At 44.8% G+C, this 136,254-nt stretch overlaps 2 protein-coding genes and 1 pseudogene across 3 annotated transcripts; 1 reads left to right on the top strand and 2 right to left on the bottom strand.

The window, feature by feature from the left end:
• Nucleotides 1-3,104: 3,104 nt before the first annotated feature.
• On the bottom strand, nt 3,105-33,068 carry LDLRAP1 (low density lipoprotein receptor adaptor protein 1). 2 transcript variants are annotated; one of them, XR_008376924.1, is made up of 10 exons: nt 32,842-33,068; nt 23,080-23,222; nt 22,181-22,293; nt 20,189-20,303; nt 13,656-13,728; nt 13,241-13,324; nt 12,610-12,740; nt 11,183-11,217; nt 7,306-9,715; nt 3,477-6,105 (listed from the first exon to the last, which is right to left on the bottom strand). XR_008376924.1 is itself a non-coding variant. In XM_053576433.1 (9 exons), the coding sequence occupies exons 1-9, from the start codon at nt 32,927-32,929 to the stop codon at nt 9,571-9,573; spliced, it is 927 nt and encodes a 308-aa protein (XP_053432408.1). In that variant the 5' UTR covers nt 32,930-33,068; the 3' UTR covers nt 3,105-9,570. The 2 variants fall into 2 exon arrangements, 1 of the variants encoding a protein (XP_053432408.1); XM_053576433.1 differs by having other exon boundaries at nt 3,105-9,715.
• Nucleotides 33,069-64,659: 31,591 nt separating this feature from the next.
• On the top strand, nt 64,660-64,754 carry LOC128575655 (uncharacterized; annotated as a pseudogene).
• Nucleotides 64,755-69,778: 5,024 nt separating this feature from the next.
• Nucleotides 69,779-135,620, bottom strand: MACO1 (macoilin 1). The gene is made up of 11 exons (XM_053576581.1): nt 135,288-135,620; nt 119,956-120,097; nt 118,093-118,219; nt 112,631-112,754; nt 110,722-110,900; nt 108,145-108,646; nt 85,017-85,175; nt 83,541-83,723; nt 80,556-80,676; nt 76,997-77,171; nt 69,779-70,242 (listed from the first exon to the last, which is right to left on the bottom strand). The coding sequence occupies exons 1-11, from the start codon at nt 135,365-135,367 to the stop codon at nt 70,040-70,042; spliced, it is 1,995 nt and encodes a 664-aa protein (XP_053432556.1). The 5' UTR covers nt 135,368-135,620; the 3' UTR covers nt 69,779-70,039.
• Between the last annotated feature and the right edge of the window lie 634 nt (nt 135,621-136,254).

The following is a 136,254-nucleotide window of genomic DNA, read 5'->3' as shown; positions in this document are numbered from 1 at the left end:
AACCACCAGCCACACATCCACAGCCCAGCTGAGGCCTCCCCTAGCGGAGCCACCCACAGCCCCCTGCTCTCAGCAGAGGCCCTCCACCCTTAGAGACAGCAAGCAATGGCCTGGACCCCGACTGTGGGCCTCACGCCTCTGCCTCCACAATGGGAGGGCCCCGCTGAGACTCCAGACTGACAATGGGGACTGCCCTTTGTTCCTGCTCTTTGAAGAAGAGGAAAGCCCTGGGTCAACAGTCTGTCCTCCACCCTTCTGAGGGTCCCCTCTTCAGATTCCCCCAAATGCCAGGTGGATAGTGAGGGAGAAAGAGAAAGAACAGTGGTGGGTTCACTTAGGTTGTTTTCTTTGTTGTTTGTTGTTGTCATTGCTGTTTGGCAGGCCAGGGCCGGGTTGGAACCTGCCACCACTGGTGCATGTGGCCAGCGCCCTAGCTGCTGAGCTACAGGTGCCACCTGGTTAGGTAGTTTCCAACCTTGACCCTGTCCCTCCTGTGTGACTTGGGGCACATCGCTTCCTCTTTCTGAGCCTCAGTAGGAACAACCACCAATGACTATAAGTCAGGTGCTATCTCCTGCTGCTGCTTTTGGAAGCCAACTGCCTGATTCAAATCCAGGCTCTGCCCATTCCCAGCTGAGTGGCCCTGGTGAATAATTCCACCCTTATGGGCCCCAGGTTCCTATTTAATAAATTGGGGATAGTACCCGCTTCAGACAGTTGGGCCCTTGGGTTAGGGTCCAGGGTCAGTTGATGGTAAGGGTCAGGTGGCCCTTGGAGATGAAGAGGGTTCTATGCTGTGGCCCTTTAATATAGTTCCTGTGGGTCTCGACCCACAGGTTGAGAACCACTGCTCTACGATGAGGGCTATAATTAGGGCCCAGCTTCGGGTTATAATTAGAATCAGGTGGCACTTGGGGACGAAGAGGGTTTGGGGCCCTTGGGTAAGGACTAGAGTTAGGGCCCAGCTTCAGGTGATGGTTGGGGTCAGGTGGGCCTGGGAGGTGAAGAGAGTTCAGAGCTCTAGGGCAAAGGCTGGGTTCATGGCCCAGGTCAGATGACAATTAGGATCAGATGGACTTGTGGGTTGAAGAGGATCTGGGGCCCTAGGGTGAGGGCTACAGTTAGGGTCCAGCTTGGGGTGATGGTTTAGGTCAGGAGACCCAGGAGATTGAAGAGGGTTCAGGACCTTTGCGTGCTGGTTAAGATCAAGCAGACCTTGGAGATGATGAGAGTTTGGGGCCCTTTGGTTAAGGATAAGGTTAGGGCCCAGGTTCGGATTATGGTTGGGGTCAGGCATCCCCTAGGTCCAGGAATCTGACTCTGATACTCAGGGCTGGCAGGGCCCAACAGTCTTCCTACAGGGTAGGGACAGTCCTGGTCCACCTGCTGACCTTGGAGAAAGGGGCTCTGGGTTTAAAACACTGCATGTGCCGACCATGTGTTGCAAGTCCTCTCTACTTTACTTGTCAGAGACCATGGTGTGGGGCCGACCTTCTATCCAAGCCCCCAGGAAGGAAGCAGTAACCCTGCTGGGTCCCAGGAGCCGTATACTTTGATTCTCTGTAAAGACTAAAGCTGATTTCTGTAGGTAGAGTAGGGGGCCCAGAGAGTGACAGGATCAAAGTCAAAAGCACCCTCTCTGCTGCCCCCTATGGACAAGCAGGTACCCACTGACATGTACAAAGAACACACAAGCTGCCCATCCAGCTCCTGAGCACACGCTCACATTCAGGGGTACATGCCTGGAGCACACACAGACCCACAGAGCTGATGCATGCTCACTTACACACATCCAGAGAAATGAAATGACACAATGTGCCCAGAGGCACTCACTGCATCACAGCTTCACTCAAGGCTGGCAGGAGCTGAGACACCAGCCCACCACTTCACTCAACAATGCACAAACCCCGGTCTCAGACTGCTGGCATACTTAGACCCGCAGATACCCACAGAGCTATCAACACAGATTTGGGATCATCATCAAATCCAGGTCTCTAGCCATGCACATGTTGTTTTCCTAGACTAACCTAGTTGCCCCATTGGACAGCAAAAGGGGAGAAAATGCCATTGCCTTTTCTAGCTTCCACCTGCCCCTTTTCAAGCCCAGAAGCGGCTTTCTCTTGGGCCAACCAGGGACGCCTGCCACAGCCTCCTGGCAGTCTCTGCATTGACCCTGCCATGTGTGCAGCATTTGGCCTTCAAGTCCTCATGACCCCATACCAAGCCCCACGACAACTCAACTTGCCTCACTCTGGGTGGGTCTGCAGCCTTGCACGGCCTTGCGGCCTGCCTGCTCTTTCCCCAACCTCCTCCCACTTCTGCCTGGCAACCACTTCCAGACTTAGGGTTTTGCACTGGCTTGTCTCTCTCATGGCTCCTCTGGCCCCCTCCTTCATCTAGGTAACAAACATCCCTGACCCCTATGTGAAGCAGCACTGCCCACCAAGCCCCTCCCTAGTCCTGCCCTGCCTTTCTTCCTTCCTGACACCATCTGTGCTATTTACAGACCTGGGAGAGAGCCAGGGATATCCTCAGTAGAATGTCAGCTCTGTGAGGACAAGGGTTTGTTTGCCACTGTGTTCCAAGCACCCGGAATGCAGCCCGGCAAGTGGTGGGTGTCTAGTCAGTGGTGGTGATGAGTGACCACTGAAGCCCAGCATGGCTCAGAGAGCACAGGGACAGCCCCAGCCACAGGCCAAAAGCACTGGGGTGAGGTCCTGGTTTCATCCAGTCTTTATCAGCTCACCTCTCCCAGGTCTCACATGGCTAAGGATTCCTAAGGATGAAATGATACCCTGTTTCCCCGAAAATAAGACATCCTCCGAAAATAAGACCTACTTACAGGAAAGATAAGACATCCCCTGAAAATAAGAGCTAGTGCATCTTTGGGAGCACACCTTAAAATAAGACACTGTCTTATTTTCGGGGAAACAGAGTAGGTAACGTGTGAGCTGTTAGCAGAGCACACAGTGGGGGTGGCAGCGAGGTTCTTCCACCCTTCCCCAACGCCCCCGGCCCCCACCACCAGTATGTCAGGGTAGGGGGCCACCAGCTGGTCTCAGTTCATTCCCATTCCCTTCCACAGGTCCTCTAAGGCTGGATGCCTGCAAACCACTCCTCCTGATGGCCTTGCCACCATACGCCCTAAGGAGCAGCCAGGGCACCCAGTGCCTCCCTCAGCTCTGGCCTTCTCAGACCTTGGGGCCCTTGCAGGTAGCTCCTTTGCACCCTGGCCCTTCCTGGGGTTTTGTGAGCTGGTTCTCTTTATTAAATACTTTCCTCCTTGAAACAGTGGGAGTGGAATGTTTCCTGCCTTGACAATGAATTTTGCAGAGTTTCCTGAGGGCACAACTTGGTGGTGGAAAGGAGTCAGGGCACGCGCCCAGGTGGCATCAGGATGAAGCTGGTAGGACATGACCCTCTCCTCCTTGGCTCTGCCAACTTGGGTGGGTGGGCCTTACCCCTTGAGAGAAACTGATCTTCCCCGCCCACCTCCGTCCTCCCCCGACTCCCAGACAGCCCCCAACAGCAATAATAACCACAATAGTGACAGCGACAGCGTAGGAACTTCTCAGTACCTCACAGACATGCACTCATGTCAGCTCATTTACCCCTCACAACATGCTGTTTGGACAGTGCTGTTAGCCTGTTTTGCAGATGAGAAAACTGAGACATAGGATATGGTATCGTTTACACGTCTAAGTGGCCAATCCAGGACTCAAACCCATCCCAGTTTGCTGTGGCTCCAGGGGCTACGCCTCCAATTACGGCTCTGTGCTCTCTCTTTCAAGCATCTGTGCCAGCAACTTGAGCTGCAGATGAGACTTCGGGGCCATTGAGGGGTAGAATGAAGAGACGGATGATGAGTTGATGCTCATTACGTGCTTGAGAATTCACAAAGGTCCTTTCTTCAGCCTCTCCTTATCATAATCATTTCCACTTCTGTGTAAGCCCTGCAGACCTTCAGCATGTGGCCCCCTTCTGGTAACAGTGGGAGAGATTTCTCTGCACTGGGAGGATAGATGACCAGGTATGGAGTCCGCAGAGAATATGGGACAAATCCCAGCTCCCTCCACTGCCTGAGCATCCTGGAGATGTCCTGTGCCCTCTGCAGGCCTCAGCTCCCAAATGTGAACAGTGTGGGGCTGGAGACCCTTAAGAGGCTCTTCCACACTGACATTCAAGCATTTTGCTTTGAAGACAGTTTGAAAACCAAGATCTTTGGTTGGGGCAGAGGGGTGGACCACACACCATGTTCCACCAAATCAAGCTGAGCTAGGCGTGCCAGCCACCAGTTATGTGGCACAGAGACCCAGAACGCCTAAGCCCAGTGTGCATAGGGGAGCTGGTCCTGCAATAGCTTTGAAAAGCCAGAGTAGACCATGGGCCTGCTGAGGCTTCATTACACCTGCTGGTGCAGGGCTGCCCCTTCTCTCAGCAGGTACTCATGGGAAGCCAGGCTGGTTTCCCTTTTGATGAGCTGACTCATTGATGGCCACCCCATGCCAGGCGCTATGCTGGGCATTGAGGCTATGGGATGAACCAGTCAGGCCTGGCCTCAAAGGGCTCCCAGGCTGACAAAGGCAGTCTCCACCCATCTTGCCCTTCCTTTGAGGCCCAGATGGAATATTTCCTTCCTTAGGAGGCTGCCCTGGTTTCCTCAGCCCAGCTCTGACCTTCTGTGTCCCACTGGCATGCTGCAAACCCAGCCCAAACCCTGGCGCTTTCCAGGGCACCATGAACTACAACCCCTGGGCCATGAGGGGTCAAGGGTAGCTATGACTCAGCTTTGTCCACACAGGCCGGAACTGTTGACTAGCAACAAGGACTTATGAACTAGCCCACATCTATCCTAGCTGGAAGTAAGGCATCAATCTGGTCCCACACTTCTGTGCTGGACACTTAGCTAAGGGTACCCTTGTTGGGTTCAGAAGGTCCTAGGTAAGCAAGGTCATTGTATTCTGCAAATGTTCCAGGTGACCTACAGAGAAGCAGGTCCACTAGGGACGGTGGGGACATACGGCTGTTGAGTCCCACACCTGTCCCTTACCAGCTGTGGGAGGCTGGCAGACCGTGCAACCTCCGAGGGCTTTAGCATCGTTGACTCTAAAATGGGCTTATAACAGAGGTGCAGTCACAGTGCAGCAGCCCAAACTAGCTAACGCCCATACTCGATGCTGCTGGTGTTCCAGAGATGTATGGCCTCCCTCCTGCCCTCTCCAAGGCTGGCATTCACTGTTGTTCCCAGGGAAGACTCCTCACCAAAGCTTAGTCTTACAGGCTGGGCAATGCCACTGGGGGCAAGATAGGTAACATATTAAGACACAGCCCTGCTGGGTCCTAAACTGGACAGTTACAGAAGAGGGGGTTCTGGCCAGTCCAAGACATCAGCCCTGCCTGCCACTCAGCCTGTGGAAGCACCTGCTGGCCAGCAGTTCCTGGTATATTTGGTGGTAGCTGGGCTGCTGGTAAGGGAGGGCACAGCGTGAGCAGCTCAGCTGGGGTTTGCCCTTCAGTTCAGTGAAGTAGAAATACACACTGGAGTCAGGCGGGGTTCAAATCCCAGGTTCACATCTTAAGAGATGTGAGACTTTGGTCAACTTCCTCATCTTCCCAGACCCTCACCCAGTTGCCTTAACTGGAGAATGGGACTAGGACCCCCTTGCAGATGGCTGTAAGGACCAATACGTGTCACTAATGTCAGGTGTAAAGAACCTAATGGGGACAAGGGGTTCTTCTTAAGAAACAAACAAGCCACCTGCTCTAATCCTTATGTGGGACATGGTGGAGGGTGGAAGGCTGGATGAAGCCTAGGCCCCAAGCCAGCACCCCAGACATAGAATGTACCCAGATTCCCTATCCAGGCTTGTCCAGAAGTCCTTGGAGAGGTTTAATTTGGATGGTTATCTCCTGGGAAAGAAGACCCCTACATCCACTCTGTGAAGCTGAAGGTCACATCAAATCTGAAAGACGACTTTGTTCTTCCTGGCTTTATCCTTTATGCATGAAAGAACAGACAGCGGGTGTTCAGGATTCATAATTTGAGACATCCGGAGACCAAAGACATTGGCCAAATTTAAACCGAAAGATGAACTTGTTGGGTGTCTTTTCAGATTATGGGAGAAAGAAAAAAGGAGAGAATTTCTTAGTCATCTATGAATTCACAGGGAGTGTGCCCAGTGGCTGACATCAGAGGGCTCGTCCTCTGAGTTGTGGACACTTAAAACACCACTGTTCAGAAGGGATAAAGAGATAAATGCCCAAGGAACCCCCACAAGCTGCAGCTGAAGGGCTGGCTGGAGGAAGCTAAAGAGAGCAGCCTTTCTGTGAAGGTCACTACACAGATCAAGAGGCGGCCTTGGGCTGCTCAACCAGATGGGGCTAGGAGGCCAGGACACAGGTGAGGGTCTGTGTCTAAGCTGTGCCTTGCCAAATACTACAGCGCACCCGCCTTCCTTGCTGTGCCCTGGTGCCCTCAGCAGTACTAGGAGCTAAAACTACCTGGGTGCAACACGGCCATTATAAGGAGATAGTTAAGAGCACAGCACAGCACAGGCCTCACCATGTAAGAGCTCAGTTAATATAAGCTAGTATTATCAATTTTGACTTTCTTAAATGTATTTGGTCCAAACTGCCTTTTGCCCTAAGAAAACCTCTAAGCCTCCTGAGTATACTACCAACAATGTGATAATGGTCACCTCTGAGTCACACAAACCCAGGGAAGTAGGCCAGGCACATGGCTCACGCCCGTAGTCCTAGCACTCTGGGAGGCCAAGGTGGATATATCCCCTGAGCTCAGGAGTTCGAGAACAACCTGAGCAAGAATGAGACCTCGTCTCTAAAAATACCCAGGTGCTGTGGTGGGTGCCTATAGTCCCAGCTACTTGGGAGGCTGAGGCAAGAAAATCACTTGAGCCCAACAGTTTGAGGTTGCTGTGAGATATGACACCATGGTACTCTACCAAGGCCAGCAAAGTGAGACGGTCTCAAAAAAAAAAAAAAAAAAAACAGGGAAGTAGAAAATGGGGAGACTGTTGTACCCTTTTCATAGATAGGAAAGCCAAGGCTCGAGGGAAGAGGTAACTGACTGATCAAGTGCAACAGAGCCAGAGCTAGACCTTAGGTCTCCAGTTCACCAAAACACTTCTCACCACCACCCCCATCACACTGAAGCCACATATCCTGAGTTCACCTGGGCCCCCCAGAACATTATCCCAGGCCAAGCTCATGTTTGGCACTGAGTAAGTCTGTTAAGTGAATAAATTCTGCGGCTCTATTTGAGAATGTGATGGAAAAGAGACATACCTCCTGTTCCTCCTGGGAAAAAGCCCATGTGAGCACACAACAATCTTGTACACACTTGAGGGGGTTCACAGCCCTCTTCAGTTCCGACACATGGGATCCCTGGTGTGGCCTTGATAAGTCATCCAGAGGTAACCTCATCACACGTATACCCATCTGCTGGTAAAAAGGGGGGCCATTGGGCCTTCAACCTAGGGTCCCTGAGACCATCACCCCCCACTCACCGCGCTGCATCAAGGCACACAGTCTGACTGGGCACTGCTGCTTCCACCACGGAAGGGCAGGAGCCACCAGATGCTGTACTCTTGGCCACCAGGTCACTACATTTAAGTGCTGCTTATATTTCAAAAAGATTATTTATTAGTTTATTCCTCCTTAGAACTTTCTTCATGGCATCACAAGGTAAAGCACAATAGGACTTATCTGCAGATATGCAGGAAACACACAGCTTCCCAACGAGACCAACGCTGCAAGAGACCAACGTTCACACAAACCCAGCCATCTTTCTCAGTATCCCAGCCCCCTTGTGCCTTACGACATGCCCTATGTCATGGGCATATGTCATGCTCTGCACTAGTACCTTACGACAAATACAGCAGCTGAAACCAAGGTCTGGGGTGACAGTGGGGCTGCAGAGCTGGGGTCGGGAAAGAGAGTTACCCTCATACTCTTGATGAAGACCACCAACCCCTCACCCTTGCTCTTTCATCTAATGTGCTCCAATTGAAAAGCTTAGATAAGCTGAGTAAAAGAAATGCTGTGTGTTTATCCTGGGGCCCATGAAACTCTCTTTAACAAGCCAGGTCACTGGGAGGTGCCACTGGGAGGCACCTCAGGATGAAGGAGATGCTGGCATCTTTGCTGAGCTTCAGGATGCCAAGAGCCCCACTTGGTTAGGAAAGGAGGAAAGAGAGAGATTCTAAAGACAGAGTTCTGCTGGTTATGTCCTGACTGGTCACAGTGTCAGGAAAAAGAACAGCGTGATGCTTGCAGAGTTTGATTTTGTTTCACCCTCTGAATTAGCAGACTTCAAACACTTGCATTTTTATGGAAATCAACAGCAAGACAGCTAGCAGGACGCAGAGGCTTATGCCAGTTCTGTGTGGAAAGGCACCAGATGGTTTGTTATGAAACACATTTTGGTCAGAAAATAGCTGAGGTTTTTTGGTTCCTGGGAGGACAACAAAGCTAGAAAAAAAAGGAGGTGTGAGTTGTGAGCGGTGGAGGCAGAGAAAGCAGCTTTGGCATCAGGTCTGGGTTCTACACTTGACTCGGCCCCTTCCACACTTGTGGCCTATTTCCTCGTCTATAGAATGGCCATAAAATACCTCCAAATGAACCTAGGTGAAAGTTTCACACAGCATCCCAAAGTATGAGGGGTGGGGCTCAGAGAACTCACGCACAGACACACGGACAAAACAGAAAAGCAGGCAGGATCTGCAGGAGGGGGAGAAGGAAGGGATGGGGACATGAATGGAGGCCAGTCGCAGAGAGTGTCCCCATGGTCGCAGTCAGACTCTGGGAGTTGGGGGCAGTTTCACTGGTTCCAAGCACTGATGGGGACCATCCACAGGGACTGTGGGCCCTTCCAGCAAGGGCAGAGAGAAAGCTCTAGTCAATGCAGCGCCTGCAAGGAGCCCTCCAGGGGCCACGCCTGCTGTGTGTGCTCTAAAGTGCCAAACAGTGTGCTGCCTTTGGTCAGGAGCTGCCCCTCTGTCTCTGAGGGCCTCAGGGTCCAGGGGCTCAAGCCCAGGCCTGCTGGGCCTTGAGAAAGGTGAGCTTGAGGACACAATCCTCTCCTGAGGCTGTGGGTGTCCTCTGCTCAAAAGATGACAGAAATCTGACTGCTTTCAGCCAGGAGCAGGGATGCCTCTGTGGAAATCAGGTCCTTAGAAAAGGGACAAGAAATGCTTTGGTCACCATCCTGACACCCACAGTCAGAGCAAGCTTGCTTGAGAAGAGTGAAGAGGAGCCGGTTACAGCACTGCACACGTCACACAGCAGGAGTCATGCCTGACGTAACTGGCTTCTGAGCACAAACCAGAAGTCACTGAATAAATATTCAAGGCATCTTTCAGTTCTTAGAAAAATAGCAGGGATTAAAAAAAAATCTCTTTCCCATGCTTGACTGGCTGCAGCTTTGATCTGTAGGCTGATGGTGCCTCAGCCCAGAGAAGTGGCTGGCAGGTCCTGGGGCTGGCTCCCTGGCTGCAGATGGTTTGGTCCATCACGTGTCAAGGTTGGCTGTGTCCTGCTGGGCCCATGCCCTCAGAAGCTGAAGAGGTCATCCTGCTCTGTCAGGCTGCTGTCAGGTTTGTCCCAGTCAACAGGCGAGAGACACTGGGCATAATGAATGTCCTGCGCTGTCAGTCCAGTGTCTAGGACCTGAGGGTTCGTCCGCGACTGGGCGAGCCTAGAAGGCAGAGCTATGTGAGCCCAGACTGGGCAAGGGCTGGCAGGGCCTGTGAAGCCAGTCCAGCCTGGCCAGCTCCAGGGTCAGATTGGGAGGGCATGACAGGAAGAGGGCAGGACACAGGACCTGAGAACAAAGTCCCAGGTGCTGAGGAAGCCTCAGACCAAAGCACTTGCCCTGGAGGCACTCGGAAGTGTGAGGCAGGCATGCTCTCATCTCACAGAGGCCAGAGCATCCACACCTGGGCTCTGTCAGGAAGTGCCCAGGAAAGAGAAAGCACAGTGATGGCGCAGGGCATGGCGGGTAGAGCCATGGTGGAGAGGGGAGGACTGCATAGCTGAGAGGCAACCCTAGTTGTGACTGGGTTGACACCAGGCTGTCCAAACAATAGATTTGAAAAGGGAGACAACCTGAATGTCCAAAACAATAAGGGATAGTTAAGTAAATGAAAGCCCTGTCTTTAAGAGATTGTTATGCAGTTGATGAAAGAGGTGTTTACAGGAAGCTTTTAACAGCCTAGAAGGATGCTTCTGACACATGGATGTTAAATGAAAAATCAGGATCCCAAAATGCAAATATGATGTGCTGATCAATGCCAAATAATGTATAGATTAGCATGAATTAAGACCAAAAGTCTGGGCTGTGGGATTATGGAATGGTGCTGTTTTCTGTCTAATGCTTTGCTGATTTTCAAAATTGTTCATTAACAGTACATGAAACTTGAATAATCTGACAATAGTAAATGGAAGATTTTCCTCAAATGGGGTTATAGTCAGCCAGAGAAGCTGGGAAGGTAGTAAAAAGAATGTCTCTGCCTCCCTGGTGGGGCCACGTGTGATGCCCCCATCCCAGGTTATATCACGGAGTCTCCACCAGGCTCTGGAGGGTAGTGTCTGTGGAGAGGGGGCAAGAGGCGGAGGCCCCAAGAAAAGCCTCTGAAGTGAGAGGATTGCAGGGGGTTGTGAATGGTTCTGAAAGAAAGCTTAGAATCCTGAACTGCCTAGGCCTCTCCTCAGCCAGAAACTTCCCAGTGGCATGTCCCCATGGCTATAGGGGTGGCACGGGGGTGCGGGGAATATGGGGGAAATGGCACCACCCCCACATTTCCCTCTGGGTAACACTCCGTGGGCTTAATTAAGCATTGCCTGCCCCTTTTTTAAAAAAAATACGAAACTCTGGAAGGAACGAAGCCAGCAAAAAAGCCCATTTGTGAAGGCTGTACTGGGTGTAGGAAGAGGGAATCAGCCTGAGCTGCAGTGTGCTTAGTTCAGCCCAGACTGTGGCTGAGCAGCCACCAGGAACAGTTCTGATTCACCAGCCAGCGCTTAACAGGCCTGTCCAACCCAAGAGAGGGAGCTCCCTGCCCCTGGAGGCACTTGAGTAGAGGGATGGGAACTCTTCTCTGGGGGAGGGAGGGGAAGGCAGAGCCAGCCCACATCCTAGCACGAGGAACCCAGCTACCTTTACCTGGAAAATGCTTCATCAAGGCCGTCATCCAGCTCCTGGGGGAAAACAAAGAGATGTGAACTCTGAACAGGGGAGCCATGCTTACAACGGGGGTGTTTGTCCCAGCCCTGGGTAAGCTACAGGATTCAGGATACAAGTACAGGGTGGGGGGCTAGAGGAACAGGTTTGGGCAGCCTTCCCGCCTGGCTGCTGCCACCAGCATCCCAGCCCATGGATGCACAGCTGGGCATGTGAGGCATGAGAAAGGGCATATCCCAGAGTGTCTGAAGACATGGGTGGGTTCAATTCTACTCTGCCACTACCGGCCCATGACACCTTGAGCAACTCACTGCTCCTGGTTGAAAATCAGTTTTTCCTTCCATAAAATCAAGGGATTGGATTAGATGATTTCTTTTGTTTTCAAATTGCAAAATGAAGAGAGTCAGGAAGGAGGTTTTCTTGCCTTCATCCACTTCCAAAAGCCAAGCCAAAATTCCAAGCTCATGAGGGATAACTAACTGATGGTAGGAATCCCACAGCTTCAGTGGGAAAAGGATGGGCAGGTGGCAAGGGCAGTTCTCAGACTATAGAGAACAGGCTTGAGGGACATATGGGGAGCCCACAAAAGCTAGAGAGACAAGTTTTCCAAGTCCTTCCATGTCCCAGATTTTTAATAATTAAAGAAATTATTATTAAAGGGCAAGTTAACATACAACTTTATGGTGGACTCTAGGCCAGAAAAAGTACATTGGATAAGGATAAGTGGAGAAATGCAAATAAACTCTATAGATTACACAACAGTGTGGTATCCCTGTTAATTCCTGATTTAATCACTGTAACATGGTTATGCAAGATGTTAACATTTGGGGAATCTGGATGAAGGGCAAAAATGAATTCTTTGTACTATTTTTGTAAATTGTTTGAAATTATTTCCAAATGAAAAATTAAATTAAAAAATTTCAAGGTCTTCTGAGACAGTCTGTGGGCAGTGGTCACTGTCCTCACTGAGGGCATGAAAAAGCTGAGATGGACAGGTCAGGGGGTTTGTCCTGAGTCAGAGAGTGAGTCAGGGGCCAAGTTGGTGACTGCCCAAGTCTCTGGCTCCTCATTCAGATGGCTAAGGGGGAGGTGTCAGCAGCAAGCCCTGCCATGCTCAGAACAAGGGTGCCTTTGGTTGGTGTGGTGGTAGGCAGAGCCATGCATGCTCAGGCCAAGAGGCCAGGCATTGTGAGCAGACAGCTGTGCTGGGAGCCAGGTCTATTTAGGATGCAGCCCTGGGTTCAAAGGGGACATTGTTCATCCCCTATCCTGGGCCTGGGCACTACCCAGCTGGGTCTGGTCCTCCCAGAGTCAGGGTTTCCAGGGCCTGGCCTCTGAAGCAGCCTCAGACTCATTCAGAGAGCAGGCACTGATCTCTGTGCAGGTCTCCAGGCCACATGCCCACTCACCCAGACAACACTGCTGCTGCTCAACGCTTGAGGCCGAGGTGCCTCATCCATGTTAGTGGTGTTAGCGCTGACTGTGGACAGTGGGGCCTTGGCTGTCTCTTCCAAGTCCAGCAGGTTTCCAGTGGCGACCACTATGAGGGGATTGAATAGGTGTGTCAATGGATGAGCCACTCCCTCTTTCCTGGCCCTATGCTGGAGCCTCCTGCCCAGGACTCCCACCATGGACGTGGCCTCACCCTGGCCTCTCCCTCCTGGCAGCTACACAGCTGCACACAGGTGAAAGCCTGTCCCTTACTAATGGTTTAGAGTGCAACTTTTACATCCACAATAGCTGCTAAATTTTTAAAGAGAATATACACAATAGGACTTAAAGTGTACGGGGATATACACATATATTTATATATTTGCATAGAGACGTATCTGAAACAATATGCACCAAAACAAATATTTTTTTCCCTTTATCTCCATTTTCTAATGTATCTATAACGAACAAGTATTATTTATTTAACAGAACAAACAAAAAAAAGCCAAGAGTCTTCCCCAGCCCAGGCAGGAGCAGGGGCCCTCTGGATAAAACGCAGACCCAATGCCATGCAGCTGAATCTAGCCACATCCTTTGCCCAAGACTCACGGCTCTTCAATGAGGGGGTGCTGTCACGGCAGGCCCCCAGGACGTCCCCGCCCTCTTGGCTGGCTTTCTCCCTCTTCTCCTTCTCTGTGGGAACAAAGCACAGCATGTGGGACCTTAGACCCAGCACTCTGTGCCCAGCAATCACTTGGCAGGCTGTGGCCAATCTCAGGTGGTAGTCTTAGGTCTCCAGCAAGGAGGAAAGAAACCTTGCAGATGTCATTTAATCCTCACGAGCACCCTGAGGGAGGTAGATGGCTATTCCCATTTATCAGATGAGAAAACTGAGACTCAGAGAGGTAAAGCAATCCATTCAAAGTCATAAGCCAGGTAGGTAATTAAAGCTGGGAATTGGTCTAGGCCTTTATCTGCCTCTCTACTTCCTGCTCCACCCACAATGTCAATGAAAAAGACTCACCTTCCTTGGACACCTGCCAAAACTCAAAGGCGACTTTGAAGGCCTGGGCTACGGTAAGGGTGACAGCCTGTGCCTGAAAACAGGAAGTGGGGGTGGGGAGGAGTGTAGTGTCAGCCAGGGCAGAGCAAATCTGAACTGGAGGGCTGGGGATTCCAGGCCAGGCCCCCAGCTCCCTCCCTGCAGCTTCTTGAGGCTCTGTCCCAGGCTCTGGAATGCGTACTGGCCAAAGGTGGGGTCCTGGCCCCTCCAAGGTCCCCAAAGGGAGGGGTATAGTAAGAGTCCTATCTTCACTACCTCCTATAGCCCTGCCAAAGTTCCCACTCTCATTCTAGTGTCTCACCTTTACAATGGATGTTCACCCCTGTTTTTTTCCTTTCCCTTTGGGCTTCCCTAAATTCAATGAATTGTGAGGTTTACTTTCCAAGAAGCCTGCCATAATTACCTGAGGACTTCATATACTAACTTAGTCCTTGGAACTGGATAACAGAAAAGCCAGAGTTGGAAGGACCTAGCCACTTGCCCTGCAGGAGCCAGAGAGAGATGAAGGGCAGGCTCTGGTTAGAACTATGCTGGTTAGAGGGGTTTATAATCAGATCCCAAAAGGGAGCAGGAAGCTTATTCCTGGCAGGAGCAAGATGTCAATGAATGCCAGGGGACCAAAGCCATTGAGTGCCATAACCCACCTGTAAGGAAGGGCCACACCTTAGCCTTTCGCAACTGGGGACTTCCCATCCACTCCTTCAATCCCAATTCAGTTATCACTTCTCTCCTGTCACCATCCCTGGGTTCCTCTAGCCCTATCCACCTTCCTCTGGCATCACACATATGAAAGTATCACTAACTCACATGTCTTTGCCCTCCCAAAATACAAGAATCAGTCTGAACACCCCTGCCTCCTGACCCCATAGGTGGCAACAAAGCTAGTGAACTGCATTTGTCCAAGAGGCAGTCCTCTGAGGCCTCATTCCAGTCAGGACCCATGCCCAGTCAATATCCTCTCTCAGTGATCTCAGTGTAGGGTTAACAGCTCAGCTTCTGGGGATGGACATCCCCAAAGCTCGAAGCTGTCACCGGAAACATCTAGCTTCCTTCTGAAAGCCCTGGCCCAGAGAAGAAAGCACCAGCCTCTTTCTTTCAAGTACACAACAAGTTCAGGCTAACCACCCTCAGCCCCACTCCTTTCCCTCTACCAGACAACTCAATTTAATTGAGAAATGAATCCATGGCCATTGCCTTTAAAACTCTTTAAAAAATATTTAAAATTCCTAAACAAGCTGACAGATCTGTGCAAATTAAACTTCACAAAGTATAAAATCTCATTTGAATGTCTCCATCATTTACATTTTTGATGGAAGTACAAGCACTTTATGGCAAAACTTAAATATGGTAATTAAGTATGAAACTCTTCACAGCTGTTTACAATTTAAGCTGTCACGTCTGAATCAAGTTTAATAGACCCAGTTACCATTGAGAATTGACCATGAACTAAAAATATGGGCTAATTATCAACCCAAGTCAGATCACTATACACTAAAGAAAAGGCTGGTCACCCAGTATGGCAGGGACATGGAAACACCATTATTTTTGGCTGCAGGAAATCGGGGGACACAGCTGAAATGGTGGGTGAGCTGAAATTTAGACTGTTTTTGTACAAATGTGCTTATTCATTTGCATACATCCCCACCTTTTTGCCCTGAAGTCCCAAGTTGTTAAGTTAAACCAAACAGAATTCAAGATGCCCATGTGTGCAGACAGCTGCAAGCCCAGGCTGAGCAGAGACTAGCAGGGGGTGGGGCCCTGCATCCTGGGGCAGCTGCAGGGATCCGGCACCAGCATGACATGGAAGGACTGCTCAGGCTTGCCTGCCGAGAAGCTCCTTCCTCCACTCCTGGGGCTGGGTGCCCACCTCTCCTGAGTGCCTGTGGCCTGTGGGTTTATCTTGCTACCCTATCTTGTTCCTGGCTGTTAACCCCTCAAAGGGGGTCAGGAACTCAGACTAAGCCAGGCCACATGCCTCCTAGTAGCCCTGCTGCCCCAGAAGTATAAATCCTTGCACAAGATTACTCCAGGAATGCCAACAGCCATGTGGGAAAACAGCCTGGCCTGCTCAGCCCTGGGAAGAAATGGGGTGTCACTTTGCTTCCTATGAGTTCAGGCCCAGCACCCACACTGGAACCATGAGCTCTTACCTTTCACTTCAGAGTCCAGAGGCCTCCTGGGTGGGGAGACAGAAACCTTTCTTTGCAGAAAATCTTTTCTTTCTTTCTTTCTTTTTTTTGAGACAGAGTCTTATTATGTAGCCCTCAGTAGAGTGTCATGGCATCACAGCTCACAGTAACCTCAAACTCTTGGACTGATGTGATTCTCTTGCCTCAGCCTCCCAAGTAGCTGGGACTACAGTTGGCTGCAACAATGCCTGGCTATTTTTTTGTTGTAGTTGCCATTGTTGTTTGGCAGTCCCGGGCTGGGTTCAAACCTGCCAGCTCTGGTGTATGTGGCTGGTGCCCTAGTTGCTGAGCCACAGGTGCTGAGCCTCTTTGTAGAAAATCTTGGGCGGCATCTGTGGCTCAAGGAGTATAGGGTGCCGGTCCCATATGTCGGAGGTGGCGGGTTCAAACCCAGCCCTGGCCAAAAAAAGAAAAAAAAAAAAGAAAATCTTATCCTGGCTGGGCCCACAGGACCAGGAAAGGGAAGCCTGGGTGGCAGTGCTGCGTCGGGGCTGAGCTGAATTGGGGGTGACCCAGAAAGGAGTCCCTGCTCCCCCAACCCTAGGAGGGTCATAAGCTTTTTGCTCACTCTGGTGGCCCAGCAAGAAAGATTGGGGATGTGGAGGCTCTGGGGGCCTTGTCAATCAACATCCCATTTCAAGGCCCCTGCTGGCTGACTCTGTCTTGCCACTCACCCCAGGTACCAGTGATGAGTCCCCAACCCCAATGTGGCATTTCTTATTGTCCTTCTGTGCCTATGCTGGCATGCACTCACCTCTCACCATCCTAACCCTGCTTTCTCTTGGCGTGACAAACCCCTACTCACAACTCAGCCTTCCAGGCCCCTTTCAAGACATCTCTCTGGGAAGTCTTGGTGACCTCCAGTGAGATTTAGTAGCCCCCACTTTAGAACCAAGCCCCTGTATTCCAGCTACTGAAGCAGGGCTCTTCTGTATGTATACTGCACATATCTTCATGTCTCCCCAGAGCTCGATCCAGGGCTTTAGCCCCAGGATGGGCAGCATTAAACATCTGTGGAGGTAGCTGCCAGCAGGAACAGAGCCTATGCACCCATTTCATCTTCTACCTCCCCTGAGAACACTTCTACTAAGTCCCGAGAATCTAGGATTTCCAAACACAGCCAGGCCACAAGGCCTTCAACATGCTGCCAGCTTGAGCTAAGGCCTTGGGAAACATGATGCATTCATACCATATGGGGCTAGGCTGTCTCTTGGACAGGGCTCCCCAGGGGCCCCTGCAGAGGGAGGCCAGGTGACACAGGGAGGAAGAGAAGGAGAAAGAAGTGTTTGGGTAACTAGCAGGAGCCCTTCCTGCTGCACAATCAGGGTTCTGCTATCCGTGGCCAAGCAGTGGGACAGTTGTTTTCTCTGGTAACTAACTTCTTGGCCTAGGCGTATGCTGATTTCATTCAAGCCTGTCTAATGTTCTCTGGCCCCAGGTGAGGCCTCCCTTGGAAACCCTTGGCCAGTACCCTCTTTCTCTTACTCTCAGGCTCCTACACCACAGGAGGCCTCTGTCTCTTGGAACACTCCTCCCAGCCAGGGCCCACACAGCACCAACGACTATGGGCCAGCTGTCTCTGCCCAGTACTGGTACTGATCAGTGGGGAGGAAGACATGAACAATGGGGACACAATGAGTTTGTATTTTTAAGTCTATGTGGCCTCATAAAAGACAAAGCCTAGCATAGCAGTCTGTAGGAACAAGGCTGTCACGGGAGATGCCACAGCAGCTCAGGGCTCCGGGCACCATGAGTGAGTGGCCTGGAGACACTGACTCTATAGAAAAGAAACAAGGTATACGAAAGATACTGGGGCCTTTCAGAATAATCCTGGAAGTCACGAAGGTGACTTCCTCATTCTGCTGATAGACAAGAAGCCCAGAGGAGGCCAGGCTCTTATCCTGGGTCACACAGCTCATCAGTCTGTCTCCTCCTGCACTGCCTCTCTGTGATACCTGTGTTGGGTTGAATCACACACCCCCAGGAGGTCCACATTCTAATCCCCAGGACTGGGGAATGCTACCTTACATAGCAAAAGGGCTTTGCAGATGTGATTAAGTCAAGAATCTGGAGATGGGGATTATCCCGGATTAACCAGTGGGTCCAAATGTCTATCACAAGGGGCTTTGACAGGGAGCAGGAGAGTTAGAGATAGTAATGTGAGGACAGAAGTGAGAGGGAGACTGGAAGACATGAACCAAGGAATGCAAGTGGGCTCTTGAAGGTAGAAATGGATTCTTCCCAAAGCCTCCAGAACAAAATACAATCCTGCTGGCCCCCTTTAGACTCTCAACCTCCAGTACCATAAACTGTAAGACTGTTTTAAAACCACAAAGTCTGTAGTCATTTGTTATAACAGTAATAGGAAATGTATACAGTATCTAAAGTGTGCCCTAATGGGGAGCAGGGAGCCTGGGGGGCCACAAAGTCTGCGATGTCCTTGATGTGCCCTTTGATGATGGGGAGGGGAGAAGATGGTGTCTTTTTGGCTCTAAGGGCCTTAGGACATGGGGACGGGGCTCTGCCTCCCACACCAGGCAGGCCCCTAAAAGTAGGGGCTCTATTCATCCAATAGTCAATGAATGGATGTCAGGAACCACTTTACAGGGAGGACACTCCAATCCTAGCAGCTTCAGAAACGAAAGCTATAATGACAAAGTTGACCCACTCTAGCTCTTTGCTCCAAAATCAAAACAAATGCCTAGAGACCAGTAAGGTTCCCACTCATTCCAGCTAGATGTGGTAAAGGTGTAGCCTGGAAATGGGACAGGAGCTCTTGGCTCCTCAGTCACACCTGGAGGGAAAGAAATGTGGGCTTAAACCTTCACTCTGCCTCTGGCTGCTGTGTCATCTCCAGCAAGGGGCTATGCTCCCTCCATAGGGAGTTTATGTCCTCATTTTTGGAAGAATCCTCAAAGAACTCAAATTAGACCTTTCATCTGATCCTGCAATCCCATTACTAGGCATCTATCCTGAAGAAAAAAAAATCCTTTTATCATAAGGACATTTGCACTAGACTGTTTATCTTAGTTCAATTTACAATCACCAAAACATGAAAATAGCCTAAATGCCCACAACCCAGGAATGGATTAACAAGCTGTGGTATATGGAATACTATTCAGCCACCAAAAAAAGATGGAGACTTTACATCTTTTGTATTAACCTGGATGGAGGTGCAACACATTCTTCTTAGTAAAGCATCATAAGAATGGAAAAGCAAGAAGCTAATGTACTCTATTCTAGTATGAAGGCAGTAGATGAGCTAATACAAGAGGTGGGGGGTAGGGGAATGAGCAAGTGGGGAGAGGGGGAAAAGGAGAGAGATGGGGAGTCACGGAGTGTGGCACACCTCTTAGGGTCAGGACACAATTATAAGAGGGACTTTATCTAACAAATGTGATCAGTATAACCTAATCCTTTGTACCCTCAATGAATCCCAAACAGTAAAAAATAATAAAAAAAAAAAAGAAAAAAAAATACCCATGGAGATAGTAATAGTTTCCTCCTCACAGAGTTGTTATGAGGATTAAATAAGAAATTACCTTAAAACCTAGCACTGAGGGCCAGGCGCAGTGGCTCACATCTTATAATCCCAGCACTTGGGAGGCCAAGGCAGGTGGATTGCCTGAGCTCATAAATTTGAGACCAGCCTGAGCAAAAGCAAGACCCCATCTCTAAAAAATGGCCAGGCTTTGGGAGGTTGAGGCAAGAGGATTGCCTGAACCCAAGAGTTTGAGATTGCTGCGAGCTAAAATGCCACAGCATTCTACCAAGAGTGACCAAGTGAGACTATGTCACAAAACAAAAACAAAACAAAAAAACCTAGTACTGGAATGGGCATGTAGGAAGTACCAAAGAATGACCCCTTCCTCCTCCCCACTCTGGCCACAGCAAGCTTAAATTTCTGAGAGCTCTCACCTTTGCCTATAACCTCCACACACCTCAGTGTCCTCTCCGAGGACTAATCCCTACAAGGCCCTGTAATCTACAGACCACATTAATGACAGAAGATCCAAAATAATCTCAAACCCAACAAATCATGTCATAGAGAGGAAGTGGCCCAGGCCCTCACTAGGGACATGAGCTAGTCACTGCCCACAGCCAGGCTGACCCATGCGTCACCTGCCTGACTATAGCAATATTAGGTAGCCTCAGCTCTCACCTACTAGGGATTCCCATGGATTTCACCTTTTTAAAAAAGTGATTGTCACTTGTGGGTTCTGCCTCCCACACCAGGCAGGCCCCTAAAAGCAGGGCTGCCAAAGCAAGGCTAGAGCCTGCCCCAGCCCAGCCCTCCCCGCTAACCATTTTGCGCTTGGTGCAGAGGAAGGCATGGCACTCGAGGTTCTCGTTGTGCTGGCTTTGGGCGATGTATGCAAATACCTTGTCGTGCATCTTGTCTGCTGTGCAGTAGGAGATCCTGAAAGGCAAGTGGCAAGTGTCACCAGACCTGGCTTGGGAGCCTGACCACTGGGCTGCCCTTTAGGGCATCTCCCTTGAGTTCCAGAGAGCCCGCTAACCCTCACTCCACCAGGGTGAGACTTGGAGATCTTTCCTTGGTCACCAGGCCTGGTACCCTGGGCCAACTATTAAAGAGGAACTCCGGCAGGCAGGAAGGACTGGGGGTAAAGATGAGAGGAAGGGCACTTCCCTGAACTGCACCCCAGAACACTAATAGCTGAACCCTTACTGCATGCCAGATGATGTGCCAAGGGCTTTCTAGATATTGCCTCACTGAATTCTCAGAGCTACCCCTGAGGTGGGTTCCGTTATTATCTCCATTTTTTAGATGAGAAAACTGAGGCTAATGGCGTAAGACCACACAGCTAGTAGCAGAGGTAGGACCTAAACTCACCTGTGGGACTCCAGAGGTCATGCGTGCCATGCCACCTCTTAACAGTTTGTGCAGACAGGTGGGAGGGGAAGAGGACACTGCCCCACCTTCCTATGTGCTTCACCTGGCCTCCTTGTTCTGCCACTCCTCCCATCCATGCTCCTGCCCAGGGGTCAGTCTTTCTCAGGGTGACTGGGACCATCAGCAGGTCTCCTAGAGCCATGACCAGGGGTGGAAGAGCTGGGAGTAGGGGTAAAGTGTGTGTGGGGACCTGACAAGGAGCCCGGTGGGTCTGGAGGGGAGACACAGCAGCTCTCTGTATGGAATACCTTAACTGCTCCAAAATGTCACCCATAACCTCTGTGCCCTGAGCTCTCAGCCCTCTCTCACTGTCCAATCCCTCCACATTGCTTCCCATCATCCTCAGAATCCCAGTCAGGAGGAGCTGGTGGACCAGAGCTGCAGTGGGAGCCCAGAAGCCTCACCTTCACCTGTACAGCCCCAGCTTCAATCAGAGGCATCAACACCACTTAAAGCACCTCTTCTCCATCCCAGAAGCCCCAGCCTCCTACTCTTAGTATCCATCTATTAGTTCCTGCTGTTCTTCAAGCCCTAGCATTTCCTCCCTCCATTCCCTGCTAGACTGGAAGTGGCTTGGGCTGTATTAGATTCCTCATCTGGCACAGACCTTGGCAAATGTTGATTAAAGGCAAGCAGATAGATTCAGAAAGGTAAAAGGACAATGTCAGCCCCAAACTCCAAGACCACCCTCTACAATATACATGTACCCACTCCTACCCCTGCCTTGTGCTCTAGTTGCCCTGTGCTACAACTACCTGGAGACAAAGCAAGAGGTGGAAGGATGCCTGGAAGATGCGGGCCTGCTGGGTAGAGCTCTGGGCTGGGAGTCCTGGTCCCAGTTCAGCCAATACCTCTTCATGAAGTCTTAGGCAATTCCCTCTCTGAGCTTCAGCTTCTCATCTATAAAAAGGAGTGGGCTGTCTCTTCCAGTTCTGAAATCCTACAACTGGCTGAGAGACAGAAGCTCTAGAAGTTGGACCCACTAGAGAGACCATGTATGCTGTGGCTTTAGACCCTGGCTGAGGCCTCCCTGGGATGCCTGGCCGGATGTCCAGAACTGAGCTGCTCCATTCATGGAGGAAGGAAAGGGCAGCTGCAACTCTCTGCTCCAAGCCTGATACAGCAGCATGCTGAGTGCTCAGCTGTCTGCTACAACTGGGGATATCAGCAGCTGCCACTTAGCTGAGTGCTCACTGTCTGCCCCAGTGCTCCATATAGCACTGGGAGGTTGGATCTGTTCCCACCTCCATTTTACAGATGAGGAAACTGAAGCTGGAAGGTCACCCAGGTAGGAAGTGGCAGAAGCCTGGATTCAGACAGGACACTCTATCCACAGCCCCAGAGCCAGAGTGGATGTGGGCCACCTCCCACACCAAGCATACCTGTAAATGGACACATTCTCGATGAGCTGGTTGGTGAGGCTGTCAGTCAGGATAATTCCCCGAGGTGATACCTTGAGAGTCACTTTCTGCAGCTTCTTCCCACTGGCCTTAGCCTTGGACATAGACATGGGTCAGAGAAGCCTGCCTGCCTGCCTGCCTGAACTGGGGCATCCTGCCCCCCTTGGGTAACCCTAGGCATCAGACATTGGGCCCATCTCACTCTCTTGTAATAGACAGGACCGACAACTGCTATTCACTGAGCACCTGCTGTCTGGATTGCAAGTGATGCTCATAGGCAGGAGGACAAACTCTCATCCGCCTTCTCCCCAGAAGGAGATGAACTCAAAGAGGCTAAGAGACTTGCCCAAGAACACACAACCAAGAGGGACCTGAGACTCTGAAGACTGAGTAGCCTACCACAGCTCAACCAGATGACTCCTAGAGACTCTATTCTAACCACTGCACCTGGCAGGGCCCGAGCCAAAGGGTCCAAGGCCACCAAGGCAAGTGGAATTAAAAGCCCACACACCCTTGGAGCTTGGGAGGGGCAATCTGGTCTCTAGTGGGCTGTGCTATTTCTCAGGCCACTGGGCAGTGGTCAAATGACAGAAACTTCCCCACACTCCCTGGTGCTAATAAGTCACCTTCACTTAGACCAGGACCTGAACTGGGGCAGGGGAAACTAAAAGAGGCCATGGTCTTAGTGGCTAGAGGGAAGCCACACCAAAACCTTGCCAGTCCAATGGCTCCCCTCTACCCAGCCCCTGAGCTGAATGCAAGGAGACTCAGGCCAGGCAAGGCACATCTAGTCAGAATAGCAGGCTGGGATGAGGGGCACCATGGAAGAAGCTGGCCCTTGGTTTCAAGGGGCCCATGACCCCTCCAACTGGGATGCTCACTGTGGCCACGATCCTCTTGACAGCAGCAGCTGACAGCTCCTCGCCTTTGGGCTGCTCTACCAGTGTCATGCCCAGGTACTTGAGTGTGAAGAGCATCCCCTCAAGCAGAGTCTCCCGAGTGTCTGTCCAGTTCTCAGGCAGCTCTGGGACAGGACAGAAGAGGCCTTCAGAGCCTGTGGGACAGTGCTCACCACCAGCCACAGCTTTCACCCATTTCCTAGGAAAACCCACCAAGGGGCACAGAGATCCCCTACCCTGTTATTTTTACTTTTTTAAAAAAGCTAACATTTTCCACTATATACCAAGCACTGTGGCAAGAAGATCTGCATAAAATGTTCATATTCATCCTCTTGACAACCCATGAGGTAGACACTTTTATCACACCCACTGACAAAGACACTGAGGTCCAGGGAGGCTAAGTCACACACCCAAGTCCACAGAGCTAGTACTTGCAGGAGCCAAGACTTGAGCCACATCTTCAAGGTCAGAGCCCAAACTCTTACCTTCAAAGCTAACATGTGCTGAAGGCAAATCATACCATTTCTTACTGAATCATCAGTGCAATCTTGTGAGGTGGTTATCATCTCCATTTTACAGATTAGGAAACTAAGGTTCAGAGAGTCGAATTCATGAGACAAAACCACATGCAATGAATAAAGGTTGGAATTCAAAACTGGGTGGTTCCCATGGCCCCAGCCTGCACCACTTTCTTACATGTGCACCTCAATCAAGACCAATGGGTTGGGGAGGAGGACCAGCCAAGAGATGAAGGGTAGAGTGAGGGTCAGTGGGGAAAAGAGGAGGTGACTTCTTAAATGATGTCACATCAATCTGGCAAACCTGGGTTCAAATCCCAGCTCTGCTTCCCACACCCTGCATGGTCTCAGGGAAGTTGCCTCTTCTCTGAGACTAACCATACCTGTCTCTCTGGGTTGCAGTAATGACACAGAGCAGGGGACATGGGAAGGCTCCTAAACACTGACTACTAATATCAGGAAGGTTGGGAAGTAAAGAGACGAACCCAGGTCACTAGGTGGTGAAACAGACCAGAGAGAGAGTTGGAAAGAGGTCCTCCCCTCACCTACAACATAAGAGAAAGCCCTCAAGAGGCAGAGGATTATTAGGGCAAGTGCTATCTTCATCAGTGGTTTTGAACATCCCCTGGGTTCCTCCTCAGGAGCTGAGGCCCAGAGGCCCCAGATCATTCAGCCAGGAAGCAATGCAGCCAGGACAGGAAGGGAGGTCTCTGGGGAATTCTCCAAGTCCCCATGGTTAGGAGGAATAAGCACCCCATGCTCCTGCATGTTAGAGCTTCTGCTTGCCCCTTAGCATCCCCACAGATGTTACACTTGTAGGAGGTTTTTATCATATGACTGTACTCATTTTACAGAAGAGAAACTGTTCTTCAGCCTCATACATAATCTTTGTGAAGAACAGAACAGGATCCAGAGAGGACTCAGCTTCCCTAGACCATTCCCTAAGACGGGGCTAGAAGAAGTCTTGAATCTCCTCACTGGATTTGATCAGAAATCCACATGAAAAAGTTTACTACTGGGTATTGCTGGTTCTAGGACTGCTGAGGCCATGGCAGGGCTGTGGGTTCCCCCTACAAGGCTCAATCTGCCTTTAGGGTTTCTACACTGTCAGGGGAAGAAAGCTGGGCCCAACTGGCACCACCAGGTCTCTTATCCCAGCTGGGTCCCTGCAGCCCCTCCTGGCTCCTGTCCTATAGCCTGAGGCCTCCAGGGGCTCTGTGTCCCCCATCCACAGCCAGGAGCCTTATATGCCCACATTCCTCTGGATTTGCCTTGAGCAAGCCACTGTTCATCTCTGAGACCTTTTCTTTGTCTAAAGAGTGTGTGCTGTGGGTGGGAGAGGTTCACAGGAACTCGCAGGTATACCCACTTCTCACCAACCAAGGTCCAGGTGAATGCGAACTTCTGATTGGTCATCTAGAATCTGGCATGCAGCCAGCGCTCAGTATCTGCTGAGTGGAGGAATGACATGGACAACCTCACTCCCAGCTCTGATCTCTGGTCCACTGACTACCAGCCCTCACCCCAGGGCCTCCACCCAACACAAGGCCAGGCCTCCACTGAGATGACAAGAAAAAGTTTAGAACCATCAACTATAAGCCCATTCCATTTGATCCCCTGAAAAGAGTAAATAAGTCGTTAAGGTATCCCTGGTCCTGGGTTGGGTGATGGGGACCCTGGCACAACTCTGATATAGGCCCTGCTCTCAAAGAAACCAAGAATAACAGGCTAAGTGCAGTAGTTCACACCCACAATCCCAGCACTTTAGGAGGCTGAGGTGGGAGGATCACTGGAGGCCAGTAGTTCAAGACCAATCTGAGCAACACAGCAAGATCCCACTTCTACAAAAACTAAGAAAAATCAGCTGTGTATTGTGACGTATGCTGGTAGTTCTAGCTATTCAGGAGGCTGAGGCAGAAGGATTCTTTGAGCCCAGGAATTTGAGATTGCAGTGAGCTATGATGACACCACTGCACTGTAGCCCAGGCAGCAACAGAGCAAGACCCTGTCTGAGTAATACTCACAGATACCTTGCAAGCAGGTATTCTTTCATTCTCATTTTACAGATGAGGACGCTGAGGTTCAAAAAACTGACTCCTGACGCTAAAGCCCACACTCCTGGCCATTAGACCATACTACATCATCTGGAGGCAAATTGCTGTAAACCTAGCAAAAGGTCAGGGAGAGGTTCTTGGAGCTGGTGTTTTCGCCCACCTGGGATTATGTATTCCTAATATTGGCAGCTTCCCCTCTGTAGGCCAACATACTCAGACCACTACTGACACCTATCTAAGCAAGGATGCCCAAGATGGTGTTGTGTCTACTCTCTGTGTCCTTTGTAGACATTGCTAATTGACTGCAGCTCTATTTCCCTCTCATCATTCCTCAGCACAAGGCTCTAGGCAAGCAACGCCAATCAATCAAGGGCAGCCTTGTTCATCTCATCATCTATTCCTGCCCTCCAGCATTCTTCTTCCCATTTTCATGTCCCTACTCTTCCATTTCCGCCTGCTCAGCCTTTTCCTGGCCTCCTTCCAAAGCCACTTCCGTCCCTTCCATTCCAAAAAGCCAAAGTCTGCCAAGGTCACTAGGGATCTCTTTGCTATGAAAACATTCCCTGGTCCTCTTTGACCTCCGAAATGTTTGACATTTTTATGCATTCCTCCTTCCTTAGACTAACCCTTCCTCTATCCTACCACCTCCTCATAGACTGGTTGCCACTCATCAGCCTCATAGACCATCTACCCAAACCTCTCACTTGACAGATGATGCAACTGAGGCCCAGATAGGGATGGGCCCTGTGCAGGGCCACACAGCAAATCTGAGGGCCCCTCACTCCTAGCTCCCAGTCCATGACAATCTCTACCATGACTGTTGGGGGAATTTCAAGTTCCTCCAGTCTCCTTTCCCATAGTATCTCTAAACACACACCCCTCAGAAGCTCCAAACATGTAGAGCTTCTTCCCGATAATGTAACATTCACTTTCCAACTTCTGTGCCTTTGCTAACATAGCTCCTTCTATCCAAAAGGCCCTTGCTCACTTCACTTGATCACAATGCCACATATCTAGCCTTTTCCAGGAAGTCTTTATTGAGGCAATGCAGCCTAGTGGCTAAGGGCAAGGCCCTTAACCTAGACTACCAGTTCTGGTGTTTCAAGTCTGAGTGATCTTGAGAGACTTAATTACCTACCTACCCTGAGTCTTAGTTTCCTGGGAAACAGTCCCTGCCTCATAGAGCTGTTGTTACGCTTGGATAAGATAATGAAATGAGATAACAAAATGCACTTAGCAGAAGGCCAGGCCCATGGCAGGTGCTCGGTACACCTTCCAAAGGGGCCTCATCACTCCTGTTAGTGGGTTGCTTGTGCCTTTCTTGAGCATAAATCTCCTCCTCCTCCCCCAGACACTTCACCCTCTCCCAAGCAGCTGCCTATGTGCATGGCTCCCTCTCAAAGGACTTGCCATTCATATTTGCCTCCCAGCACCTGGTTCGGAGAAAGTGAACTCCTACCCAATGTCCAGTCTTATTCTATTTCTCTCTCATCCCCTCATCCTTCTCACTCCATCTTCCCAGGCCCAGCCCTGATGCTTCTTTTCCACTAGGACAGTGTTTTGCAACCTTTTTTTAAAATCTTCTAGTACACTTGAACTTATAGTTAAACTTCCACAGCACATTTAAATTTTGTTGATAGAAAAAAAAAAAGAGTAAAAAAATACACTTACTGTGCTTTGAACTACTTTTGAAAATAATTTAATTAATGGTCTCTAAAAATGTTCGCAGGACACCAGTTGAAAATCACTGCTCTAGGGAATGCTGCCTCCTCTCCTGTACTTCTATGCATGACTTCTCTCCCTACCGAAGTGTAAAGTCTCTTGTGCCTACACCTTCCCCACGGAAACCGGCACTTGGGAGCTCTTAATACAGACAGACATGTAGGGTTCACCACCATACCTGCCTGGCTCATCACCCAGCCACCTCAACAGAGGGCTGTGCACCAGCCCAAGGCTGGAGGCCACATGCTCCATCCTGGGAGGAGCCCAAGCCTTTAGGAAGAGCTCCCAGAGGCCCCGGGGCAAATATAAGCCTGAGTCCATGGCCCTGTTCTAGTCCTGGTTATTTTTGGCCTGGTGGTGGGTAATGACTGTGCTATTTTAACATTGCAATTTTACAGATGACCTGGTGCCAGAGCTAGCTGGGGACAGACCATATGCCCAGCTAACTTACAGCTGCGAACATGTGCTCGTTCCTCATTAAGACCCCCTACCCAGGAGTCAGAGCTGGGCAGGGTGCCCCTGTGCTGCTTCTGTTGCCCCAGGAGACCCAGCCTGGCCAGCATCTGGGACATCAGAGCCAGAGCCAAAGCCAAACCCCCAGGCGGTAGGAGCCTCTGACCAGAACTCTGGCCTCTGGCCTCCTCCAGCCTGGTGGGAAGATGGCCTTAGAAGCTACCAAGTGACAATGTCTCAGAATGGGCCCCTGACCTGGAGTGTGGCTGCTTCTCTGGGTTGTAGTCTCTTTACCTGACAAATAAGTTCAGCCCCTTAGGAGCACCATTAGAAAAAGCTTTCAGATGTGAAATGTACTAGGCAAATTTCAGGAGTTAAAACTGTTGAGACTGCTATCAAAAGAAAATAATTTTTAAAATGATAATTATAACAGCTACTACTTCCTACATACCCATTTTTACTGTAAGAGAAAAATAAGCTATGGTCTCTGGAGCCAGGAAGTGGGGTTCATAGACCTTCCCAAACCTCAGTTTTCTCACTTTAAAACAGGGAAAATAATAATATCCACCCCATGGGGTTGTCATTAGGCTGAAATGAGTTCACACCTGAGGTGGGCTTAGAACTTTGTCTGATAAATATATCAGGTACCACCTCGGTATGAGCTACTGTTACCAAAGGTGAAGTGCAAAAAGCTGTAATGTATCCACAGCCATTTACACATTTTATGAAAAGAGCTATGGATGTATCAGTGTTCCTATTTTGTAGATGAAAAACTGTTCAAAGGGCGGCGCCTGTGGCTCAGCGGGTAGGGCGCCGGTCCCATATGCCGGAGGTGGCGGGTTCAAACCCAGCCCCGGCCAAATTAAAAAAAAAAAAAAAAAAAAAAAAAGAAAAACTGTTCAAAGTCTGACCATGACCCTAATTGACAGCCCTGGGACTCCAACCCTATACCCCCTTTCCGTAGCCCAACTTGCCTCTACTGATGCAAGGCAGGGGTCAGGTGAAGTAGAGTAGGGCTGCTCAAAAGAAGCATCTGACCCTCAGTGGAAGTGAGTGACCTTTGGCTCCTTTAGGCCACATACCCTCATGCAGCCATCAGACTCCATGAGAGGCAGAGTCCCAGGATCTAGGTAAACGTTCACTACACTTGCTATTCTCCATGGCCAGAACTCTCTCTCCAGATTTCTCCCTCCTAGGATCCACCTTAGTGTTCCAAGTCACCTTCTCAGAAAAGCCTTCTCAGACACCGCCAGTGTCCTACCCTCGTCTCCTCTGTGTGTACCACTTCCCTGCACAGCACCTGCCACTCTGCCTGCTCTGGCCTTGCAGCTGGGGATGCCCTAAGATCTCCCATTCCAGCAGTCCTCCCCACAAGGCTGCAGGGCAGGACATCTCTGAAGAGCACATTCCATGCTGCCTCCCAGAGTCCCCAGCACAGGATTCAGCTGCAGCAGCCTACAGTGTAATGTGCTCTGTAATGTCCACTTCTGGGACTCCTTTCCCTCCTCACATCTTAATATTTCTTGTGATCTCATCCCAAATAAATGACTTGCATTCAGACCCTTCTCCCTAGAAGCACCCAAAGACACAACCCTATCTATAAAAGCTATCCCCATCACTTCCTCACCCCACTTTATTTTTATTCATTGCATTACCTCTATCCACAGCCATAGTGCTTATCTGTGTCCTTGTCACTTGTCTACCTCCTCGGCAGACAGAAGTATTATCTGAGTAGAGACTCAAGCCACTGCAGACTCCCCAGTGTGTCTAATAAATATATTATTGTTTGTGGGGGGGGAGTTTATTTATAACAACTTTCATTATAAATATTACAAATAAATAGGAATAGATCTTCCCTCACCTACCACCACAAACCAGCTTTACTGGAACCTTCACCTCAAATTTCTTCATCCCTTCTCTTTGGGTTGATAGGTTTGCACAATTTACAAAGGAGGCTATGGGTCAGAGTGATCCCAGAACCTTTGGAAAGACAGGTACTAAAAGGCTAAGATGAGCCACCTTTCCAGGCAGCTGGAATTTAAAAAAATTCCTGGGCCAGGGACTGAGATAAAATATTTGACAGTCCAGGCCAGACACAGTGTCTCAGGCCTGTAATTCTAGCACTCTCAGAGGCCCAGGCGGGTGGATTGCTTGAGCTCACAGGTTCAAGACCAGCCTGAGCAAAAGCAAGACCCTGTCTCCAACAACTAGCTTGGGCTTTGTGGCAGACGTCTATAGTCCCAGCTACTTGGGAGGCTGAGGCAAGAGGATCACTTGAGCCCAAAAGTTTGAGGTTGCTGTGAGCTATGACACCATGGCACTCCACCCAGGTGGCAAAGTGAGACTCGGCCCTCCCCCACCCAAAATTTGAGGTTCCTGAAGGGATGGGAAAAAGTCATGTGTGGGAGAAGGGGATAGCACTCTTTCAGGGTCAAGACAACTGGGAGAAAGGAGGCCTGAAGTTCAGTGTAAAAATCCTGGGGTACTGGCTTTGCTGAGTGACCTCAGGCAAGCTGCTGCCCTTCTTTAGGCTTCAGTTTCTCCACAAATAACACAATATTCATGCTAATCCCAGCCAAGAACCTTGGAGAGTGAGGAACAGGCCACAGCTTACAAAGGCCAAATATAACCGTAACTCTACTGGCTTGGGTTTGGCCCCAAAACTCAACCACAGGAGCTAGGCCCAAGGCCTGGCTAGGTCATAACCCCAACTAAGGCTTCCTTAGTTAGTACCTGCCACCCTGACATACCCCACTTTTCTAACCTGTGGCCACTGCTGTCTCAGGGGCTGCAGCCCAACCTGGGATAGGGCCTGCCCCCAGTTTCTCCCTTGGCCAGAGTGCCTAAGGCATGTGGATAAGTCCCTACTCTGGACTGGGAATTTGGAGTTCTACCTCTTGGAAGTCACGGGGGCCGGTGACTCCACTTCCTGAGCCTCAGTTCCTCTAGCTCTAAAATGGGCCTAATGATAAGAATCCTTTGCTGTTACCTCACAGGAGCAAACTATCATGGAAGCTAAAACACTCTGTAAAACAATGACAAAAGCAGTAGTTACCATTTATTGGACTCTTCTACTATGCCAGGCAAAACACAATTTCATTTAATCCCCACAAAAAGCCTGATGCAGGTACTACCTGTTATTTGTAATTTATAGATGAGGAAAGTGAGACTTAACAAGAGACAGGTGGGGCTGTGACCCAGCTCACCAATGGCACTGAGGGCTCCAGGACAGATCTCTGGGCTTACTGGGGGTTCAGGGGGAGGGGGAGAGGTCCTTTCCGCAGAAAGTGCAGACAGACTCTGAGTCCCCTAAACGTATTTCACCACCATAATAATCATGTCAAAGAACCACAGGATAGGCAGGACGAAGGAGAATGGGGAAGAAGGAAACCACCAATTAGGAGACAGCATTACTATCAATAATCTTAACACCCCGTGAGGTAAAGGTTTTTATCACCACATCCCAGAAGAGGAAACTGAGGATCACAGAAAGGACAAGTGACCTGCCCAGGACTGAAGAAAGCAAGAGAAATTCTTTTCCACCATCCAAAGCAGCTACCTCCTCCCCTTCCCCAGATTCAGATATGCTTCTAGGTTCCCTTCCCTTGCCCAGCCTGCCTTCCTTCACAACCACTCCTGTGGGGCTGCTCACTACGCTCTTTCCCCACATCTTTGGGGGGCTTTTCCACTGGAACAGGTCATTCTAAGTCCTTGTGGAATCTCACAAAAGTGTGATATATGGTACATCCCCAGCCTAGCCAGCCCCAATGGGTCTATGACCCCACCCCCACCAGCAGGCACCAGCCCATGTGCCCAATGCCAGCCTCTGCTAGGAGGCGACCAAGGCACAGCTGGAACAGCAGTGTAGGGTGAGAGGAGGGGCAGGGCAGGCTCTCTAGGCCCAGACACGCTGGCACTCGTGGGATCTGGGAACTCAGGCTCCCCTGGTACAGTCCTGTAAGGCAAAGAGGGAATGAGGGTTGGGGGCCGACTCTGTTGTCAGTTGTTTTCTAGTGGGGACAGGAGTCCTGGTTTTAGCTCCAAATCAGCCAAGGAAGGGCCTGTATCGTGACCCAGGCAAGCCACTCTATTACCCCTCCCAAAAGAGGAGGGACCTGCACTAGGTTTCTCAGGCCTCAAGGGAAGGTGCCAGGTAACCGAACCCGGGGAGAGAAAGGTGAGGGGCGGCTGAGAACCCGGGGAGAGAAAGGTGAGGGCGGCTGAGGCCCCTCCAGGCCTCCCAGACGCCCCCAGGAGAGGTGGTGGCAAATCTGCTATTCCTCTGGGTGCCCAGGAACTTTGAAAGCCCGAGGGGCAAGATGAAAGAGTAAACAGGTTTTAAATATAGCTAGGACGCCAGTCTGGCCACTTGGACCCAGCTAGAGAAAGGGACCTAGAGGTCTAGATCGCCAGGTGTTGGAACCTCCTGAGAAACCCTAGGCCAGGCCTCACTTCCAACTTTAAGTAAGTACCTGCGACCCCGGGCTTACACCTGAGAGGGTTTCTGAGCATCCAGGGGAAACAAGTTGACCCCATGTCCGGGGGTGGGGGGCGGGGGAGCGCCCGCCAATGCTCACGGTACAGGCTAAGGGGTGCGGGATGGGGCATCATCCCAAGTCCCTGCGCCCACTCCTCCTCCCCCGACACTGACGCCGAGCGCCCGCCCCCTCCTAGTAGCCCCGGGCAGCGGGGTGAGGTGGTGCCTGGGGTCGTGCTGGTCTCTTCTCCCAACCCAGTGCCGCCTGCACCTGGACTCCACACCTCGGGCTCCTCCTGAGCTCTACCCCTCCTCCCAGCTGAGCGGGGCGGGGAGTGGGAGCACAACTTGACCCCGGACGACCCCTACCCCAGCAGGCCGGGGAAAGGCCACCCGGGGTCAACAGCGCGGGTCAGGCCCCGCCTCTCCCTCAACTTGGCCAAACTCTAGGCGTCTGTGGGAGGCCCCGCGCGCCTCGGCTCGACCCCGGCCGGGGCCCGGCGGACGCGCACACACTCACTGCGGTGCCGGCCGCCGCCCCCCCAGCTCTGCTTGGCCAGGCTGGGGCTCCGGATCAGCGCCCGCCCCGCGGACTTGAGGGCATCCATGGCCCGCTCTGGCCGTCGCCGCCGCTGCAGTCGCCGCGGCCAAAACTCCGTCAGGAAAAACTTTCCGCCCGGTCAGGCGGCGCGCGGGAGGCGCACTCCTCCCCTCCCCGGCGCGAGCTCCGTGGTTACGTCCGAGGGGGCGGGGAGGGGGGGGCGGGTCTCGTTAGACCCCGCCCCTGCCCCGCCCCTGCCCTGAGGCTCAAGAGAGTGGCTGCCCAGAGCAAGGCACTGGAAAGTAGTGAGCTGAAAACTCTGGACACCCTTTCTTTCTCCTCCCCCAGTCCCTACCCAGTACAGCCTACGGAAGCCACAGACCTAGGATTTCTAGATAGCACGGAGGAAAGATACCTGGAGACCATTTTACACACGGGGAACCTGAAGGCCTGAGCCAGGAAGGTTCTTGTCTCCCACAAGAGTAGGGAGATGCCAGGGCAGTGGGAGGCTTACAAGGAACTTCGTTAGGAAAGTGTAAGTGTAAGAATTTTCCCTTAGCAAGACTGGCTGGGCACTTTACTCATCCAGTGGCAAGATAGGCTGCTCTCCAGCACCACCTGGGCACACTGGGCTGCCCCCCTGCCCTCCTGTCTCCCAGTTAGCCTCCCAGATGGTATGACCTGGGGCGTTATGTTCTCAGGTGTAGGGGAAAGAGGTCTTAGCCTCTGACACTGACTTGCTGTATGACTGCAGGCAAGTCCTTCCTGTCTGTGTGTCTTCTGTTAGAGACAGGGTCTCACTCTGTTAAGGTAGAGTGCAGTGGCACAGTCGTAGCTCACTGTAACCTTGAACTCCTGGGCTCATTCGATCCTCCCAAAGCACTGTGAACTGCAGTGCCTGGCCTTAGGTTTTATTCTTTTTTATTTTTATTTTTTCAGTTTTTGGCCAGGGCTGGGTTTGAACCCGCCACCCCCGGTATATGGGGCAGGGGCCCTACTCCTTTGAGCCACAGGCACTGCCCTAGGTTTTATTCTTTTTTTTTTTTGGAGAGACAGTCTCACCTTATCGCCCTCGGTAGAGTGCCGTGGCGTCACACAGCTCACAGCAACCTCCAAATCCTTGGGCTTAGGCGATTCTCTTGACTCAGCCTCCCAAGTAGCTGGGACTACAGGCGCCCGCCGCAACGCCCGGCTATTTTTTTGTTGCAGTTTGGCCGGGGCTGGATTCGAACCCGCCACCCTCGGCATATGGGGCCGGCGCCCTACCCGCTGAGCCACAGGCGCCGCCCCTAGGTTTTATTCTTTATCTGTAAGATGAGATGCAATCCTGGCTTGGCGCCTGTGGCTCAAGCGACTAAGGCGCCAGCCACATACACCTGAGCTGGCGGCTTCAAATCCAGCCCCGGCCCGCCAAACAACAATGACGGCTGCAACCAAAAAAAAAAAAAAAAGCCAGCGTTGTAGTCCCAGCTACTTGGGAGGCAGAGGCAGGAGACTCGCTTGAGCCCAAGAGTTGGAGGTTGCTGTGAGCTGTGATGCCATAGCACTTACCCAGGGCGACAGCTTGAGGCTCTGTCTCACAAAATAAATAAATAAAATAAAATAAAATGAGATTCAATCCTATTTCTAGCAATCCTTCCAACTTGCCTGGGCAGCTGTAGGACTTTGACACAGACTCCACCCTACTTCCTAGGAAACACTTAAAGGGCAGACTGTATACTCTGGAATTCCTCAACCACAGATGTCCTAACTCCAGGATTTGAGAGTACCTTTATCCAGGCCATAGCACAGCTCTTCTAGATAGGGGTGCCCCAGGCAAGGCAAGCTTCAGCATCTGTAAAGACACCAGGCTCATACTCTGTGCCTGGAGAAAGACAGCGCTGTGCTATTGCCAGCTGGATAAAGGGGCCTTGCTGACATTCTACTCTCTGTTTATAAACTAAGTGCTTTTTTAGCCCTTCTGTCCTTTGCTCCTCCTAGCAACACCGTTAGGTGGATAATTCATCCAGCAAAAGACCCACTTTACAGATAAGAGCACTGGGCTGGGGAGGGAAGCACTTTGGGGTGGGGGCTCTAAGAGTCAGAGATGGATTCAGACTCAAGCCCCTAGGCCATAGGCTAAAGTGTCAGCAGTTAGGGACCCAACTGTCCCCCTTTCAGTAGGCACCATTTGGGTCTCATTTGTAAAAGGGACAACAATACCTATTCCACAGGGCTATCTGTGAGGATTAAACAAAAGGAGTTAGAAAGGCTGAACTTGTGGCCAGGTACAGGGGCTAACACCTGTAATCCTAGCACCCTGAGAACCTGAGGTGGGTGGATTGCTTGAGTTCAGGAGTTCAAGACCAGCCTGCACAAGAATGTCACCTTGTCTCTACCAAAAATAGAAAAACTAGCTGGGCGTTGTGGTGGGTGCCTGTTGTCCCAGCTACTCAGGTAGCTGAGGCAAGAGGATCTCTTGAGCCCAGAAGACTAAGGTTGCTGTGAGCTATTATGATGGCACTACACTCTGCCCAGGGCAACAGAGTGAGACTCTGTCTCAAAATGAAAATAAAAGGCTGAACCTGTCCTTGAGAACCCACCTTTAAAATTGCCTCCTCCAGGAAGCCTTCCTGGACTACCACACATGGATTAGGTTTCTCCCTGTGGGCTCTCATAGTCCTGATCCTTCAGCAAGTATTGCTGCTGCCTGTTTCTACTCTTCTTACCTCTGCTAGACTTTGTGCCTTCCAAAGGCAGCAAGTTTTTCTGATTCATTTCGAAGCCCAAATGCCTAGCAAGTGGTCTAAACCGAGTTGGAATACACTCAGTATTGCTTTCCTTCCTTCCCGCTCGCCTTTTCTCCAGCTTTTTAACACACAAGGCTGCCTTCTCCCACAAAGGGCTGTGGCGATGGGTAGATGGGTCCACAGGGCTGAGCCCCCAGCTCTCTTACCCCAAGCCAGCTGGGTCCTGGTATAGGAGGGCGAGCATTCTGGAATGGGGAGGAGAAGTGGTCACCTAGGGCTGCTTGGCCAAGGGCAGCTGGTGGTGTCCGGCTGGCAGGGGGCACCATATGGGCCTGGTAAGCAGGCAGGCCTAGGAAAGCTGTGTGTGCAATGAAAACTGTTTACAGGCCTTCACATCCTCCCGGAGATGACTTGCTGGGAGCTGTCAACCACGCATCCCCTGCAGAGGGGCAGCCTGCCAGTGCCCCTTCTGCCGGCCACAGAAACAGAAGCAGAAACAGAAGGTCTGAACTGTGAGGGGCCTCCTCGGAGGTCACCGTGTCCAAACCCTCATCTCACAGATAAGGAGCCTGAGCTCCAGAGAGGGGCAGGGACTTGCCCAAGGTTACACAGCAACCCAGGACCAGAACCCATGTCTGTTGGCCTCCCTCCTTGGATCCTTATAACAACTGGGGAGGAGCAAAGAAATCTTGAAAATAACCCAGTACACAAGAGGAGGTTTTTAAGTGATTTTTCTTTTCTGTTTCTTTTTTTTTTGAGGGGGGGACATTATCTACTTTAACTTTGCAATTTCTACAATGATCATGTATCCTTTAGTAATCAGAAAAAAAAAACTAAAGGGGGAGGGGAAGCTTTCTATGGGAGTAACTGACTTTTTGTCTTTAGTAAAATGGTGTCAGAACTATATTCTTACTGATTTCTCCCCTAGTGGGCCCATGGGACCCCAATGAGATAGTGGGTACTAGGGAGTTGGCAGGAGTCTTAGCCTTTTCCCAGCTGTCCCTTGGACTAGCAGTGGGACCAAAACCGAGCCTAGGCTAGGATCAGAAGCCCTAGTTTCCTCAGGGAGCCTGTACTGTACCCCCTACACCCCAAGCCAATTCCTTCACCTGTTTTTTCCACCTGTAAAATGGGAGTTATCAGAGAAAGACAGCAGAGCACAGCAGTTAGACACGTGGATGCTAGAGCCTGGAGTCCAGGGTCCTCTGCTTCTTTACTTCGTGGCTTTAGTCAAATCATTTGATTTCCATAGGCCTCAGTTTCCTCAAAAATGTAAAACTGGCCCTATATTTATGTTCCCTCAACTTCATATGTTGAAATACTTATCCTCAAGGTGACTGAATTAGGAGATGGGCCCTTTGGGAGGTGAAGGGGATTAGTATAAAAGACAGCCTGGAGGCCCCTGGTCCCTTCTGCCATGTGAGGTTACAGTGAGAATACAGATGTCTATGGACCAAAGTGGGCTCTTACAGACACAGAATCTGCCTGCGCCTTGATCTTGGGACTTCTCAGCCTCCAGAATGATAAGAAATCAATTTCTGTTGTTTATAAGCCATCCAAAAGCCCAAATGGACTAAAACAATGAGGATTATGGGGCTGTTCTCAGGACTGAAAGAGTTAATGCTTGTGATGTATTAAAATTATGCCTGGTATATAGTCAGTGCTATATATGTTGCATATTTTAATAAAATTGAAATCATTTTCTTAACTGGATGAACAATGATGATGGTTATTATTATCATAATTCTTGGCTAGTCCCCAGGGAAAGGAGCTCTTTCTTGGGATTGGAACTAGCCTGGCCCAGTCTAAGCTGTGGGTAGTACAGCCTTACCGCAGAGCCCCCACCACACCCACAACTGGCAGGGCAGAGCTGCCCCCGCCCTCCCTCGGGGCCAAGTTTGTGACAGGCCTCTTCCAGGGAGTAAGAGGAACCCTGGTCACTGGTGAGTCAGGAGCCCCAGGGCTTCTGCTTAGACTTGTCTCTGACGTTTTACCCAAACTGCAGGGTCTTCCTGCCTGCTGTGCCCTCTGACCCAATAGCCCCAACCAGTTGCCTCTGAACTCCTTTCTCCTCAGACCCTTCCCATGCTGCTTTCTCCAGAAACATCCAGCCAGATTGTCTCCTCAACTCTCTCCCTCTTTCGCCCAGAACATCTAGTTGGCCTCCTCCCAAATACTCATAGTCATGGCCACCCAGACACTAGTGTTCTTTCCTCAGCACACATTCCTCAACAGCAACTATTTGACCTTGGAGTTCCTGGGCCTCAGTTTCCTCATTTGTACAATGGCCATAATACTTACCTTAGAGAGCTTTGTAAGGCTTCTGTGGGATAATTTGTGGAGAACGCTCACCCTGTGCCTGACACGAAACAGTAACACTGGTTACCATTCGATTTATGGTTATTAGTGAAGCTGTGTGCGTCTCCTGACAGCTGAGTCTGCCTCAAGCACAGGGGCTGGAAATCATGATTCACCTCAGGGTCCCCTGGAGCAGCTGACCCCCAGCACCGTCAGAGGAGTTGTCCAACATACGTACCTGAAGATTTGACTTCAGTTCTTTCTGCTGGTTCTCAGAATGTGTCTGGCAAGTGGGTGACCCTCTAGTTGGAGGAACCCAGCAGCACATAAAGAGGCTATGGGCGGTGCTCCTGGGAGGGCCCCTCAGTCCCTCCCCCTCCAGCCTTCCTTCTTGGTGGGACCTGTAGCTGTCTCCTCCCCCTGCCCGTGCAACCACAGAGAGATCTCTGGGCTGTGGAGCCTTAAGCTAATTAGGAATGACAACACACCGTGTAATTACCAGCAATTGATGAGTCCCCTGCCTCTTCCTGCCGCTCCTTCTCTTGCCCTCCTTGGCACTGTCTGGCCTGGAGGTCACCGCACAGACATGAGGCAGGCACAGGCTGGTGCCAGGAGACCTGGGGGCTGGCCACCTCTGCCACCTTCTTGCAGTGGGACCCTTGGCAAGGAAGGTCCCTTCTTAAATTGGCTTCATGTTCCCTTCCCCATCAGCACAAGATATAGACTTTGTGCTGTGAGTGGGTCAGAGAAGGGACAAGTGAAGGGGCTGGGCCAAAGGGGCTCTGTTGAGTGAGTACAAGAGACAGTCCCTGGTTTGCATCCCAGCCCTCGCTCAGCAGCCATGTGATCTTGGGCAGGCCATCTACCTGTTTTTTCTTCCCCTGGAAAATGGGATTCCCTTGGGAACAATTAGCTCTTACTAAGAGAACCTGCATTTGTCTCTGTGCCAGAGATCCCTGGATAAGCCAATCCCTAGCAAAGTAAATACAGACCCTAGCAGTAGAAAAATTGTAGAGCAATATGGGTTTTTTTCTTTCTACAGTTAGTATTAGTGTATGTAGAGCAATTTGATAGAATAATTTTATGCCTATTGAATCTTAAAAATTAGACTTGTAGTTGGCCTTCTTTTTCATTTTATTTTTCTAGTAATTCATTTCCCTTGTATTTTATAAAAGCATTGATCTGTGATAGATCAGAAATCATTAAAAAACAGTCCTGTTCCACAGATGCTTTGACAAGGGCTACTTCAGGGGACTTCTCAAACAGACATGGTAGCAATTTTGCCATAAAGTTTATATAGTTCTAGGGTTTGATTTCCAGGAATATTCAACTAATGCAAAGCCTGCAGGATAAGCACCAGATTACTTGGCCTGGCTTTCAAGGCCCTTTTCACTAAAATTCCAGGAGACCTTCTTGTCTCATCCCCTCCCCAGCTAGCCACCTTTGTGATACCACACTGCTCTCTCTTCCCCCAAACCTATATGCCCTCTTACTCTTCTATGCCTTTGCCTATGCTGTTCCTTCTATCTGGAATGCCTTTTCCCACTTTGCCTTCCAACTAGCAAACTCCTATTCATCCTTCAAGACCCAGACTAAATGTCATGGTAGCCTTTCCGAATGCCACCCTTGCACTTGCACCTGCCCTGGGCTGTTAGTTGCTCCTTCCTCCATACTCCACCTGGGCATGATTTGTGGAGGCAGGACATTGCACTGGCTTGAGGCTAAAGGTGCAGGGGTCAGAACAATGTGGGCTTCCGATCTGACTTTGCCACCTTTGTAATCTTGGGAAGGTGACTTTATACTGCTGAACCTTATTTTTCCCATCTGTACTGTGGAATCTAGAGGGGATGTGTGAAAAGTTTCGAGCACTAGGGACTTCAGATATGACAGCTACTGTTAATAATATTCGTTTGGTTTAGAACTTTGTACGTTGTTTTTCAGTCTCCCTACTAGGCTAGTTGCTCCTTGAGAGCAGGAACACTTGAAAGTGTCTGATTTATCTAGATGTTTTTGTGCCCCGCCCAGGGTTTGCACAACGTGTTGGATGCAGGTGTCTGGCTGCTCCCTGCCCCACGGTGCTGGTGCCTGTAGCTACTTTGTCTATAAAGTGTTGATTGATTTGTTTTCTGGAAAAAAGGACAACCATTACCCTGATTTGTAATATTTGCCAATTTCCATGGCATAAATGCACCCATCATGGCCTATTTCAAGTTACCAAAAGTTTAACAACCATTTTTCAAAACTCCTGAATATTCAACAACCTGCTCTTGTGAGCCACCCAGCTCCTGCACCCTGCTGTGAACAGAAGAACAGCCAGAACAGACTTGGAACCCCACTGAGGGACCGGCTGCCTCCCAAGTCCTCTGCCCAGCCAGCACATTGAGGGCCACCCAAGGAAGGGCCAGAGGGTCAGCCAAGCCCCACACAGGGGTCCTCACTCATCTCCCTTCCCCAGGCCTCTGGGCCTTTTGTTCTCTGGGATGAAAGCCTGTGAAATTGTTCATCTGTCTCTGCCCTCAGAAGGAAGAACAGAGGCCTGGCAGATCCATCCATCAATGACTCTTGGGGGCCAGGGTATGAGGAGGCTACCCGGCAGGGCCAATTTGCAATAGCCCTGTCCCCACAGCTGTTGCAAGCTAATCAAGCTAAACCTGGTCACAGTGTCCCTTGGTCACAGTGAGGATCAAAGAAAGCTCGTGCACAACTCCCTTCCGCCTTCTTCCCCATTCCCCTTTCCTCCCACATGCTCAGAAGGGCCCCTATGCTCAGCATTTTATATTCTGCCATCCCCACCCCATAGAGCTTCATGATTTCATCTTTGAATCTGTGTTTCTTGGGTGAATTCTGTTGGGACAATAGGGCCTGCAGCAGGCACTTAGAGCTTCAGCTCAAGACTTTCCCTGCTCAGCAGTTATTCCCTTCCTGTTAGCACCTCGGGCTCCACTCAACCTCCCTGCCCATCCTCACTCTGTAGCTGTGATTTCTCCTGTGCCTGGCAGGACCCTGGGCCCAGATGTGGGTGGGGGGTGTGGTCTGGGACCTGGTGCTCACACTGCATCCTACAAAATCTTGGGCAGGGCATGGCAGCAGCTGTCCCCACCCTGGGCTGGCAGCACCAGAGGCCACATCTCGGTGGGAGAAAGACTGCCATCCAGGTACTGAGAACGTCCTGGGGAAGAGGTTTACAGACCCTTGGGGGTGATCCATCTGCCAAGAGCTGGGGCAGTGGACCTGAGGAAAGAAGATGGTTGGCTAGACTTCCTCAGACTCCACCCAAATCTGGGGAGGTAGGTATCAGTCCAGTGTCTGGCCAGAGGGGGAACTTGACAGGTGTCAAGCTCCAGAGAGTGAGTGTGTACTCTATTGTGGGGCTGAGCTGCTGGGTACCTAGGAGAGTCTTTGCTCTGAGGATATGTGTGTCCCCAGGAATGCTCCCTCACCTGTGCTGGGGGCATGATCTCTTCCTCCTCCCAGTCTTCGTGGGTCTGACCTTCGTTTGGCTTTTCTGACCAGCTTCAGACATCCTTGAAATACGAGCCGTGAAATAACAATTGTGTAATTTCTGTGATTTCACATACAAGTTAAATGTTCTGATATTTGCATTTGAAACTGGCATAACACAGTATAAAGATAAATGGTGCTAATAATTTAAATTTTTAATTTTTCTTTCCTTAGAATGACATAAATAGCAAATAAAAAAGACAAGTGACAAGTCAAGAGAGAAACTGCAGGAAGAATGAAAAAATTGCACATGTACCTTTAATGGCTCCTTTTCCCTGCTTTTTGAACAAGGAGCCCCATGTTTTTGTTTTTGCACTGGGTTCTGCAAATTATGTAGCCAGCCTTATCTCCATCAATCCCAGTCCCCCTTTTCCTGTGGTTGTTTCATTTTAAATAGCATCGATTGTATCCTGACTCTCTATAGTTGACTGATTTCTTATGGTGGACTCCTGGAGGACGGGGTATTAGGAGCCCAGCACATAGTAGGTGCTCAGAACACACTGGGAGTGTGGAAGGCATGGGGGTTATCTGGGCCTACTTAGGCACACAGTCCCTCCAATGCCTAGCAGACTGGAATTCAGTCCTTTCTCTTATCCATTTTGTCCATTTTGGTTCAGGCATTTCATGTTGGAATGTGATGGTCCCAGCATCCCTTTTCAGGCCTCAGTGATTCAGCCCTCCTGTTTCCTGGACCAGGACTGTGGGTGTGCTGGAGTGGCTGCTGCCCTGCAGGCGATCACCAGGCGCCTGGACTCACAGGCTTCCCTCCTGCCTGGGATTCCTTAGGTCATTTCCATCCATTGTCTTTGCCTGCAGTCTCTTCAATTAATCTTTCCACCTCGGAAAGCTTCTCTTGCTTGTTTCCCCATCTGTTTCCAGCTTCAAATCCTTTTTGGCTTTAAATCCTCTCTTGGGGTTTCCTTGGCCCCTTCCGCCTGTAACTGCCAGGGAGACTTTGGGCAAGCCAGCCACTCTGCTCTGGGAGGCCCTTGTGAAATGGGGGTGGGGGATGCCTTTGCCCTGCCTTCCTTCCAGGGAAGGGGCCTGAGTCCTTTAGAGGAACAATGCTGGATTAAACAAAGGTGCTCCTAATGTATTTGAGGTGCTGTCAGCATTGTGCCCCTGATGCCACATGGCCCCTCTCTCCCACCCCCCCAACACCTTCCCTTTAGCACAAGAAACAGCTTCATGGCACCTGTAGTCAGCACGTGACCGCTCATTCATTCTGCACACACGTGATGGGACAAAGCTTGAAACATGGGAGTAGCTCCAGACTCTGCTTCCCACTTTCTCCTAAAGAGAATTCTGGTTTTAACTACTTCAAAAGCTTCTCTCTTTCCCTATTCAATTATTAATACTGGGGGTAAGTATAAACTGCCGAGACAAAGAGACCATAAAATGTAGCAGCTTAAAGAATATGGAAGTTTATTTCTCTTTCACAGAAGAGTCTTGCAGGAGTGATCCAGGTCTGGAGGGCTCCTTTGTTCCACACAGTCACTCAAAGACCCAAGCTCCTTCCACATATGACTCTTCTATCTTGGAAAGGTTTATTGTCATCTTGTTGGCAAGACTAGGTTAAGCCAACAGAGAAGAGCAGAGGACACCAATGACTCAAAGCCTAGGCCTGAAATGACTTCCCACTTCCTTTCACATTCTGATGGAGAGGACTTAGTCTTGTGGCCATGCTTGTAAGGGAGGCTGGGAAATGGGGTCTGGCAGAGCAGCTACATGCCAATGAGGAAGGTGCGGGTGGCTTTGGGAAGGCGACCAGCTGATCTGCAACACCTGTCTTCTCTTTCTTTCAAAGGTGACTTTGGATTTGAGGCCAGGTTTTGTGTCACAGGAGGAAGAAAATTGATAAAGAGGATCTTCAGTGGCACAGTGAGAAGAAAAGAGATGGAGACACCAGGGAGGAGAATTTTAAGAATTATAAAGCGACACAAATAACAGATGGAATTATTTTAGAATCACTTTTGGTTAATGGTCTGTGTCTTATTAAATGCCCTGACACCTGGTGCTGAGACTGGACTCCAAAGGGCCCCAAGATATGTGGGTTATGCATATAAAATCCACTTAAGTTACCAGACACATCCTGACCCTATACAGATAGGGTCTCTGCCCCCAAAGAATGTCTAGTCCAGTTGAGGAGGCAGACACAGAATTAGAGGCCAGTCTGAGCTGCTAAGAAGACGTTGAGGAGGGCATGACCTCTGCCTCAGCAGCAGGGGGTGGACATTAAAGAAGGAGCCTTGGCTGGGGAGGTGGCTTATGCCTGTAATCCTAGCACTTTGGGAGGCCAAGGTGGAAGGATCCCTTGAGGCCAGAAGTTCAAGAGCAGCCTGAGCAAGAGTGAGGACATCCACCTCTACAAAACATAGAAAAATTAGCCAGTCATGGTAGCACACACCTGTAATCCCAGCTACTCAGGAGGATTGCTTGAGCCTAAGAGTTTGAGGTTGCAGCAAGCTCTGATGACACAACTGCACTCTAGCCTGGGTGACAGAGAAATACCCTGTCTGTAAAAAACAAAAAAAGGTGTGTAAAAGAGACATCATATTCTAGATTTATCTTGGCCTATGAATAATGCCCAGTTCCCTAACATATTTTACCAGTGTGATAAGAAGTAGAAGAATCATAGGTACAAAATAATATATTAAAGAATAAAATAAAAAGATTCAAGAAGCTTGGGTCCTTGCCCTGATTCATGTGTCCTAGGGCAAGTCCCAGGTATTTTCTAATTTCTTCACTGTGTTCACAGGGCCACAATTAGTACATTTGATACCCTTGTTGGAAGTACTGAAAACTTCCCTCACCTGTGGACAAAATATGAAAAGTGAAAAGGTGTTCCCTCCTCCACGTTCAGACAGACACCCTTCCCCCTTAGCTTCATGCCCTTGTGCAGTGCACAACCCACACAACCATTTAGGCTGCACTCTTATTTTCCCAAAGCAGCAACTGCTGTGAGAACAGCTGAGAACCCTGATGACCTCTAGAACATCTTTCTAACCAGCAGGACTTTTTTTTTTTGAGACAGAGTCTCAGTCTGTTGCTCAGGCTAAAAAGTGCCATGATATCGGCTCATAGCAACTACCGGGTTCAAGCCCTCCTCCTGCCTCAGCCTCCTGAGCAGCTAGAATTATAGGTGTACGCCACAATGCCCCCACTAAATTTTTTATATTTAGTCGAGACAGGGTTCTTGCTCTCTTGCTCAGGCTGGTCTCAAACTTCTGAACTCAAGCAATCCTCCTACCTCAGCTTTCCAGAGTGCTAGAATTACAGGTGTGAGCCACAGCACTCAGCCTAACCATCAGGGACTGGTTCTGTGACAGGACTGTGAGGCCTGAGGCACAAAAGTTCCTTTGCAGGGGGTCATGGAGAAGGAGGATGCTTTCTTGAATTTTGCACATTAGGCAGCTCACTTGTCTCACCTTAATCCAACAGATATAGCAAGCAGTGGTGGTGGTGATGGTAATTTTTTTTTTTTTTTTTTGAGATAGAGCCTCAAGCTGTCAACCTGGGTAGAGTGCCGTGGCATCACAGCTCACAGCAACCTCCAACTCCTGGGCTTAAGCGATTCTCTTGCCTCAGCCTCTCAAGTAGCTGGGACTACATGCGCCCGCCACAATGCCTGGCTATTTCTTGGTTGTAATCGTCATTGTTGTTTGACAGGCCCAGGCCTGGATTCGAACCCTCCAGCTCTGGTGTATGTGGCTGGCACCTTAGCTGCTTGAGCTACAGGCGCTGAGCCAATGGTAATGTTTTAAAGCAGTGGTTCTCAATCTGTGGGTTGCAACCCACAGAACTGTATTAAAGGGCCGCTGCATTAGGAAGGTTGAGAACCACTGTAAATTTAAAGGAAAGTGTCAGAAAACCACTTCAGACGACTGAGGGATTCTCTCAGCAGCTGGGAGCGATGAAGGGACCTGAATCCGGAAGGGAGATCCAGGGCAGAAGACAGAGCCTCTGCGCCAAGGAACCTCAGCCTTACCTGCAATAGTAGGGCCTCTGTAGCCCACAGGAGGGGATGGAGGGGAAGAGCCAGGTAATCAGACCCCTGCTTGTGATCTGAGGGGTTTTTAGGAAAAGCTATGGGGAGGAGGTTGGGAATAGAGGAGGCCATGGCAGACCCAGGCCCTGCTATCTGCGCTCACACTCTGAGGGGACGCAGCATCTGGGGAACAGCCGAGTACCAGCTTCCACCTCAGAGTCAGCCGTTTTGGATACCAGCTCCCTTCCCCACTGTTGCTTTGGAGATTGAGCACCTGATGCTTGGATACAAGACAAGGACTCAGGCCACCTGTGAGTCAGTTCTGCCTTGTCAATGCCAAGAGAAAACCAGGACTAGACCACATCACCTCCTGGGTCCCAGAAACCTTGGGCTGTGTGTTTCCCAAACCTCTGACATTCAAAACCACTTCCACTTTTGCCTGTACTGACAGCTATTTGGTGTTTTTTGAAAAATCAACTCATCATTTACAGAGTTTCCTTTAAACAATTCATTTTCGAAGGAAACTCTGTCAATGAAAAACAGCATGATCTGGGCGGCGCCTGTGGCTCAAGGAGTAGGGCGCCGGTCCCATATGCCAGAGATGGCGGGTTCAAAGCCAGCCCCGGCCAAAAATCACAAAAAAAAAAAAAAAAAAGAAATGAAAGAAAAACAGCATGATCGTCATGAATAGATGCTACACTATCACCCCAGCAGTGTTGTTCACTTGTAGCTGAATTTGGGAGAGCTTCTGTTTTCACAGGGGAGGTGAGAAAAGGCCAGAAGACAGAGTCCCCCTTGAGACTCTCCTTCCTCATTGGAAATAGAATAATTTTCTCTCTCTATGTGGAAAGCATCTGCCCACCAAAGCATCTCATGTCACTGCTTATGGAAAACATCCCCAAGGGGGCCTATCCCCAGGGTGAGGCCCTGAGCTGCACCCCAGCCTCAGACTGATTATGCCTGTATCAGGGGAGTCTTGGCCTGGCCCTCTCTGATAACCTAAAGTTTTCTGAGGCATTTTGATATGAAATCATCCGAATTCAGCAATCACAAGAGTCGCCCTGGACATCTACCATATTATCCCCTGCTGGGCACTACAGAAATAGCAACTCAAAGGAGGCCAAGGGCCCTGCCCTGGGGGGTGGGGGGTGGGGGGAGGGGGGGCCAGCGGGGGTCCTGGGATGGAGAAGCCCCCTGGAGGTGGCATATAATGAATGAAGGGGCATGAGGGTGGGAGGGCCTGGGGGCCAGGCTGAGTGTGCTGGGTTGGGGCAGGGAGGGAGGGAAGCTGGGATGTGCAGGTGTGTGGAGGGTAGAGGAGGGCTGAGACCAGAAGGGAAGGGACAGAGTAGATCCAAGCAGACCCCCGAGGCCTCCCACACCAATGAGTGAGATCAGGACTGACTCCTTGAGGGCCACTGAAGGATTTTGAGAGGGAAAACTAACAAAAGGGTGTTTCCTTCCGTGTTTCCAGAATGCCGAGAGGGCTGTCCCTGTGCCGAGTGTCACACGCAGACACAGCTCCCTTCCAGCTCCTCTCCCAGGCACGTGCCGTCAAATGAAAAAACCAACATCGAATGTCCTGTGGTGGCAGGGGTGTGGGCAGTGTTCCCCATCCCACGGCAGACGAACAGGGGCCCCTTCCTCATTTCGCGCAGGGCGGGAAGGCCAGGCCACCGTGGCGCCTCACTAGCTGCTCAGCAAATCCACTTCTGTGGGGGAGGGACAGGAGAGGAGCTGGGAACAGGGGCCCCTTCCTCATTCCGTGCAGGGCGGGAAGGCCAGGCCACCTTGGTGCTCACTAGCTGCTCAGCAAATCCACTTCTCCTGTGGGGGAGGGGCAGGAGTGGGACACTGTCCCACTGGACTGTGTGACACACACATGCACCCACGGCACATTCCACACAACTCAGAGCACACAACACGTGTATACACACCACACATACGTGCAACAATACAATGCAACACAACACACAGATACACACAAAACACACATACAATACTCAACACCCCCTGGGCTCTTGGTCTGGCTGTGTCCCCAAGTCACTCCCAGAAGGGACACTCCAGACAAGCTAGGGGCTTCTGCCCTCCACCCTCAGGGCTCAGAGGGTCCTCAGACAAACTTCTCTGAGCCCCCAGGCCAGGTCAGGGCTCCCTCACTCAATGGCTCTCTGCATGTCTGCAAATGACCCAGTCATGGTGGATGTAATGAGAACCTTAATTGGTGGGCTTGTTGGCTCTCTACAGACAGAGACCTCCCTCAGGGCAGGGCCTGTGCTGGTTTTGCTGTCTTCTTTAACCTGGGCACGCAGCAGGTGCTCTGCAAAGGCGCATATAATTCACGTAACATAAATGTCACTATTTTAAAGTGTTAAGTCCAGTGGCTTTTAGTCTATTGTGGTGCAACCATCCTCACTGTCTGATGCCAAAACATTTGCATCACCCCAAAAGGCGACCCCATACTCTTTTTCTTTCTTCCTTCCTTTTCTTTCTTTCTTTCTTTTTTTTTTTTGAGACAGAGTCTCACTCTGTCATCCAGGTTAGAGGGCAGTGGCATCCCCTTAGCTCACAGCAACCTCAATCAAACTCTGGGCTCAAGTGATCCTCTTGCCTCAGCCCCTCAAGTAGCTAGGCTTAAAAGCACCTACACAACACCTGGCTAAGTTTTTTCTATTTTTAGTAGAGATGGGGTCTCACTCTTGCTCAGGCTGGTCTCAAACTCCTGACCTCAAGCAATCTGCCCACCTCAGCCTCCCAGAGTGCTAGGATTACAGGAGTGAGCCTCTGCGCCCAGTCCCCATACTCCTTATTATTTATTTTATTTTAGTTCTTTCTTTTCTCTTCTTTTTCTTTTTCTCTTTTTCCCCCTCTACAATAAGAAATATTGTACCTTTCATCAGTTATTCTCCATTCCCCAGTCCTTGGCAACTACTAATCCGGTCTCCATGGATTTACCTGTTTTGGACATTTCAGATGAATGGAATTATATGTAGAATTATATAAGAGGTGGCCTCTTGTGACTTGCTTTGTTACGTGGCATATTTTCAAAGTCCACCCATGTCAGAGCTGGTACCAGTGCCTCATTGCTTTCGTGGCTGGATGCTCTTCCATCGTATGGATCTGCCACATTTGTTTATTCATTCATCAAATGATGGACATTTGGGTTATTTTCACTTTTTGGTGACTGTGACTCATCATTTAGTAAGTTCTTTCTGCCTTCCAGGCACTGTTCTTTCTAACAGTTCTGTGGCATGATATCCGTGAGCCCTCACACCAATCCTGGGAGGTAGCTGCTCAAATCCCTTTCATGCAGACAGAGAGAGAGACAGGCCCAAAGCTTTGCCTCTTGTGAGGTGGTGTCTGCCTTAGAACTCAAGCGACAATGGGACTTTCTTCCAGAAAAGAGCATTCTTCCAGATCCAGAGTGAGATGGTCCAGAGCCCCATTTCCCTGGGTCACAGAGGACAATGACACTGAGTTGGTGACTGCTCCTTCAGCCTGTGTGCCTGAGTGCACACCATGAGCAGAACCGGCAGGGGAGCCACCACCATGACAGAGAGTGACTGAGAAAGGGACCTTTGTTCTGGGCCACTGGGAGGTGGGGGTGGTTTGTGGTGGCGGCAGAGCCTCATTCCCCCAACGGACACGGCCCTCCTGTGAGCTGGGCCCCACACAGCCTCTGCTCACAGGAGCGAGTCCAGGCTTGCATATGCACAGACACAGCTTGGGTGTATTTTTAAAACAATTAGTTAGGTGCCAAATTAGAGAAAAACCGAGATCAAGCTGTGCGGCTTGAGTTTCCAAGGGATCGGCATGTACATTTTGGGAGCTGATTTTCATGAGAAAAGTCTGTCTGTGTCGCAGCTGAAACTTTACCCGGGCGTGGCTCTCTTTTGGATTAGCCTCTTCCTTGAGAACAATCATTCCACTTGGCAGATAATCAGAGCCAACAGTAAGCATTTATTAAGAATTTAGCACACGCTGTGCTGAGTGCTTTTCACATATTTTATCCTCCTAACCACCTAAGAGTTAGGTACTATTATCCTCATTTTCCAGATGAGGAAACTGAGGCTCAGGTGGAAGAGGTAGAGTTTGAACCAGGTCTGTCTCCTCCCCGGAGCTCATGCTCAACTCTCCACCTTTTGGCCTCTAAGGTCATCTTGATAACTGGCCACTGATTCGGCATCTACCTTTGTCTTGTGCTGGAGTTCACAGTCATATCTTTTAGTGAGACTGACCATGGCGTAGTAAGCAGAGCCCAGGATTGACAGTTGGGAGCCCTTAGTTCAAGGTTTAGATCCAGCTTTAATTTACTCCATGGTGGAAGACAAATTCCTTCCAGTTCTCTGGACCTCTGTATCCAATCTGTGGAATGGGACATTTGGACTGGATTAGTGGTTTCCATTGTTGGCTGTGCATCTGAACTACCTAACAATCGGGTTAAAAATTATGATTCCTGGGCCTTTCCCCAGATCTGTTAATAGGCCTGGGAATCCTGAGTCCAAAGGCAGAGTCATACCCAAAACAAGCACTGAGAACTCGTTTCTAGGGGCCCTTTGATAGCAGAGCCTCTGTGAGTTTATGGAGGCAGAAAAGATCAACTCACTAACCAACCAGGCAGCTGAGTCAAACACCGATGAAAATAGTCTAGAGGTAGTATGTTTCGGAAGAATCTAGAAGAGAAAGAAGTTGGGTTGGACAGTGGAAGTTCAGAAGAAAAAGCAGAAACTGGCTTTGGTTCATTTTCATGGTTTCATTTTTTTCCTTGGAAGGAAAACCACATATCCAGGGACATATAGTAAAACCGTACTTCTCAGTCCCTTGCAGTTAGGAGGGCCCAGTGACTGGATTCTGACCAGAGAAACAGGTAAACATGATGAGCAACAGTTCTAGATACAACCGTAAAATTCCTGTGTAATCCTCCACGCTCTCTTCCCCATTTGTGGTGGACTTAATAGAGAAGTGTTGATGATAGTAGCATTTACAGATGGAAGAAGTAGGAGCTCCTGTGGCTTCATGAACCAGTGGATTGTGGGATGAGTGAATAGACTGTCTTAAGTCATGGAGACTATGGGGTTGTTTGTTATAGCAACCAGTAGTATTTATCCTTACTCATACAGTCTGGAGGAAGTGGGACCAGAGAAGGCTCTTAAAAGGTAAGATTGGGACACACAGTAAGAAGGAAAATGGCATTCCAGAAGGGAGAAATAGCAGGGACCAAGGGGTGGGAGCTGGAGCAGGTGTGGTGTGCTTGCACCCAGAGAGAAATTTAATCCAATTGAGCTGAGGGGTATGCTGGGTAGGATTTAAAACCAAATATTTTCCAACCAGGAGTGTACTAGTGCCAGCTCATTCTGGCCCATGAAAAACAATTGTTAGTATCTTTCTCCAGATCTGTATTCAGTGACATGCTTTGATAGCTGAAATTGGCTGTGGTGGGATAATTTACACCATGGCAATTGGCAAACACTACAAGTCAAGGCTTTTTTCATCCTATTGTTAAACATTTATTGGCACACTACTGGCTGCAACCCCTATGAGGCTAGGTCCTGCCTACCTGGGCACCAGTGAAAAGACCAAAGATCCTGCAGCCATTTCTAATCCTTGCCCCACTCCTTCTGAGCTGTGTGGCCTTGGGAAGCGAACATCACGTCTTTGAACCTCAGATTCCTCCTCTGCAAAGTGGGGCTGACAATGAACCTGTCTCATAACATGACGTGAAGACAGATGAGATCAGGTACGTGTAGCCCTGCCTGTGTCCCCTTAGTTGCCACTCTTGTGCACATGACAGCCTCCTACTGGAAGAACTAGTGACTCCTTCAGGGTTTTCTCTGGCCATGGGGCAGGTGCCTCCCATCGAGTGGATCAGAAGAGCAGGGTTGATGTCTCTGAGAGCAGTTCTCTGCCAGAGTTGGGTGGGAATTGGTAGATAAATACCTCAGCTTTCTCACCCCTTAATCAGGACAAATATGAATCACATTCTACAAGTTTCTCAGAAGTCTCCAGCACGATTGGGCCTCAGTTGTCCCTAGCTGTAAGCTGCCCATTAGCATACTCTGAATTGGTTACTTCCTTCCCTGCCTCACTTCCCCACCTTGCTTCTTGGGGTCCCTGCCCCAGGGAACTCCATGCTCTCTTGTCATTGCCTCAGGAGCTGCTTCTGGGGAACCCATCCCAGGGAGCAGCCAAGATGACCAATGAGCAGAATTACCTCTCGTGTGTATAGAGATCTGCAGTGAGTGAACTTGTGGTTGCCACTAGCTCAGTCCCCACAGAAGTCCTAGGAGGCAGACAATGGAGATTATCTGCTCCATTTCACAGATAGAGAAACTGAGGCTCAGAGAACAGTGGTAATCTGCTGAGGTCATACCACCATCCAATAGGAGGTGCATTCAGCTCTGACTGTTCTCCCCTGACTGGCCAGGCTGACCCGGCCCTACACGTGGGCCTGGGATGGTGAAGGGCAAATGGACTGGTGGTAGGAATGGCTGGTTATTAAATCTACCTATGACGCAGCAGGCCTGACCCCACTCTGTCCCAGGAATGACAGCCCTGTCTGGGGCTGGCTGGGGGATTGGTGGGTAAGAGACTGACCCAGGAGGTGCTATGTGAGGCCAGGGTAGGATGAGGTTGGGAATGACCCTTTCATGTCTGTGTCCCCAGGGCCATGGATAGTAAGAGGGGGAGGCAAGGGCAGTGTGATATACCCTTGGGCAGTGACCTGAAGAGGGGCCTCCTGCTTGGGGAAGGGGGTATCTCCACCTCTAATCCCCCCCAGAAGTGATAAACCCACCAGATTCAGGTCCCCAGCCCCAGAAGACAGGAGTCAGGGCAATACAGTGGCTGTGACACAAACCCTGGATGTGCCAATGGGTGCTGCCTGTGTCTCAATTTGTCCCCAGACTGTGTAGTGATGGTAGGGCCAGATCCTGGGCTCTGGCAGACCTGGGTTGGAATCCAGACCCTACCTTTATCTTGCCAGCTTTAGTTCCCACATCTGTAAAATGGGGTTGATCCTGAGGCAATAATAGAATTCCCGAAGAGGCTATCATTTCTTTATTTTGGTTTGTTTGTTTGTTTTTCGAGACAGAGCCTCAAGCCATCGCCCTGGGTAGAGTTCTGTGGCATCACAGCTCACAGCAACCTTTAACTCCTGGGCTCAAGCAATTCTCCTGCCTCTACATCCTAAGTACCTGGGACCACAGGCACCTGCCACAATGCCCAGCTATTTTTTGGTTGCAGCCGTCATTGTCGTTTGGCGGGCCTGGGCTGGATTCAAACCTGCCAGTTCAGGTATATATGGCTGGCGCCTTAGCCGCTTGAACCACAGGCGCCGAGCCAGCTGTCACTTCTTGTGCATGATTTTCATATGGTCTTGGAAGTCTTCCCCCTTCTATTTCCTATTAACATCATTTCTTTTTCTTTTGAGACAGAATCTCACCATGCTGCCCTCGGTAGAGTGCTGTGGCGTCACAGCTCACAGCAACCTCAAACTCTTTGGCTCAGGTGATTCTCTTGCCTCAGCCTCCCAGGCTGGGACTACAGGTGCCCACCACAATGCCCGGCTATTTTTTTATTGCAGTTGTTATTGTTGTTTGGCAGGCCCAGGCCGGGCTTGAACCCGCCACCTTCAGTATATGTGGCTGACACCGTAACCACTGTGCTACAGGTGCTGAGCCTCCTATTAACATCATTAATAACAATGTCTAAACGCTTAATTTTTTAACTGATGGTGTAATTTAAATCTCTCTTAAAGCCATAGCTTTAAGTCAAGGCTCTGCCACTTTCTGAGTATACTTGTATGACTTTAAAAAAGTTATTTAACCTGGCTGAACCTCAGTTTCCTCCTTTGTAAAATCGAGTTGGTGATACCTTAACTAGGTTCTTGACCTGTGTGTCAAGTACAGTGTGCAGCTTATGAACTGCACAAAGGCACTTAGGAGGGGAGGAGAGAAGGGAGGGGCTGGCATCCCACTTGGGCGCAGATCACTGGGCAGCACCTACCATCGTACAAGTATCTATTTCTTGTGTGTGCCAGGCCCCCTGTGGGTTACCTCAGGCCTGGTGGTTGCAAGGATTTAAAAGAGATCACAGGCTTGGAGCCTGTAGCTCAAGCAGCTAAGGTGCCAGCCACATACACCAGAGCTGGCGAGTTTGAATCCGGCCCAGGCCCGCCAAACAACAATGACAACTACAACCAAAAAATGGCCGGGCACTGTGGCGGGCGCCTGTAGTCCCAGCTATTTGGGAGGCTGAGGCAAGAGAATCGCTTGAGCCCAGGAGTTGGAGGTTGCTGTGAGCTGTGATGCCATGGCGCTCTACCCAGGGGCGACAGCTTGAGGCTCTGTCTCAGGAAAAAAATAAAAATAAAAAATAAAAGAGATCACCCATGTAAAGCATTTAGTAAATAGCTGCTGTTGCATTCTATTGTCAGTAATGGAAAGCCTAAGCTGCAGATAGAAGTCAGGACCCAGGCCCTGCTGTGGTGAAGATGGTCACACAGCAAGGGCAGAACTGAAAGTTCACTTCTCCTATAAGGACACAGGGGCAAAGGACATCTGGTTATTCCTGAAACTTAGCATACAAAAAATATTTGCTGAATGACTGAGTGACTAGAAGAATCATTTTCCTTTTTTTTCTAATGAAGTAACACTGTGGCTCAGTCGGTAGGGCGCCGGCCCCATATACCGAGGGTGGCGGGTTCAAACCCGGCCCCAGCCAAACTGCAACCAAAAAATAGCCGGGCGTTGTGGTGGGTGCCTGTAGTCCCAGCTACTCGGGAGGCTGAGGCAAGAGAATCGCTGAAGCCCAGGAGTTGGAGGTTGCTGTGAGCTGTGTGAGGCCACGGCACTCTACCGAGGGCCATAAAGCGAGACTCTGTCTCTACAAAAAAAAAAAAAAAAAGCATCTTTGAAAATTAAAAAAAAATGGGGTTGATGATAGCACCCATCTCATGGGAGGGATATAGCCAGGATTCAGTGATAGACTGTGTCTAACATGTTCAGCTCAGAGCCTGGCACATGGGACATTTATTAATTGGCATCAGTGATGATGACACAAGTGCCTGCTGTGTGCAGGGCTCCGTGCCGAGTGCTCTCCATCGACTGTCTCAGTTACACACTACCACCCTGTGGCGGTGGTATTCTCAGACCCCTTCTCCCAGAGAAGGAAGCTAAGTCTCAGAGGGGTGAAGTCATTGGCCCAAGGTTATATAGCTGCTGGACAGAAGTAGGATTTGAATCCAGGCCTCCGTGCATCAGGGGCCTGATTAGCAAAAACCTGCACTCCTTCCTCTTACTTCCCCCTCCACCCTCATTATGAGGTTAACAATCAACTATATAGCTCATGTGTCTGATCCTTTAAGAAATAGTGCTGGGTGAGGCTTTACTGGAGGTCCAGAGAAGATAAGGGACCAGCCTGAGGCTGCACAGCAAAACGGTGCCAGAGGTGATACTAAAACCCAGCACCTCTGGCTCTCTGGCCAGGCCTTGGGCCCACCTGTGAGAGAACATTCAGGACTCTGGATATCATTTCCAGCTCTGCTCTGGTCTCTCAAGGCCCTAGCTCTGATCTCCCCTCCCTACCCCACTCCCCTGTTTCTTTGCAGAAATGTTCCAGGCTCCATGGGAGCTCCTGGGCTTTTCTTCTTGAGGCCACCGAGGTGTGGGATTGAAGTCTTTTCTCATCCACTGAGAGGTAATTTGCTTGGAACATGTTGAGCACTTTAAAAAATTTGGTCACATTGCAATGCCTGAGTTACCATGGTGACCTCACTTTGAATTTGCTTCCCAAGGGAAGTTGGTAATAATTAATATAGCACTTAGTGCTGGCTGCCCACAGTGAAATGGGGGAGGACTACGGAGCCCCTCAGATCGACTACCCCAGGGGAGGTAGTGCCTCCTCTTCTGACTGGGCAGGGTCCTGGGGTTCTCCAAAGAGGAAAGGAAGAGAGAAGACCTGTCAACCCTGCCCACGCTGTCAGCTGCCCCAGCAGCCATGCTGTCAGAGCTGGACTAGTCTATATTGGAGAGTTCCCTTTCCCAGAAGGGGAAATAGAGGTTCAAGGAAGGGTAAGTGACTTATCCAAGGCCACACAAGACCTAGACAGTATCAGCATTGGGCTGGAAGGCTGATTTCCTAAGATCCAGGATAGGGCTTGTGGTTGGGAGAAGCCAAGTTCTGAAACTTCTGCCTTCCCTGGTGCCCAGAACACAGCGCAGATGCCCAAGAAGGTGGCAAAAGACCTTTGTTCATCATCGCCCATTCCGTGCTAAGTAAGTTACAAGATCATCAGTGGTGCAGGGGACCATGCTCTGAGAGAGTTTGAAAGAGGGAACTGATGAGATCAGGATGGGCGAAGGAGCCTGGGAGGGAGATATGTGAGCACTCAGGCAGGGATCAGCCTTAGACATTTCTGGTGGGGGATCACAAAGAGGGGGAAGAGCTATGAAGGGGCTCTCCATCCCTCTCCTCCCCATCATTTCCTGGTCTCTACCCATTCCGGCTTTGGTAGAAAGAATAGTAGAAAGAACAAGAAATCCAAATTTGACTCCAGACTGCATTCTATTTTTTTTCATATGGGGAGAGTGAGGCTCAGAGAGGCCTTGCCCAGGTCCAGAGACTCATAGCCAGTAAGGGGTCAGCTGAGATTCAAGCCCGTGTCAGTCGGAGTAAAGCTGCTTCTCTCTTACCCATTGCCCTTGGGCAGTTTCTCTATCCTCACATTTCTCCTGGCTGGGCTGAGGTTTTGGGAATGGTGGGTGGTTAGGGGTATTAGCTCCCATGTAGAGCCTGAGGCTCTCTAGGGTTGGTGAAGGGCCAGAACAAGGGAGGACAACCAGGATGGCTTGTCTGCTGGAAACTGGAAACTGAGGTGTGGCTCAGACAAAAAGGCTGAGAACTTGGGAGCTCTAATTATGGAAGTTGGTTTTAGGAGAAGAGTAGCGAGAAAAGGAAAAGGGGACATGGCTTTGATATCTCTGCTCATGTCTAAAAATTGAGCTTGCAGGGCTCTGTTCATCTCCAAGTAAAGCAAACCTGTGACTTTGGTATGCTGCCACCAGGTGGCGGTGTAATATGGATACTCATATCATTAGAGTAGAAACTTCATTTTTCAAAAAGATAAAAGTCTTTAAAGAATTAGGCTTATGCATTATTTCACCAGATTTTTAAAAAATTAAGATAATATTTTAGAAGTAAAGTACCTGAGATAGAGTTTGGTTCATACATCCATAACCCTTGACTATTACCAATAGCAACTAAAGCCCAACCCAAATGTTTTCATGCCAACTTGACCCACTGGAAAGAGCAGAGGACACAGAATTAGCTCATACCTCTCACCTTGATTAGTCCAACTCTGGAGGTAGCTGCCCACCACCCCCAGCTTGCTTAACTTCTGTAGGGTAACCTTCACATACAGCTTGGCTCTCCCCACACTGGGTTTTAAGTCTTGACTGTCTGCCACAGAAGATTAGTCCTTCCAACAGAGACCATGGCTCATTGATCTCTGTAACCATCCTACGTCTGAACCACAATGCCTGGCACATGGATGCCAGTCAACGGTTTGTTGAATGAACAAGTAAATTGCTATTTCAGAACTGAGGAAACTAAGGCTCCTGGAGGTAAGTAATACTAATGATAATGACTGGCATTTGTTATGGACCTACTAGCTCCCCCAAACCAGTGAGAGAAGGCAGGATGGGCCCGTTTGTCTACTTGCTTTTTTTGCACAAAGCCAAGGTCTTGCAGATAAATCCCCATCTTCCCCAAGCGAAAGCTCTGAATTGAGAAGACCAGCTTGGCCCCCCTGCTCTTCCTCTTGCAGGTGGTGAGAGCTCGCAGGGCTCAGCCTCCTCAGTCTAGTAGAGCTGGACAAGACACAGGCAGGCACCTGGCCCCCGCAGCCTCTCTGCCAACCTGCAGGGTGTTCTGACCAGGCTGCATCTCTCTCGCTGCCAACCTGTGCACAGAGAGCCTCTCTCCAGGCCTTACTTTTCCCAACGGTGAAATGGCAAGAGGAGTCCCGGGTTTGTCAAAGATGTGGGAGAGTGGCAGACTGACGGAAGCTAGTGTGAGCCTGGAGGACACTCCCCTGGAATAATGAAGGGGGAGGTACTGGCATCCCCAAGGTGTGGACAGCATCTGCGGCTTTTCCTGCCCAGCACCTGCCTACCTTTCTGATAACTGTGCCCCAGTTTTCTCTTGGGCATAAGGTGGGCTCTACTCCCAGCCACAAGCCAATCAGTGTCATGTTCCTCAGTGATGGGTTGGGGGTGGGCACAAGGCCAGGCAGAGCCAATCAGAGGGGCTCCCAGGACTTTGGCTTTTTTCCCATGGGAGGGGACCCTGGCTGGATGTAGGACCTGGAGCCCCCACCACCATCTTGCCATCACACAGAGAGTAACCATGAAGCCAACACTCAAAGGAGAAGCAGATCTGAGACAAGAAATCCAGAGAAAATAGGTCTGATGGTGGCATTTGAGCCCCTGTCTCTGTTATTCTTCCTAAAGCCAACTGTATCCCCTGGAGTTTTCAGTGACCTGAGCCAATTACTTTCCTTTAAGCCTGTTTGGTTTGGTTTTCTGTCACTTGCAAGCAACTAAAAGTGCCATGAGGGTCGACGCCTGTGGCTCAAAGGAATAGGGTGCCAGCCCCACATACAGAGGTGGTGGGTTCAAATCCGGCCTTGGCCAAAAACTGCAAAAAAAAAAAAGTGCCATGAGCTTGTGGTACAGAAGAGAAGGTGGGGAGGTAAGGGAAGGCTGGGATACAGGGTCTCATCCTGAGAGCTTCTAGGCCTGGGACAGAGCTGGACACAGGCCCCTTCCTTATAGCCAGGCTGAGAGTATCAGCCACTTAAGTCCTTGATGCAAGGCCCTGGGGGATGAGGCTGCCCTCACAGTGGGCTGTGGGTAGTGGTTGTGGCAGCTGCAAATGGCCACTCTGGCTCAGATGTCTTCCCCAGCAGTGGCGTAAGGCAGGTGTGAGCAGCTGTAAATAAACAGGGCAGCTGTTTGATCAACATCAGTAGCAAAAACTGATGGGGGAAAGAGGCTCCTCAGTGGAAACACGAGGACCCCAGAGTGACTTCCTTCTCACGGCCCTTTCAGTTCCCACCTCCTCAGAGCCTCAGTATTTCTTGTCCCCAGATAATACTCCATTGAGAGGTGGTGACATCCAGGGACCCCTCCCCCAGACACCCTGATCGAGGGACCCAGTCGCAGGGTCTTATAGGACAATCTTGTGATTAAAGCATGCAGGCCTTGGAGCAGACCAAGAAGCTGGGTTAAATCCCAGCTTCTCCACTTCCTGCCTGTGAGACCCTAAGTAAGGTTCCCTGCCCCACTGGGCCTCAGTTTCCCCACCCAAGGACACAGCACTAAGCAAAACAGACAAAACTCCCTGCCCTCACGGGGCTGACATTTCTATCGGGGAAATAAACTACAAAATAATAAGTAAAAATGAAAAATATGTCAGTGATATAGTAAATAAACAAAAAACTATGAGAAATGGTGCTAAATACTGAGAAGAATAAAGCAGAGAGGCAGGATAGAGACTATTAGTTTAGCTGGTCATTGGGAAGGTAACTTGGGAGGGACTATCATAGGAGGTGAGAGATTGAGTCAGGTATCCTAAAAAGAGAAACAGCACTCTCACAGCCACAGGAACCCTAGGAGACATGGCAACTAAATGCAATATGGTATCCTACATGGGATTCTAGAACGGAAGAAGGATATTAGGTAATAACTAAGGAAATCTGAATTAAATATGGACTTTAGTCTATAATAATATATCAATATTGGTTCATTAATTCTACCAAATGTATCATATTAGTATAAGATGTTAGTATAGGGGGAAACTGGATGTGGAGTTTCCAAGAACTCTTTGTACCATCATCTCAACTTTTCTGTACATTTAAAACTACTATAAAATAAAATGTGTATACAAAGGGGAGGTGGGACAGCAAGTGCAAAGGCCCTGGGGCAGGTGTGCCTGATGGGATCGGCAAGAGGCACTGCTGGGGCAGGGAAGGAGGGAGGAGTTCAGAGAGGCAAGAGGAGGATGAACCGTGTACAGGCTGGTGAGACAATCTCAGGATTCTGTCCTTTGCTCTGAGGAGAATGTGGAACCCTAGGAGGGCTTTCAGCACTAGAGTGACAGCATCTCTCTGGCTGCTTTATTGAAACTGGATTAGGTGGGGCAAGGCTGAAGCAGTGAGGAGGCTCCTGCAAGAGTCCTGGCAAGAGAGGATGGTTGATCACACCAGGACAGCAGCAGTGGAGGAGGTGAGAACTGGCCAAGCTCTGGAAATATTTCGTAGGTGGAGCTAACTGTTTGCTGACAGATTAGGTGTGGGCTGTGAGAGAAAGAGAAGAGTCACAGAGGACCTAGGGACAGCCTGAGCAACCGAAGGAAGGATGCAGATGCCATGAAGTAAGATGGGGAAGACAGGGAGGGGTTGCGGGGTAGGAGGAACTTGGTTTAAACATACTGCACCTAAGGAGCCCATGAGACATCTGAGTGCAGAGGCCTAGCTGGAGCTTCTGGATGTGAGAGTCATCAGCGAAGAAGGCGTGGTAGCACCCATAGCTCAGTAGTTAGGGTGCCGGCCACATACACTGAGGCAGGTGGGTTCGAACATTGCCCTGACCTGCTAAACAACAATGACAACTGAAACAGAAAAAAAAAAAAATAGCCAGGCGTTGTGGTGGGTGCCTGTAGTCCCAGCTATAGGAGGCTGAGGCAAGAGAATCACTTAAGCCCAAGAGTTGGAGGTTGCTGTGAGCTGTGACGCCATAGTGCTATACTGAGGGCAACATAGTGAGACTCTGTCTCAAATAAAAAAATAAATAAATAAAAGAAGGTGTGTGTGTGATCACCTGGGGTGTGAATGCAGACAAATACATGCACACAGGCCATTTCATTATTTTTTTTGAGACAGGGTGTTCTTGGGTTCAAGCTATCCTCTTGCCTGAGCCTCCTGAATAGCTGGGACTATAGGCGCCCACCACAACACCTGACTAATTTTTCTACTAACTTTTAGTAGAGACAGGGTCTCAGTCTTGCTCAGACTAGTCTCAAACTCCCGAGTTCAAGCAATCCACCTGCCTTGGCCTCCCAGGGGGCTAGGATGACAGGCGTGAGCCACCGTGCCAGCCCACACAGGTCATTTAAATGAGCTTTAGATGCTTAGATGCATTTAGCCCATTCCATCATTAGGACAAGTTCCCCAGCCCACCCCTTGTCTATTCCTTTAAAGCAGCTATGAGGATCAGTGGGGTAGGTGAAGTAAGCACTATCTAGCTCAGTGCCCGGCAGGTACTAATAATCCATTGAATTCTCACAGCAAACCTGTGAACTCTGGGAAGTCACCATCCCCATCTGACAGATGAAGAAAGGGAGGCAAGAGAGCTTAGGAGACTTGGCCTGAGCTCTGTCCAACTGAGAAAGCACCTTACGAGCAAGGTTCACATCGCACCTCCTCGGCTCTCACAGGAATTCAGTTTGTTCAAAGTCAGGGCTAGTCTGCTGAGTAGCCATCCCCACGGGACCTGCTATTCCAGCCTCTACACTCAAAATTCTCCTGCTGGGCCAATCCCTTTGGCTCTTGAGAACATTTCTGCTCCCAGTGCAGGCTGCTGGAATAACACATTCTCAGGAAAGGGGGCATATTAAGTTGTCAGTTCCCACCTGGGGGCCCAGATATACAGAAGCCTGGGAAGGTGGTAGTGTACATTTCCAAAGCTATTTTTTGGTATTTCAAAAAGCCAGGATGAAGTTGCACAGGTGGCTGGAAAGGTGGACTCTTGTTTTTCAGTTCCACTGGCCACATCAGCTAAGCAGAAGTTTGTGAGCAATTACTCCTTGGACAAACATTGGTAGGAATGGACTAATGCATGTAGTTAGCGTTGTTAGCAAAGTCCTTAAGATGTGGAGCTCTTGAGAGAGGAAGATAATGAAAGGGGTCTTGGTGGCAGAAAGGCTAGGACTCATTTCTATGGACTTTGGCTACTAGAACTACTGGTGTGGAGGGCTTCCTGGCCCCTCCGGCCTAAAAGTACCTTAGGTTTTTGTTTTTATAGTAAAAACTCCCAGTTTCTGGCAGGGCGAAGTGGCTCACGCCTGTAATCCTTGCACTCTGGGAGGCTGAGGAGGGTGGATTGCCTGATCTCAGGAGTTCAAGACCATCCAGAGAAAGAGTGAGACTCTGTCTCTCAAAAAAAAAAAAGCTGGCGTTGTGGCAGGCACCTGTAGTCCCAGCTACTCAGGAGGCTGAGGCAAGAAGATCACTTGAGCCCAAGAATTTGAGGCTGCTGTGAGCCATGATGCCACATCAGTCTACCAAGGGTGACAAAGTTAGACTGTCTCAGAAAAACAAAACAAAACTCTCCTGATTTTCATGTGCAGCCTTGGAGGGGCCACAAGCTCTGTCTTCTACCAAGTCGAGGGGGGCTGTCTTAGTCCATTCCATAAACTGGGTGGCTTATAAATAACAGAAATTTGTTTTTTAAGCCTCTTTGGAGGTCAAGGCATGAGCAGATTTGATGTCTGCTGATGGTGCTTTCTGGGCCTCACACAGTGGAAGGGGCCAGTGGCTTCTTTTATAAGGGTGCTAATCCCATTCAGGGGGGTTCTTCCCTCACAGCCTAATCACTTCCCATAGGCCACCACCTCCTAATACTATCATCTTATGGGTGAGGATTTCAACATGTGAATTCTGAGGGTGTGCAAACATTCAGAACATTAGCAGCTTCCTGAATCTCCTTCCCTGCATTCTTGGTCTCCTGCTCAGGGTTCAGGTAAGTGGAAGGCAGATATTTAGACTCTTTCTCTTGTTAGTTTTTGCTGTGGTAACAAATAGCCCCAAATCTCAGTGGCTTACGCTAATAACATGTACTTTTGCCCCCAGGCCTAAGTGTAGGCTTTGCCTTGACTGACTTCTCACCCAGGTGTGGCCCCTCTCTGGGAAATACTGTTCTCCTGCAGAAAGAAGCTAGAAGAGGCCAAGCTGAGCCACACAGGTGCATTTAAAGCTTCTGCTAAGATCTGGCACATGTGATGTCCACTCACATTCACTGTCCAATGCAAGTCACACAGCCCATTGTAACACTGAGGAGAGTGGGACGTGTCCTCCTCACGGGGGGATGGCGCAGACAATTGGGAGCAATAGTACACACCTGCCACAGTCTCCCAACACTGATCCAGGAAAGCTAGGACATGGACTCACCATCTCACGGGCAGGGACAGGGCCCAGGCCCTTCTGGGCAGCTCTTGCCTCCAAAATTGCCCCTGGTAGGACCTCCTGGCCTTCCTCGCTGGCTTCTCAGCCTTCTAGACAGCCTCACGTGTGCTCAACCCAGAGCTTTTCACTCAGCTCCCCCTTGGGCTTAGAGTTTAAAAACAAACCCTCAGATAAGAAGAGAACACATAATAACTACAAATTGAGGTATGCTAACAGAATTCCTTTTTAGAAACCGGAGGGCTACAATTTATATGTGCAAACATCAGTGTGATGAATGTGGTTAACAAGGGGAATCTAGACTAAGTCCCTGTGGGAAGGCCAGAAGCCAGAAGGAAGAAGAGCCCAAAAGGGTCTCCGCAGGGAGGGAAGGAAGACAGCAGAGGCTGACTTAGCTCAAGTCCCCATTTGGCCAGCTCAAAACACTTTAAGGCCTGGCTCCGCTCCAGCCGCAGGCCTACAGACACCACATACATACTCTGAGGTCCAGGCCTCAGCCAGGATAGAAGCTTCTTCTTATTATCTCCTAGTTCCCAGTTTCTTAACCCTGGCTGTGCATTAGAAACGCATGAGGAATTAAAATAAACAAACAATGCCCAGGTTCCTCCCTAGCCCAGTGAAACCCAGGTGAGCCCTGGTCACGGGTATTTCTAAGTGTTGCAGAGGTGATTCTAATGAGCACCCGGGGTTGAGACCCGCTGCTTTTCTTTTTTTTTTTTTTTGTAGAGACAGAGTCTCACTTTATGGCCCTCGGTAGAGTGCCGTGGCATCACACAGCTCACAGCAACCTCCAACTCCTGGGCTTAAGCGATTCTCTTGCCTCAGCCTCCCGAGTAGCTGGGACTACAGGTGCCCGCCACAACGCCCGGCTATTTTTTGGTTGCAGTTTGGCTGGGGCGGGGTTTGAACCCGCCACCCTCGGTATATGGGGCCGGCACCTTACCGACTGAGCCATAGGCGCCGCCCAAGACCCGCTGCTTTTCTTCTCCCAAGTCCTGCAGTTGGAGAGGGATGCTGGCCCTGAGCTGCCAGGGCTTCAGATTTTCCAACAGACAACAAAAGAATCTAGATAATGTGAAATATCCCAGTTTTTAAATGGTAGTTCAAATGCATTACATTCTATGCAGATTTAAAAAAATATGCCTGCAAGGCAGTAATTAGGAACCTAAGACTGAGAAGTCTGTAAGTTTTCATATTCGGAGCTTGTTCTCTCGCCCTTGACCTCTGGGAGGCCCTGGGCTCTTGAGGACAGCAGCACTGAATGTGACTGGAATGTTGTGCGGGGTTGAGCCACAAACTGCAGCAACAGGTGAAGGATGAGAGGCTGAGTCCTCACTGGTGACCATCTAGTCCTTGGTCCCACATTGCTTTCTGGAGTGCTTGGGCAACGGATACTGCTAGCAGAGCCAACTGGCAAGGGCTAGCTGGGGCTTCAAGAAGCTCACCCCAAGTTCTCCCTTGAGTTTTTTTGGGGGAGTTATTGTTTTGGCTTTTAATTATATTTAAAATATTTTAAAAATAAGCATTATTATAAATTAATAGTAATTTTATTGTAGAAAATCTTAAACATACAGTAAAATATATAGAAGAAAATGAAAATCACCTATCATCTTAATTGCCTTTGGGTTCTGAATACAGAAAGATTCTAGAGTATTCTGAATGGACATCTCCACCTTAGTGTGAGGGAAGCCCTGGAAACTTGATCCAGTGGGAACTATTAGTTTCATTTGTTGAGAGCCAGGACATCCAACACCTTCAAAAGGCTGCTCCATCTGAACTTAGAGACAGACTGAGAACACCTATAGTACTTTTTACGTGTCTTCTTCCTAATATGAACCTCTGTAAGTTGACCACCTCAGGGACTATAACAAGCTGGTCAACAAATGGAGCGAGGCCTGCTGTACTGATATGTACATGTGGTGCATGTCTGGTCTATGAACATTAGGTCAATTTAAGGAGGTGGTCAGTGCAGGGAGGTGGTCAACTATGGAAGTTCTACTGTATAAAACAACAAAAATTACAAGTAGAAAGTAACCTTTAGAGTGCTTGCACATATACTAAAATTGGGACGATACAGAGATTAGCATGGCCCTTGCGCAAGGATGGTGTGTAATTTCATGAAGTGTTCCAAATTTTTTTGTTTCTACCCTCACATTAACCTGAAATTAAAAAAAAAAAAATGTAACCGCTAGGAAAGAACCTCTGCTGTCTAGCAGGGCTAGCGGTTGGTAGCTGGAGGCGAAATGAGACCTCTGGCTAAGGTCACGTGTGCCCTCTGGTGGCAGCTGGGGGGATGGCTTTGGGCAGGGTTGAGCCCCAGGGTCAGTGGCTCTTAAAGTTGGGGTCCAGTACCCAGCCTCACTTGGGTACTTGTTAGAAATGCAGTTTTCCAGGCTCCCCAGCCCCACCCAGCTCTCGTGAATCAGAAACTCTGGAGGTGGGGCCCAGTAGTTTGTGTTTAAACAGGCTACTTTAGGCTGTTCTGATGAACCCGTATGTTTGAGAATGTTTATGTAAGTACGGGCAGGCCTAATACCAGATAAGCGTATGCCAAAATGGCATAGGCCTCCGAGAGCAAGCCCTCGTCCCGATGAAGAGCCACTGCGAGCAGTCGGGGGTGGGAGGCATGGTGGGGGAACAGCGGAGAACTGAGGATGAGGGAGGTGCTGGGGCCTGCCCACACTCAGCCCCACCTCCCACTCAACCCTAAGGTTGCAGAGCTGGGAAAGGGAGCGAACGCTCCTAGAGTTGACTGGTTCAGGCTTCCTGGACAGGGGTTACAAGGTCCAACTGCGATGTGCAAAGCTAAGCCTGGGGTTCTCAGGGGAGAAATGATAGGTTTCAAGGCAGTGTGATTCTAGAACCCTGGAAAGCACATCCTGTGTGGATGTGGGACTTGAACCTCAGGCAGGAACTAAAAGCAGACACCGAGACAGAACAAGACAGAAACACTTGAAATAAGCCCTAGGAAAGAGGGAGGAAAGAAAAGTGGGGTCCCCTTGGGCAGATGGAAAGGGATCCTTATCCTCCGGGACGTTCACTCACTCAGATACCTTGCTGGAGGAAATGCTTTGTAATTCCATTACTGTCCAAATGAAAGATTCCCCACACTGACTCACGAAGCAGTGGAACTGGCTCTTGGGGAAGCCAGGTCTATGGCTCCACAGGATGAGTAGATAGGCCCTCAGCAGACCCCTGCAGCAAGGTTTCCCAGACAGACAAGTGATTGTTCTCAGCATCCAGCTGTTAATTTTTTTGCACCTGGCTAAATCAAGCTGGAGTTTGTAGTGAGAATCTGACAAGTAAAACAAGGTTTCAGGAGAAACCAGAGACAAGCAGATGGCAGATGTCATAGTTAATATGCTATTTCAAATTTTTCCCTCTCCTAAAAATGATTCTGTTTACACTTGTTATTCCAATAATACTATTACAGAGATGCTCTGATTGACAATAGCACAGATTACCTGTCTAATATATTAGCCTTCTTCATTCAACCAATATTTATTGGGCACCTATTAGGTGGCAGGCATTGTTCTTGTTTCTGGGGTTATAGAAATAAACAAACAGACAAAAATCTTTTCCCTTACAGAGTTTACCTCCCCATGGTGGGGAAACCATGTAAATAAAAGAGGTAAAAGAAAAGGCAAAAGGTTCAGAGTTCTTCATCTCCTGCATGGCCCTCTCATCAATTAAGCTCTTAATTCTAAAATTTCAAAGCTTGTGTATCGGCCTTTTCCCAACTAAGACAGGGTGATAGTGATGAGTCTTCAAGTTAGGAAAGTCACCTCAGGGTGAGGCTTCTAAAACAATGAATAAGCAACTGAGTTGCCTGGACATCTAGTTAAAATGGAGGTTCAGGCAGGGGTCTGGGAGTCCACAGTTGCACTTTGAGTGGCATAGGTCAGGAGTCAGGCTGTCAAGGACAGAGCTAGCAGGGTTCTTAGCTGGGACCCTGCCCTTACCGTGACTCCTTGCTGCTGGTCTCAACTCCCATTGGGAGAGCCTGGATAGTTCTCAAGTTCTTTTTTGCCTCATGTCACCTAGTTTTCATAGCCACTCCTTCAATCAAGCAGGGCAGCAAGGGACAATATCCTCCTTAACGGTGAGGAAACAGCACCTCAGAGAGGTTAAGGGCAAAGAGAGTCAGCAGTGGCAAAGCTGGGGGGTAGACTCCCCTCCCTGTCTGAAGGGCTTGGCTGTGGCACAGGTGCGGCATAAACTAGAGAGCAGACTCGGGCTCTTAAAGGGACCACTTTTGGGAAGTAGCACTAGGCCTGTGAATAGGCCAGCTCAGCACTAAATTTCTTTGAGAAGCACATATAACCAGGCATTTATAGGTCTCAGAGGCCCTTTAAACTAAATAGGCCTAGCTACTATGGCCCACCTGAAGACAGTTTACTAGTTTGACTTTGCCAAACTCAGTGGCTTTGGGACAGGTTTCTGGTTTACCTCTTTAGCTCCCTCTGGTGTGGTGTGAATTTCAAAAGCAGCGATCTGATGGCAGCTGTTAGAAAGGTTTGGCCTTCCCAGGTGGCTCTTCACAGCTGGATTAACATAGGCAGCACGGGAAGGGTGCTAGGACAAAGGGCTGTCCCCTTCCTTTAAGCTGGAAGTCATGAGGAATTGTTCATTCTCATTTTACAGGCTTTCCTGGAAAGATTATCACAGGGAGAATGAACACATGACAGCTATTTCCTTATGTAAAGTTGGGAGATGTCAATAAAGAGATGTTATTCAGCTACTCAAAACACACTTAGCCTGCTCTTCTTGTAAATATTTAGCCATCTCGAATGGCAAACACTGCTTTATGGCATGTAATAACTTGTGAGGTACTAAGACAGGGAGCCACTTGAGACGGACCTAAAATAACACGGACAACAGCTGGAGAGTTCCTTGGTGGAAAAGAACATGCCAATGAGAACTCTGGAAGCAGATACATTCCTTCAGGGAAGGCAAAGGCAAAAGCCAAGTCAAGCCAAGCCAACACATTCCCCCTGGGGAATTCCACTCATGGCATTAACTACCGTGTCTGCAAGACATTTGATGGCCAAGACTCAGAAAGGCTATCTAGCAATAAAGACAGAGCGTGAGGTGCCAAGAGCAGAATTTTCCAGAACTGGAGCCAATATCAATTGTAACAATGGCCAAGAGAGGAAACATGGGCCAAGAGGGGCAGCTGGCTTCTCATAAGATGAAAACATGCAAAACAAGGGAAGATAACAGAAGTGGTTGCCTTGGTGGTCGGGATCTATAGCAGATAGGAAGCCCAATAGGGTCTTGGTCACTAAGAGGCCCAACAAGATTCTAGAAAATAGGAGAGGGCAAGGCATTGGTGAAGGAAATCTGCTCTCAAGATTTTCTCATTGACTGCTCCCCAATCCCACCTCCTTTAAAAAAAAAAAAAGAGGGTTGTACCAGAACATAAGTCTTGGCTCTTATCAGATGCCAGAGAAGGGAAAGAAAGAGGGAGAGAACAAATGAGAATTGATACACTGTAAGAACAGAAATCAAACCTACTCAAGATCTCGATGGGCTCCCCCAAATCCTCTGTTTGCTCCTTGCCCAGTGGATCTGCTGCGTGAGGCACCCCCAGCTGACCTGGCCTGAGACGAGGAGAGAACAAGATAGCAACCCCCTAAGCCCCACTCAGAACAATCTATTTTGCTGTGCCCTCCTGAAAAGTTAAAAAGGCAGAAAACTAGTTTTATCTGGAAGAAAATGTTTATTCTTTTGAACCCCACAGGAAAAAAAAAAAATAGAATGCAGCCAAGACCAAGTATTTAACGAAAATTGTGTCCCAAAGGCAGCAAAATGGGGGAAACCTCAACACAAAGTCAGTGACAATTTTCCATGTTTTTGCACAAAGATGAAAAAAATCTGTGACAATTCTGAGTAACAGTTTCATGGTGACAAGTTACACAAGATGATTCAAACATGCCAAATGGCAGCAACATGCACACCTGGCTGAAGCTAGGTTTTTTAAAATCCCAAAATAAGATCTATGATTAAAAGGATGATTCTTGTTAATACTTCTATTTTACTGACTTGCTTGCCCTACTTAATTTGCTTTAAATGAGATGTACATGCCAATTAACAGGAAATTTTAGAAGAACTATGTCCTTCCAGAATCCATGGCAAGGAAGCAAAACCAATCTACGTGGTTTCTTAATTTTTCCTAGTTTCCAAACACAATTTTGGTTTGCCACCCCCCCATCCCTCCCCCCATCCCCACCCTGAATCTTAAACACTTTCAAAAGTTGCCTGTGCAAACACTTTTCTATCAATGTATAATACACATTTGAAACTGAAATCTTTGTGCAGTTTTGAGTTTAAGAGTCTTAAAAAAAAAAACCCTCCTTGGCACAAGAGCTGAGGAACAGTCAAGCTTCCTTTAAATCATCAAACACAAGTTGATGAAAAGTGGAGAAAGCACAGTTAAGTGAAATGAGGAAAAAAAAAAACCCTGGAACTGCAGCTTTTATTTGTTACAGTCTCTCGGACACAAACACTGCCCAGCTCCCTTCCCAAGGTGCTTTGCTGGAGGCAAGTGCAAAACACTGTGGTGCTGTCTATTAAAAGAAACAAAGATGCAGCTGTGGTGGCACCAAACAGCCCAGCTACCCACCAGCTTTATAGCAGGATCCGCAGTGAGCTTGACACAGATAGAAGATAGATGATGGTAAAGGGGGAAAAGAGTTTAAAATGATCAAGTTTCCTCTTGAAATGTCTTTTCCCAAGGCACTGTGAAGAAGACTGCTGCTAGCAATTTTCTAGGACTAAACATACTGATGGGAATATAAATACTTCAAACACAACCCCTGTGACGTCCTTACAGCTAGTCTCATCACTTAGGTCTCTCCTCAGCTTATAGGATGCTCCTTGAATGTGTTTGGTCCTTGGAGGGGCAATTGATTTTTGTTTTCTGTAATATCAGTAATCATCTTCTTTAATGCAGCTATAAAATCAAAGCTGTGTTAGGTTATTTAACCCTTCATTCTTAAACTAAAAGTTTTCATCGTCATCCCATGTGAATCCAATGTGCAGATTTTGCTTGCTTACTTAAGAATAAAACAGAACAAAAAGGGTTGAAAAGCAAAAACTCTGCTTTTTTTTTCTCTTCAAGAGGAAGCTATGTAAGAATACATAAAAGGCAAAGTTGGCTACTTGAAATCCAAGAATGGTTTTAATGTGTTGGCCGAGAAAAATAAACTGTAAAGTTCTGTGAGGTCTTCTAAAAATTTACAAGAAAAACTGATGGGCAGTTCTAATCAGACTTGGATGTTATCTCCCCCCCCTTTTTAAAAATGACAACATATACAGTCCCACAAAATACAATATAAACTTTTTATCTTGACTGCCAAAGACGCTCCTTTATGATGACTTCCAGTAACCAAATAGTTGGGCAAAACACACAGCTGGCCTTCATTTCTTCAGGGGCTGGTAAACAGAGGCATTGGGATCAAGTCCAGAGGGGCTGGTCTCCACAAATTTGGAAGAGTAGTGGGGGGAAACGGGGCTCAGGGGGCTGGTGGCGGCACTGTACGTTATGCTGGGCATGACGGCCATGACTTCGGCTATCTTCTGTTTTAGGTCCTTGATTTCCTGGTCTTTCTGAAGGATTTGTCCTGGAAGATTAAAGACCCACAATTAGTGAGGAAAGAGGGCACGCTCGACCCAGTGCCCCCTTTTGGCCTATCCCTGAGTAGTTCAGTTCAGCAGGAACAACTCCAGATTTGACAGTTTATTAGGTGAGGCAAACTTTTCCTATCAAGGCCAAATAGTAAATGTTTTAGGTATTGTGGACCATACACAGTATATTTTCTTTGTTGTCTTTTTTTTTTCCAACCATGGAAAAAATGTAAAAACCATTGTAGTTCATGGGCAGTGTAAGAACAGGTGGCAGGCCACATGGGGCCTGTGGGCCACAGTTTCCTGACTCGGCTTAAGGGTAAGAAGGGATTCTGTTCATGCAGTAGGACTGGCATAAAGAAGTCAGTTTCCAGGGCGGCGCCTGTGGCTCAAAGGAGTAGGGTGCCGGCCCCATATGCCGGAGGTGGTGGGTTCAAATCCAGCCCCGGCCAAGAACTGCAAAAAAAAAGTCAGTTTCCAGAGATCATATTTTAAAAGCAGCAGTCACCTATGACAGCCTAAGAGGTTGCTGATTTTGAACTCTGGCTCCGTCTGTTGAGCTGAAATGTTTTTCTGGGAGGATGGACTATCTTTGAGTGTCACACCAAGAAATACAGAACAATTGAAGCCTGAGAATCAGTCACAGTAGTACACGTATGCCAGCAGGTCCTCTGACAGAAAACAGATGAAGCACGGCGACTGCTGAATTGCTCACGGGGCCCAGATCATTCACCCCTGCCTTTTGGCACAAGGCCCCTCAGACTGGCTGCCTGGTTTGCACTTGGCTGGACGCACTTGTGACATTATCCTACTCAGCCTCCAGCATACCCTCCACTTCAGTTTCTTGATCTAATCAGCTGCTCCTGCCTGGGCCGCTTCCCTTCCATGTGTCTCCTGCTCTCTTTGCCTGCTAACACATGAGGCTTCTGTCTCTACTTCCTCAGCAAACCTTTCTCTGATCCTCCTTCTAAATCAGTTCCCCTCAACTCCTATATTCTTAACACACCCTAAACTTTCCTTTCTGTCACTTGTTCTTTGTAATAATGATAATAATAACAATAAATAACACAGAGTTTCATATATTCCAGGCACAGTTCTAAGTGTTTACATATACTAATGCATTTCTTTCTCATGACGACCCTATGAGGTGGGAATTATCACTCATTATCATTATCTATTTTGTAGATGAGGAAACCACAGCATAGAGAAGTTGACTGACTTACTCAAGGTATATAGCTAGTGACAGAGCCAGGTTACAACTCCATGCAGTTTGGCTGGAGTCTACACTCCTATGGTATTCTTCTGTCTCTTAGAATTATTCATTGGTAATGGTCTGTGTCCATCATTTCTCTCTCCTGGACCATGGGGGCAGAAACTGTGTCTAATTTTTTTTTTTTTTTGCTATCTCCCTAGTGCCCAGCACAGTAGAAAGCTGAGGTTCTGCAAGTTATGTATCTTGCTCAAAATCATTTAGTTATTAAGAGGCAGAGCAGATTTAAACCCAGGACCACTTTGTTCCAAAGCCCATGCAACTTCCATCATGTTATGTGGCTCCTTGGTCTCTAGGGAAAAGAACATTTAGGAAGAGTAGCCTTTTACAAATATAAATGCTTAAAAAAGAAAAAGGTTGACTGGCTGGGCAGGGTGGCTCACCCCTGTAATCCTAGCACTCTGGAAGGCCAAGGCCAGATGGTCTCTTCAGCTCAGGAGTTCAAGATCAGCCTGAGCAAAGCAAGACCCATCTCTACTAAAAATAGAAAAATTAACTGAGTGTTGTGATGGACACCTATAGTCCCAGCTACTAGGGAGGCTGAGGCAAGAGGAGATTGCACCCAAAAGTATGAGGTTGCTGTGACAGAGAAAGACTCTGTCTCAAAAAAAAAAAAGGTCTCATTTGAGTTGCACCTATTTTGAGACTGCTCATAGGTCCTATTTAAGACAATATCCTTGGAATGTAAGAGAGCTTGGTTTATTTTTTAAAAGGATGTAGTAGAGATGAAAGTCATTTTGGAACCAGAATGAATCAAATGATATACAAAGTATGAAGGAGAAAAGCAATGAGGGGTTTGATTTGAATTACAAAGTTGGGTTCTTATTAGAATATTCTGAGACCACAGAGGAGGGCAGGAGTGGAGAAGGCAGTAGCCAACAGCAGTAGAAAGGAACTGCTCCCTCTCACTTCCTTCATGTCTCTGAAGCTTCAAGTAAGCATCAAATATCTTCTTTCTCTTTGAACAAAGTAACCCTCAGATGAATAAAATACCTAATGGCATCTGATATATGAGCCACTATATCCTTTTCCATGCAGATTTAAGTTTTATTTCTTTAATCAGTAACAGGCAAACATCCCCAGAGCTTTGGAAAAGACAGTTCTCTTTGCCTGTTGCTTTGTGAGGATTTCTGGGCTGACAGCTTAGAGCACTCTGTGCTGGGAAGCCCAGCTCCCCCTGGCTACTCTGAGACCAGGAGCTGCTTCACGCCAGGGGGGATCTTTTCCAAGTTTGCAAACCCAAGTAAACAGGGATGAGGCAGAGAGGGTGACCATCTCCCAGGGAGTTGAGCCAGGCAGGCAAAAAGGTTAGTAGTTAGGCTTCAAAGCAAGATTTCCAGGAGTCTTCTTTTTTTTTTATTGAGACAGAGTTTCACTTGGTTGCCCTTGGTAGAGTTACATGGTGTCATAGCTCATAGTAACCTCAAACTCTTGGGATAAAGCGATTCTCTTGCCTCAGCCTCCCTAGTAGCTGGGACTACAGGTGCCCGCCACAATGCCTGGCTATTTTTTTTTTTTTTTCTGTTTAGCAGGCCCAGGCCGGGTTCAAACCCACCAGCCCCGGAGCATGTGACAGGCGCCCTAAGCACTGAGATACAGGCACGGAGCCCCCAGGAGTCTTCCTAAATGCCTTTCCCTGAATCCACAGACTAAAGCAGCCTGACTCCTGGCCCCCTCTCTTGCTTAACCACCTGGGCCATCTCAAGCCATTCCTGTGGCTTCATCAACTTCACAACTTCTACATCCAACCATCCTACGTCCAGGGGTTTTGGCCTCTCTCTTTGGTTTAGGCCTAAAGTTCCCATCTACTGATGAATATTTCCTACTGGGTGGAGGGCGCACCTCTAAATCAAAACATCCCAAACCAAACTAGTTCTCCCTTTTCACTCCTTAAATCTGTTCTGTTCTTCTTCCCTAGTCCCAACAACTTTATCCCTCTCAGATCTCTTAGGCATGTCCACTCTGCCTTACTCACCTGTCTGGGTCATCTCCCTTCCCCATACCCATCACCTCTCAGATAGAAGATAGTAACAGCTTCCTAGCTGGCCTCTCTACCTCCACTCAATCTTACCTCTCATATCCATCCCTCACATTGTTAATGGAAGGAGTTTCCAAAATAATAGCCAGAACATATCACCCACTTTCTCTGGAAAATCTAGGGAATATGTTCTTTAGTATGACTTTGTTTACAATCCTTCTAATCGCCCATTCTTTTATTCCCTGTCCCCCAGCTAAAGGCTACTGTACTGTTCATCTGGCCACGCCAGCACTTGGTTTCCTTTGCGTACACTATTTAACTCAGGTAATGATGTTCACCCCTGCCATTCTCTCCTCTGCTCTCAGAATTCATCTTCAAATCCCACTCAGTGATCCCTACTCCATGAAGCCTCTTGAATCTCTCCTCCAGCTTTGTTTTTTTGCAGTTTTTGGTCGGGGCTGGGTATGAACCTGCCACCTCCGGCATATGGGGCTGGCGCTCTACCCCTTTGAGCCACAGGTACCGCCCTCCAGCTTTTTTTTTTTTTTTTTGAGACAGAGTGTCACTATGTCACCCACATTGGTGTATGTGGCTGGCGCCCGACTCACTGAGCTACGGGCACCAAGCCTCCTTGCCCTCTGCCTTTATGACAGCAGCCTTTCCACTTGGCTCAGCTTTATGGCAGCAATTCTCAAAGTCATCAGGGTCCACAGGGACAAAACTACCTTTGTAATAATACTAAGAACTCATTTGCCTTCTTCACACCCATTCTGACACAGGTGGAAACCAGAAGCTACTTTGACTGTAAAATCACAACAGAATGTAAAAAGAGAGATAAAAATCAAACAATCTCAGATAAGCCAGACATTAAAGAGATCTGCTAAATGTAAAATAATGCTACTTTTCTAATTGTTTTTGTTTTGGAAAACATAGTTCTTTTTAATAAAAATGTTATTTATGTTAACATGTAATATGTTTACATGTTATTTTAAAACAAATGTTTTAAGTTTTAATTTCTAGTAGGTAAATATTGAAAAATATAATGCACTTGAAATAAACTTTTTTTTTTTTTTGAGACAGAATCTCAAGCTGTTGCCCTAGGTAGAGTGCCATGGCGTCACAGCTTACAGCAACCTTTAGGTCTTGGGCTTAGGCAATTCTCTTGCCTCAGCCTCCCAAGTAGCTGGGAGCACCTACTACAATGCCCGGCTATTTTTTGGTTGGAGCTGTCATTGTTGTTTGGCGGGCCCAGGCTGGATTCAAACCTGCCAGCTCTGGTGTATGTGGCTGGCACCTCAGCCACTTGAGCTTCAGGTACCAAGCCTGAAATAAACTTTTAAGGTAGTAATTTTCAGAGTATAAAAGGAAGGCCAAGCTTGGTGGTTCACACCTATAATCCTAGCACTCTGGGAGGCCTAGGCAGGTGGACTGCCCGAGCTCACAGATTTGAGCTCACAGCCTGAACCAGAGACCTCATCTCTAAAAATATCTGGGTGCTGTGGCCGGCACCTGTAGTCCCAGGTACTTGGGAGGCTGAGGCAAGAGAATCGCTTGAGTCTAAGAGTTGGAGGTTGCTGTGAGCTGTGATGCCCCAGCACTCTACCAAGGGGACAAAATAAGACTCTGTCTCCAAAAAAAAACAAGAGTGTAAAGGGGTCTCTAAAACCAAAATTCATACACTGTATTATATTCATCTTTGTCTCCCTTAGAGCTTCTAGAACAATGTTTTGCATCTCCTCTATATGTCCCTGCTGAATTTCTTTCTACCTGTTTAAAAAGAGACAGGGTCTCATTATCTTGCCCAGGCTAGTCTCAAACTCCTGGGCTCAAGTGATCTCCCACATCAGCCTCCCAAATAGCTGGGACTATATATGCATGCCACCATACCCTGCTTGATATATTTTTTTCATTTCACTAAATCAACTATTTGAAAGTTCTTTTCAGTATTCTATTTAGTAATCTATAGAATACTCTATTTTTTCCATATTATACTCAATTTAGTACTCTAATTGATTTGAGTACTAATTAGAGTACAATTTCTTTTCTTTTTGTTTTTTATTTTGCAGTTTTTGGCCGGGGCCGGGCTTGAGCCCCCCGCTCCCCCTCGACCTCCAGTATATGGGGCCGGCACCCTACTCTTTGAGCCACAGGCACCACCCTACAGCAAAACTCAAATTTATTGTATCTCTGTTCAAAAATCTTCCAGAGCTCCCCAAATCACTCAGAATCCTAAGATCTTTCCCTGGGCCACAAGTCCATTGCAACCTGCTTCCAACAAAGACTCTCCCCATCGTGTAGGCTGCACCTGCACCCAACCTCCCTTTAGTGCTTTGCCCTTGCCGCTCCCTCGCCGAAGTGCTTTCCTTCAGCTGTTCAAGAGGCTCACTCTCTTCCTTTCTGTCTCTTCTCAAATACTACCTATTCAAGGAGTCTTTGGGGGTCACCTTGTCAAAAGAAGAGCCCTGCACATACACACACACATCCGTTGTCTCCCCACTGCTTTATTATTATTATTTTTTTGAGACAGAGCCTTAAGCTGTCACCCTGGGTAGAGTGCCATAGTGTCACAGCTTACAGCAACCTCCAACTCCTGGGCTCAAGTAATTCTCTTGCCTCCGCTTCCCAAGTAGCTGGGACTACAGGTATCTGCCACAACGCCTGGCTATTTTTTGGTTGCAGCCATCATTGTTTGGCGGGCTGGGGCTGGATTTGAACCCTCCAGCTCCGGTGTATGTGGCTGGTGCCTTAGCCACTTGAGCCACAGGCGCTGAGCCAGCCCACTGCTTTATTTTAATCATTGTAACTACTGTCATCTGACATATTCCTTTACTGGCTTGTTCATCACCTGTCATTTCAAGGGCTATATCCTCAGGGACTCTCAAAGTTCCCAGCACATAGTAGGTCTCAGTAAATATTTGTCAAGTAGATGCTTGCTTTCCACACTCTCCTCCACTATTGCCTTATTTGCAACCTTCGCTCCAGCCAAGCAGGACCAGCTGTAGCTCAGAACCCATCAGGCCCCTTCTAGCCTCTCGGCCCTTGTTCAAGTTGTTTCTTCTGTCCAGATGCCTCTCTACACCTCCCCTCCCTACTGCCACCACACTACCTCCTCAAGCCCTAGCTTGGACATCAGCTCCCCTGGGAAATAGCCCTCTTCAATTCCCCAAACGGGTTTAGTCCCTGCCTCTTCCTATGTTCCTGCAGGCCCCACATTTACTTCTTTGCCAGTACCTTTTAATGACTCTGCATTTCTCTACTTCTCCAATGACACTGTGCACTCCTTGAACATGGAAATCACACTTTCCTTTGTATGTATGCCCTGCACTTGACATATTCTCATCTCAAAATATGTCCACAGAATGACTTAATGTGATGGTTCCTATATTTCAATGTTGGGCACTTAGAAAACACGAGCAGAGAAAACTGAAATGTCTCTTGGTTCAGAGCTCTACGGGAAGATCTTCCCTCCACATCCCCTCACCAGGGGCCCGTGCACTCCTACCTTGGGCAATCTCAAGCTGCCGCTTGGCGTCACCCAGTGCAGAGAACAGGTCCAGCTTGATTCTTGTCTCTGCGCTGAGGCTGTTCTCCAGGTGCTGCGTTTTGTCTTGCATGGCTGAGAGGGCTGACATTAACACCTCGGTGTCTTTCTCATTTTCTTTATACTTCCGAAGCTCCTATCAATATCATCAAAACAGCAATGCTACAAGGTACTTTTGGCATCTATAAGTTAGCCTGAAATCACAAATTAAATACCACTATTCTTGGCCTGGCTACTAACTTTAGAGCAAGTGCCAAATGTATTTATGGGGCAGAATACACATAAAAAGCATTTAGCAGATAATCATTTGACCATGTTGGGCATATGTATAGCTAGCAATGGGCTCTGCCACCAAATAAAATACTTTCTTATAATCCTAATTCAGAACCACAGAGCACTTTTTCCTCACTGTCAACCTGCAAATGTTACTGTAACGCCATAGTGAAATTTGCCAAAACTCTTCTCTCAACTTGGACCAAAAACTGCAAAAATGTTAATTATTTTGATAGGACATATTGCAGAATAAACCCACTTAAAACAGCTGGTAATGTAGCCAAATAATTTATACAGATACATAAATTTTTCTTTTTTAAGAGAGAAATCTAAACTTATTAGGGAAAATTTAAAAATATGTAAAAGTTCAAAGAAAATGAAAATTACCCATAATACCAACAATGAAAATTTTGATATATTTTCTTTTAGTCTTTTTAAAGCATGTATGTATATATATATGTGTGTATGTATATATATATTTACGTATATATTATCAAAAATATATATGTATCTTTTAGCATTACTGAAACAATACCATATATATAGTTTTGTCTATAAATTGACTTTTACTTTGTGGAAATAAAATCTTTATGGCCTATATGATATTCCTAAACATTTATATATCAAATTTAAACAAATCTCTCAGTATTAAAATTTTTTCCAAATTTTTTGCTTTTATATACTACCATTATGAGCAACATCAATCACTGGTGAGATTTTAAAATATTTACCTTAGGTAGGATTACTAAAAAGAAACACTTAAAAAAGTACACTGATTTCTAGTCATACTTCCCCCAGCAACGTATGAGGCTGATTTTGTCACATCCTCACAAAGACTGTTATCATTTAAAGTGTCTTTGCTAATTTCAAGTGATATCTAATTTTAATCTGCATATTGTTTATGACTGATGAGGATATATTTTTATGGTCTTTTTTTCCAGTGTGATACTATTTTATCTACTGTGCACATTATTAAGGCTCAAAGGAGCAGTTAACAAGGAACATATGTCATTTGTTTGTATTTTAATCGATAGATGCAAATTTGCCAACAAAACAGAACATAACAGCAGTAACAACAGGAACAGCGCTCACTAATGTCCACAGGCTCCAATCTACTTGATGTTGAATAGCACTGTGAGATTTCCATGCCTAACTCAAGCACATGAAATGCATCTCATTGAGTGCTGCTGTCAGGGATAACATCACACGCACATAAAATGCATGTCATTGAGTGCTGTTATCAGTGATAAGGTTCAAACGGTCTCTTATTTATGGCCTTATGCTCCCTGAAAAATTAAGCAAATTAACTTTGAGTGGTGGACATTATTTAAAAAGTTCTGGCATTAGGCTTAGTGCCTGTAGCTCAGCAGTTAGGGCACCAGCCACATACACCGGGGTTGGCAGGTTTGAACCCAGCCCGGGAACTGCCAAACAACGACAACTACAACAACAACAACAAAAAATAGCTGGGCGTTGTGGCGGGCACCTGTAGTCCCAGCTACTTGGGAGGCTAAGGCAAGAGACTCGCTTAAGGCCAAGAGTTTGAGGTTGCTGTGAGCTGTGACACCATAGTACTCTACCAAGGGCAACGTAGTGAGACTCTTGTCTCCAAAAAAAAAGTTATTTCTAAGGTATTAAGAGACTAGCTATATTATTTTAAAAACAGGCAGGATTTAAGGGTGCAGGATTAATTTGAAGCATGTTTTAGAAACCCTTATGAAAATATAATTAGATTTATATTTTTATGTTTTTAGCAGTCATTTATATTTCTTCTGTATATTATTTGTTCATATCCTTAGCCTATTTTTCTCTATATTTGAGCTTTTCTCAGCAAATTTTAAGGTATGTATTTATTACAAAATTTGTTGCAATATCTACACCTTCTCCTATTCATTTTTCTTTTATTATTTTTTTGTTTTGTGATTTCTGTTGCCCTGGGTAGAGTGATGTGCTGTACCTCACAGCAACTCTTAGGCTCAAGTGATCCTCTTGCCTCAGCTTCCAGAGCAGCTGAGATTATAGGCATGTGCCACAACTCTCAGCTAATTTTTCTGTTTCTAGAACAGATGAGGTCTCACTCTTGTTCAGGTTGGTCTTGAACTACTGAGGTCAAGTGGTCCGTTGACCTTGGCCTTGCAGAGTGCTAGGATTACAGGCGTGAACACTGTGCCTAGCCTCTTTTGTGATTTCTTCCATTGCTTTTATGTTTAGAAAGTCTCCTGTTTCAAGATCAAATAAATTCTACTATATTTTCAACTAGTTTTTAAAAAATTTTTTCTTCTTTTCTGCATTCAGTTCTTCATCTGGAATTTCTTTTTATGTGGTATGACGGTGTTTTTCAACCACTTTTACCTCACGGAACACTTGAACCTGTATCAAACTTCCACAATTCACTTAAATTATGTTATTAAAAAAAAAGAGTAAAAAAAATACTTTGCTTTGAACTTTTTTTGAAAATAATTTAATTAGTGATCTTTAAAAAATTTCAAGCCACAGCTAAGATCCTCTCATGCACACTGGTTGCAAATCACTGTGGTATGGGATGAGCCTCTAATTTTTTTTTCTAGTTATCTAGCCATTCCAAAGCCTTTCACTGACTAATCCTCACCTTTTCCATCTATCTCCAATGCCATCTTTATTACAAGCCTTAGGCTTTGTCCCCAGGTCATTATTCTATTCCACTGACTTGCCAGTATTTCTTACCAGTCCCACATAATTCAGTTTATCATCACTTCACAATATATGACATTAGTTTTAAATGTCAAATACTTGGCTATGCCATGCACAGCCCCCAAACCTGGCTATATGTGCAGCACTAGCTCCTTTCTTCATCATGCTCTGCTAAAAACCACAATGTGGAAGGCCCAGGATTATCCAGGAGGGTCAATTCCCTGTTAATGGACAGAGGGTGAAGGCTAAGAAGAGATGTGTAAATTCCGAAGGACACTAATCTGGCCTATAACCTGAAAAAGTTTAATGAATCTATGGGATGTCAAATCCTGTTTTGTGATTTGTCGAGGGGCTGTCAACATTTCTGGCTTGTATTAGAATCTGGCTACATTAAACATGACTTGAAATAAGTTGGTCAAGAGTACAGCTTCAGATATTTTCTGTCATACAGAGCTTTTCAGATCCAATGGGATTTTGTCTGTATCAAAAGCCATCATCTCCCCATTACAACACAAAGCAAAAGTCTAGCATGAAAGTAGAATTCACGTATGAGGGAAGTCTTTTTTCCCTCTATTACCTGGACTTTTAGTTCTAGTTCTCTGATCTGGTCTTCTTTCACCTTCATGTCCATCGTGAGCTTCTTGCCCTCTGCTTCTAGCTCTCTGATCCTATTCCGTAAGGTTTCGGTGCATTCTCCTCTTTAAAAAAAAAGAGAAGGAAATAAATGATTTGAAAAACTATAGGTTTACTTACATTGCAGGATTGCTATTTTTTTTACATCCAGGGTCTGTCAGGTTTTAGTTTTTGGCTCAGTCTATTTGTTCTAGTCTTTGATAATTTCAACAATGATCTAAAATAATTATCATTAGTGTTGAGTGTCTACGTGAGCCAGGAACTAAGCTAGGTATCTTACCCATACTATACCTTCTTCAATTCTAATAACAATCTGGCATATATTATACCATTTTCCAGATAAAAAAACTGAGGCTAGCTACATTGATAAAATACTAATCTAAGGTCACCTTGGTCTTAGGTCATAAGACTGCGATAAGAACTGAGGTTTTCTAGATTCTCAATCCGGTAAGCATCCCCCCAGGCCTTAGTGACTTGAGATGATGCATACAAAGCTATGCAAGATAGAACTGAACATGGGGTGGCTCCAGCAGTGGACAGTGAACAAAAATAATTTCTTACCCACTTTTGAGGGGCTAGTCATTGGGGATTTCACACTTCTTTAGTCACAAAAAAATAAACGGAGTATCAAGGGAGTGACATCAGGCGGATTCTCAGGGCTATAATAAGGGCGAGGTAAATGAGATGATGGCAATGGCCAGTCAAAGCTGCTAAACTGTTTGGGTTCTGAAATAGCCCCAAAAGGGAGGTCCAATGAGAGATTTATGCCCTGAGATTTACTTAAGAATAAAAATAGCAGCTTGGCGCCTGTGGCTCAAGAGGCTAAGGTGCCAGCCACATACACATGAGCTGGCGGGTTTGAATCCAGCCCGGGCCCGCCAAACAAGAATGATGGCTGCAACCAAAAAAATAGTGGGGCGTTGTGGTGGGTGCCTGTGGTCCCAACTACTTGGGAGGCGGAGGCAGGAGACACGCTTAAGCCCAGGAGTTGGAGGTTGCTGTGAGCTGTGATGCCACGGCACTCTACCCAAGGCGACAGCTTGAGGCTCTGTCTCAAAAAAAAAAAAAAAAAAAAAAAAAAAAGAATAAAAACAGCTCCCTGTATGGCAAATAAGAACCATCCAGGGATCCAACCAAAACAAAGCAGCTTACCTGGAAGCAAAAGGGATTTGCGGTGGACACCGAAACTAACCTCCTGATTCTTGGGCATTGAGGCAATGAATGGTATGGTTAAGGAACTGCTATACTTTCCTTGGTGGGATTAAAAAGAGGGTGGGGGTAGGTGCTGGATGAATTAAGAAGAGCAGCGGTCATACTAGATGACTGTTTAGGAAAATTTCCTGGGAGTGTAAATGTTTTGAAAATGCTTACACGTCTTTAAACAAACAACTCACATCCTAGGCAGGCTACTTAAGGGGCTTATAGGTCTACATGGATGCTGATGGGCCAAGTGAGCTCAGCCATCTGCTGTCTAGAGTCTTCTGGGGAAGGCAGGATCACCCAGAAGACGTTCTCAATTGCTGTTATAAAAAGGTGAGATGATTCACCAATTATTCTGTAAATGCCAGAACTCCCAAAGAAGAGTATTAATATGCCAAAGGTTGGCAAGTAAATTACTTGTTTAATACAACAGAGCAAAACTTAAGGGAGAATTACAGTTGAATTGTACCTACCATGTAGATATAAATTAGGATAGAAATGAAAAATGAAATAAATAATAATTTACACTCACTGTGTGTCTGCAAACCCATAACTGACCCCCATCATGCAGATGGACTTCTTTAATAATGAAAAAAAGTCAGAGAAAAAAAGTGATAAAAGTAGAAGCAAACAAAACAAAACTCTCAAAAAACAAAAACCAGGATGGGTGTGGTGGCCTGTAATCCTAGTACTCTGGGAGGCGGAGGTAGGAGGATCTCTTCAGCTCAGGAGTTCAAGACCAGCTGGAGCAAGAGCAAGATCCTATCTCCACTAAAAATAGCAAAATTAACCAAGCACTGCGGTAAGTACCTATAGTCTCAGCTACTCTAGAGGCTGAGGCAAGAGGATCACTTGAACCCAGGAGTTTGAGGTTGCTATGAGCTAGGCTAAGGCCATGGTACTCTAGCCTAGGTGACAGAGTGAGACTCTATCTCCAAACAAACAAAAGAACACACACACAAAAAAACAACAAAATGAAACCACCCTTCCCAAAAGGCTCTTAACCATCTTCTTTCCTTGCTGGAATTGAGGTGGCAGGTATTTATTAGTTTTGGAGATACCTGCATGTTGGAATACTTTTCAATGGCATAGGAGGTAGTCCTCAATTTTCATTTCCCCACCAACTTAATGCTATCTAATAGAGACTTATGTTTCACTTTTTTTCCCACTTCAATCTGGCAGTTTGCTGATATCCAAAAAAAGACACGAGCAGTCAGTAAACAGTGCTTAGGCTGCCAAAATTTTATGTTTCTTACATTTTGAGAAAATAAGAAATTTCTAAAAACTCCAGAAACACACACACCTAAGAGTAGAAAACAATGACAGCTCTCTAGAGCAGTGGTTCTCAACCTTCCTAATGCACGGCCCTTTAATACAGTTCCTGTGGGTCGCAACCCACAGGTTGAGAACTGCTGCTCTAGAGGGACCTAAATTCCAGATGAAATGACTCAAAGTATTTAGTAATCATCTTAACAGAAAGTGACTGGAAACCCTTTTACTTTGGTGATTCTCTCACCCCATTTTACAGGTGAGGTTGCTGAAGGATGAAGCTGTAAGACAGCATAAGCTTGCAGAAATGGAGTTTAAACCAGCTAATAAAACAGCACTTAAAAGCAATCCATCCATGCATGATTGTTACATGTCCAATCCTGCCCAAGGCATCAAATTCCCACATCTGTCTTGGTACAAGGAATGCCAACCTTTGAACACTCAGGTGACACGGACACACCTTGAAGCAGCAGCAAAGGCAACAGCTCGAGCAGCAGTGGCTTCTTCTAACTTCTTCCTTTTCTTCTCCTCCATTAATTGCTTTTCTACAAAACTTCGGGCTTCCTGCTCAGCTTTTAGCTTTTTCTCCAACTGGCTGATATTCTGTTTGTCTTTTTGCTTCATCTGCACGGCATTATGTAACCTATATGGAAATGATTGTCATATGGAGTCTTATAATTAGAAATGCCCACTGTCAATCTTGAGAAACATGACTACTCTTTCTCACTTTAAGGCCAAGTAAACAGGAGGCTAAACAGAAACCCTAAGTTATCAACTCCCAGAATGTCCAAGTAAAACATTGCTATTATTCTTAAATAATTCCTAAGCACCAATAAACAAGCTGACCTATAAGGCCGAGAATCATACCTAGCCTCTCTGCTCTATTGTTAAGTGATCTACAAAAGGTATTCCAGAAAACAAATTTCTTACAGAGAGGAAAATAATTGTAGAACTACTTCTAATGCCCCTTCAGGAACTTCATTTCAACTAAAGAACCACTGATGGAACAGCCCTGCCAAGCTGAGATGAGGGGTGGGAGGGCCATAGCTTTTCTTTTCCTGAATACAATTATGCTGCAGCCTATGCAGCCTTTCCTTTTCAGCTGCAGGATGTTGACCTCTTGGTTAGAGTCACAGGATGCTGAATTTCACCTAGAAAATTCAGCTATATTCCCTGTCTACCACCATCCGCCCTCCCCCCGCAAACCAGCTTTTCCTGTCAACATGAAATGAACTTATTATTAGGCTCTTCTGTGTATCAATGTTACGATCGCCACAAATGTTGGTCAGAAGCAATGGGAGGTTGTTTGCCCGTAATGCTTTAGCTTTTGGCTACATTCCCGAAAACTGTGAACTCCTAAGTCAATGGGGAAAGCCCAGAGCCTATGATAGTAATCACTACCACACACATTGCTTGGATGTTTTTAAAAAAGGACAGACTCACATTGAATCAAGAAGTCATTCCAGAATGAATTAATAGAAAGCTTAAAGAATTTACACAGAACAGCTGGGTTTTTGCCTACTCTTCAAATAAAATTATTCAGAAGTTTAATGCCATTTTTCAGTTTTGGAAATCAAAGTAAATTTAGCCTAATCCTCTGGAAGCTTTCATTCAAAGAAACAAGGTTTTCAAATTGTAGCAGAAATGCTTGTCAATTTTATTTTTATTATCATAAATGCTTAATAGCCGTTTAAAATTACGAAGTTATTTAATGAGAGAAGACAAAATAGTAAATTGTTTTGTTACAATTAAATACGTTTTTGTAGATTTCACAAACATGTTGACTATCTGGTACTAAGTCAAACATTTCAAACATTTTATTTAAAAACCTCTCAGTTAGATCTCTGTCACCACGAATCTTGGGCTCCAATCCTCGGAAACGTGAGAGACAGTGAAGCTGCCAGGCTCACACCAAAGGCCGGAAAGGTGCACGTACTTGTTCTGCAGCAGCTCGTTCTCCTGCCGGAGCTGGCCCATTTCTGAGCGGATCCCTCGCTCAGTGCTTGAGAGGGAGCTGATCTGACTGCGGAGCTCTTGTTCCACTTGCCTGCTGGCCTGTAGGTCAGCCTTTAACTTTTTAATGTCTTGTTCCAGCCTAGGAGAAGGAGAAACACAGCATTTTCACCTAGGAGAGGGCACCCGCATGGCTGTGAGAGACACGGCTGAAGGCCCGGGCTGCTGGGCGGATGGCAGAGGGCCCTGCTGGCAGCTCTTGCCATCATGAGGACTCCTGTCTGCAATCGGCTTAATTTTATTGAGTGATTCCACTGGATCCCCACTCTTCCTACTAGGGTGTAATTTTCAGTTTCCCCCAAATGTGTGTGAACACTAACAGGTGTTCCTGAGGCTCTGAGCTGCTGATAAAGGAGGAGGAGGAGGAGGCAGAGAGTGGCTGAAGACAAAGGTTCCCTTTACCCTGGGGACTTTTTCACACCCTCAGCAAGGGAAATATATTCAAACAACTCGCTCATGACCCATGACTTGCTTTGAGATATTCTCATAGATCAGAATTTACTGTCTGAGATTCCCTCCAACCATGGACCAAGAAGAGCGAAGTATCTAGGACAACCTGAAATTGCTACTAAATGATGTTCATACTTCTCTTAATTGTTGTAGAAGAGCTCATTAGATTCATCAACAATGAAAAAGGAAGCTCTGAGAATCATAAAAAAAGTCAAGAGCTGGAGGTTGCTGTGAGTCCTGTGACATCATGGCACTCTACCAAGGGTGGTAAAGTGAGACTCTGTCTCTACAAAAATAAAATAAAAAAAAAACTCCCACCAGTGAACTAAAGCCAATCTTTTTGCCTCAGTTCCTTACTCCTGTTTCATATAGTCTGTTTACTACAATAATAGTTACATTTTAAGTGATTATGTATCAGGGGACCTACACATACCACTTAAAATGAAAGGATTACTACTACATATATGTATGTGCAATACTGACGAGGGTAAACAAAGAGTGTAAAATCAAGTCTCTTTCTTTGTGGGAGGACTTTACAGTTTCCCTAGAGGCCAGGAAATAATTAAAATGACGAAACAATAATGTAAGAAAGACCATGATTAAATACATGCCAGAAAGAATAATAATAACAGCTACTATTAAATGAGAATTTATATGCCAAACACAATTCTACAGAGTTTAACAATATGAGCGTATTTAATCCACAACTCTTATATCATTCAAACTCTGGGCCAAGTACAATTATTATTCCCATTTTTATAGATGAAGAGCTCTGAGCTAGGAAAGGTTGCAGCCCAACCCGGAACCTATCACAGTGATCAACATTTACTCCATATACATTGGTGGACTTCCCTTAGGAAACCAAATAGCAGCTTTATCTACCCATTTACCTTTAGGCAACTTAAAAAAAAATCTCAAAAATCCCAAATTACAAAACACCGATGGTCACCTTGCTGGTGCACTGGCCAGCCCTCTGGCCAGTGCCTGAGAGATGCCCTAGAAACCTTGTGTTCTAGAATGCCGCTGGCTTCTCCTGACACGGTTTGCTCTCCAGGGAAGGGTCACAAGTCGGCATCACACTATCCTTTCCCTGTTGCTAGGGTTATTCCAGTTGAATGTACTCTGGGAGCCACTCTGAACAATTACAGCTGGCATTTATACCATTGCCACTCTGTCTCTCAATTGCCCGAAGTCACCCAATGAATATATTCCAAAAAAGGTCGATGCTGTCAGGTTATCCCATTAAGAAGCTAGGGTGAAAAACGTGTTAGGTAATTCATCTTTCCTGAGAAGCTGATTTCACAGTCTGAAGACTGCATTTTTAGTAGCACAGGTGAGTTTTTGGATGAGTATAGTGACTAAGCATGGTTTATTATTAGAAAGGAGGGCGGAAAGAGTGTAAGGTTGTGGTCTAGACTCAGCTCTGGTGCTAACTCTATGACCCTGGCCGGGCAAGGCTTGTGATTTTTCAGGCCTCAGTTTCCTCCTCCAGGCTGATGCTCTCGAAAGGCCCTCCAAGTCTGGTCTCAGATTTCCAAGCATGACACATTTTCAGATGGCTCCTGATGTGCTTCTTTAGATTAGCAAACTAAGCCTCATCATATGCAGATGCACAGGAGTCAGGTTGCACACATCCACTGGGTGCCAGCTGCGGCAAAACCCAAAACCCATACCACAATTGGGAATGAAAGAAAAATTAAATCTGCAGAGGCTTGATGTCACTAATTTTGCTATTTATTGCCTTCTTTCATTTCTTAATTTTTGAAAGCCAATTTTCCTATCGTAAGCTAAGAATAACAATGTTGGGGCTGGGCACCTGGGCTCACTCTGGGATGCCAAGGCAGGTAAACTGTTTGAGCTCAGAGTTGAAGACCAGCCTGAGCAAGAGTGAAACCCCATCTCTACTAAAAACAGAAAAATAAGCTGGTGTCATGGCAGGGACCTGTAGTCTAAGCTACTGGTGAGTCTGAGGCAAGAAGGATTACTTGAGCCCAAGAGTTTGTGATTACAGTGAGTTATGATGCCACAACACCCTACCCAGAGTGAGACTCTGTCTAAAAACAAAAAAGAGTGTTTATTCTGAGTGAAATTTCAGTGTTTCTTGAAAACTGTAAAAATAAGGGGAATGTAGCTATGAGACCAAAAAGTGAAAAATCTAGAGTATAACTTTTGGAGACTGCAGAATGCAGTCTGCATGAAATATTTATGTTGTAAATAACAAATATGTTATGTGCAACTTTTAATAAAAATTTTGTCAAGGACAAATACCAACACAATACAACAAAAAATAAAAAGAGTATGTTCACTCTGTGCAAACTCAAAAATTATACATTTAAGAACTGTGCACTGGCTCGGCACCTGTGGCTCAAGTGGCTAAGGCACCAGCCACATACACCAGAGCTGGGGGGTTTAAATCCAGCCTGGGCCTGCCAAACAACAATGACAACTGCAACCAAAAAATAGCTGGGCATTGTGGCGAGTGCCTGTGGTCCCAGCTACTTGGGAGGCTGAGGCAAGAGAATCACTTAAGCCCAGGAGTATGAGGTTGCTGACAGCTATAATGCCACAGCACTCTACCCAGGGGGCCAGCTGGAGGCTCTGTCTCAAAAAAAAAAGAATTGTGCACTATTGTGCATGTGAGTTATACTTCAATAAAAAAAAGGTTTATTTTAAAAAGTAACAATCTCATAAGACACAGAACTAAAATGCTTCAGGATTTTCTTAACTGCTACCATTAATTTTGCAAAACTATGAATTATTATTTTCTAAACTGTTGCAGCAAATCTATGAGTTAATACCAGCATTTCCAACTTAAGAAATATTGCTCTATAAAGAACACTGCCCAATGAAATGGTAAGATCACTTAAAGTGCTAAGTGGCAAAATTCTCAGCTTTAAAAATTTATGATGGGTCATTTTTCAATGGCTCTCTACAGAAAGCATTAGTTTTACCTTGAATGTCCACTATATATTTTAACTCTTTACTAAGGTAGGTGACAAAATGGTTTACAATTCCAGATTGAATTTATAGTTTGCAAAAGTGACACCTACTTAGCACCAAAAATAAACAAAAAAGTATAAAGATCAAAAATGTAAATAACTCATATGAAAAAAGAAAAGAAAAGAAATGTAAATAACTCACAATCTTCTTATCCAAACAGAACCACTCACTATTCACATTTGGTGTGCTTGTTTTCTGTATGTCTTTTTTTCTATTTCTTTACATATGTAAACTTAATAGTGCTAAGAGCAGGCCCCACATATAGGTTACATATCATAAGCACCTTCTCATATTACAGCAATCCTTCATAAACAATTAATTGCTGCATAACATTCCATTGTATGGATATACTATAAAATCTTATTCTCTAAGATATATGTCATATACCTTGATTTTTGTATTTGCCCGACAGAAAACTTATGCCATGAGTTTTATTTATTATTATTGTTATTATTTTTTAATTGAGATAAGAGTCTTACTTTGTCACCTTGGTAGAGTGTCATGGCATCATAGCTCACAGCAACCTCAAACTCTTGGGCTCAAGTGATTCTCTTGCCTCAGCCTCCCTAGTAGCTGGGACTACAGGCGCCCGCCACAACGCCTGGCTATTTTTTGTTGTTTGTTTGTTTAGCACGCCCGGGTCAAGTTCAAACCCATTAGCCCCAGAGCATATGGCCAGAGCCCTAACCAATGAGCTACAGGTGCCCAGCCATGCCATGAGTTTTAAAAGAATTATGTGAATTAGTAAATTAAACTGAATTAAGCAAGTCAGTGCTAGAGACATTTATTAAATAGATAACTACTATTTGACTTAATGGCATACTTAACCCTTTGGTGTCGAAGTTCAATACTTCTGGGTAAAATACAGATATACAATTCATTAGTGTGAAGTATGAAGTTGTTTTGATTAAATGGTGTTAAAAGGTTAATGCAAAATCTTTAAATGTATTCATGAGATTTTACTAAAATGTCATTAGCTTAACCTAAATTAGAAGCAAGTGGCCAGAAAGGCATAAATAACAGTTTAACAAATCTAATTTTAGTAAATAGTGATAGAACAGAGGAAAAAAAATAACCCACAACCTCAGACCCCTATTATCAGAGCTAAGTCTCACTCTTCCCTAAACTAAGGGAACTTTTGTCCAGAAGAGGTACAACAGCATAGAAAAAAAAAAAAAATCGGGCCAGACACATCTTAACCAAACTTTAGTAAGGCTTAGCCAGGAAATAAATGTACTTCCTGTTTGCCCAACTCCTGTGGAATCAGTTTTCATACTTACGAAGGCCTGCCCAATGGCATTGCCATGTTGGACAGAGGGCCCATAGCAAAGCTGGAGTTTGTGTACAATTAGAATGTCCATTTTTGCCCAACTGTACAATTTCCAGGGTCCTAACTGATACATATTAGGTCCAGGCATCTTTCCTATCCACTTTACTGATAAGTTTTCTGAACTTATAGGCAAGAACTGGGGCCCATCTGCAGCAGCAATTTCTCAGGTCCCCAAGTCAGACACCAGGCTGACTTCAAAGCAACACTGTCAAATTGAGGATCTCTTTTACCCACTCCAAACCTTAACTACATCTCACCTTCTCCCTAATCCTACCCAACTAAGGTAATCTGTAATGTCAGTGACTGACTATTTAATTTTGCTGAGTATAGTGATACGTCCCCGTGGTCCCAGCTATTCGGGGGGCTGAGGCAGGAGGAAGGCGAAGCCCAGGATTTGAGGCTGCAGCACTCTATGATTGTGCCTGTGAACAGCTGATGTACTCCAGCCTAGGCAGCAGAGCGAGACTTTTCTCTAAAAAATAAATTATTTAATTTTAAGAGGAAAAGAGTCATTTTAATAAAGGGTAATCTAAATGCTAGCCTTTCAGGCAGGCTAAACAGGAAAAACATCTTTGCATATCCGCAAGAAAACCTGGTAATAAAACAAAGTACAGTATTCAAGTGTCAGCTTTTAGTTAAAATGGGTGTTGTTTTCAAGTATCTGAAAAAGCAGGGAGGTACTATGTCTAATGTTTGTAATTCTTATTTTTTTGAGAATTACTTGAACTATAGCCCACACCTCTATGACTTAACTGAAAGTTCAAAAGTCTGCAGAGGCTACTGCCAATAACTTCATGGTTTTATAAAGCCTGACTGTGGCTTTATGAGGCCTGACTAGTGGTTGAGGGGGTTTAAGGCATCAGGGCAGTAAATTTCCCCAGGAAGCAAGTCCTGTGGAAAAGAGGCAGACTTTGTTTTAGCCAGAACTTCACCTAGGAGTGACTAGGAGTCACAGCCCATACTCATTCCAAAAATCCACCTGAGTATATACCTCTGTGAGTTGCTGGCTGGGTCCCAAGAGTTCATGGGGACAATGAGGAGCTTTGGCTTTCTTGGTTACCTCTGAACTGTAAGAGTGTGTGACAGAGTGACAGAGATACTCTAGGCTCTACAACACAGAACGTGCCCTGCTGCTTGTTCTGTTAAGAGATGAGGCTTCAGAAAGTCATCTCCAAGTTACAGGGTTTGCTCACAAATCCTCACACCAGCCCAAATGGCTCACTTCTGGTTTTCAGACATATTCTGCCTATACTAACTATCCCTTTGGGAGGAATGGCCTCCAGTTTTCAATCTCATTCTTCAAAGCACAGTTAAAAAAACAACAAAAATTTTAAAAACTTTCCAGGATGAGGCACCCAAAGTTCCTGGTTGGTGCTTCACGTCTGGCACTAAACCACTGTCTTGGGCTGAGGTTTTTGTTGTTGTTCTGGTGTTCAATCTTTTCTTGTGGATGTATCTTAATTCTAACAAGACTGTAAGTTATCTGAAGCCAGGAACTGATTGTGCAATAAAAATTAAAAGCAAGTGCCTGTGGCTCAGTGAGTAGGGCGCTGGCCCCATATGCCGAGGGTGGCGGGTTCAAACCCAGCCCTGGCCAAACTGCAACAAAAAAATAGCCGGGCGTTGTGGCGGGTGCCTGTAGTCCTAGCTACTCGGGAGGCTGAGGCAGGAGAATCGCCTAAGCCCAGGAGTTGGAGGTTGCTGTGAGCTGTGTGATGCCACGGCACTCTACCGAGGGCAATAAAGTGAAACTCTGTCTCTACAAAAAAAAAAAAAAAAAAAAAGCTGGGCCTTTATTTTTAAAGTTTCTTCAATCCTCATAGATCATTTCACTAATCCTTACTTTATGTCCATTTCCTCAGTGCTTAGAATAGAACAGGGTCAGTGTTAAGACACAGGAGACTCTGGAAACAGCCCGTCTATAGCAGGCCATCATATTTTTAATTTAAATAGTGGCTGAAGGAGACAGAGGTAAATGGGCATTTGCTTATGAAGAAGGCAGGTGCACATGAAAAGAATGCAACTGCTTCATCTTGATAAAGACCTAATTCCATTAGGAGTTTCTCTGGTATACATTAATCATATAAGACGAGACTTATTTAGGGACCACACAGCTGTCTGTGCAGAAAGCTGAGCTCATAAATCAAAGCTCTGTCCCCAGAAGAAATGCCAATTACTCTCTGTGCCAACTCCTTCCTCCACCCATTCACCCCAACAGGACAGGCAGCATTCACAGAAAAATGTATCCTAATACAAGTGGATGTATCCTGTACTGAGGGAAGCTGCTCCTGTATAGTCTATAACATGAACCACAGCTTTGGAATACCAACATGGAGCTGCCTCAGGTCTCACTGTGGTAGCTACAACTGCTTACCAGGCACAGTTTTCCAAAAATAAACAACAGCTTGATGACCTGATTACTAAGTGAAACCATATTACCAAGTACCTTATGTCTCTGTTCCATAATATGTCAACAAAAGGCAAGCACATTAATGTTTTTTAAGGAATGCAAGAGAGACAGAAATGAATTCTGGAGTCTTTCACACACATAACTGGTCATTTAGGGACGTAGGGTATTGACTTCTTGAAGTTCTTTACAAAAGAAGCTATGAGTGCCAACGACTAGTATTTTTAATAAGGTCCTTAAAGGAATATGGTCAGATTTGATAGTTTGTATCAAAACTCTTTAAAATGTTCAGATCCGTTGACAAAGCAATTGGAGATACACAAAGATTTATGTAAAAGCATGTTTGCTGTAATAAGTAAATCAGAAGCACTTAAATATTCAACAGAACATTGCTAAATAAATTACAGTATATTCATGTACCAGACAGCCGTTGAAATATTAAATGACCTGGGAGAATGCTCATGATACAGTCAGTGAAGAACACAAGTTACAAAACATTATACAGAGTGTGAGCTCAGTTTTGTAAAAAGAACAGTGCAAAAGAAAAAAATGTTGAGAGGATACATGTTAAACAGTGGTTATTTCAACATCTTTAAAATCAGATATAATAAATATGCGTTATCTTACTTTAAACATTTTTTTTTTTTTGTAGAGACAGAGTCTCACTTTATGGCCCTCGGTAGAGTGCCATGGCCTCACACAGCTCACAGCAACCTCCGACTTCTGGGCTTAAGCGATTCTCTTGCCTCAGCCTCCCAAGTAGCTGGGACTACAGGTACCCGCCACAACACCCGGCTATTTTTTTGTTGCAGTTTGGCCGGGGCCGGGTTTGAACCCGCCACCCTCGGTATATGGGGCCGGCACCTTACCGACTGAGCCACAGGTGCCGCCCTACTTTAAACATCTTAATTATCATTTGATAATTTTAAAAGAAGAGGCTATTACCTGCCTCCCAGGCTGTTCAGTGTTCACTCCTACTTTTGGATCTGCTCATGTCATAGACAACTGTCAGAATAACTTGAAAGCCTTAGAGAAAACCCAACAGTTACTTTATAAACTTTTTATGTCACTCCAAAGAAAAGGAACTTGACTTTTGGAGAATGCCTCATTTTCTAAACCTACATCAACTACTTCCTATTCATCGGGTTTTTTTTTTCCTTAAACAAGAGTAATTTATTTTCTCATAGTTAGGGAGACTAGTTCAAGACCAAGGTGCCAGCAGGGTCAGTTTCTAGGGAAAGCTCTCTCTCTGGCTTACAGACAGTACCTTACAGTTCGCCAGTTTCTATCAAAACGATAGTTTTTCTAACTAGATGTGGTAGCTGGGGCTTATTGTCTCATTCTGGCTCTCTCTGGAAAGAACTCTCAGCTATGTAGACTGGCCACAGGAGAACAGGCATTACTCTGACATTAAGTTTCACCGTATCACATATATTATAAGAGGGAGTGCTACAAAATCCAGATTCTAAACCAGCATACCTGTGAAGTCTTAAAAACCAGGGCCCAAATCCTTACTTTTGGTATATCTTGACATGAAAAGTTACCAGCCTTGGACATAGGCAGCCCAAGCAGCTCTCTGTACTGTCTGGTTTGAGAAATGCCAGAAGTCCCAAAACCATCCTTCTTATCAAAAGACTTTTCTAAGTGATGCGAAAGACTAACAGATGTGGGAATTCAACAGTAAAAAAGGTAGTCTTTGGTTCTGGAGAGGCATTTGTCAACATGGGCTATTTTTCAGGAACACAGGAAACTGAAGGTGAGGTAATGATAAAAAGGACCCGTTAATAAATGGCAGATTAGGGCAGTGCCTGTGGCTCAATGGGTAGGGTGCTGGCCCCATATTCTGAAGGTGGTGGGTTCGAACCTGGCCCTAGCCAAACTGCTACAAAAAAATAGCTGGGCGTTGTAGTGGGTGCCTGTAGTCCCAGCTACTCGGGAGGCTAAGCAAGAGAATCGCCTAAACCCAAGGGTTAGAGGTTGCTGTGAGCTGTGATGCCACAGCACTCTACTGGGGGTGACAAAGTGAGACTCTATCTCTAAAAAATAAATAAATAAATAAATGGCAGATTAGATCATGGGATTTATTAGATATCCCTACTAGAAAAGTCTTTGCTATAGGATAGTCAAATTTTAACTGGTGTAGTAAGGGGGCAAGAGGGAGCAAAAGTTAAGTAACCAAAGTTACAAACTGGTAAGCCAATCTTGGCCCATAAATATGTTTGATCCTCCTTCCCATGATACTAAAAAATGTTTTTTAACTGGGAGATTTCACATAAATATATCTATTTTCAGCATCTCTTTAATATATTGGCCCTACAATCGACATGGCAACAACTGGCTATCTCCTTTGGAAGGGATCTCTAACTCCTGGGTGTCAGGCACAATACCGAATACAAAAATGACAACACTGGACCCCAGAACGTTCACTCCAGAGTGTCAACTTCTGTGCTCTATCCTGCTCCTCTAGGAATCTGAGTCTGCAGAACTTGCTCTGGAGCCTTGCGGGGGAGGAAGGGGAGGGTGGAGTAAGGGTCTTTTCCAGTTTTATTATTTCCTGTTTCTGTTTTTAATTTATTGTAACACTCTAACAAGAAAGGTAAAATGTACCTTATGATAGAAGAGAGTTGTCATTCTTCCTATAAAAAAGAAACCAAAACTTGTTTTAATCCTGAGAGTCCCAGCTGGCTAGAAGAAAAGGTTTAAGAGATCCCTAAGAGATTTGCAAAGACTAAAATATACCCACACTGGCTAGCGAAATGTCTAAATATAGGCAGTCTCTGAGTTACAAACATCTGACTTACATACAACTTAGACTTAAAAATGGAGGCTATTAGGGCTGGGCATGGTGGCTCACACCTGTAATCTTAGCACTCTGGGAGGCCGAGGCAGATAATCCCTTGAGCTCAGGAGTTCAAGACCAGCCTGAGCAAGAGTGAGATCCCATTTCTGCTAAAAAATAGAAACGAAAAAGAAAAAAAACAAAAAACTAGCCGTGGGCAGCGCCTGTGGCTCAAGGAGTAGGGCGCTGGTCCCATATGCCGGAGGTGGCGGGTTCAAACCCAGCCCCAGCCAAAAACCACAAAAAAAAAAAAAAAAAAAACTAGCCGGGAGTAGTGGTTCATGCCTGTAGTCCCAGCTACTGGGGAGGCTGAGGCAGGAGGATTTGCTCAAGCCCAAGAGTTGAGGTTGCTGTGAGCTGTGATGATGCCATAGCACTCTACCTAGGGTGACAGAAAGAGACTGTCTCAAAAAATAAAAACAAACAAACAAATAATAAATAAAAATAAATAAAAACAAAAACAAAATGAAAACAAAACAGAGGCCATTATGTAAGTCCCCAAATTACAAAGATCCAACTGGTATGTGACTCACACTTCCGAACACGGGCTATTAAAGATAGTAGATAAATATACCTGTTCCAACTTACATACAAATTCAACTTAACAACAAACCAACAGAACCCATCTCATCTGTAACCTGGGGACTTCCTGTAGCCAGTTTCTAAATGACAGCATGAGTAATATTTAAAGAATATGGTTCCTCTTCCTTGGGGTCACCTCCCTCTTCAGGGAATCCACCCCCAAATCCCCTTGGCTGGAAAACTAAATTCATCATGTGCCAGTAGAGGTACTGACTCAGAATTTAACACAAAGCCCTCCAATGTTCTGTAGTAGTTCCTTCCCAATTGTAGTGAGGAAGCTTTCAGACAGCTTTTTCTGTTTTGACAGAATAAACTCTTAGGAGTCAACATAAAAAAATGTTTTTTATGTAGACCTCTCCCAAAATAATTTATGTGTCATTTCATAATTTATTTACCCATATACCATAATCACCTTCCTGTTTGGCCACCTGGATATGAAGACATTAGGTAACCTGCCTGCTTGCTTAAATTCATTCATACCTCGTTTCTAAAATGCCACATGGTTTTCAAGTCATGAAATAACCTGATTTAAGTATAAAATCATCACGCTTCTATTACCACGTTAGTACCCCAGAATATTATAGTTTTAAATCCCTACAATGGTTAAAATAAACTCAAACCATATTGTAAATTAATATAAAGAAGGTTAACCAAGCTAAACTGTCAGAACCTAAAATGTGATGGGCATCGCAAAAAATGAAGATAAATCAGGACTTACAAAGTATATCTGCTCAGACATAGTATATCCACTACACAAATCAAAAAACATGGTTCCACAGAAACAGAAAACACCCTAAGCTTACTGAATAGACGCACAGCTGTATTACTTACTTTCTTTCCACTTGATAATTTCCAAATAATTGAATATCAGCTATTATAGCCAACATATTTAATCTAATCTATGAAGAACATCAAAATGTTCAGTTTTCATAGTCCTTATTCTAAAATTTCCTGTTTTTACTATAATTTTACCTTTCAACTAGAAATTATGCCATTTCTATATATATATAGTGTGTGTATATATATATATATATATATCTTATATGCCCTATAGAAGCAGAAAGGTCTGCCTGGTAGCCCCCACTCACAGGAGGTCAAGTAGTAGGGTGTTAGCATCTTGGTGTTCAGGGAAAGCAGCCAGGGTAAAACCCCCGCAGCCCAAATCACTGTCTTCCCAAGGTCAGATTTTCTGCTTTCAAGGTATTCCTAACACACAGGTAAAATGCATTCAAATGCGGAAGAGAAAAAACAAATGTATCGTTCTCTCTCTAGCACTGGAGAGAATATATAAACAATACTTCCTAATGTGGAGGATTCCCTTGGAGCAAAGGTTGGAACAGAAATGTGGGATCTGCATTATTGCTCCTGCTACCACAAAGACAGAGAATCAGCTTGGCGCCTGTTACAGTGGTTATGGCGCCAGCCACATACACCAAGTCTGGCGGATTCAATCCTGACCCAGGTCAGCTAAACAATGACAACTGGAACAAAAAATAGCTGGGCGTGATGGCGACCACCTATAGTCCCAGCTATTTGGGAGGTTGAGGCAAGAGAATTGCTTAAGCCCAAGAGTTTGAGGTTGCTGTGAGCTGTGACACCACAGCACTCTACCAAGGATGACATCGTGAGAGACTGTCTCAAAAGAAAAAAAAAAAAGATAGAGAATCATCTGGGCTAGTAAGGAAAGAGAGGACCCATCCTGCTAGGAAAGATGAACAAAACAGGGCAAACTGAGATTTTCTTTTTTTTTTTTTTTTTTTTAATTTGGCCGGGGCTGGGTTTGAACCCGCCACCTCCAGCATATGGGACCGGCGCCCTACCCGCTGAGCTACAGGCGCCGCCCCAAACTGAGATTTTCTTTGCTGAGATGTGGCTGTGTCTACACATTCCTGGCCCCTGAAGCATAACCAACCCACTGCCAGAGCAAATGGATTTTTTCTGACAGCAGTGCCTCAGATTTTTCTCCCCTTGTAACTTCCAGACATTCTTACACCTTCTGAAAGTGTTGACAGAGTTCTGGATTTTAAAATTTCCGGGTAAATACCAAGAAGAGGGTTTCGGAGTAGAAAGTCTATTTAAAAATAATAAAGTTGATAAAACTTCAAAAGAGACAAATAGTTTTTTGACACTAGAAGTCTGGTCCTCAACCAGGTCTAATGTAATATTTAGGTTTTCTAACTTCAGAAATCTTAGAGATGCACTGTGACAAAATTATTGGACCCCATCTCTCTCTCCTGTTGCCAGCCTTCCTAGTATTTTGCCTCTCCAAAGGTAACATTCACTCATTCAATAAGCCATTTGTCAAGCATCTATTTTGTGCCAAGCATTGTATCCTTGATGGACCAGAGAAAAGGAGTTCCCTGCCTTCACTGAACTTACATTCTATTAAGGGAATATAAGCCTGTTGTAAAAATTCAAATTATATAGAAAATAATAATGCCAAAAGTAAACACCCCTTATAACCAACTACAATTTAACATATGGTATATATTACCTCAAATAATTTTCTGTGCACACGAGAAATAAATTTTTAATGAGTTTATACTATATAATCTGTTTTGCTCTTCCCTCTGTCTCCCTCCCACTTCAGCAATCAATCCTTGGTTCCTTCCATTACCTTCTTTTTTTTTTTTTTTTGAGACAGAGTCTCACTATGTCACCCTTGTTAGAGTGCCGTGGTGTCAAAGCTCATAGCAGCAACCTCAAACTCTTGGGTTCAAGTGATGCAGTTGCCTCAGCCTCCCAAGTAGCTGGGACTACAGGCTCCTGCCACAATGCCCGGCTATTTTTCTCACTCTGGCTCAGGCTGGTCACCAACCTGTGAGCTCAGGCAATCCACCCACCTAGGCCTCCCAAGTGCTGGGATTACAGGCGTGAGCCGCCACACCCGGCCATGTACTTTGAATCTTTTTCCTCATTTTCTGTTGCAAACCAGACCAACGCTTTTCTTCCTTGTCCCTGGAGCTGGGAACCAGCCTCACCCATCCTAACCCTAACCCAGGCCAGATCCCTAAATGGGACAAAGAAAAAGGAAAACATGGACAGTAGTAAGAAGAATATGTTTTTGTTCTTCCAATAAATAGCATTAGCCCCTACTTTGTTTCCCTTGTTGCTTTGAAATACTTCTCCAAGGTCACAAAATAGGGGATTCTTGAATTCTGTCTTTATTTTGTTCTGTTTCACAGTTATTTACACCAAATCATACCAAATCCACTAATTAAAAATCAGTATCTAAAAATATGGCCCTTCTTTTCAATGAATATATAATTTTAAATTGGTTGTAGGTATCTTACGAACGTGGGGAAACAAAGTGGGGAGTACTATAAAATATCTCTTTTTGTTTTTCCCAAACAGCAAGACCACACACACTAAGGAGGCTTACAAAAGTCAGAGGTTACACAACAATCTTTAATGCTGGTATCTGGAAAGCAAAATTTAATTCAGAAGTATCAAAGTCTATGAACTGCTACTTAAACCACATTTAATGAATTTGTCCAGCAAAGTATAGTCAAAGGGGAAAGGTAACTGTTTTTTAGCTTTCACAATCTTCATCCCCTCCCTTTAAGAGAAAACTAAAATCATAAAACATAAATACAAGGTTTACATGGGCTAGAGAGTACAGTGAAGGGTAATGACATTTTGTTCACTCACTAGCCTTAAACTAGAAAGGGATGAATCGCAAACACTCACAGATGATGGAAACACAATACTAATCAACATACTCACCCACGGACTGCAACAATCAATCAACCTATATGCTCTAAAAATATTTCTCCAAGACCCAGATCTGGTCATACAAGTTAGTTCCTGAATATAAGTTACACACTTCTCAGTGCAAATAACCAAGTTAAAATTTCTGAAAAGTGTTCCTCTACTCCTCTATTGCCTCTGAGCCAAGGCCACCAGGTGCTTAAAGAGTCTTGGAAAAATCTTGAGAAATGTTTTCTCCATTTCCTCCCAGGCTCTCAAATTTCCGAATAAACAGAACTAATTGTAGGAGTAAATGAAGTTAGTAATAAGATTTTTGGTGTGCTTAAAATATTCAAATAAGTTTTGAAAGGAATAAAAGAGTAGTTAATACACTACGACTTTATCTATATTTCCATTTTCCCCTTAAAAGATTCTTCCTCATTCTGTGGCTTCAAAATTTCCAGGAACTTACCATCATGGTAATGCCCACATCCCAGGACTCCAGGCCTTCCAAACAGAAAGAAGAACATAGTCAATGGTGGCCTCTCTGTAGGGTAAGTTAATGGTTAAACCTGTAGTCTTAAGTCTTCCAGTTTAGGGCTTCTAGGTCTGCTGCTGCCAAGCTGAGCTCACTCCAGTAATAAAGGGCAAATCCCATACTGGGGGGCTCGAGGCTATCTGGACCAGACTAATACCCAAGCTAGCCCTAACCGGAGTTGAATTCTCACAGATCCTGTAAGCTTTTAAGAGTATGAGCAGCTGGCCCCCTTCTGTTCAGAGATAAGTATACCATTATGTAAATACAACAGCATCTCTCTAGTAGAAAGGAAAATAAAGTACTTCCTCTGTAGACTGAGGCTTGAGATCATAAAATCTAGATCTAGTGGCATTCCTGAACCAACATTAGTTGTGTTTGCATTTAAAACAAAAAGAAAGGCAGTGCCTGAGGCTCAGTCGGCAAGGGCACCAGCCACATACACCTAGGGTGGTGGGTTCAAACCCAGCCCAGGCCTGCCAAACAAAAATTGACAATTACAACCAAAAAATAGCCACGCATTGTGGTGGGCGCCTATAGTCCTAGCTACTTGGGAGGCTGAGGCAAGAGAATCACTTAAGCCCAGGAGTTGGAGGTTGCTACGAGCTGCGATGCCACAGCACTCTACCCAGGGCAACAGCTTGAGACTTTATCTCAAAAAAAATAGTAAAAATAAATAAATAAATAAATAAAATAAAACAAAAAGAAAAAACAACCCAAAACTACAAAGCAGAAAAAAAAAAAAGAAGAAGGTTGATAAACTTTTTTAAAATAGCATGATTTAAGAAAGGGTTTTAGAACTCAAAAAAACTTCAGTTCTGATCCTGGCACTGCCACCCGAGCTGGGTCGCCTGGACTAGTCACTTAATCCTCTAGGGCTTATTTACTATTTCACTGATAAAAAAATTGGGTTGGGAGAGGCCAGTCTAGATATGTCTTAGATCTCTTCTAGTTGCAAAAAACAATTATCATTCTAAATTCTATTCAGTTTTATTAAATGCTACTCTACTAGGCAAACTGTGAATATTTTTCCTTTATGACTCTTCACACCAGACATAATTCAACTACTTTAAAGAGTGGATATTATATTAAAAATAAACACTAAAATAAAAATGATGAATCTTGTGTCTTGGATACAAAAGACAGTGGAATGGAAATAAACAGAGAAGAGCCTTCTGCTTCAATATTTCTATAGATTATGGATCACTTTGTATTTGTTTAACTCAAGGTTTTAAATTCTCTCTCTTAATCAAGAAACTGAAAGAAGTAACAATCCCCAACAAGAGACCATAGTCTTGGTCGGTTTTGAGAGGGAGCTCTGTGCCAAATGCAAATAAAACTGTTGATGATAGGTCTGCTTGCAGGCCTTGAAATTCATCAGGACACGGGCTCAGGTGTCACAGCCCAATCTTAGAGAGTAAATGCGCAATGGTCACCCAGATCTACCACGGAATATTCCACACTACATGAAAATGAGGGTTAAGCTAAGTTGAAAAAATGATCTTGACATAATTTAGGTGAAAAAAGCAGGGCACAAAAACTACATATACAACTCTAAAGACACAATCTATGAAAGAAAGAACTGATCAGCTGGACTTCATTAGAGAGACTTTTTTTTTTTTTTTTGCTGGGGTTGGGTTTGAACCCACCACCTCCGGGATATGGGGCCAGTGCCCTACTCCTCTGAGCCACAGGCACTGCCCATGGACTTCATTAGAATTAAAAATTTCTGCTCTGCAAAATGCACTGTCAAAAGATAAAAAGACAAGCCTCAGACTGGAAGAAAGTATTTGCAGAAGACATCTGATAAAGGACTATTACCCAAAATATATGAAGATCTATTAAAACTCAACAATAAGAAAACAAACACTTCAATTAACAAACGGGACCAAAGACTTTTAACAAGTCATCAGGTCATCAACATGTCAACCTTTTAACATGACAAATAAGCATACCAAAAGATGTACCACCCATGCCATCATGGAAATGCAAATTAAAACAGTAAGACACCACTATACACCTATCAGAGTAGCCAAAATCAATACCACCGATGATACTAAGTGCTGGCCAGGATCAGCAACAGAACTCTCATTAATTGCTGGTGGGAACGTTTAAAATGGGTATAGCCACTTTGGAAGACAGTTTGGCAGCTTCTTTCTATCTACCTATATATTGAGACAGAGTCTCACTTTGTCACCCTCAGTAGAGTGTCATGGCATCATAGCTCACAGCAACCTCAAACTCTTGGTCTTAAGCCATCCTCCTGCCTCAGCTATGACTATAGCTACTATTCTATTCTATTCAGTTAGAATAGAATACCTGCCACAATGCCTGGCCAGTTTTTCTATTTTTAGTAGACATGGGGTATCGCTCTTGCTCTAATTCAGTAGTTTCTTATAAAACTAAACACACTATTAGCATATGATCCAGCAATTGTGCTCCCTGGAATTTATCCAAAGGAGCTGAAAACTTATGTCCACACAAAGCCTGCAGGTGGATGTTTATAGCTTTTTTCATAATTGCCAAAACTTGGAAGTCACTAAGATGTCCTTTAGTAGGTGAATGGATAAACTATGGTGCATCCAGACAGTGGAATACTTTTTAGCACTAAAAGAAAAGAACAACTAAGCCATAAAAGGACATGGAGGAATCTTAAATGCATATTACTATATAAAGCCAGCCTGAAAAGGCTACATACTATATGATTCCAACTATATGTGATTCTAGAAAAGACAAACTATAGAAACAGTAAAAAACTCAGTGGGGGCAGTGGCTCGCACCTGTAACCTTAGCACTCTGGGAGGCCAGGGGGTGCGGTGGGGAGCGGATTGCTTGGGCTCAGGAGTTCCAGACCAGCCTGAGCAAGAGTGAGACCAACCTCATAAAAAAAAGAAAGAAAAAGGCTCAGCGCTTGCCAGAGGTCAGGAGGGATGAACAGACAGAGGACAGAGGACTTTTAGGGCAATGGAACTACTCTATTTGATGTTGTAATGATGGATACATGTCATTATGAATCTACAGGGTCTGTGTAACACCAAGAGTGAATCCTAATGTAAACTATGACCTTTGGGTGACAATAATGTGTTAACGTAGGTTCATCAGTGTAATAAATGTACCACTCTCCTGGGGAATGTTGATAAGGGGGGATGGGTGGCTGTGTGTGTGTGGAAACGGGAGGTATATGGGATATCTCTGTACCTTCCACACAATTTTTCTGTAAACATATAACTGTTCTAAAAATAAAATATATTTATAAAACACTACGTAAACCTTATGGCAATAGCTATATAAAATTAGCTGATGAGAAAATACAACAAAATTTTAACATGATTTGTGTCACAATGGTAGGACTACTTTCCCCTTTTCTTTGACTAAATTTTTAGTAAGTTTTTCACACTCAAAATATTTTTAAATTGGCAGCACCCATAGCTCAGTGGGTAGGGTGCCGGCCATATATAGCGAGCTTGCCCAGGCCACCTAAAACAACAATGACAACCGCAACAAAAAACAGCTGGGTGTTGTGGTGGGCGCCTGTAATCCCAGCTACTTGGGAGGCCAAGACAAGAGAATCACTTAAGCCCAAGAGTTTGAAGTTGCTGTGAGCTGTGATACCACGACACTCTACCCAGGGCAACAGCTTGAGACTCTGTCTCAAAAAAAAAAAAAAAACTTTAAACAAATCTTATTCTAATTTACGTTATTCTTTTCTAACCTAGCACTTAGTTAAAACAACTGATTTTCTTCATTGTTTTTTCTGGTTTTCATCAGAATTTTTCCCATATCAGAGTTAAACGCATTTAAAAAATGTTTTAACAGACAAGCAAATTATATATAAAAACATTTTTGGCTATCAATATAATAAGTCTGTTTTTAAATATCTTGGGTAAAGAATTCAGAAATCAAACTGGTAGAAACAGGGTCATTGTGTAAGACAGGTATTTCTAAAATCAAGAGGACTCTGGACTGACTTCAACAAGTTCCCAAACTCTTCCAGGAAAGACCCTACAGGTAACACTTATTTCTAAGTTCCTGGCCTTCCCCCATATTCCTTTACCATTAGCAATCCATCCAGCACCTTCTGCTCCGTATTCTCCTGTGTTTCCTTATAGACCAGAGCCTTCTCCATTCACTCAGTTCTGGCCTTCATGTCATTCATTGATTCAACAAACATTCACTAAGCACTTTATTTTTATATAAAGATATAAAAACAAAGAGACCTTGCTTCTGACCTCTGGAACTCAATGTAGTGAGGGCAAAAGATCCTCAGAGAACAAACAAACAAACAAACAAACAAAAAATTGCTATCCCATGGGTGTCAGTATACTTTGTCCATAAAGGGCTAGACACTATATATTTCGGCTTTGCAGGCCATATGGTCTCTCTGGAGCTACTCCACTGTGCCACTATAGCACAGAAGTAGCCTATTACATTATATAAATGAGGAGAGTGGCTGTGTTCCAATAATATTTATTTTACAAAACAAGTAGAAGGTCAGGTTTGGCGGGTATGCTGTTGTTTCCTAAGCCGTGGTATACAGCATACCCAAGAGCATCCCTGAGCTGGGTAAGCTTGAGCAAAGACCTGCTAGACTGCCTGCCCCTCCACAGAGAAGGGCCATTAAACCATATCTGTATAGCTACACTGATCTGTAAGAATTCTCCTTGACGGGCAGCACCTGTGGCTCAGTGAGTAGAGCGTCAGCCCCATATACCGAGGGTGGCGGGTTCAAACCTGGCCCCGGCCAAACTGCAACAACAACAAAATAGCTGGGCATTGTGGTGGGCACCTGTAGTCCCAGCTACTTGGGAGGCTGAGGCAAGAGAATCGAGTAAGCCCAGTTGCTGTGGCTGTGTGATGCCATGGCACTCTACCGAAGGCAATAAAGTGAAACTCTGTCTCTACAAAAAAAAAAAAAAAAATCTCCTTGAAAGGAACGTAGCAGTAATGAATTTTCCCCCCAGAAGTCACTGATTGGTTCCTCAAAACTAGCAGTTCTCAACCACAGTGTTGAAACAGACCACACTACCATGTATTGCAATCACTGTCATTTACTACTGTAGTAGAGTTACTGGTTAATTAATATAGGACCAGTTTTTCCAATATTTTCTTAAACACTTAAAAAAGGGTAGATGAGAGATGGGAAACTGTGGGGGGTAGGCTCAATCGTAACACTAAAGCATCTCTGAGGAAGTATGCACAGCTCTGAGTGTGTCTGAAGAAATGAAGATGCTTGGACACTATCAGTCTTGTAGGTCCGCATCAGAAGGAGCCTTAGAAACCACTGACTCCAGCTTTCTCTGTCTGAAGATAACAAACCCATTCTCTAGCTAACAACTCCAACATTGTCAAGTTTAGATTAGTCACAGTTTTATTAATATTCATCAAAACATATGAAGTCAAACAAGAGGAAATAGAAGAGATGGTCCTACATCATGGAAGGGCAGGCAGTCTGGCAGGTCTTTTCTCAAGCTCTCCCAGTTCAGGGATGTTCTTGGGTATGTTGTTAGCAAACAACAGCACACAGGCCAAACCTGGCCTTCTGCCTGTTTCTGTAAAATCAAGTTTATTGGAACATAGCCACTCTTACTCATTTATATAATGTCAATGGCTACCTGCATGCTGCAGTGGCAGAGTGGAGTAGCTGCCACAGAGACCGTATGGCCTACAAAGCCCAAATTATATATAGTGTTTGGACCTTTAAGCCAAGAGCAAGAAGAAATGACGTAGGCATCTTACAACCAAGCTGGATAATTTGTTCAGATAGGTAGGTACCTTTCCTTCTAACCTTTCAGTGTTCATCACAGAAAAATGAGAAAATGTACAAAAGTAGAAAGAAAAAACGAACGCCCAATACTAATAAAGAGTAATAACTGTTGTTAACATTTCAGCTCCTTTCCCTTCAAATCCCTTTTCTATGTATATTATAAAAAATTGCTTTTAATTAAATTGCTTTCTTTCTCCATGAAACATTATGACATGAGTACTTTGCTTTATTCTTTTAATATGGCTCAAAAGTAGGATTCTGTAATGTCTGTGTTAAAAGTCCATGGAATGGATGAACCATAATTTTTTTTCTTTTGCAGTTTTTGGCCAGGCCCAGGTTTGAACCCACCACCTCTGGTACATGGGGCCAGCGCCCTACTCCTTGAGCCACAGGTGCCGCCCGGATGAACCATAATTTATCGAAATTTCTCCCATTGTTGGATATTTAGGTTATCCCCTTATTTTTTTATAGTATATTAGAAGTTAAAAATAATCCCTTAAGTGGTTCTGCAAGTATAATATTTTCTATTTATTTATTTGACAGCAAGTAGTTCTCCAAAACAGAATAATACCTGGGCTCTGTAGGTCAAGGCAGAGTACACATTAGTGATCCCAGAAAGGGGCATATCTCCCAGGTACAGGCACACTGGACCCACGTCATCAGCCCCAATTTCCTGGACAATGGGCCATCTGGGCCTTGAACTTCAAAAGTAGATCAGGTAGTAGAGTTAATCAACATCACCACTGGGATGATGTCAAAGACTGAGCTTTTACTTCTTTCTCTGCAACAACCAACAGAGGAAAATGGCTTGACTGCTATTTTTAAAGTAGTTTAGGGCCAGCATAGTGGCTCAAGCCTACAATCTCAGCACTTTGAGAGGCCAATGTGGGAGGATTACTTGAGGCCAGGAATTCAAGACCAGGGTAACAACATAGTGAGACTTTGTTTCCACAGAAAATTTAAAAATTAGCTGGGTGCAGGGGTTTATGCCTGTAGTCTTAGCTGCTCAAGAAACTGAGGCAGGAAGATGGCTTGGGTCTAGGACTTTGAGGCTGCAGTAAGCTATGACTGCACTACTGCACTCCAGCTTGGGAAACAAAATGAGTCCCTGTCTCAAAAAAAAAAAAAAAAAATGTAGGCAAAAGGATGTTAAGTAGCTTGTGGCAGATGTTTATTTATAGCATTTAGTGAATTTGTGAGATATTCCTTTAGAAATAGAAGGTCACCTCATTGGTCTTTCTCCCCTGGGCATCTGGAGGAGGGTTCTCTGCTGAGTGTTTGCTCCGCAGGGCACGATGAGCAGAATGTCGTAACAAACAGATGTGGATGCCAGCCAGGCAACAGCAACAGCATGCTTCCAAAAGTAGCCTTGGGGTTATGAAAGAAACCTCTAGAGCAGCGGTTCTCAACCTGTGGGTCGTGACCCACAGGAACTGTATTAAAGGGCCATGGCATTAGGAAAGTTGAGAACCACTGCTCTAGAGCTTATAGCAGTAGAACCCAAATATATTTCCCTTAATCTAGCCACCAATCAGAAAATTAAAACAAATTAATAATCTAGTTCATATAATTTATAATACTAGAAATCCTCCCTCCTAGAATAAACTATCCGCCTTTAAGAAAGCCAGAAGAAATATAAGATTACTTACTGGAGGAAGTGACTTTCAACTGCCCTCTTAAATTAGTTACACATAAAAATCAAAGCTCCAGTTCAGATCTCAGCTTCGAAATTAAAGCTCTGAGGTGAAAGTAATATATTTGTGTTTGCCTAACATAAGTCAGCAAAACTTAGGCTGAGCCAGTCAATCTAATATAACGATGTTATTCTTTTTAATTACAAGTAAGAAATGGAACATTTCTAATTAAAATCCATGTCTCACCCTGCATGTATCTATGGAATTTTTAGGAAGAGATTACTTTTCAAACCTAACTCTCCTAGAGTGATCTAGAAGGAATTGATATTCTAAATATAGAAAAACAAACAAAAAAACAAAACAAGCACAAGGTAGTAAGTACAACTTTCTCAACATCCTCCCTCCCACAGCCCGCCCCAATCTGTATCTGTTTGACAAATAAAGAGATTTGCATGAACAGGCACAAAGTCTCCTTTTCGTGTTTATGCCAAAAGAATTTGGGATGTATAAACAAAAGAACAAGGACTAAGAAGTGCCTCTCAATACCACTAGAAGAATCAATCTGCACATAAATTTGTCGCATGTGGAAAGTAATCACCGTCACCCCTTATTCAGAACATTGGAAAGAATTTATGTCAAGGCTTTAAGACAATAACACAGGTGGCCAATAAACCCAGATAAAACAAGCACCAAAATGTCACTGGTCACAGTATCTCATCAAAACAATTCTTACAGGCCCAGATGGGGGTGTTCGTTTTTCAAGAGCATGACAAGTTTATTGGAAAGTGTTGGTAAGAGCACAGCATGCATACTTACTTACCTTACCAGAGCATCTGGTTTGCTTAGCTGGTTATTAGGAATACAGTTCTCCATTAAGTCCTTGTGTGCACTTGGGCTCTTGCTAGTGCACTTCTGCTTCTTCTCGTTTTTACTAGATGAAGAAGGAATGCTCCCATTTGTGGCGCTGTGACTTCGAGGTGAGGAGTTCACAACTCCACTGGCATTTTTGTAATTTTTTGAGGAAGCAGTGCATGAGTCCTCTTTCAAGAGATTTTCTGTACTTCCCACAAGATCATTATTTAATCTTTTACTATTGATATGGTTTTCCATATACTCAATTTCTTGTATTTTAGAGTCTACAGGTTGTAGAATATTGTTGTTATTTATTCCAAGGTTGTGTTTTTTGGCATCTTTGTCCTTTTCTTTTCCTTTTTCTCGGTATTCTATCTCTGGCAAAGTTGTGGACAGTTTTTTGTTGGCTGGGATACCTCCATTGTGGTGTATAAGGATCGCAGAATCCATATCAGGTAATCCTTTGGCTGCTACAATATCAAAACCAAACCAACAAACAAAAAAACCACACCAAATGTTTAGTTTTTAAAAAACAGAACAGATTAATTCAACAAATTACCATCTACACTTAGAAATTCACTACATTAGTAATTTGCAAACTCATTTAGAAGCAATAACCACAGCACATTAGGCTAACTTCAAGAAAAAATTCCAAATACATTTGAGAAGCTGCATATTAGAAAATCACCACCATTTATGAACATCAGGCCATTGAAGGTTTGGCCTTAAAAATAGATCAGGATTTTCTTTTTTTTTTGGAGAGACAGAGTCTCACCTTATCGCCCTCGGTAGAGTGCCGTGGCGTCATACAGCTCACAGCAACCTCCAAATCCTTGGTCTTAGGCAATTCTCTTGACTCAGCCTCCCAAGTAGCTGGGACTACAGGCGCCCGCCACAACGCTCGGCTATTTTTTTGTTGCAGTTTGGCCGGGGCTGGGTTTGAACCCGCCACCCTCAGCATATGGGGCCAGCGCCCTACCGGCTGAGCCACAGGCATCGCCCAGATCAGGATTTTCTAAGTAAGTCATACTTCATATATCAGTCAAATAAAACTTGTCTATCACTGGGTGAGAGGACATAGGCAGACAGATTCTCTGAGGCCATATTCCAAAAGATGGAGTAAGCAAACTGCCAATCCTGTTGAAAAGAAAGAGGTTAGGGCGGCGCCTGTGCCTCAAGGAGTAGGGCGCCGGTCCCATATGCCAGAAGTGGAGGGTTCAAACCCAGTCCCGGCCAAAAACCACAAAAAAAAAAAAAGAAAGAAAGAGGTTAAAGGAAAGAAAAGAAGGAATGATTTTAGGATATCCTTTTTCTTGATTCTAATGTAATAAGGTAGTCTGTTTCATTTACCAGACTGCTCATAATTTTCTGTATCAGGTTTACACATCCAATTTATTAAAGTTCTACAAGAACTGCATCAGAGAAAAGTATTTGGCACACATTAACTAAAAACAGTGATCTTTCAACTGGTGTGCCATGAAAAGTCTTAAAGCTCATTAATTATTTTTGAAGGAAGTTCAAAGCACAGTAAGTATATTTTTTTACTCCTTTTTTACTAACATAATTTAAGCATGCCATAGAAGTTTAACTATAGGCTCAAGTGTGCCATGAGATAAAAAAAAAAGGTTGAGAAACACTGACTAAAAACATGATATTTTCATATTTTCAACTCTCAAACCAACGAAAACTGGTATTACTGTCAATTTATCTTTTTCTATTGGTTAAATGCCCATGAGAGAGGTCCTACTAGAAATGGTTGAATTTAAAATCCACATTACATTATACGAACCATTTAGATCATGATATCTATCTTTGCTCTATTCAGAAGACTTTAAACTTAAAAACTCAACTCTACATTCCCCATCTCTTTCTTGCTTATACCTTCGTTCTTGCTTCAATTACAAATTCACATAGCTATATACTACTTTGTTGCTGAGAATATTTACAACAATGAAAATATTAAAATATAAGATAGAAACATTTAAAAAATAATAAAATAAATATTTAAAATATTTTTTACTTTTATAAAACAAACTAAACATATTTAAGAGCACATATTCTTCAGAGAGTAAGTATAAAACTTCATCCACATTCTGTATTTCATCCTGTATTTCATGGCTTAGCAAAACAATGGCCCCGAGGAGAAACACCGAAAAACAGAAAAATGTCAAATTCTAGCTATTTTTCTTTTTTTTGAGACAGAGTCCCACTATGTCACGCTCAGTAGAGTTCTGTGGCGTCACAGCTCACAGCAACCTCAAACTCTTGGGCTCAAGTGATTCTCTTGCCTCAGCCTCCCAAGTACCTGGGACTATATAGGTGCCCACCAGAATGCCAGGCTGTTTTTTTTTTTAGTTGTCATTGTTGTTTAGCAGGCTGAGGCCAGGTCTGAGCCCACCAGCTCTGGTGTAAGTGGCCAGCGCCCTAACCACTGAGCACAGGCTCCGAGCCAAATTCTAGCCATTAAAAAAAAAAAAAAAAATTCTACTGAGAGACAAAACAATGACTAACCTATTGAGCTAACAGCTTTAGGATAAAGACCTACCTTCCTCGGCCTCTTTTTCTTGCTTCTGTAGCATCTGTTGCTCTGGAGGGAGGGCTTGTTGAAGAAGCTGCATGTAAAATTCATTCTCTTTTTGTACTTCTTTTTGTTTCCTTAACCGCATTTTGTAACTTACATAACTTTTGAAGCCAAAGCCCAAAGTTACCACAGGGTATCCAATACTAAAAAGAAGATAATCCAGTCAGTAATTGCAAATTTAAAACAAGCATTAAGCACATGAGGGTACTTATGACTTAGAGTTAAAAAATACCCTTGATTGCACTAATGTACACAGCTATGATTTAACAATAAATAAATAAATAAATAAATAAAAGAGAATTAAAAAATAAATTCTAGCTGATGGTGGCAGTTGAGAACAGCATTCAGAAAACACAGAAATAAATGGAATGTTGCTGTGAAAATCAGAGGCAGTTGGCGCATAGAACAAACCCACAGGGAACAACCCTCTAGAACAGTGGTTCTCAACCTTCCTAATGCCACGAACCTTTAATACAGTCCAAAGGGGTTGCAACCCACAGATTGAGAACCGCTGCTCTAGAACCTAAGAGGACACTTCCCATCAGATTTTGGCATGCTTCAAACTAATTAAAGGAGTCACCACAGTGACTGTCAGACACAGTGGTTAATGCCTTTGAAGAAACATTGATCTATGTGCCTTATGCATTAAAAATCAAAAGGATTTCATTTGTTTTTTACTATTAGAAGGCAGAGTCAAATTTAAGTTAATTTTCTTGCTGCCGAGGAGTACTATCACCAGTTATTCCTGGAAAATCAAGTCTGTAAACACTCTGTCATAGATAAATTCAAGAATCATTTAAATAAGTATCTGATACTACCAAAATTTGGTTTGTACCATCAAATTAAACTAGCTGTACTTGGAACTCTAATTTCTGAGATAGAAAGTTAAGAGATTTTCATTCAACTCATCATTTTGCCTAATAACATTTTGCAGCTTCTGCATATACTGTTAAGCCCATATTAAGTTTCGCTAACACTAAAACATATCAATTTATAATTATTTTAGATGTAGCCTTAATACAAATTTAAAATGACAAGTTTTGTTGACCGAGTTTATTTAATCTACTTGTTTGTGAAAAGATTAAAATACAGGAAACAATACTTTTTTTTAGCTAATCAGTTTTAGTTTTTGCCATAAATATTAGCAAAAATTGGTGTGTTCAAGAGAAATCTAATTAGGTAGTAAGTTCCACAATAGATATAAATAAGAATCATTTTCAACAATGTTTCATGGTTAAGGTTAAATGAATATCTTAATTTATATTTCATAGGGAGAAATAATATTCCTTTATTCCTTTAAAATTATTAATAACATTCTCTTACTTTTATAAATAGGCTAAGGAAATTCTAAGTTCTTTTAAGCTTTATGAAATACACATACATTTCACCAAGACTTTTGGAATTAATATTTGAGTATAATAAAAACAGCTAACATTCATCAAATACCTAGGTGCTTGGCATTAAGTTAAACACTTCACACGTATCACCTCACTTCCTCTTTCCAAGGACCTCATGAGACAGGTAAGAAAACCAACGCCTAGAAGACAGTGACACTCCCCAGGCAATACAGCGATTAGGCGACAGAGCTGGGAGTCACTCTTCTGTCTGAAAAGGGGGCTCATGTTCTTTACTTCCAGCTGTACTGCTTTCTAGGTTCATGTAAAATCTCTAAGAATAAATTTACAGTTGAACTTACCATTCTAGGTTGAAATGAACTATAGATTAAGAATATATGTAGAATACTATTGAAAGCCTAAGTTTTCCACTATGCAATTTAGCTATGTAACAAAAATCCGGTTGTACCTCCCCTTATCTATTTAAATAAAATAAAAATACAGAAAAATAAAAGAATATATATAATTATAATACTTACCAGTGAGCAGCAAATGGACGACAAAGGTCTACATGAAAATTTTTGAGATCTTTAAATCTAATGGCTGCTTCAATATAAACAAAGAGTATCCAGAGGGACACTGTAGGCAAACACACTCCCCTTTCTGCGGGAAAACAGCAGAGAGACAAGCATCAATGATACATTAGCTAACTAATATAACAGATGGGTTGGTTTGGAACACAGATTCAACTATAGTAACTTTTATTAAGACTTTCAACTAAGCCTGACACAGTGGCTCATGCTTGTAATCCTAGCACTCTGGGAGGCCAAGGCTGATGGAGTGCTTTAGCTCAGGAATTTGAGACCATCCTGAGCTAGAGTGAGACCTCATCTCTACTAAAACACAAAAACCCAGGCAAACTAGCCACGCAAAGTGGCACATGCCTGTAATCCAGCTACTCACAAGGCTAGGGGAAAAGGATTGCTCAAGCCCAAGTTTGAGGTTGCTGTGAGCTATGACGCCACTGCACTCTACCCAGGGTGACAAAGAATGAGATTCCATCTCACAAAAGAAAAAAAAAAAAGATTTTCAACTAAACAAAATTAAAAAGTAAATTGTTCTGAACTAAAAGCTTTTATATGACAAACAATTTCTTTTTTTTTTTTTTTATTTTGGCCAGGGCTAGGTTTGAACCTGCCACCTCTGGCATATGGGACCGGCGCCCTACTCCTTGAGCCACAGGCGCCGCCCTGACAAACAATTTCTAAAGGATCATTGACAAAAATAAAAGACAAACATCCTAGCAGAAAATATTTAAAACACATGTAAAACAAAAGATTGATAGCCCTGATAAACAAAAAACTCCTACAAATCAATGAAAAAGCAACTGAAGAAAAAAATCTGCAAGTCATAAAAGAACTACAGATGGCTAAAAAACACATGAAAATATCTTCAACTTTACTACTGATTAGAGAAACACAAATTAAAACAATCAGATTCCATGTTTTAAACTATTAGATAAGCAAAAAATTTAAAGACAAATTACAGTGTAGGGAGGGTATATAAGGAAAGGTTCATTCTCACAGTTGGCAATGATATAAATTGGGGCAACTTTTTTAGGAGGTAATTAGGTAGGATAATTAAAAATACTTGTACCTTTAGATCCAGAAATTCCACCTATAGGAATTTACCCTATAGAAATACAAAAGAGCCCTGAGGTAAATGTTTATTCATTGTAGTATTATTTGGAATAGCAAAAATTTAGAATGAATTTAAATGTCTATCAATAGGGAATTGTTCAATTATGATAAGTCTAATATGTTGAAGTTTTTCTAAAGAATGAGGAAGGTCTGTACTGTCATAGAATGATATTTAAACAAAATACAATTCTTAAGGACAAGTTGTAGTACAAAGAAATGATTTTGACATTTAAATACTGTTCTAAAAAAATTTTTTTAACCATCAACTCATATTCCTTTTGTAATTAAAAACAATTTTCAAAGGAAAAGCAACTTGCAACAAAATAAGATGCAAATAGGGGCAGCGCCTGTGGCTCAGTGGGTAGGGCGCTAGCCGCACATACTGAGGGTGATGGGTTTGAACCTGGCCCTGACCAGCTGAAACAGCAGTGGCAACTGCAACAAAAATAGCCAGGCGTTGTGGTAGGTGCCCGTAGTTCCAACTACTTGGGAGGCTGAGGCAAGAGAATCACTTAAGCCCAAGAGTTGGAGGTTGCTATGAGCTGTGATGCCACAGCACTCTACTGAGGGCAACAGAATGAGACTCTGTCTCAAAAAAAAAAAAAAAAAGATGCAAATAACAGGAATTTTTTTTTCCACTGGCTTTTAGAACAGAATCAGCTTGGCACCTATGGCTCAAGCAGCTAAGGTGCCAGCCACATACAGCTGAGCTGGCGGGTTCGAATCCAGCCCAGGCCTACTGCCACCAAGGGATTATTGTGGCGGGCACCTGTAGTCCCACCTACTTGGGAGACAGAGGTGGGAGAATCACTTGAGCCCAGGAGTTGGGGGTTGCTGTGAGCTGTGATGCCACAGCACTCTACCCAGGGTGACAGCTTGAGGCTCTGTCTCCAAAAAAAAAAAAAAAAATAGAAGAGAATCTGCAGGCTAGGTACATCTATATTAGGATATGACTAATAATGGGAATATTTGTGAAAGTGGACTATTTAGGCACAAGGGGAGAGGAGAGAATTGGTGATGTAAAGACTTTTTGCTAAGGATCTTCGAGATGAAACAAATCACAGAATTCTGAAATTTGAAAGATCATTTAGTCTAACTTACTCATTTCACTGAATAGTAAAGCCCAGAGTTTAAGCAAATTGGGTCAAAGTTCACAGAGATAGGATTGAATCAGCTTCTCAGGAGAATCCAAATCCTCTTAGATCTGGTCCCTGAGTTAAGTTGACACTGAAAGCTCTGTAAAGGCAGCTAATGGCCTCAACCATTCTTATGAATTTAACATACCAAAAACAGGTATTTTCACAAGGTAGAAGAAAAAGAGCAAACCACAGGAAAATGCATTCTCGAAATCATTTCAAAATGCATTTTCAAAAATTTATATTCCCTATTCTCTATGTTTATAAAGTTATTATATAGTAAGCACATTATAGAAAAACAGAAAAATTAAGACAAAATACCCACATTTTACATCTATTGAATAAACAAAAACACACTGAAAGCATTTTTGAACAAATATAATGATGATGTTATACAAACACTTTTAAATCCAGAATTTTTTTCCCCTCTTAACAACAAGGACAAAAAGTTTATGATACAAGATTAATTATCTTTCTTAGTGACTATATATAATATCAACCATTCCTGATATTGTTAAGAAAGAATTTTAGGGGCTCGGCACCTATAGCTCAGCAGCTAGCGAGCCAGCCACATACAGTGGAGCTGCAGGCCCTGGCCTGCCGAGCAACAATGACAACTGCAACCAAAAAAAAAATAGCTGGGTGTTGTGGCAGGCACCTGTAGTCCCAGAAATACTTGGGAGACTGAGGCAAGAGAATCATTTAAGCCCAAGACCTTGAGGTTCCTGTGAGCTGTGATGCCATGGCACTCTACCCAGGGCGACATAGTGAGACTGTGTCTCAAAAAAAAAAGAAAGAAAGAATTTAAAATTTTAACAACTGGAAGAAAAATTAGCCCCAAGTTGTACATAAATTGCATTCATACTTGTTGGCCCAATAAGAGCACACAGCTTTTTGTTGTTTGTTTAAGCACTAGTCATTCCAAATTTACCTATTTCAATAGGCATCTCTGAGCCTAGGGCTTATGAGAGGCCAGAATGATTTTATGACATTAGCTACTTTGTTGTCCTGTGGGTCACCCAGTGAACTAATTTTCAGTAGGTTCTATTAATAGTTATATGGTTAGTTTCTTCTCCACTGCTAAGACATTGAAGAAATTTGGGAAATCACCATACCTTGCCATAGAGTCACAGCATATTTGAGCTGAAGACTCCCTTAGACATTATCTAGATTACTCTACCTGTCTATGACAGAGAAGAAACCGAGACCTAGAGACAGTGACAAGATAAATGGCAGCTCACTCAAAACTGAGGCCAAGGACAAGGAAAAATGAATGTGAAGAAAAACCACTTTAATTAGAGGAAAGTTTATAAATCAAGTTAGATATGAAAGAGGGCTAAATATGGAGAAAACCATGCTCACTTTAAAAAATAGAGTTCAATCGTGTCTTCTACACAAGCCAACATCATCCTCTTAGCAGCTTTGAGAAAAGGATGAATGTTGCTCCAGAAAGCTTTTATTATCATATTTGGCGTTCCCTCAGTGGTCAAAATCCTACAGGTTGCAGCTGGGCCCAAGAATTAAGTTTCATGCAGCTTTGCAGACAAGTGTGACTCTGAGAGCCAATCCTCAAATCCCAGTGTACACCACATTCAGGCTTTCCCAGGGCTGGAGCTGTCAAAATATCTCATCAGATCTTAGTTTGAAGTAACAGAAGGGAGCCCTACGCTAGTCAGAACGCACACGAAATAGTACATAGAACCACTAAAAACTAGGGAGACCAGAATGGTGAAACTGTTTAGAATATCAAGTAAGGAAAAACTGATGAAACCAAAGATATTTACGGAAAAGAAGACTTAAGAGGATATTACAGTGTCTTCAAATCTCTAAAGAAATGTTAACATGGGCCAGGTGTAGTGGCTCACTCTCGTAATCTTAGCACTCTGGGAAGCCAGGGCAGGAGGATCCCTTGAGCTCAAGAGTTCAAGGCCAGCCTGAGCAGGAGTGACGCTCTGACTCTACTAGGAAAAATAAAATAGCCAGGTGCTGTAGTGGGCACATGTAGTCCCCACTTTCTCAGGAGACTGAGGCAGGAGGACTACTTGCCCCCAGGAGCTTGAGATTGCTGCAAGCTAGGCTGAAGCCATGGCACTCTAGCCTGGGACAACACAATGAGACGTGTCTCAGAAAACAAAAAAAAGGACACACTCATTCAGTGTGGCTCTAATGCAGAGGTACAATGTTTGGGTGTGAGGGGGATGGTCTGCATGCCCCTTGAAATTAAGGAAAAGTTTATAAATTCCTATATATTTTTCTGGGGAAAGCCTTTTTAAGTCCTCTGAGAAATCAGCAAGCCCCCAAAAGTTAAGACATACCGGGTTAAAAGTATAAGGAGAAAAATTTTTACTTAGTATGTGGAAGAACTTCCTTTGACAGCTGCCTCCAAGTGGAATAGGGTGTCAGAAACAATAGGTAGGTACTCTATCCCTACAGGTTTTCGGAGGTAAAACCACCATGTGCCAGAGATGCTGTGGGGCATTCTTGCGCAAAATTAAGGGTTCACCTAAATGACCTCTGACAGTCTTTTCAATGCTGAAATTCCTTGAACATGTTTCTTAGTTGGCACGAGGCTATCTTCAAGTATACCTAAATAGAAATTACTTTTTTTTTTTTGAGACAAAGTCTCACTCTTTGTCACTCTGGGTAGAGTGCCATGGTGTCACAGCTCACAGCAACCTCAAACCCTTGGGCTTGAGCAATCCTATTGCCTCAGCCTCCTGAGTAGTTGGGACTATAGGCGCCTCCCACCACATCCAGCTAGATTTCCTATTTTTGGCAGAGACAGGGTAGAACTCTTGCTCAGGCTGGTCTCATCCCCTGAACTCAGGCAATCCACCTGCCTCGGCCTCCTACAGTACTAGGATTACAGGTGTGACCCACTGCGTCTGGCTTTACTTCAATTAAAAAAGAAATGGCTATCTTCCTAGTGAAAGTTGGTAACTGAAATGCCTACAATTGTGATATCAATTGATAAAGGGTTAAACTTTGTATTAAAATAATTTTTAAAAGATAAAATATATTTTAAGGTTATATTACAATCTATTAGGAAGAGGCAACCTTAAAATGTTCACATTATACTCAACTCTAAATCACTTATTCTAAATCATCACATTTAAAGAGTTAAATCTAAGATTTCTATCTATTTAAGAAATCATGAAGACTTACCTGTGTGCCATACATACTGAACCCATACATATGTGCTAGCAGCAAAGAACAGCCATTGAATAGGGATAAACAGCAGACATATTATATTTGATGTGAATGCTACACAAACAAAAAATACAGAGAAGGCCTAAAGGGAAAAAGAAAACAAAATAAAAAACACAACTTAGAACTTGTTATTTGCAAACTCAGGTTGTTAAAAGCATATTGGACAAAATCATTGAAACCACTACGTGATCACTCAATAACTACAGAGTAAGGTAAAAACGGGACATTTTAAACATTTAAAATCAACCAGTTAGAAACTAGTGGTTAATTTAACATTAAAAAGTAATACTATTGATGGTCCCCAAATCATGAAGAACTAAACCAGAACGGAGGTTGGACTGCAATAAATTCATATGGATTCCACAGGTGGGTCACCTAAAAGAACTAGGATTTTAACAGAGAAAAGCCTCCTCAACCCTTACAAACCATTCTAAAGAGTCTTATTCTTAAAGAATAGAATTGGTGGAGCACAGATGAACCATAGTAAGAAATAAGTTGATGCTGATAATTTTAATAATCCAACTTCCTCCGGATACCACTGCCTTTTACTATTAGGATCTGAGTCTGAAACCATCTATTTGAAGCATAGATTTGCTCTGACCAAAGCACCAGCCGAGGTAGAAGAGTTACAGTTTTAAGATGTGGCCATGAAACATAATAAAGATAACACACAAACCAAGGGAACAAGCTCAAGCCTATGCCCTTGCTCTAAGTTAGTAGTTCTCAGAATGTGCTCTGGGGATTCCTAGGGGCTCTCTGAAATAATTTCAGCAGGTCTTTTTTTTTTGTAGAGACAGAGTCTCACTGTACCGCCCTCGGGTAGAGTGCCGTGGCGTCACACGGCTCACAGCAACCTCCAACTCCTGGGCTTAAGCGATTCTCTTGCCTCAGCCTCTGGAGTAGCTGGGACTACAGGCGCCCGCCACAACGCCCGGCTATTTTTTGGTTGCAGTTTGGCCAGGACTGGGTCTGAATCCGCCACCCTTGGTATATGGGGCCGGAACCTTACCGACTGAGCCACAGGCGCCGCCCTCAGCAGGTCTTTTTTTAATAATAACACTAAAGATGTTATCTGCCTTTTTCATGCTCATTCATTCATGAGTGTGGTGGCATTTTCTATAAGTTACCTGACATATGACATTACAATTGACTGAATTCAGAAGCAGATATAGGAATCTAGCTGTCTTCCGTAGAGCCAGGTATTAAAGAAATTTGTAGAAATGAAGCTACTCTTCCTTATCTTTTTTGTTTTGGAAAATATAGCTATTTTTCATTTTAAAATGAAATTTGTATTAACATGTAATGGGCTTACACTGATATGCATATGTTAAGTATGTATTTAAAATTTTTCTGTTTTAATCTCTAATATAGTAAATGTGAATAGATATAACCCATATTAACAAAAGCACTTGGGAGTCCTTGATAGTTTTTAAGAGTGTAAAGGGCCCCTGAGACCAAAAAGTTTGAGAACTACTGCTCTGACTAATCCAATCACTAACATAGTGACAAGGACTCCAGAAACAAATGGACTGAACAATTATTGCTTCTCTACTACTCTGTTTTCTACTGAGTCTCACCTCTCTTCTTCTCTGTGGAAAAAGAGAAGTGGAGAAAATACAATGATTTGATCAGTTGGTTTAGACAAAATAGTCTTTTAACAGTTCAGTTTCAGTCCCTCGATGCTATTAGTTCATCCCAATACAGTCGCCTAAATTTTGCTAATATCTACTTTAACAGTTCATTATCTCAGCTATTGAAGATTTTCTTAGAAGGGTAATTAAGTCCCCCCCCACAGAAAACATGTATTAGTAAACATACCAGTCCCTGGTATCTGAAGGAATCATAGACGCTTCTGATGAAAAGCCAGAATGGCCACAGGTATTCAAATCTGAACTCCAAGACAAAGTCTGCTAGGAGGACAAGTGCCCACACTACCAGGAATTTCAAGTACAAAAATGTGCTGCAAAACATAAAAATAAAGAATTAATTCAAGGTCATTTGTGAAGAAGTGGAAATAGAAAATGCATTGTTTTAAAAGGAAAAGAAAAAACTTCATATACTATGAAAACAATGGAGATAAAGCACAAAAAGAGATGCTACTGGGGCCCATCTGAATTTTAAAAGCTCTGGTGCTCATTCTAAGATCCACAACTATCAAGATAAGATGATGGCCAAAAGTACTTAATTCCACTTAAGATCGGAAAAAAACATTTTAATTTCACCACTATTTTAAAAATGTGCTAAGTGTCTTATTTCAAAATACTGCAACACTCTCAAAATTACATCTTCCAAGCTGTTCTTCATTAGAAGAAAATGTCACAGTTGAAAGGCTTCAAATTTGCTGTCTCTCCACCCCTTTACATCTGTTTGAAGAGTCATTGAAATTCTTGATGCACAACCCTACATGCTTGAAGAATTCTGTCCTTTTCCCCCTTTCTTGTCTTGTCTCTCTATATAGTATTCATCTGCATTAACCAAACAAAAACCAAATGACTTCCCTAAATAGGAAAAACTAACTTAGGGAGCAAATGCTAATCATTACCAGAGGCTGTGCAGGCACAAAAATGTACATTAAAGAAAAAACCCTTATGCATCCAAGTCTTGCTCTCGCTGAGATATAAACATGTGTTCCCAGTTCCCTCTTGACTTACATTAAACTGCCAGTGGGGACACATATGTAACCACTGCAATAGTTCAAAACAAGATAAAGACATGGATAAAAAATTATTTTTCATATAATCTAAAAGTCTAGTTTCCAGGTCACTAGCTGAAAAGTGGATAATAGAAGCCTTTAGATTCTACTTATTAATAAGTCTCTATTTCTATGTCCCTAATCCTGCCAATTCTGTAGCAGATCAAATTTTGGTATTAAAAAAATTTTTCTAATATATACAGATTGGAAATACCAAAAATTCACTTTGACTTGGGCTAAAGCCTTGAATGTTGTCTTACAATACAAACATCCTAATATTGATGTGATCAAATTAGACATTTCAATAAACACCAACAACAAAATCAAGATTTAGAATAAATAATTTTAAATATATTTCAATAAAATACAAAAAGACACATATACTTGGAGGAAAATAAACAAAAGCAGGATCCAGCACTGAGGATTCTTTCTGTGCCTTTTGAAAACAGAGGTAAGAGACGTCAAGAACAGACACATTTGATTCTCAATGATACAGTATTCATAACAACATATAATTTGTCATCAGGTCAATTTCTAAAGTTAATTCTTACAACTTATTTGAGTTTGATAATAAGATAGTAAATTATATTTAGAGGTTTGCTATACAATCAAGGAACTCAAAGCAAGCCACAAAAGAATGTATTGAATCCTAAGTCCCACCTTTTAGTTTCATTTTTTTAATAGTTTCATTTAAAATATTACCTGGTTAGGCCAGGTAAGGACAAGGCCCTCAGTCTCATTCTCATTCATTAAATCCATAACTAAACCAGTGGAGAGCAATGCACATTTTATTAAAAAGAATAACTAAGCAGGTATTCAGGAGCACAAATCCAGTCTGAACCTAAATTTTCCAAAGTGCTTGACTTTAAGACTAAAAGGTTTTTTCCTTGTGTTCAGAACTGTTCCTAGGTTTAAAAAAGGAGCAACAGCCTCTTGGCCATGATTTTAGGGCATTTAAAAAACTGCACAGCTGGGTATGGTGACATATATCTGTAATCCCAGCTATTTAGGAGGCCCAGGAAGGAAGATTACTTGAACCCACGAGTTCAAGTCCAGCCTAGGCAATATAATGAAACCTCCACTCTTAAAAAACAAACAACGAAGGGTATGGAAACCTGTTTATTACCCTGATTAAACCTTTTTCCCATGGGGCTGTCTCAGGAATGTAGCTGAAAGAGAAATGATGATGATCTAGTCATTACCATTCCTCAGGTGAAGGACAGTTTTACCAATCGCTCTCTGCCCAAAATGCCTCCGGGGAATAGGAGGATCCCAGCATGGCAGGCAACATTTCACTATTTAGATAGCATTATCCAAAGAACCACAGCTTGTTGAAAATGTAGTTTTAAATAAGTCAATCATTTAAACCTGAAGCAGTACAAAAAAATGATCATCTTTGCTAGTGACTATTCTTTTTCAGTTCTCTAAAGGGAGGTTCCTTATTATACATTTCATTTCTTTTCAAGCAACTGTTTTCATACCTTTGATGTTTCTTGACACCCAGTTCCTACTGAATCACAGTTTAAAAGTACAGATAACTTGGAGGCACCTGTGGCTCAAGGAGTAGGGCACTGGTCCCATATGCTGGAGGTGGCGGGTTCAAACCCAGCCCCCGCCAAAAACCACAAAAAAAAAAAAAAAGTACAGATAACTGAAGAAACTTGATCTTTTCACAAATATAAGCCATTTCCTCAGGCTCCCTTTTCAGGCTGGCTTGCCTTATCAAGAGACAACCTAATTAATAAAGATGATTTTTCTCTAGGACTAATCTTGAATTCTATTGAGTCATTTCAGTTCCACAGAGTTTTAGACAGTTCAAGACAGCTGCCTGATTCAGTAAATCATTATTTACATATCTTTTCTCAAGGTACATATACAAACGTTTTAAGACAAGTAATCTAAAATACTGCTCGTAAGTACAGAAACCCTAATTCTTCTCTTTTTATATTCTGAAGATCATAAGATCTTGCCAAATCCAAAGAGATGCCATTTCAAAGGGGAAAAAAATTAGACAGGGATATAAGCTACAACACCATTCTAAAGTATAAAGAAAATGTGATTAAATATAAAACAGTTTTATATACACAGTTTATTATATAACTCAAGGCTAACTTGATGTTATCATATTTTGAGCCAAATAAATGTTAATAAAGATAAAATACTGTATCTTCAACAAAATTTTAAAGCATAGTTGCAACAAAAATATATTTTCCAAAATAATACACTGAAGAGCAGACAATAATATCTTTTGAGGGTCTTGTAAGCTGCTATTTTGGGTGCCAATGAAATACAGAAAAGGCATATGCAATTATTAGGCTTTAACGGTGGTGATTCCTAAAGTGGATATTATCTATAATTTTTTTCCCCTTATTCTATTTCTACCCTAGCCATTTATAACCATTTTTTATCTGAATCCACTTAGCAATACTCTCCATCTATGGATTAATCGTCTACGATTAATGAGAAGGAGTACTGAACATTCTTCTTTTTCCAAGTAAAGTGCACCTTCTCTCCAGTACCTCTAGCTGCCTGTCACCTAGATTATTTCCTGCAGCCCAGATAATTACCGCAGGGAGGCCATCAATCCTTAGTAACTAACCGACCTTTTCCCAGGCAGACTAATGGCCATTTAGTTCACTTGGTCCTCGCCACAGAAATGAGTGCGTGGAGTATGTCACTGGCTATGCTAGTAGCCATCCATCTCAATCCTAGCTTTTTTGTCCTCTCAGTAATGGGAACTGAGAATGAATGTCCTTTAGCATTCAGTATGTGGCATGATACTTCTTACACCAAACTGCTTTGTCTTCTTTTTTTATTCAGCCTCTCACTACTGGACATCATCTCTAGAATATTTGTCCAGCCCTTTATCTGGCCCGTACTCCTGCTGAATTCTCACGCTGGCCACTTGTGATTGCAATCTTATTAATCAAAGTACTGGTCTAAGGTAGTGGTTCTCAACCTGTGGGTTGTGACCCACAGGAACTGTATTAAAGGGCCGCAGCATTAGGAAGCTTAGCAGCACAAGCACCATGTACGAGCTTTTTAGAAAAGGAGAATTTCAGGGCCCAGACCTATTTAAGCCTACCTTTTAACCAAACCCCTGGGCCACTTGTGTGTACATTCAAATTTGAGAAGCACTGGACTATAGTATAAACTTCTTATTGTTATGGAACTTCCACTGAATTCCAGGATTTCTCAGAAAGAAGATAAAGCTCTAAGCAGATAATCAGTACTTCTCTCCAAATTGTTGGCTATCCTCTCCTCAACTGAGAACATTCAAACTGTTCAGGGTTAAAGCTTCCATTTTTCTATATTTCTTTCTGAGTCACAGTCAGTCATAGCCAAGATCCCTATCTAAGTACAATTAAAACTAAAAGAAGCTCTCCCGTTGCTACTCATCTGTCAGCACACAATGTGAACATCGCTTCCTCAAAAAAAAAAAGTCTCCCTGACCCCAAAGACTAGGACCCCCTTACATGTTGTATAGCATCCTGTATTATAAGAACATTTAATCACAATGATAATTTAAAAGCATTTTGTGTAATTATCTGTTTAGACGTAAAGTCCACCAGAACAAAGTCCATCGTGTTTCCTACTTTATCTCCTCAGTGCCCAGCACAGCACTTGCACACTGCAGGAGCTTACATTTTTTTTTTTTCTATCACATATTTGTTGAATGAACGATCTGTAATTCAGAAGAGTGTTTAGGCCTGACAGTAGGGCTTTTACCAAAGTACGCAGTTACAACGATCAATCAAGGAATTGTAATTCAGAAGAATCAATGATCTTCTGAAGAAGAAGAAGAATTGTAATTCATGAATCAATTATCTGTATTTAAGAAGAGTGTTTAGGACTGACAGTGGGGCTTTTACCAAGTACGCAGACAGAGGGAGAGAGGGATGATGCACAGATGACTGGGAAAGGTGTCTGAACAAAGCAACGCTGACAAAGGTAACAAATACAGCTTCTGCTTGAAGGATTACCATGCACCTGTTCCCAATAGGAAGAAACGAATCTAATTAGCCTTACTCCGGGTGCCAGACTATCACTGCATTTGGCCTGCCTGCCACTGGCTCTGACTACAGCAGTTGTTCTCAAAGCCTCTTCTCTTAAGTGAGATAGTAAAGAGATATACAAAAAGGTAAAAGCCACACCAGTCTTCTCAGGAGTTCATTATTGCTATCTTAAAGTAAACTAATGAATGTTTTAGGTTTTTCTCAGTTTTAATTTCTAATACAGTAAATATTGATAAACACAGCCCATATAAACCAAAGCTCATTGAGGTTGTCAATCATTTTTAAGAGTGCAAAAAGGTCCTGAGACAAAATTTGAGAAATGCTGTAATGCAGAAAATTGTACCTGGGCCTCAAGATAAAATAGACTAGAACCACTGCTGTGTTCTGCAAGCACATCTTTGTGTAAAATCCAAAAAAGGGGGGCAGGATGAGAAGACCCAAGCTATTCCACCTTTCTCTTTTCTATTCTGAAGACTGAAAAGGGAACCTTTCTAGAGTTGATTACACACACACACAAACTCACACACATATATGCACACAGCCACTGCCATGACAAATCTAGCAGTGTAAAATATGCCAAATTTAAAAGAAAAAAACTACCTAGAATGGAAATCACTAAAAAAGCTTTTAAGAATTTTGTGGTATAGGGTGGCGCCTGTGGCTCAAAGGAGTAGGGCACTAGCCCCATATGCCGGAGGTGGCGGGTTCAAACCCAGCCCCGACCAAAAACTGCAAAAAAAAAAAAAAAGAATTTTGTGGTATAGCATTTTTATAAATGACCACGTAGACCACAGAGATACCAAGGACAGCTACTGGAACCTAACGCACGTGGAGAATTTAGAGTTTTCGAATGCCTGTTTCAGAAACACCTAATGGTGTGGAGTGTATGGGGGTTGGGCAGAGGGTAAAGAAGCATAATAATAGGTGAGAGAAAACAACTCACAAGCCCTAAAAGTTGTTAACATTAATAAACAATATAGAAATTTGTTTAATAAGTGAATCAAATATTATGCTTATATAATTGAGAGTAATAATCTACTTAATCACCCCTTACATTTCTGTCACACTTGTACCTTTTCCAAATGCTTTCAAATTAATTATCTCATTTTATCCATACAACTATGAAGTAGGCAGAGCAGTTATTGCCATTTTATTTTATTTTTAACTTAATTTTTATTAAATCATAACTGTATACATTTATGGAGAGCAATGTGATGATTTGATATACGATGTGGAATGTTTAAATCAAACTAAATAACATAACCATCACCTCACTTATTTTTGTGGTTAGACATTTATAATACACTCTTAGTTGTTCTGAAATGTACCTTTACATTGTGTACATTAGGTAAGATACTGCCAAGTACCTTCCCTCCACTCACCCTCTCCCTTCTCCTCCCCTCACCCTCAGTTCTTGCCATTTTAAAGGAAAGAAACATTAAAAACAGAGAACTAATAGGCTGCAGGGTGCTGATGAAAAAGCACAGAAAAAAATTAGGAGACAATAGAGACCAGTGTGAATTCTACATGGAAAACTGTGTTGCTGCTAAAAGAAAAAAAGAGGCTTATCTCTACGTAAAGAAGTGGATAAGTAAAACTGAATCCTGTTTTTGTTAAGAAGTACACACATTTGTTTATATAGAAAAAAAGGTAGAAAAAAAGAAGGAACTATATAAAATACATAACATCCTGGAGAAAGACTATTAAGGACTTTTATATTACTCTTATACATTGTCGTATTACTTTAAATTTTTGACAAGCATGTGTTGCTTCTTTTTAACTTTCCATTTTGAAATATTAGACTTACGGAAAAGTTGTAAAAGTAGTACAAAGAAGTCCTTTATACCTTTCACCCAAATTCACAAATGATAAAACATTTTATCAAGTTTCTGTCATCATTCTCTCCCTATATATGTATATAAATTTTTCCCTGAACCATTTAAAAACAAACTGCAAACATAATGCCCCTTAAGCCCTAAATTTCCCCCAAACAAGGAAATTCTCTTATATAACCACAGTATTATTATTAAAATCATAAAATGAACATTAATATAGTAGTATTATCTGATCTATAGACTTTGATATTCAAATTTCAGTAATTATCTCACTAATGTTCTTTATAGTTATAAATTGATAGATCAATGCTGGCCCAGGATCACATTTTACATTAAATTGTCATGTCTATATTGATTTTTTTATTTAATAGAGGAGAGACACCCATTTGGAGAAGGAAAAAGGCCAACGGCATTGGCCATGACACTTCTAATACCTACTGCTTCACCTGGAAAATGAAGATAATGACACCGTCCCTACATGTAGTAGAGTTTGAGAGGATCATATAAATTACTACATATAAGACCCATTCAAAAGAATGAGGTGACACAATACAATGAAACAAAAAGAGCACAGACTTTGGAGTTGGACAGATGTGGGTTTCTATCAAGTAACTGAACCTCCAGCAACCTTGGTTTCCTCACCTGAGAAACTGAAGTAAATACCTTTACTGGGACTAAATAAGATAATACAGATAAAAATATAATAACAGTAGTAGTAACAGCAAAAAACTGTTTGAGTAATTAGTCTTAGGTATTGTGCTAAGTATATTATGTGACATCTCAGTTACCCTTATAACAATCCTATGAAGTAGATAATATTTTCAATTTACAGATGAGAAAGCTGAAGTTTATAGGTAAATAACTTGCTCAAGATCAAACAACTAGTGTCAGAGGCATTATCCCCCAGATAACTTCAAAGCCCATATGCTTATCTACCACATTCAACTTTCTCATGTTAGGTACTCAATAATATTATTTTCCTTCTTCATAGCCACTCACACATGTATAATTAAATTATAAATTTCCCTATCTCCAAGAAAATGAAGTTTTTAAAAAATGAACAGATTTACTTTATGAAAGAATAAACCCACAGTATCTTAATCATAACTACCAATCTGTAAACTAGACTTTTAAATACACGATGAAACTCTGCAGAAAAAACATTTTACGTCAAATGTTCTTTACAGAACTAACTAGGGCACAAAAGATGGGACAATTCAAGTATGCAGTCAACAATATTAATACTCCCAGAATGGGCATAATAACGGAGAAACACATAATTTAAAAATAAAAAGACAGAACTCATTTTTTTCATTTTTTTGCAGTTTGTGGCGGGGGCCAGGTTTGAACCTACCACCCCAGTATATAGGACCAGCACCCTACTCCTTGAGCCACAGGCGCCGCCCAAGACAGAACTCATTTTTTTTTTCTTTGTAGAGACAGAGTCTCACTTTACCGCCCTCGGGTAGAGTGCAGTGGCGTCACACGGCTCACAGCAACCTCTAACTCTTGGGCTTATGCGATTCTCTTGCCTCAGCCTCCAGAGCAGCTGGGACTACAGGTGCCCGCCACAATGCCCGGCTATTTTTTTGTTGCAGTTTGGCTGGAGCTGGGTTTGAACCCGCCACCCTCGGCATATGGGGCCGGCGCCCTACTCACTGAGCCACAGGCGCCGCCCGACAGAACTCATTTTTAACAAAGTCAGAAACACTGTGAACTATAAGGAATAGTTCATTAAGCCTAGAAAAGGAGAAAAAAAAATTCTTATTACATCTGAGAAAGAAGATTCAAGCCTCAGTATTTCTCTATTCTGAGACAGAAATTCTTATTTTGGCCATGAATACAGAATTCATTCTCTCTAGTGTCCAAGTGTCTTTGCTACAAGACAAACAAAGTACTGACTTTCGGACTGAGTAGCTTTTTTTGTTTTGTTTTTTTTTGCAGTTTTTGGCCGGAGCTGGGTTTGAACCCGCCACCTCTGGCATATGGGGCCGGTGCCCCACCCCTTTGAGCCACAGGCGCTGCCCTGAGCAGCTTATTTTTAAAAGTGTCCTAAGGCCGGGTGTGGTCCTAGCACTCTGGGAGGCCGAGGCAGGTGGATAGCTTGAGCTCATGAGTTCGAGACCAGCCTGACCAAAAGCGGGACCTCATCTCTACTAAAAATAGGAAAACTGAGGCAAAAGGATCACTTGAGCCCAAGTTGGAGGTTACTGTGAGCTATGATGTCACCTCACTCTACACAGTGTGACAGCTTGAGACTCTGTCTCAAAAATAAATAAAATAAAAATAAATAAAAGTGTTCTAAAGATGAAAAAAGTAATAATATAATTTTTTTAAAGAGCAAGATTATTTCTAGGAACTTCTCTGCGCTGAGCAGGAAATGGGTTCCAAACAATGCAAATGCATCAGTGATATGGGTGGATACACCTAAAGTGGACCAGTGTACCATTTAAATTACCAAAGGCAAAACCTGTAAAAAACAAACAAAAAAAAGGCAACAGAGGAGATGGGGAGAGGGATAAATTACTTCTGATGACACAATCCCGTAACTCAAAGTGGGCACGCTGTCCTTAAGGACAGCAGAGGAAAAAATATGAAGAAAACAAGGCCAGTTTATAAAAGAGCTCCAAAGGCTGGGGATAAGCACCTTGGAAGGCTGATGAGCTGAGACAATGTGATCGCAATTAAATGTCAAATTAAAGATATTAAGCTTCAGAGAACATTTTCTAAAGTTGATTCTGTTTTTTAAGTTTCCATTGCCAGCATGCATGTGCCAGAATGCCAAGTGAGAGAATTTGAGGAAAAAGTTACTCCTTAAGTATTTGAAGAAATCCACAATGGAAAAAAGTCTAATAAGGATATGTGTTTCTACTGTTGGTATGTTACCATTTTACTTACACAGCTTGCTGGGAAGTCAACTTATTTTTCTTTGGGACTTAATTCTTGAAAAAGATCCAAGTAAAATAATTATGCCCAAGTCTAATAAACCTAGAGAATAAAGTAACCAGTTTATGTGAAGGGCACACTCAATTTTATGAAGAAAAGTAACAGTTACAATATTTCATTTAACTATGTTTATGAAATTTCTATATGTCCTCCAGCCTCCACAAGATGCCTAGAAAATAAATGAAACAAAACATATATACATACACATAAAACCCCAAAGGGTTTGTATCAGTTGGGAGATCTGGGAGAAATGGCCAAAAAGAAAGACTCTGGAAATACAAGTGCTTACAAAGCATGGATTGGGTCCAACATATATACACATACATACACACACACATATATATGTACGTGTATATTATATACACATGCAATATACATACATAAAAGTAGTTAAGAAAGTTAGTTATTAAGCCTGCTATTAAAATCAATTTCCAAATCTAGTTAGGTTCAAGAGAGGCCATAAGGAATCAATATGAAGAGAAAAGAGATGATCACTGATAAAACAGGAAGCTTTTAAACAAATAATCCGAAATGAATCACATTCCCTCCTTTTCCCCTCTTTAACCCAGGAGCAGTGATTTAAAGGGATTTTCAAAACACCTAATGAAACTAAACTGCCAGTACTGCTCAGACAAGAAGAATCATAATGAAACTTGGAGGAAAGTCCTTTTTTAAAGAGAGTACTCTAAAAACTGCTGGCAAAAATTAAGTGCAAACATTCCAGTGTGGCAGATTTTTAAAGTTATTTCATGGAAACCACAAATAGAAGGGTAAATATTTCACTCACAGGTTAAGGAAAACATTTCAATTTCTCCGTTATACTCACCCTTTTCCCCAAACTCCTCTAAAGCCATACAGAATCTATCACTTTTATGTCAGGTCCTGTACTGTAAAAGCCTATCAAGGTTACCAAAATGCTTTTAGGCTATGAGGTTGCAACACTGGTATCTGGGGTTTCAGTTGCAGAACACATGCACAATCAAGGCAGCCAAGGGTCATGCCAGCCTCCAGTGATTCTAATAAGCATAGCCCAAAGGAGTCTAAAACAAGGCTTAGAAAACATCATTAAGGAGGCAGAAAAAGAAGTCAAGTGAAATCTTTGGAGATGAGTTTTAGAGAAGGGTCTGAAAAAGGAAACTGGGAAACTGAGAAGAATGCAAAATTTGATCATTTAGAAAAGTCTTTTTTTAAGGACTTTTGAGGAGCACCAAAGACCAGAGAACTCTTTTCTGAAATAAAGATGGGAAAAGGTAACACATGTACCAGTTACCAGTCCTGAGTCTTTAGTTTTAAGGCATTAAGCTTCAAAAACGTGACAGTCAGGCACAGTACTGTACTGCCTAAGCTTCGGGCAAACGCTACAAGCAGAATCCGGCACAGGAAGGCAGGAAGTAGTCATAAATTCACAATGAAGGGGTTCTTCCTTCAACCACCAGTAACAAAGATATAAAATTATTTCCTGAAGCTTGAAACACATGACTTACTTAAAATCTGTATTATATTTACCTGTGTAAGTAATAATTTTAACTGTGGAGAGTTGGAATATACAAGAACTTGAAACATAAATATTTCTGCCTCCATCTTCTACTTACTATACTTTATCTCATCTTCCTTTTATAGAGTCAATAATTCTTAGGGGGAAGGGAGTAGGGAGTCTGGCCGGATGGTAGGTGGAGATGAGCCACACAGATCTTCTTAATGCTTTTAAAAATGACATAGCACCCCAAACCCACCTCACCTGGAAAATCACTGCCTGCAATTAGAGTACCTGATGCTCCTGTGAAACCAGACACAGGGAAACAAAATGAGTCCCAGAAAGAGGACCTTGGAAATGTAAGAGTTAAGGAGAGTTTTCCTTTTACTTTCTCTTATTAATAATTAATTTTCGCAATTTTCAAACTACTTTCATACCTATCTCATTTGAGTTAGAAAATACTCCCTCAACTTACTGGCAACTGTCTACTTCATCATAAAATAGCACAGGCCAAAATATAGCTGTTAATGTGTGAGGTGAACCACTAAAACAGTAAGCTAAAACTTAATACAACAGTAATATTTTTACTTGAACAGAACTGAAAGTTCTTTGGAACCTCTAAACCACTGTACAAATTTAAGAGGGCCTACTAGTAAACGCTTTAAAGACAAGGTACCATGTGTTTTCCCATATCTTCCACAATTCTCTGAACAATATAGGTTCTTAGTGAACACAATGAACTAGCTTATATTTATTTACTTTAATTTACTCAGTATTTATTGAACATTGAATACCTACTCTATGTCAGGCTCTATGCTGGTTTAGACTTTTTAAAAATTACATTGAATTTTAGCCTTTATAATATAAAAGATCAGACTGGGCAGGGGGTAATGAGGAATATCACCAGTCCTGTTTCTTTTCTCTTAGTTTTGGTTGTTAACTTGACTGGATTAACGTATTTCCATAGTATATTTGAATTTTCAAATGATGGGCATATGTATAAATGCAGAGAATGTTAAAATAATGTCTAAAATTAATTATCTTGCCCTTGAAATCATTCCAGCACAGTCATGATACTGAGAATAAATGATATCATTTGACAATCACCTCAGTAACGGTGGTTGGACTAGAGCCCATGATTAAAATGTCTTAGCAACAGTATTTTTTTAAGCAAGACCAAGCAGCTACTGACCACTTATTTTGACTACTCAACTTTTGTTTACAGTTGTACCAAATCTTATAGTCTTTCCTGCCTTCTCAAAGAATAAACGACGCATTAAATTGTGATAGCAACAACAGGGTGGAATTTGTATACCACACCAGGATCTATAAAGAGTTGCCCAAACTGCACATGTATCACCTTTAGTCCTCAAAACTCATTTAACAGATGTGAGCACTGGGGCTCAAAGCTGTGGATGCCCTGACTGCCCAAAGTGGCAGAGCTGGGATGGAGTCCGAACCTGGGTCTCCTGATTCCTGCAGTCCAGCACTCTCTACCACAGCTGCCTCCTTCCTATGCCAAGGCTCAGAAAGTTGTACAGACTGAGAACATGAAAATAGTTAAGGGGCGGCGCCTGTGGCTCAGTGAGTAGGGCGCCGGCCCCATATGCCGAGGGTGGCGGGTTCAAACCCAGCCCCGGCCAAACTGCAACCAAAAAATAGCCGGGCGTTGTGGCGGGCGCCTGTAGTCCCAGCTGCTCGGGAGGCTGAGGCAAGAGAATCGCGTAAGCCCAGGAGTTAGAGGTTGCTGTGAGCTGTGTGAGGCCACAGCACTCTACCCGAGGTCGGTACAGTGAGACTCTGTCTCTACAAAAAAAAAAAAAAAAAAAAAAAGAAAATAGTTAAGTCCATGAAAGGTTTGGCTATGAAACACTAGACAGTGGTTATCAAAACTGTCAACACTGCCTCAGGAAAAAAAAAGCTCTGTTTAATAAGACCAAAATTGGCCAGATGTTGAGAAACAAAATGGGCATTAGGTGGTGTGAAAAACAATTCGGAATAGATTTAAATGTGATAATCATGAATCTTCAAACATCCTAATTGCTTCAGAAATAATTGGAAAATTTTTAAATCTTTTTAAAAACAGAATTGCAAAAATATATATGATCTTATTCTTTAGTCCAATACTACATAATATGAACTAAGAAACAGATAAGTGAATTGAAACATTCATTTGATATATGATGCTCCAACCAGGAAAGACAGGTAGAAATATATTTAGGTCTTTCATTAACATTTAACTTAAAGAATGCCAAACAGGAGAGCAAGTAAACTTAAGAGCTAAAGCATTGTTGGGTTTTTAGAAATTTTACAAACGAAACTCTGTATAAGGTACATACACTCTTAACATTTAGGGTAAGAAAATTCAAGTTCCAAAAGCCATCAGTAAAATAACAGATCTTCATTAAACAAGAACAATAAATTCATTTTTTCACATTGATTCACACTGATTTGTTACTAGGATGCAAAGCGGGCATACTTATTCAAATACAAAAAGAAGATGAAATATAGCAGAAAACATGTAAACAACAAGAGACTCTCAATCTTCTTGCTATAAATGGAGGTACATCATCTCATGTTAACTGTAAACAACAGTTATTCAAATGCCACAGTTGTTCTAATTCTACCAACCGTGTTTAATATGATTTTTCTATTCTTATGTCACTGCTAATGTTAAGTTGTTCAAATCTTTGTCAATAGCCAGGGTAAAGAACTTTCTTTTTGTTGAAGAATTTATAGTGTGTGTAACTTGAAGAGCTCTTTCCACCGCCCACAAAATCTGCATGAAAAATTATTTGCTTCTACAGTTGTAGTTAAAATGGTCAGGTTTGTTGACTCAGCATGGATTTTGGTCTGTTTTACTTACTGCTATATTCTTACAGGCTTGAATAGTGCCTCCAACATAGTATACTTATTGAATGAATGAATTATTCCTACGATCCTTACATCTTGGCTATTTAAGGATATAGCAAGAACTTTTCACATTAACTAACTTCTTAATTCTTTTAAACTTTAGGAAAGCCCCCAATGTTTCCATTGGCAGCTACTTGTGGAAAGCAATCATTCCATATGTGTAAACAAAAGCATGTGCAAGGTGTACAGTTATGTTACAACTTGGGCGTCATCAGCTACCTCACTTATTTCTCTAAATCCCACAGCTAGAAGAGCTAAATTGTAAAACACCATGAGGATTCAAGCCTATAACCACATGCTGAGAATTCTCCTTTGTAGACTAATTACTTCTGCACTGACATCTTCCTTTATCAAGGCAAGTACCATTTAGAATTAACATCTGAGGAGAACCAGAAAATGACAGCAGCATACAAATTCGACTGGGGAAAGCTATGATAGTTACTAAATTTCACGGTGAACCTGTCGTCCTCTCCTGGAGAACCAAATTCAATTTCCATTTAGAGATACACCACTTTTCTTTTGTATTGAAAAAAAAAAAAAAGAATTTGGAGGAAATCCCTTTAAAAAGGTTCAAAGAAACCTATCTGCTTGGAATTGCCAAAATGTTTGCGAGAAATTGATCATCAGCCCCTTCAGAGTCTGGAGCTGGGCCACAGGGCATGAATTGTGGGTACCAGCGTCAGCCCTTGGTGCCAAGTTTAAGATCCCATATGGGAAACACAAGACGAAAGAAGGCACAACATGGCCCCAGGCCAGTCCGGTGGCAGCTAAGGGGGACCGAGGGGTCACTGTCTGCTCCCAACTTTGTCAACCCCCCGTCCCCATGCCTATGGTCCACGAGCCTTCCGGCTCAGGCCGGCAAACTCCCAAGCCAGAGCGGAGCCGGGGGACTAGCGGCTGTGAGTCGGGGATTCCGAGAGCAGTCCTCCGGGCCCAGCCGCACTGGCTGGGGGGCCGGAGAACGCCGAGTGGGGAAGGGGCTCGCCGCCCCTCCCCCCGGAGGGCCCGGGCGCTCCAACGGCGGCGCCGCAGCTCTCTCTGCCCGCGCCCGCCGCGCCCTCTCCGCTCCGCCAGGCTGGCCCTTGCCACGCCCCGCGCCCCCGGGACGGACCCCCGGCGGGGCAGCCAGCGGCTCCCCGGGCAGCGCTCCTCAGAAGAGCCCCCGGCGCGGGCGCGCGGCCTAGTCGGGGTTACATAACGGGGCAGGGCCCCTCCGGAGTCGGCCGGGGACCATTGGGCCCGCGCCCGTCGCGGGGGGGGGCGCCGCCGCTCACCTGCCATAGATGCCCTCGGTGATCCTGTTCCGCTTTAGAGGGCGGCGGAGCTTACTGCAGTCGGCGTTCCGCCGCTTCATCCTCCCGCTGGGGGGCCGGGTGCCCGCGCCGCCGCCGCCGTCTCTAACCTTAGCCGCTGCCGCTGCCGCCGCCGCCGCCGCCGGCCCGCCCCGCTTCGGGCCTGGACTCTACCCCTGGGGCCGATCACACAGACATGGAGCCAGCACCCGGGGGGAGGGGGTGGCACGGGAGGGGGGGCTCAGAGCCTCCTCCGCCTTCGGAAACAAAGAAATGACAATTCCGGGGCCCGCCCGCCCAGCACCAGAGCCGCCTGCCCCGCCTCTTCGGGTCCGACGGACGGGCCATGGGGCCAATCGAAGGCGCCGTTGCACCGAAGTCGGCCAATCCTAGGGCCCTCTGCGGCAAAACGGACTCTAGAACCCGCCTCTTTGAAGGACAGAAGAATGCGCCAATCATTATGGTGTCTGAGTCCGCTCCTGGGCCTATCAGAAAAGATTTAAATAGAGGCTTATAAATAGGCCCTATAAATATGACATCCTATATTATGCCTTGTTGCGAAGATATGCTTCACTATTATTGGATGGCGTTTCACTGTATTATAATCCATACTAGAGCATACGGTGTTGTATGGCATTGTAGGCTCTCGTCTAGCAATTTATGAAATCCGGGCCGGGTTTGCGGCATGTTGGGTTTCTGCGCTGACATGTGCTCCAATCAGTCGCGTCATTATGTAAGGGAGCATCCCAGGAGCAGCGCCAGGGGCCGGGGTCCTTTTTGCGGATGCTGGAGCGCTCGGCCAAGCGGCCGCGTCAGCGCGCGACGGGGGTACGAATGACAAAGCAGACCCCTCACACACACATACACAAGCACACACACACACCCTGCCAGCTTCCCGCGACGTGATGACAGCACGGCCGCCAATCGGAGCAGGCGCGGGACAGGGCCG

Source organism: Nycticebus coucang, chromosome 22 (genome assembly GCF_027406575.1).
Source record: "Nycticebus coucang isolate mNycCou1 chromosome 22, mNycCou1.pri, whole genome shotgun sequence".
NCBI lineage: Eukaryota > Metazoa > Chordata > Mammalia > Primates > Lorisidae > Nycticebus > Nycticebus coucang.
This window is presented reverse-complemented; position numbering and strand designations above follow the sequence as displayed.

What these genes read in the sequence shown, in the direction of transcription:
- LDLRAP1 (XM_053576433.1), bottom strand. Translation starts at nt 32,929, where the DNA reads ATGGATGCCCTCAAGTCCGCGGGGCGGGCGCTGATCCGGAGCCCCAGC. An exon ending in GAGAATGTGTCCATTTACAG is followed by an intron (nt 20,304 to 22,180) that starts GTATGCTTGGTG and finishes CTTGCCTTTCAG; the next exon opens with GATCTCCTACTGCACAGCAG. An exon ending in CTTGATGAAGCATTTTCCAG is followed by an intron (nt 9,716 to 11,182) that starts GTAAAGGTAGCT and finishes TCTGCCTTCTAG; the next exon opens with GCTCGCCCAGTCGCGGACGA.
- MACO1 (XM_053576581.1), bottom strand. Translation starts at nt 135,367, where the DNA reads ATGAAGCGGCGGAACGCCGACTGCAGTAAGCTCCGCCGCCCTCTAAAG. An exon ending in CCTTCAGATACCAGGGACTG is followed by an intron (nt 118,220 to 119,955) that starts GTATGTTTACTA and finishes TTTTCCCTTTAG; the next exon opens with GCCTTCTCTGTATTTTTTGT. An exon ending in TCAGTATGTATGGCACACAG is followed by an intron (nt 112,755 to 118,092) that starts GTAAGTCTTCAT and finishes GTTTTCCCGCAG; the next exon opens with AAAGGGGAGTGTGTTTGCCT.